The sequence below is a fragment of the Papio anubis genome, chromosome 14 (genome assembly GCF_008728515.1).
Source record: "Papio anubis isolate 15944 chromosome 14, Panubis1.0, whole genome shotgun sequence".
Lineage (NCBI taxonomy): Eukaryota > Metazoa > Chordata > Mammalia > Primates > Cercopithecidae > Papio > Papio anubis.
In genome coordinates, this window is record NC_044989.1 from 59,047,027 (window position 1) to 59,190,309 (window position 143,283).

Consider the following 143,283-nt stretch of genomic DNA (forward strand, 5'->3'; position numbering starts at 1 on the left):
TATTCCCAAGGCTGTATCTATGAGTCTTCATTTTGATTAACAGTCTTTCTCAGGAAGTGGGAGGCAGAGACTAAGAAGCTAAACTCTCTTTGAAGTGTGTGCTAAATGATTCACAACAGTGTGAATGAATCAATTGCTGCAAGCATTCCCAACCTTTTAAATATGTAGTCTGCCAAATCTTTGTTGGACTACATTCAATTTTTTTTTAAAGCACCTTTCTCCATGACACCTCTCTTTACACAACCCACAAGTATACATGCCATTTGTAGTTCAGCTGCAGTATGCCTGCCCCAGAGATACTGTTTTGGGAGAAACATTTAATATTAATTTGTCTTTACATTTCAATGTGTTAAGGCTTACCTCTTTCATTGTCACCATTGCCATTTTTATTGAAGTTCATTTAGTGATCTAAGTTGTTTAAGAAACTGCCAGAACAGTTCTTTTTTGCTCACCCCATTTGATTCACAATTATGTATCCTACATGATACTGAAGAGGGATTGCTTTATCCAAAATGGAAGTGAAAAGTATTTTTTGAGTATTTATTACCTTGAGCAACAACTTTATTTATACTTAGGTAATTATGCATTTAGGTAAATGTTATTCAATTCCTAAATGCATCACTGTAAATTATGAGAGTCCATTCTCAAAACTTATCTGAGAACCAAGTCTGATCTCCAGATGGCATCACTTAACTAAGGGCTAGTGTCTATTTAGGGGAAGTTGGTGGCTATATTTCAAGGACAGTACCATCAACACTCGGAGGTTGTCTTTTATTCTGATGACTGGTGATGTTCTCCCTGTAAAACTATAATTTTCCAAGCTCAAATTTATTATCTTTATCCTTGCTTCCTTTACCAAAGCTGATTTTCCTTTTTAGATTTTTTTCTCAACCTTAGCACCATCACTGTAACCCAGTCATTTAGGATATAAAAGAGACGTAGTGGAAGGTGTATTAAGAACCATTTGCAAAGGTAGTTCAAAGGCTAGTGTGAGTTCTCTCCAGGTCATTTAAGGTCTAGTCTCCAGAAACTTGCGTTAGAATCACCCATACTGCTTACTAAACTAAGAGACTCCTGGCCTGTCCTCAGTTCTGAATTCAAGATGCTGGAGGTGAGGCCCCAGAGAGAATCTGCTCACCAGGCTCTCAGGTTAAGCTTGCTCAAGTTTGAGAACAATGCTATGGAATTTTAACATTTTCTTTTGATATCTCCATTCATTATTATGAGTAACCAACCACACTGCATAAGCAGGGAATTCATTCTGAACATAAATTTGCTACAAAACTATACAACAGGAAGATAGAATTGGCTATCAGGTAGTTATTAATACAGTGTATAGGAAAAGAAGGAGAAAGATTAAATGTTAAATGCAAGTTATTTCTAAGAAATTTTTCATGAAAACTAAATGATTCTCATTAAGAAGAAAAGAAACTTAAGTCATATAGTAGTTTGGGTACTACGTTCTCATATTCTCTTGTTGGTCATCCCTCTCCTTCCCCTACATCTCCTCTCCCCTTATCTCCTTTCCTCCCTCATAATGGAACTGTTATGAGGTGTCGTAGAATTTACATTCTGAAAGTTCATTGAATAACTTTTTATTTCTTTTTGTGGCAGATAGATATCACCTTAAGTAGCACCAGGAGTTTTTTTTAGAGAAGAACCAGAACTCTACCTAGACTTAGACAACAGTTAGTGTCCCTACAGTATGTAATAGAGAATACCAATATATTGTATGAGAATTCAAGGTCCTGTGTTGTTTATGTCAGAGCACAAGAGAAATATGATTGCTATGTTTAAAAAACAAACTTATTTACAGCTCGTTTTAGCTTCTCAGTATTATAAAATACTATTTTTTCTTTGTCATTTCACATTTTAAATACATACAGATGCAAATTTAGGATTTAGTTATTGCTCAAACAGCAGGGATGTTTCCTGTTGGGTGAGAAATGGAACAAAGATTTATTAAGCCACAAAACTCAGATTGGATTTGGACAGGGAAAGCCAGTGTCTGGTGGGTTTCTGTCATAAGAATATTCCTTTTTTTCATGTCCACCTGAAATGGAAGCTTCACTGTATCTCCTGTGCAGACTAGAGTGGTTGAGTTATAAACTTTCCCCCAGTGATGCCATACAAATTTTGTTCTTTGAACAATTAAAGCCAAGAAGACCAGAAAAGCACAATCACATCTCGATGGCCTCCATGCATTCATTCCCTGGTTGATTTTCTGTGTACTGATTATTCTCTGGGTGAGTAGAGTTTGCTGTTACTCAACTGTTTACATGATGGTTTATTCTTCCCCCAGTGGAGAGGACGACAGTGCAGGTACTAAGAGCTTTCTCTCAAGTGGGTTTCCCTGAGACAAGGATGCATTGAAGAGAAAGGGAATGGGGAAACAGAGCAGGGCATATGGTTAAAGCTAACATCTACCTACTGCTTACCCCACAAAGTTGATGTCCCTCAAATCAAAGAAAGTGGCTTTTGTTGCCCCACCCTTCCATGTCAGGCAGTTTTTTTGTGGGTTGTAGAGTTTTAACTTCTGCAGTGAAGTTGATCCTGCCAGGCTAAGGACAATCCTGCAGAAAAAGAGGCAGGTGGAAGCCTTTAGCTGCCAACTCTCCTAGCATGTGGGGGATGGCTGGGCCTGGGCAAAGGATTCTGAGTGGAGCACCAATAGCACCCACTTTTTGCCTTTTGTTTCTCCCTTTTTCAATCCATGCTTCACTCTGTTCATTATACCACCATTCTATTCAGAAATGTCAGTGACTCCTCACTGTCTAGAGAACACATTTCTGAATATCTATTGCTCTTATCTCTTAAATTTCCAATCTTTCTTTTCACTGCTTTTGCAGCTCTCCCTAAGTAAGCGATCCACCTTAGTCCTACGTATGTTGCCTAAGTTACTTCCCTTCCTCTCTACCTGACTTACTTTTTCAATGATTCCTTCATTTTAAATGCTTTCTTCTTCATGCCTTGAAGTTAGACTCAACAAAACTGTGATTTAGTCCCCATTCAAATACATTTGTGCTTGGGTAAGTTAGCCTCTTTCAATCTCAGTTTCTTTACCTTTAGAAGTGACTGTTCAGCTCCTAAGTTCAAATGAGATGCTGCATTTTAAAGCTTTATGAAACTCTCCCCAAAGTACTCACTTAGAAAGGGAGCTGCTCACAAGACCCTGTGCTCCCTTTATTTTATTAACTTTTTTTTGTATTTATTGTGTCAGATCTTTGACATTTATCATAACTACACTTCACTTAGGAGGCAACAGTATTGTTGGGCACACCATCTTCTTTGTAAAGACAGGTATCTTTGCTTAACCAGCCTCCATAATAGCTAATGTAGAAGGTCTTCCATGGAATTTTTATAAATTAACATGCTTGTTTTTAAATAACAAAGCTCTTGACAATTCCTTGTGTCTGGACTATAAAACTATGCAAAGAAGGTGAGTTTGAAGCCCAGATAATTATAGTTGAAAAATCCAGGTAAGTTTAGGTTTACAGTTAAAACAGATACTTAGAAGCTGATAGTGATATATAATAAACAGTGATCAAAAGCTCACTGGAAAAGGGAAGTCTTTATTCAGGAGAGACCTCTAATTGAAATATATGTGGGAAGTGAATAATTCTAAGTTACCAATATATTAGCAAAGAAGTTCCCAAAAAGTTATCTCCCAATTATTTGCTTTTAAAAAAATGTATCAAGTTACAGCCAAGTAAAACATATTTTAAAAAGTACTTTCAATTTCTTTGGACCTTTTGAGTTTGTGTTATACACCCTTTCTCAAGCATGAAATATTTAGTTAGGATATCTGATTGGAACTGTAATGTCAAAGTGATCAGAATCAGTAGGTTCATGATAAACGCAGTACTACTAGGAGTTACTTATTATGTCCTTAGTGGCTGGGGTTCATGTTTTGAAGTGTGTTCCATCATGCCCCAAGGGTATTTATAGACCAAACTTCTTAGTGAGTTTGGCTTTCATGATTTCACTCCGTGTATTGGGTTTGTACAAGTGGCTACTGAACACCAGCCAAGATGATTCACTTTTTATCACAAGATGGAAAACTTCCATCATTATGGTGCTATCTAGAGGTATCTGTTTTCTGTTACTGGTTAAATACTAGTGACATATAAGGCGGTAAGAATACATGGAACATGTTACGATAAATAGTTGAGGACTGTTTAAAAATCTGAAACTTGGGATTGTAATGAAAAAATACAAGCGGACCATTTCACAATAAACTTGGCTTACTCATTTTTCTCCTTTACCTTCCATCAGTAACCCTAACTACAGAGATGAGAGAGGGAAAGAAATTGTGAAAAACCTAGAGAAATGCCTAAATAGCCTTACTATCTAACGTAGTTAGCATTTATTTCCCCTTAAAGCAATTGATGGTTTAGTTATGTTTCTCAACTGAAATTTACAAGATAAAACATAGGATATTTGAATGTCATATACAGGAAAGCATTGCTGTCAAATACATTATTGAAGCTGGAAAAAATGAAATTGAAACAGAACACCTGCTACTTTAACTCATTTAAAAAAAAACAAAAACAAAATGTTCTTTACTTGCTGACTGGAAATACTGTATTTTCAGAGAAAAGAAAGTGCTAATCTAAATGGGATAAAATGTAATGATTCACTATGCAATGATATGAAATCAGAAATCTTTTAAATTAGATATTTCAGTTTGTGGAGGGTTAGGTGGTTTTTATAAAAATGGTTTTGTTCATCAGGTGGTGCATATTTCTCTCAAATTGCAGTAAAGAGAATAAAAATCGGCTTGTCACTAAAGATTTTTTTTTATTGACATCTTTAGCTTGTCTTCATGCCAGTAATTAAATTGCTAATTATGTGTTTCTGTTACTGTGGTCATGCTTTTATTACATAATTGCTTCAAGTTTAGCTCAAATCACTAACAATATTTATTTAACCTTTTTGTGCATTAGATAAATTTTAATATATAAAAGCTTTGGAACGAGTTCATTGACTCTGTTATGATTAGCAAAATCAAAAGGATTCTAACCTTTTTTATAGTTACATGAGTTGGTCATGTTTTCTGTGAGATTGCTTATAATTATTAATTTGAGCAATAGCAATCATTGAAGTAGAAGAGAAAAAATACAAAGAAAACTTTATAAAAACCTAGGATACATTCCAGAAAAATAAAATGATCTAGTTTGACATAATTGAAAATATAAAATTAGTAATTTGATTTTTAATATATGTCCATGTTTTCCAAAAACATATTTGATTAAGTTGTGGATAATTCATTTACTAAGCTGAGGCCATGCCAACCCCCGAATGTAGGTGTAATTTTTGTCAGTGTCTCAATGTATTCATAAATTTTTCTCATTTGTTTATTTTATGCAAACCGTAAGAGACATTTTTCTCAGTGAAGATTGCCTCTTTATTTTATTTTGAAATATTTGTATATTTATTTCATTAAATGAGATAATGCTTTTTCTTATTAACATAATTTCCAGTACATTAAACATATTTCTCCACAGACAGAAGAGAGGAATCAAATTAAATGACAGCTAAATCACTTGCAGCAATTTCAACTGTTAAAAGAAATAAGTATCTCTGTTTTCTTTGTGATCACAAGATGTGCTGTAAAGGGAAATGAAATACTAAAGAAAGAAAGGAAAACATAAAGAAATAATGACTGACTTATTGCAGTAATACCATTGAGAGAAGAAAAATTCACTACAAATAAAAGGAAAAATAATATAGTGGACTTGAAAGTTACCAAAATTCATTTCTTATTGATGAGTTCAGTGGAAGCCTAATACTGAGTAAACTGATGAAAAAAAATCAATGCAATAAACTATGAATGATGAAAGTTGAAATAAATACTTTTCCTATGAAAGACCATTATTCTAAATGTCTTTAATTTTTTAATAATTCATGTCTTTATGTTTACAAAAAAGGAGGCATTATTGCTTGGTAGACTCAAAAAATGCATGTAAAAAGCATCTACTAGAATCCCGTATTTAGTAATAAGTCCAAATGATATTGGTGACCTTCTGATTTTTAGTATCATGTCTTGACTTTAGGTGTATTAGGAGGAAGTGAGCTAGAATTTTAAAAGCCATTCTGACAAAGGATGCTTATACATTTATACAGCATACTTACTCTATTGAGGACAAACTGCTTTCCAAAAAGATAATTAATCTTTGGATCATAGAAAGCAAAGCTCAGTGTATATATTATATATACATGTATACAGCATGCTTGTGAAAATTCTGGGGGACAGTGATGGTAATTCTTGACAAAATCAACATTGCCACACACATGCACATGCATACGTACGTGTGTGTGCATGTTTATGTCAGTCAAGTTGTTAATGTGTTCAAGTCAGAGCATACAGGTTACCTGGATCTGAGTGTTTGCAGGTGGGCTTATCCACTTATTTTCTCTTTTCACACATCATTTAAAAAAAAGCTAGTTAATTTAATCAACACAATCAGAAGGCAGTCAATTAAGTAGAGAAAAAGAAAAATCATTCCGGTCATTTTTACTGAATTGGTTCTGACTGAATTAACCTTCTAATACAGTTGATCTTGTAGTCTGCTCTTCTCCAATGCCTATATATCTTTCTTCCCTTCCTCTCCCCCAGTTCATCTACATCCTAACATTTCACTCTCTTTCTCTCCCTTTTGTCCTCTTCTTGGCATTTATTGGATTCTTCTTCTTTCCTTCAACATGTTAAGAAGCCTTTTCCATTGGCCCATATTCCCATTCACTCTCCTCTCTCCCCTTCCAACACACATGTACCTTACCTGGCCCCATGGAAAAAAAAATGCTAAAGTTGATTTTTCTTGTTTTGACTCACAGATGTTTGAAACTATCGCTTTGCTGACAACATCTGACTGCCACGCTAGGATGTGACGCTTAAGGTAATAATTGTGATTTTTTTCCCACCTTTAGAGACCTCTTGATCTGAAAGGTTCTTGGGTCCCCACTTGGTATAAAGTTTTGGCCACCTCTTGGACTATTTTTTCCTCAGTACAAAGCCTTTGTGAAGGTGTGTGGAAGCTGCAAGGCAAGCAGTTTTCTGAGGAGTTGGGGGTGCAATGTTAATGTTCAGGAATCCTTCTCTGTGCCCACTTTGGAAATACTTCCTCTTATCTTTCATTCAGGATGCAGGGGATAAGGCAAAAGTGCAGGCCACATGCAAGAGATTTTGAATTATGCATTAAGCTGATAATGCCCCAGAATGCAAGCTTATGTCAATAAATAACTAGGCTGGCAGGAGGAAGGCAGTCACCTTACCAGTGCGGAGGGTACCACATAGGGAGAGAACTAGAGGAAGACGAGGTGAAGGGTGAAAGGCGCTCACATCCTGTTAGCTTGCTCTGATGAAGAAGCAAGAAGAGTAAGTTAATATTGAAATTATTGTCTAATGCCTAGCTGCTTTTAAATGGATTTAGCCAAGGTAACAAGACAATCTCTAAGGTGGGCCCTGTGTGTTCAAGGTTGCATGTGTGACAGGGTTAGCCCTTCTGTGGAGCTGTATGTAAAGAAATTCTGTCTGCAGAGAAATTCATGAATTCCTTAATGGGACCCATACATTCTTTAAAAAGGCAAGAAGTTTTGTGGCGAAATTCGGCAAAATTCATAATGGGACACTCAAGGTTTTGTTTTACCAGGTATTCTTTTCTGATTGTGTCATAGAAAAGCAGTAAAAGCTAAGCAAGTGGAAGAAGCAGGATTAAAAGAATGCTATAAATTATGTCCCTGGCACATGATACAGGACTATCCAATGCTGATGAGAAATGATTCTTTAATCTTTGTGTTGCTTCTCTTGCTTTAGTAAAATGCATCAATAAACATGACTCTCTCCTGTGAGAAATGAACAGTGGTGCACATGCCAGCATATACCTGCACATGCACATGCACTATTTAAAAAAATATTTAGTCCTGTTTCTCATGGAAGTGGAAAGTGTCTGGGTGTGTGGGCACTGGGAGATGGATACTTGAACCTTTATCTATTTTTTCGTTACCAAAAAGAAGAAGGAATTTCATATGCATTTTACCATTTTCTTAGTTTTAGACAGCAATTTGCAGCCCCTGGTTATGCAATCTGAAGCTTTTGCTCAGATTCTCTTAGCAATGTGTGCATTTGCGAGGCCAGTTCTATAGGCCCACATGCATATACACACTGGCAAATTAAAAATGGACCTGGGAAAACACCCTTCTCCTAGGAGAGTCATATCAAGCAGTGTTTAAATTAAATAATTTGCAGAGTGTGGGGAATAAAGCTTTGTAGCAGTATCTGGAGGTTATCTTCCCTTGGGAAATTTCTGCCATTTAGTACAATCTGGTGCATGCCAATGAGACACACACTCATGCATACACACACTAGTAGATGTATTTTATTTTACATCTAAATTATATTTATTTCTGTAGGTTATCTGCCATTTTATGTTCATGTCGAGGAGAAAAAAAAGAGACAAACTTCTTGTGAAGGGTTGAGGTCATTAAGATCCAAACAAAAGTGATGAAAGGTTATTGAGCAGACATGAGGGAGGGCTGACTCTGGCATAAAGCCATTTACCCCACAGCTTCTGGGGGAGCATGGCTGTGATTGGGAGACTGATCAAGCTCAGGTCACTGATTTTGCTCCTAGCCCGTTGACTGATGGTAAAAGGGGAGCCATTGTTGTGATGAGATAATGTGAGTAGGTAAGCCACAAGTAGCTGAAATTAGTTGATGTCTTGCTTCTTGTCCTGCTTCAGCAATATCAAAGCCAAATTGCATGTGAGGGAGTTTGTCGGTTAGAACGTCATGCTATGTCTCTAGTTAATGCATTGCTCTATAACTGAATGTATTCTTCGCCTAAGCAGCATACCTGTCCACCTGTGGAGAGAGTGAAGCCTGTCACATGTAAGGTTGTTGAATGAAATGTTAACAGGAGAAGAGAGAGTTAGAGGGAGAGGGAGAGAGAGAGAGCACGCAAGCAGAAGATAGCTACCTCTGTACAGGTAATTTTAAAAGCTCCTGTTTACAAAAAGTGGGAGAGGCTCACGTGAAAATAGTTATTTTTTCCATTTCCAAGATTATCTTTGTACCCTTTAGACTCTCACTTTTATCTTTTATGTGAGAAAATTCTTGCAAATTACTAGTAGCCAGTGTAGAAGCTGTGAGTTACAGTGCAACTCTCCGTGAATCCCGCATTCTGGCTCCCCCAATTATTTGACAAAAATACTGGTGTATGTTAGTTTGCTTGGGCTGCCTGAAAAAATACCATGGACCAGGTGGCTTAAATGCAAAGATTTATTTTCTCACAGTTCTGAAGGCTGGAAGTCTGAAATCAAGGTGTTGGGATGGTCGGTTTCTTCTGAGGCCTCTTTCCTTGCTCTGCAGATGACCATATTCTTGCTATGTTTCTCACATGGTCATTCCCCTTTATGCACAAATTTCATCTTCTTCTAAGGACAGTAGTCACATTGGATTAGGGCACATCCTAAAGATCTCATTTTAACTTAATTAGCTCTTTAAAGCTCTTATCTCCAAATACTGTTACATTCTGAGGTACTGGGGCTTAGGACTTCAACATACGAATTCAGGGGAACAGAATTCACACCGTAACAACTAGACTTTCCAAGACAGTTGGTAGAGCTATAATTTTTAAATTTGTTTTTGCTTCCTTATTTAGAGATTTATTCTTCCCACTTTCCTTCTCTTCTGCATTTTTATTAATACTGGACTGAAAGTAATTTATTACAATGATTCTAGGTGGATGTGTTTTGTTGTTTTAAGAAGAACAGTTTGGGGAAAGAGATAGAAAGCTTATTTAAGAAAACAAATCTTACTTGATTTTTTTTTCTTTTAAATTCAAACCGGCTCCACTATGTTCTCTGACCTTAGCAAGTTACTCAGCCACACTCTGCCTCCTATTTCTCCTCTGTATACTGTGGATAATAAAAAGAACCTTTTCAAAAGGTTGCTGGGAGGATTAATTGAGATAATACATGTAAAGTGTTTAACATGGTCCCTGGATCACAGTAAGTGCTCCGTAAATAGTGTTTATCCAATAACCATAATAACCACAGACACTTAACAGAATTCTATGTTGTGCACTGGTGCTGGACAAAATGTAATACCCTTTCTGAATTTCATTTGATTACAGACTTATTTCGTGCTTTTAGAAGTGGAGCTAGGAGCAGATTCTTTTTAAAAATTATTTAAGTGGACTTTGACAGAGGCTTGGACTCGCAAATTGTAGATAAAGCACAATCAGGCTTTATTGTCATCTCCTGTCTCACCAAACCAAAAGAAAGATATTTGGTTGATAAGTAGAGTTAGAAAAACAGAGGAGAAGAGTGAGTGGCTGGGGTCTTCTGATACCTTGTGGAATCCAGTTTCTTCTCTGGAGAAACTCAACCTGTGCAGCATGAATGGACAGACCTGGCAGGTGCCCGGTGGTCTTGCAGAGGGACCAGTCACCAGGCCCTCTCTTTGTCCACGGGAGACAGTGGCTTTCTAGCCTGGGAGGCCCAAGCACATTGGACCACTGGATATTCAGAGCTGGGATGTCAGACAGAGGTTACCCATAAGCCTTTCAATATGTGTAGTTAAGAACCAAACACATTCTTTGGTTAAGCGAAACATTGCCAGTAACACTGAAAAGGCTCTATGTACTGCAATTGACTTGTATCAACCAACACTTTTAAGAATCTCAGGACCCGGCGCCATGGCTGAGGCCTATACAGCACTTTGAGAGGCTGAGGCAGGAGGATCATGTGAACCCATGTTCAAGACCAGCCTGAGCAACATAATGAGAAGCCATCTCTAGTTTAAAAAAAAAAAATTGCTGGGTGTGGTGGTACATGCCTGTACTGCCAGCTCCTCAGGAGGCTGAGGTGGGAGGATAGCTTGAGCCTGGCAGGTTGAGGCTGCAGTGAACTATGATTGTATCACTGTACTCTAGCCTGGGCAACAGAGTGAGACCCTGTCTCAAAAAAACAAAACAAAACAAAAACACCCTTGGGACTTAACTACTTTAAAAATAGTCTGATGACCAAGAAAACAAAAGTATCTTTTGTTTTAAAGTGGCATTTCCTTAAGGAGCCTTTGGCTCCATAAAATCCTATGAAAATCTACATGAAGACTCTGTCCTTGAATTTTGAGAGAAGTTGGGGAAGAAGCAGTATACTTTGTTTGTTTTTTATTTTCTTTTATGAGACAGGGTCTCACTCTGTCTTGAAAGCTGGAGTGCAATTGGCACAGTCTCAGCTCACTGCAGCCTCAACCTCCCAGGCTCGAGCCATCCTCCCTCTTCAGCCTTTTGAGTATCCAGGACTACAGGTGTGCACCACTATGCCCGGCTAATTTTTGTATTTTTTTGTAGAGATGGAGTTTTCGCCTTGTCATCCAGGCTTACGATTTGAATTGAATACAAAAAACAAGATGTTTAAGCTATATTAAACTAATAATGCTAATGATAAAACGCAGATGTGTATTGGTATCTCCATGGGAGACACCATGCTAAACTCTTTAACCTAATTTCTAATTTTATATATATATATATATATTTTTTTTGAGACAAGGTCTCGCTGTGTTGCGCAGGATGGAATGCAGTGATCATGGCTTTCTGGGCTAAAGGATACTCCTATCTAGGCTCTTTATATGTCTTAACTCATTCAGTATTTTCTAAAACTCAATAAGACAGTACGTTTTCTCACATTTAGGATGCACAATGAAGTAAAAAAGGATTGCTGGGTTTCAAATGCAGGCATTTGGGCTGCATTGCAATCTATGACAGTAACTGGTATACTTGAACAGGAACAAGAATCGCTTGGAGGAGTTAAAAAAACTGTATTTTCATACTATACATAAAAATAAATTCTGGAGATATTCAAAATCTAAACTTTAAAAACTATAAAAATATAAACAGGTAACACAGATGATTTTTTATAATTGTGAGTTGGGAAAGATCATTGTAAAGAACAGACAAAAACCTGCATGTTTACATTATATACAAATTAAACATCAAGTAGTGAGTTTTCAGAAAGTAATAAGAAGATAAATCACACAACAGAAAAATGAGTGTAGGATATGAATGATATGAATGAGCAATTAATAGAAGAAATAGAATGGCTAATAACCGTTTGAAATGAAGCAAAAAATGAAAATTTAAAATGAGATAACCATTTTTAATACATTGGATTGGTAAAACTTTATGAAAAATATTTAGCATCCATGAGTTGTGAAGAAATGGGCCCTCTTGTACTGTTTGTAGGTGAGAGTAGAAAATGATACAGCCTTTTGGAATGGCAGTTTTTCATTATCTATTACAATTTAAAATGCACTGATCTTTGATACAGAAATTCATTTCTAGGAATCTATACTGCAAAAACACTTGTGTATAAATGAAGATAAAGTGTGAGAATCTCTGTGGAAACATTGCTGTCTCTTTTAATAAAGCTAACTAATAAGTAGGAAAAATATTAAAAGCAAGGCAAAGGCTAAAATAATTATGATATAAATCATAATAAAATTCCATAATATAAACTATGAAATACTATATAGCCATTACAAATAATAATAAAAATAGATAGTTTTAAATAGATTTAGATAGAAATCATTATGATATAAAGTGAAAAGAAAAACTCTACCAGGAGTGGCAGCTGGCTGGGTGTGGTGGCTCAAGCCTGGAATTTCAGCACTGTGGGAGGCCGAGGCAGGTGGATCGCTTGACCTCAGGAGTTTGAGTCCAGCCTGGGTAACATGACCAAACCCTGTCTCTACAAAAAATACAAAAATTTTCCAGGCATAGTGGCATGCGCCTGTAGTCCCAGCTGCTTGGGGAGGAGAGGGTGTGAGGTGGGAATAGCTTAAACCTGGGAGGTTGAAGTTGCAGTGAGCCAAGATTGTGTTACTACACTTCATCCTGGATAACAAAGTAAAACCCTGTCTCAAAAACAAAACAAAACAAAATAGTATGGCAGTCTAATTTTTATTATGTAAAATATGCACACTTATAAATAAACCAATGAATACATAGAGCTACTATAAGGACCCATCTACTTTTGAAAGTAATTATCTCCGTGGTACAGCTATTGAGGGGGTGGCAGGAGCGTTCTTTCATGTTTCTACATGTAATGAAATGTAGTGTGTTAATCTTTTGCCATAAGCATATATTTTGTCTTCATTTAAATTTTTTACAGTGACCTCCCAAAAAACATTACTGAAAATATTACTGACTTGAGAAATTTTGTATCAAGATATGCATGGATAGAAAGATGGATCTTGGACAGTGGCTTGTACATGATAGGTTTTCTTTCTGTTCTTTCGTATTTTACTTACCAGATATTCTTGGGACCCAGGGATCTTCATATTAAGAAACTCCTGAGACAAGTCTGGGGGTTAGTTGGGTTTGAGAATATTGGCAAAGGTGACACATCTCCAAAGGATTTAAAGGCAACATGGACCTTAGAATTTGAATTCTAACATGGACCTAGAAAGAGTGATTTCAGTTAGATTTTGCTTGAAGGTAAATTTTAGAGAATATAATTGTTTCCTTTACATTTTATGAAGGCTGATTCAGCACTCCTTTTTAACTACCAGATATTTAGCCTCCTGTGATGATGGTATTACTTTGGTGGGTTTTTCACACTTGCTGTACTTCCTACACCTCGCACTGTTGTTTATTTTAACTGTATATGGTCAATGCACTCAATCCTAACACCATCACTTCCTAGTATATATTTAATTGTTTACAGAATAACCAGTGGGGTGGGTTTAGAAACCTCATGACTGATTCTCTGCTTCTTGTTTTCTTTTACCTTTTCTTGTTGAGCTCTTATAAAAGAGACATAATTACATTTCATATATCAGCACTTTCTTTTCCAGTATCTATCCATAGAAAGGAAGGGCCAGATGTGTGTATTTTAAAAAGAACCTCGAATTAATCCACATCACTTGGAATAATCAGGCCTGCTGCTATCATGTCTTTCTGACATACTGGAATGCACACCAAATGTTTGTCCACCTCTCAGTGAGACGCTTATTTTTGTATTTTCAGATCTATTGATATTTGCTTAGAATGCAATTTCCTCTTGTATGAACTGTGGAATAGGATCTGTTTCCCTTGTCTACTCAATAGTTCTATGCTGTCTCATTTTGCCTTCTGCACCTTAAGTATTTCTTACTTTGTAGGTCAAATTATAGGTGAACTGTCATATCCCCTTATGTCTACAAAAGCAATATTCTTTGGAGAAAAATATAAAGTATACATTTGTGGCTTGTATGTATCTTGAGAGTCTTCTTTCCATTCCATATTTTGGAAGCTCAATAAAGTTGGAGTTTCTAACCTTTGGGTCACAACATATACCCCTGGTTAAGTTTCTCTGACTTCTAAAGTAGCTACAAGAATGAGAATTGTTATAAAGTGGGGAAAAGCTCTTCTTTAACAATTAGGATTCATCTACAACTAGAGCATTTTATTAATTACACATTGTAATCACATGGATAGTCACAAAACCAATCGTGCAAGTCTGTATTTAGAGATTTGTAGACAGAAGACTTAACGTAAACATAGAAATGTTAAACCTACTCAACTGTAACCTGCAAAGAAGATAACAAGAAGGATTCTGTTCTCTGTATGATTTGTGAACAATGCTAAGTAAATATTCATCATTAATATATAATAACTGTTGCTTTTGGCAGTTCACTTTTCATTTAATTTGATAATGTGTCCAGTAAATGAAGTGGTACAGGCTACAGTGTTTTACCAACACAATTGCATATTTTCAATCATTGTTAAATGAAGGCAGCTCAAGGCAAAGCTTTAACCCCCACTAGTTTTGTGTGTGATAAAAAGAGAAGGCGCTATCAATCTTTATTGTCTGTCTCGCTTACTGTAATTGCATTCAATAGTCCACTGATTCTGTTGTCTGTGCTAATGTCAGGAACAGAGGAGAGCCAGATGCTCAGACTTGATCATATGCATCCAGTGGCCACTTTGATAAGTTGGCAGCAAGTCACTGGGTTTGATGATAAATTGTTAACGCTATAGATTATGAACAGCTGAACACTGCAAGTGTACATGGAGGAAACTTCTTACCTTGTTTTAAATCTGGCATCATGATGCTAGCTAAAGGGCATGTCATGTATTATTCAAATGCATCTTGCACTGGAAATGTGCCAATGACTCATTGTATCCCTATGAATAGTAAAAGCAACAACAACAACAAAAATCCACAGTGATTTGAACATGACATTAATGGTCCCAGGATTATGAAAAGCATTTTGAAATACTGTTTAATAGTTCTGATTATCTAATTCAACAAGAAGAAAGCTTCTGAGTTGTATTCACATTTAATTCGTATTAAATCATGTTCTTCCTGGTCATTTCTGTTATATTAGCTGATAATGAGGAAGTTTTCTAAAAACAAACCAATTTTTCATTAGTGAAAGCCCATGGCAGTTTGCTTGTGAAAGGACATATATTGGAGCTGGGAGGCAAGCATTGTGTTGACATTTTTGCCAAGGTTTTGTTTTATACAAATGCTGCTGCTGCTGAGAGAGACGTGACACAGGCCATTTGTACAGGGTATATAATTGGTCTTATTTCTACTGAGCCCATGTAGACATTTGTAAAATTCAAGGTTGTGGTTCTGAAGTCATTGGAAATCTATTAAAGTTGCTTTAAAAAGCTGACATAACCATGAACTGTTTGACAGTTTCATTCTAGAGAATGCTAAGCTGTTGACCACATTTTTAATGGAAAGTTCTAAGTTCAGATGATGAATATTTCTTTATTATTCCAGAAATTGCTCTTGAAGTCTCCAATCATTAATTAGGCTTGGATTCCCTAAAATAAACACATTAAGAAATGCTGGGCTTATGGATTGGGGCAAAAAAGTCTCTTATCTAAGTGATTTTTTTTTGTTAGATAATCAAAATTTTATAGTCTCTTGTGTGTTACTTTTTGCCTATGCTGCCAGGAGACTCAAAACTGAATCATAATGACTTTTGTAGCTGAGTTTTCAGATATGCATATCCTTTCTTTCATTTCTCCTTTATTCTCCACTTGTTACTAACTTTACCTTGTTTTTCTTGTTTCTCCCTTATTGGCAGGATGCATATGTAAGGAAAATGGATAGCAGAGTAAAGAAGGGAGAGAACAAACTTTATCATGACATTTTAAAGACAGAGCCCTGAGGTATTTAACCGTGTCTCAGAAATAGAAACCAAAGTCTGTAGTTATGACAAATGTGAAATCCTAGCTGACACTGAGAGTCACTTAAACCTCTCTTAGGGTCATTTCCTTATCTTAAAAAAGTGGGCATAATAAAATCATTTAATTAATAAGACTTGGGTGAAGATTAAATTAATTAATATCAAATAAACATTTAATAAATGTTAGCAGCTATGATGCTAAAAACTTTTTATGTGAGCTCTGGAATGTAAAGATAGCATAAACTTATGACCCAAATGTTAGAGTTTACTTCCGATGGCAGCTGAAATTAAACTCAACCCTTAAAATAATTTCACCATAATTTGGAATACTACAAGTTAAATCCTGCTTTACGCAAGCGGATATATGAAAATCTTGGTTTACTCATTTGATTTTTTTGAGATGCACTCTTATTTTAGAAAATATCTTTAACTTTATAAAATTCTTCATTTTAGTGTTCTTTGAGGTATCAGGCTCTTCTGTAAGAATGAGTCATTAAAATTTAAATTTATACAAGATTTGCAAGAGCATATTGTTGGCCTAAAGTAAGATACAGCTCTCTTTCACTCAACACTTGAAGGAGTTCAACCCAGATTAGCACTCCCTCCTTCTGGATTTGTAGTATTATTGCTAATCTTTTGCTTTTTGTGCTACTCCTAGTTTTCTCAGCCTCAGTGGCTGCTCTTTCCAGTATTCTCCCATTCCTATCCATCTCTGCTCACTTTCTACATTAGAATGCCCAGGGCCTTAGCTTGGGGTTCATTACTTGCTCACATACACACTCCCACTTGGCGACTTCATCCAGTCCCAAGACTTCACATACCATCTATAGACTAATGGCTGCCAAATTTCTGTCTCCAATGTGACCCCTCTTATGGAATTTCAAATTCTCACTCTAAGTGTATAATAAACACTTAAAACTTGACTTGATTTTCCCCTCAGGCCATCTCATTCCCTAGTTATCTGTACTTCAAGAAGTGTTACCACCATGTAAAGTTGCCCAAGCCAAAAACTTAGATATAATTCTTTATTTTTCTGTCCTCACCCACCACACCAATCCATTGGGAAGTCCTGCTGAGACTATCTCTTGAACATATCTAACCTATCCACTCTATCTGTCTTTTCTTTCCCTACCTTAGCCAATGTGCCAAGTCACCTGCTACTCTCACCTGTGCCACTGCAATAGCCTCCTGGTCTTTCTACTTCCCCTCTTGCTTCCTTATGATCCATGCTCTATATGGCACAAAAAGGGACATTTTGAAAACACAAGTGCATCATGGTACCACTTTCTTCCTAAATCTCTCCAATGGCTTTCCATCATGCTTAGGATAAAGGGCAGAGTTCCTGTAATTGTGAGGCCCTATTTTTCCAAGGCATCTCTTATGTACCCTCACTTACTGCACTTCTGACACACCAACATGGCTCTGACTCAGGGCCTTTGCACAGATGTTTCATCTACTTGGATCAGCTTTTCCAAGATTTTTACAGGACTGGCTGCTTCTTTTCATTGAGGTTTCAATAAATGCCATCTCATCTAGGATTTCTGAAACATATCTCCACTATCTTTTATGTCACTGTATTTTGTTTTCCTCAAAGTTTATCATTGTCTAATTACTTTCTTATTGATTTATTTATTTTTCTGTATTTCACTGCTAACATGTGAGCTTCATGAGAACAGAAACATTTTCATCTTGTCTGCCCCTGAGCCTTCTATTCTGCACATTGGTTCAGAGTGTAGACCCTGGAATCAGGTTCACTAGGTATGAGTGCTACCACTGACACCTACGACTGTGTCATTTCACATCAGTTGTTTCACCCTGGGTGATAAGTTTTCCCAAGTGAAAATGGAGAAAATATTAGTGTCTGCTCATACTGTTGTGGGGAATAAAGGATCATACATGTAAAACATTTATGACAAGTCTGACATTCAATAGACTTTAGCTATTTTCCTCCTTACTTAGAATTAAATTTCTATATATAGTAGCATAGTAGATATTCTATATAAAAGTACACAATGATATTTTTATGTATTGATGAATATTTTTGAATTTTATATATTTTAATATTTTGGAAAAGATCTTATAATAAATATTTTGACTTCAGAAAAATAATTAGGCTGAGTGTGATGGCTCACACATGTAATCTCAGCACTTTGGCATGCTGAGGTAGGAAGACTGCATGAGCCTAAGAGTTCGACACCAGCCTGGACAGCATAGGGAGATCCCTTCTTTACAAAAAAAAAAAAAAAAAAAATTAGCCAGGGATGGTGGTGCATGCCTGTTTTCCCAGCTACTCAGGAGGCTAAGATGGGAGGGTCACTTGAGCCTGGGAGGCTGGGGCTGCAGTGAGCCTTGATGGTGCCACTGTACTCCAGCCTGGGCAACATAGCAAGACCCTGTCTTAAAAAAAAAAAAAAAGAGAAGAAGAAGATTAATTAATAATTTGCCAAATTAGCTCATTCATAATTAATAGTGAAATCTTTTTTTTATAATAGAATTTTGAAGGTTGATAATTTTTTTTATTTTTAAATTGAGACAGAGGCTCACTCTGTCACCCAGGCTGGAGTGCCATGATACGATCTCAGCTCACTGCAACCTCCGCCTCTCAGGTTCAAATGATTCTCATGCCTTAGCCTCCAGAGTAGCTGAGATTACAAGTGTGCCCCACCATGCCTGGCTAATTTTTTTGTATTTTTAGTAGAGATAGGGTTTAGCACATGTTGGACAGGCTGGTCTTGAACTTCTGACCTCAAGTGATCTGCCCCTCTTGTGCCTCTCAAAGTGACAGAATTATAGGCATTAGCTACTACACCTGGCCTGAAGGTTGATAATTATATTTAATAATATACGTATGCCTTGCCACTTGGAAAAATTAGAACATACAGTCAAGCAAAATGAAAAAATAAAAGTAATCTCTAATTCCTGATATTTTTAGGTATATTTAAACTTCCGGACTCCTCTGTGTTTTGCAATATATATTTTGTTTGACGCTAGCTTTCTGTGTTAGCCTGAAATAAAGCCTTGTAGAAGATGGTTTATCTGGGAAGCAATCCCAGGGAGATCATTAATATTGCTGTTGTAAAGTGCAATGCTTTTTTGAAATTGATTATTTTTCAATGTTTGTTAAGTATATGTATAGAATTACAATTGATTTTTAAAATTGTATCTGAAAATCTTGTTAAACTTAGTAGCTTTTTTGTAGAATCTTTTCTATGTACACAATTAAGTTTTCTGAATAAAGATTATTTTACTCATTCCTTTCTAATTTTAGCCTTTTAATTTCCTTTTCTTGTCTTATTGCACTATAGAAGACCTCCAGTAAAATGAAATGGTGAGAGTAGAAACTTCTGCCTTATTTCCAATTTTGGAGTATGTATTTCTAATACATACTATTAAATATGATGTTAGTTGTGGGGTTTTTGCTGATACCCTTATCAGATTCAGATAGTTCTCTCTCTAGTTTTCTAAGAGATTAATTATTATTATTATCATGAATGGATGTTACATTTTGTCATTTTATCATTTTATTCCCTGCATATGATATGGGGCAGGGGAACCCCAAAATTGAGGCTTAGCCTGAGAGGGTTCATGGTTTCACCCAGGAAGGAATTCAGGGGTGAGCTGGAGGTGTTAGATGGCAACTTTGCATTTTGTTTTGTTTTGTTTTGTTTTGAGATGGAGTCTGGCTCTATCACCCATGCTGGAGTGCAGTGGCACAATCTCATCTCACTGTAGCCTCTGCCTCTGGGGTTCAGTGGTCCTTCCACCTCAGCCTCCCAAAATGCTGGGATTATAGGTGTGAGCCAGCATACCTGGCCTAGGCAGCAACTTTTAGTAAAGCAGCAGTGTACAGTAGCAGCAGAGGTGCTGCTCCTTGTGGAGCAGGGATATCCCATAGGGAGCATGCCCAGAGTAGCAGCTCAGAGGCAATTGGCCATGTATTTATAGCCACTTTTAATTACATGCAAATTAGGGGGCAGACTATGCAGAAAATTCTAGGAAAAGGGTGGCAACTTCTGAGTTGTTGGGTCATTGCCGTGGAAAGTGGTAGTAACTTCTGGGTGTTGCCATGACAGTGGTAAACTGACATGGCACACTGGCAGGCATGTCTTATGGTAAACTGCTTCCACCCTATCCCTGTTTTAGCTAGTCCTCAATCTGGTCCAGTGTCTGGGCCCAATCTCCAGGGTCAATTCCTACCTCCTACCTCACATCTACTGGGAAGATCATATGGCTTTTCCTGTTCATTTTGTTAATATGTTGCATTTTATTGATTTATTTTCAGTTATGAAATCAGCCTTACATGTATTAGGTATAATATATTATTATAACCTTGATTATGATGTATTAGCTTTTAAATATAGTTTAGATTCAATTTTCTAATATTTTGTTACAGATACCTGTGTATATATCCACAGTAGTATCAATCTATAATTTTTTTTTGTTTTTGTTTTGCTTTTGTTTTTTTCCTGAACAGTATCATGGCCAGGTTTTGGTGTTGGAGTTATATTGGCTCATAAAATAAGTTGAGAAATGGCCTTCCCTCTCTATTTTTAGAAGGAGTTTGTGTAAGAGTTACAATTTCTTTTTAAAATGTTTGATAGAGCTCACCAGTAAAACCAGCCAGATCTGAAGTTTTCTTTGTGGAACAGATTTAAATGATAATTTAAATGTAGTTACTTGATAAGTGGCTATGCAGATTTTCTTTTTCTTCCGTATCACTTTGACAAGTTTTGTTTTATAAGGAATTTATTCATTTCCTAAATTGTTGAATTTATGCACATAAATTTATGCACATAAATATTTTTTAATATCTTTTTTGTTATCTCTAGTGTCTGTAGTGATAGATCCCTACTTTTGTTTCTGATATTGGTATTTTGTGTACTCTGTCTTTTTCAAATTAGTTTTGAAACGGGTTCATCAATTTTATTAATCTTCTAAAAATCAAATTTTGGCCCTGTTATTTTTTTCTACTATTTGTTTTTGAATTTATTGATCATGCTTTTATCTTTATTATTTTCTTCTTTCTACTTGGGTTTATTTTTTCTTTGTATGTCTTCTTAAGATAGAAACTTAGATCACTGACTTTATATTTTTAATGTTCTTTTGTAATAAAAACATATAAAACTATACATTCCTCTTCCATTACTTCCATAGCTGTATCCCACAATTATTGATATGCTGAGTTGTTATTCAGTTTGAATATTTTCTAAGTTCCCTTTATCAAGTCTTTTTTGATCCACAGATCAAATAGGTCTACTATTTAATTTTCAAATATTTGGTGATTTTCTTACTACCTTATTTTTGATTCTAGATTTCAGTTCTATCATCATCAGAAAACTGGTACTGTAAGATTTCAAACCTTCAAATGTATTTAGATTCATTTATGGTCCACTGTGTACTTAAAGCGTTGTATTCTAAGTTATTGGGTGTGCTATCTTATAAGTATCAATGAGGTCAATTCTGGAAATATTCTATATATCTATTATATTTTTCTATTTTTCTATAAGTTTTGGAGAAAGAGTGTCAAAATCTACACTTAAGACCCTGTATTTATCTGTCTTTTTCTTTGTTTCTGTCAATGTTTGTTTTTAGCATTTTGGATCTCTGTTATTAGATACTCACACATTTATGGTTGCCATATCTTTCTGACAATTTGAGCCTTTGTTTGTTATAAAATGTCCCTTTTTATTTCTGATATACTCAGTGACATGAAGTCTAATTTGTCTGATATTATTATAGCAACATCAGCTTTCTTATACTTACTATTTGCCTTGCATAGCTTTTCAATCCACTTACTTTTATGCTATTATCATATTTGAAGTATATCTAGTATCCATGTTTGTGTTTGCCTTGTTTATTATTCATGCTATTTCTGCCTTTTACTTTTTTGTGTAATTAGAATATGGTGGGGTTTAAGTCTAGAATGTGCTATGTGTTTTCTATTTATCCCATTGGCTTTTAGTTCTTTTGTTCACCTTTCTTGCCTTCTTTTGGGCTAATTTAGTATTAAAAGAATTCCAATTTAATTTTTCTATTAGCTTTTTTTTTCCCTTCAAATTATTTTTCAAAGTTGCTTTAGGGATTAAAATATGTAACAACATCTGGCACTCAAAAATTTCAACTTTTTCTTCAGCATTTAAAATAATGCTGCTGATTGGAAGAAAATAGATAACTACTTATCAAGTTAATGACCAAATTCATGATGTGGTTTTTGTCTTTTGATAAATGCTTTTGACTTTTATATATTTCTAATATTGATTTGTGAAAAAAGACCTTTTACACCTTTTGGACCTTAAAAGAATTATTAAAATACTCATAACATTATTTCAAATGACCTGTTAACAATCATATTGCCACTTAAATTTCTAAAATTGATATATCATGACTGGATATGTTAGTCAATAAATGCAAGCAAATTACCTTACTCATTCTAAATGGCGAAGTTACTATTTTCTTTTATAGGATGTTGAATGGCTGGTGGCTTTCTCATGACATAAATAAAACTTGTTGATTTGGTTCCCATCAGCTACTTCAACATTCTGAAGTCCTGAAAGGCAAATCCTGTTTTTAATTATGTCCATTAACTCTTAGTTGTGTCTGAACTCTTGATTTTTTAAAATGTGTTTTGTAACTGTAAACTATGAGCTGTCATCCTTAGCATGGTACTATCTTGGGAAACCTGTGCTATCTGTATTAAGAGCGTATGTCTACAGAGCATTTTTGCATTATCTTCTACCAGATGTCCTGAGGTGTATCCTAATCTGTGGACAGTTATTATGCCAGTTTCATAACTTAGGAATTCCCAAATCATAGGACTAAAATTAAACCACATTTTCTTCACCTGCCCTCTCATCATACATTTCCAGAGACTGTTTTTTCCTCTTCTATTCCAACTCAGAAAGAGGGAACCTTCTGTGTCATCTTTTTGTACCAGTTATTGTATTTTTTGAGTCCATTCAGGATGTAGTCCCATGAAGGTCCTGATTTTCATGATGATGTAGAAGGAGGGATTGTCTCAGTTCCCATCTCTTTCTTCTGAAACTTGAGGCTCTTTATCTTATCACTGGGTCTGTGTTCAAAATGAAGCTTTGGAATTACCAAGAGAGATCTTTATGCACACCTCTACACAACCCATCCCCGAGCAGTGCATATATTTTTTGCTCTGGTTTTCAGTTTTTTCTTCAGTTCTGGCCTTGGGGGTTTACTTAACTTTCTTGCTCACTTGAATATGTATTAATTGGGTGTTTCCACTGCACCTGTAGTCCCAGCTACTTGGGAAGCTGAGAGAGGAAGATCACTTGAACTCAGGAGTTTGAATCCAGCCTGGGCAATGTAGTGAGACCCCACTTATAAAATGTTTATTTATTTATTTATTTTAAGACAAAGTCTCACTCTGTTGCCCCGCCTGGAGTACAGCGGTACAATCTTGGCTCACTGCACCCTCAACCTCTTAGGCTCAGGTGATCCTCCCATCAGGGTCAGGTGATCCCCCCCACCTCAGCCTCCTGAGTAGCTGGGATTACAGGCATGCACCACCCAGCTAAATTTTGTATTTTTAGTAGAGACAGGGTTTTGCCATGTCACCATGGCTAGTTTTCAACTCCTGGGTTCAAGTGATCCACCTGCTGCAGCCTTCCAAAGTGCTGGGATTACAGGTGTGAGCCACCGTGGCTGATCTCTCTCTCTGTATATATATATATATTTTAAAAAATTAGTCAGGTATGGCGGCATGTGCCTCTATTCCTGGCTACTCAGGAGGCTGAGGTGGGAGGACTGCTGGAGCCCAGGAGTTTGAGAATACAGTGAGCAAGACTGTGCCACTGTATCCCTGCCTGGGCAACAGAGTGAGACACAGTTTCTAAATTAAAAACTTCCTAATCCACATTATTTCCTATAAATACACAAAAATGCTGTGCATGCTAACTAGCGTCATATCTCTTTGTGTTTCACTAAAATCATATTATCTTGGTGTGATAACAGTGGTTATATGATGATCAGAAACTCTGCCTCTTCGTGGTATCTGAGACGAATGAGACATCCTTGTGCCAAATACTGATGAGGGAATTTCAACTATTCCCATTATTCACAGTGGTGAGAATTTAATGTAATTTCTTTCTCAATATTTCCCCAATGTTCTCGATATTTTGTTTAATAATTCATCCCCAAATTTGTAATTGTTGTTTTATTGTATTACTAAACATTTATTTGTACCACATTCTGTTTCTGTTCCATTGTCCAGTCCATAAATTTTCATGTTTAAAATCCAAGTTTCATACAAAATAAACATGGAACTTCTGGGAAAAGTGAAATAAAAGTAGACATTGTTTATGTAAATATTTGGACTCACTGTATTACAGCTTTCTGGACCTAAAGCTGTGAGCTAGATATCCTGATTGCCAAAATTGTCTTGGGATCCTGGATGTCTTTGCTTCCATTCTAGAGCTAAGTAAGATTGTATTTTTTAATTATACTACGTGCCATGTGTCATAGCTGAAATCCTAATAGTCACACCTATGAAGAATGGAAAATGTTTACATCTTATAAGATTTTGTTCAAGAACCGGAAGGCAAAATAATGGAGTACCTTTGTATAAAATAAACCTTGATGTAAACATCTGGATTTACTTAGCAGTTTGTTCATAGAACTGAAGTATAATTAAAAGGCTAATTTTCTAGTTTGCTAGTCATTTCTCTCAAATGCAGACATAATCATAGAAATATAGGTTTTCCCGTTTGGAAAGAGTCTTAAAGACTAACCCTCTTTTTGAAAGTTAAATCCCCTCTATAATATTTCTGCCAAGTATTATTCAAATCTGGAATTTGGTGTTTGTCTCATAGCTGTGTAACCCGGTGATGTAAGCCCTCTTGACTCTTGGAGACCAGTTGCGTGTCCGGGGATGGTTAGTAACCTTCTTCTGCTTGTGGTATGTTTCTTTGTCTCACTTGCTCTGAATCTTCATGCTCCTGAATGTAAGTTGGATGTCTCATGCGGCACAGGACAGTTGGGATACAATACCCAGTGCTTTAATAGTTTTCACACTAAAAAAAAAAAAAAAAAAAAAAAAAAAAAAAAAAAAAAAAAAAAAAAATCTACCTACATCAAGCAGTTAATAAGTTTGTAGTTTGTGTGTGTGTGTGTGTGCGCGCATGCAAGCACATACGTGTTGTGGGAGGGGTAAGGAGTAACGGAGGAGAAGGTCATTATGCTGTCTATGGGGTCTTTCACCAATTTTTTTTTTCTGCTCTCTAAAATTCACCTCATTCGCTTGAGGTTGAGGCAAGTGTCATTCGGAAAACTTCCATTCCTATTTACTGTAATCCCTGTCTCTAGTCTATCCTAATTTTATGAAAGATTTACTTTCAACCAAGATTGTACTCACTGTAAAGGAAAGTCTGGTGAATATTTCTTTTCTCATCACACATAAAAATTATCTTTAAAGTACACCTACCTACATATTTTGTACAATAGTATGAATTTGAAATACATAGCTTGCTAATTTGAATATCTTATACATTTGGGGTAAGAAGTGGTGAAGACATTTAAATTATAATAATCTTCGAGATGTGAAGGGTTATCCAGGATGGAGGAACTTTGCGTAGGTATACCCATGGCAGGCAGGCCCGCTTGACAGAGGAAATAACTTGCTTGCAGGTTAGGGAGTGATAAACTATTGTAAACTAAATACTCTTATATTATATTCATTTAAATAGAGAATTAATACCTACATACATGTTGCCAGATATTTGTTATTTATTACCTTCCTTAGTAAAAGTATAAGACTAATCTGTAATTAGCACATTTACCTTCTATATGGAAAGCTCTCGAAGAACTTACAAACATTAAATGAGCAATTACTATAAAGTTAAACACTGTGCTGCCCCACATGGCTGCTCTTGTGGTTTTAAAAGTGCATAGATAACAAATCAGATTCTAAAATAGCATATTTCCCTCTGCACATTCTTCTAGCACAGAAAAAACAAACACTAACATCTTACCAAAAGTTTAAATTTGACTAATTCTGAATTAATGTAAACACATCATTAACTCTTATTGCCATGATGATTATTTTTATTGAGGGTTATGCAGAATTATTTGCACTTGTCACTTAACTAAAAGAGACATTTACTTTTGTTTCATTTCTTGACAGAATGGAGAAATGCATCTATCCTTTCCCCTGGTTTTCAAATGGTGTTGACAAAAATATCTTTGATCTTACTCAAGAACAGAATGTGTTGGCCAGTTAAATAGCAATGATAACCAAGAGCAAACTCTCCCCAGTGTTTCATATAACCCAGTGTGTCTAAGGGAATTGTGTGGCTATTTTACTGCTGTTTCTCGACAGGTTTTTCATAGTTCTTTTTATAGCTAATATGTTGTTCTGGAGCTACATTCTTTCTAAATACTGGGAAAAAATGAGAAATCCAGGGCTACGGCCATGCCTGTGACAGTTAAGTATTGATGATGAAATTGGTGAGGCATTAAGGAAGTGTGAGTTGATAAGCAAGTGATATATTTAAAAGAGAAAACAAAATGGGAAGAATGGTCTGTTGGGTGTTGCAAAAATTACAGAAATATCTTTGGCTTTATGCACCCTTATGTGCGTAATGGTAGCAGCCGTGGTGGCTGGGGCATTGGAGTGTTTTTACACTATTTGGGATGTTGTCCTAAGTGAATTGCCTTACGATTTTCCATAGAGGCAGGAACCTGAATAAATACTATATATGTTCACATATGTATCCTTGTATATGTTTTTGATTGGAAACAATCCTGTCATAAAATACGTGCCTACTCTGCTAGATTAATATGAGTGTATTTATAGTCTTGGGAATGATTTAATGTTGTTTGATAATCTTGTGTTTTGTTTATACTGAAAAATTAAGTAAGAAGCAGAGAAAAACAAAAAAGTGGTTTGTTACATTCATTTTACCTACTGTTCTTTCTTCTTTTCCTGTATTTTCTTCAAATTAATCAATTAAAATGCACAGATGTTCAATTAAAACTATAAAAATCTTCCATGGCTACAGCTGTTTTGAAGCTGCATTGTTGAAAATTTAACATATCTAGTAATGATTCCCTCTCAGAAGAAATTAAATTAATGACTCTTTGCTAGATTATTTTCCATTTGATAAATTAAACAAAATTAGAAAAAAAACTGAGACTTACTCTGCCTGCTACATTTATTAATTAGCATGATAGACTAGCAGATATTAATATGAAAAGGCAACAAAATGGAAAATATTTCTTATTTTCCAAGTGAAATACCTTCAGGACTGCAGTTTATCTTATCAGCAAATGGTTACATGGTATAAATTATTAAAAATTTACCTGTAAATAGCAGACAAGTGACAAATTTCATCATCCCACATAATAGAGATGGCAGAGATGTGATTATGTGGAACTTATATAAAATTTTTTTTCACATTTTTATCCACCTTTTGCATACTAGTCAGTGACCCTTAAATAATAAGTAGAGAAACAGGATCTTTTTTCTCAATCGTGTTGCTTTATCTCCAGGAAAATTTGATATTTTTTTCTCATTCTCAATTTATTCTTTAATTTTTAAAGATCTTTCTAGTCATTTTTTTTATGCCAAAACTAGTAGATGGTCATTGCATTAGTGTTCTCCACAACCAAAAGGGGTGTGTGTGTGTGTGTGTGTGTGTGTGTGTATCTAGAGAGAGATTTATTTTAAGGAATTGGCTCTCATGATTGTGGAAGCTGGCAATTCTGAAATTTGTAGGATAGATTGGCAGCCTAGAAACTCAGGCAGGAATTGATGTAGTATTGAGTCCAAAGTCTGCAGGGCAGGACGAGCTGACTGGAAACTCAGGCAGAGTCTATATGCTGCAGTCTTGAAACAGAAAGAATGACATTCTTTCATTTGAGACTTTCAACTGATTGGATGAGGCCCACCCACATTATAGAGGGAAATCTGCCTTCCTTAACATGTGCCAATTATAAATGTTAATAAATGTTAATCACAACTAAAAAATTCCTTCCCAGCAACATCTAGACTGTCTTCTTATGAGTTTAAAATGTTTGAAACTTCATTTGCTTATGGAGCCCACAGATGACAGCCAGCTTTTGCCTGCATATGAGGGGCAGCACTGTCAGAATGGTAGGGTTGCCACAGTCAGGCACCAGGCAGGTGATCAGGGTACACATTTCCCATTCACTGTGACAGTAGCATAGGCACCATGTGCTGGGCACCATAGCCTAGCTAAGTTGACACATAAAATTAAACATCACACTAATTAAGACAATTTTAGAAAATAAAAACAAACTAAAAACACATGTAATAAAGCCCTTTCAAATGATCTCTGCTAAATGTTTCAGTGTGTATCCCTAGAGTCTTCCTCTTGTGTTTGTATGTCTTTTCTTTTTCCTAAGTTGAGAATAAAGTGTTTATTCTATTTCCTAAGTCTTTATTTATTTAAGAGTATGTACACCTTCTCACTTCATTAAAATTATTTATTTTTCAATCATATTTAATAACTTCAGTACAACCAGTTGAAGGGCTTGTTGGATCATTAGGTTTTTAATTTTATATGGACATTATATCTTTTCACATGTAACTTTTGAATATATTACTACACGTGCATTTGCTAGTTAAAAATATGTACATTTTTAAACTTTTTGCATGCATGGCTAAATTGCCTTCCAGAAATGTACCAATTTATATTCCCAATATCAATATTCCAGAGGCCAGTTTCCTTCCCTATGTTTCAATATTAGGTGTTAGAATAAAAATATTCCAATCTGAAAGATAAAAAAGATCTTGCATTATTGTTTTAATTTGAATTTCTTGATTTCTAATTATGTTAAATGAATTTCTTATGTTTATTTATATTAGTAGTTCTTTGTGAATTGTCCACTTTGCTCAACAATTTCTATGAAGATGCTTGCTGTTTTCCTATTATAAAAACTGTACGCCATATGTATATACACAAACAGTTATATATGGAATACATTTATAACTATATGTATATTATAATTATATATGACATACATATATATGTATGTGTGTGTATACATTGTGTGTATATATACGCACACACAGTAATGTGTGTGTGTGTATATATATATACACACAGTTATATCTATATATGGGAATTGTATGTTTTGTGTGTGTGTGTGTGTATGCCATACAGTTTTATATATATATGTATATACATATATGGCATATATATGTGTATATGTGTGAAGTTTATCAAACTGAAGTAAAAAACTCATCCATTTTTTCTGTTATGTTATACTTTTGACATCATGCATTTCAAATTTTTTCTATCCCAGGATGGAATACCTTCTAGTGCCATTATAGTTTATTTTCTTTTTGTAAGCCTTAGAATTACACTTGATGTGTGGTGTGAGGTAGGGATTATTTGTCAGTTTAAGATTTTGTTTGAACTACCGTTTTTTCTATCTACTTCTATACCTGAGGGAGATGGCATGCAACAGACTAAAATTGCTAGAAAGAAGCAACTTTACAATTTCATATCTGGTTGACCCAATAAAGATCACAGTGTTTCTGCACCATTATTATTCTGTCTAAAAGCAGGATTAAAGGTAATGGCAGTTGCCTCAGGCATCCATGCATATGAATGCATGTGTATGTTTATGTGGATGTGTGTAGATATATATGGGCATGAAAGAGAATATACCTATAAGATGACAATGAGGAATCTGGGAATCGTTTTTAGTATTAACTCTATCATCTTATTAGCTACAAATTTTTCAAGACTTGAGAATTTTTATTTGTTGACAATACTTGCATCTTTAATCAGTAATCATGCTAGATTAAAAAGTACTAGACTACAGTATTTTAACTGCAGCAGTATGTATTTATGTACAAGGGCAGAATATGTCCGTAGACAAGATACTGCCTCTATTTCATGGACATATTCTGCCACTGAGCAAATCTTGTTACCAGTGACTATGTTGACTTGGAAAGGTTATGACACACATCCCTAGCACAGTGCTGTTTGTGACCCTGTTGTAATTTTCACTGTATTTATGTACCCCCATAGGAAATGTCTTCCATTTAGTTTTTACAAAATGGTTAGTTATTGGGTACAAGAAAGTGCAGTGACTAAGATAAATCTTACCCTATATAGTCTTATTTTTTCCCCTCATCTTAACAATCCTCATCACTCTCATCATCAATTTTTCATCACTAAATATGGGACAAGAAGGAGTGACGTGAAGTTTCAAGTGAGCCATATTAAGAACTATGATTTTCATAATTGCTAGAAGTAAGCAGGCTTAGTATTTTATCAATATGTTTTATATATTAGCCAATTTATTTTAGATTAGCTGTCTTTTTTGAGATTTTTTTTTCAGAGTTATCTTGAAGTTTATTTTTAGTGTGGCAAAATTCCTTATTAATATTTGTAGGTTTTCATTATGCATTGCACTGTTTTACACTTGAAATTTTTAGGAGATAGGGCTTAGCATTTTACATTTTATTAAGCTCCTCAGAATATTTATATAGCTATTCAGTTTCAGAAGACCTAAACTGTCGCATTTGGTTTTAGAATTTGTATATTCAGAGAGATTTTCTCATGAAATGTTGTGAGAAGACAGGTTAAAGTGCCTAACACAGAGCCAGGCACAGAGTAGGCATTGTATAAATGTACATTATATATTTTATCTGGGTGTTACGGGTAATTAGCAAACTGATGTGGACTTGGTCTGTTCCACATTTGTGGCTGTTTTTAAGGAAGCTTCCATTTAAATACATACATTTTACAGTGTATGTTTTGTATTACTGATCTCTATGAGCTTAACATTTGGAGGACGGTGTTTATTGACTTTTTAGTGTGAACAGCTCATCATTTTGTTAAAGATTCAATATTCTGAATATTCTAGGAACATAAATATCCACAAGTACTACTTGCATTAGCTAACAGAATTACCATATATTTGCACAGCTGTTAAATGGTTGTTTTAAAATTAAAAAAAAATAGTTCAGGTGTATGGAATTATTCAAATTTTGTAAATATTCAGAGGTTTATACCAAAATAAGAAGATGCCACCTTGTGGTACAAAAAAAATATTTTTAAGTACATTTGTAATATGTGCTTGACAAATCTTTGGTATACCATGTGGTTGACAAACCTATTTGAGTAAATAGGAAAAGCAGCTAAAATACTCATGCTCGTGGCCAAGTATTTTATTTTTATTTATTTTTATTTCTTTTGAGATGGAGTTTCTCTCTTGTCGCCCAGGCTGGAGTACAGTGGCGTGGTCTCAGCTCACTGCAACCTCTGCTTCCCTGGTTCAAGTGATTCTCCTGCCTCAGCCTCCTGAGTAGCTGGGATAATGGGAACCTGCCACTGTGCCCAGCTAATTTTTGTATTTTTTTTTTTTTTTTTTGTAGATATGGAGTTTCACCATGTTGGCCAGGCTGGTCTCAAACTCTTCACCTTAGGTGATCTGCCTGCCTCGGCCTCCCAAAGTGCTGGGATTACAGGCATAAGCCACTGTGCCCGGACACTAAATGTTTTAATTCAGCAACTGTGTCACAAATAGAAAGATCACATGGGGAAAATTATGTGGGAGTGTGTTGTTTTATGAAAGCAGGGGTCTATTCAGTAGTATACAGTTGTTACAAAGGTATTACAATGGAAAATTTCAAAGATGTGTAATGGAATATAATAAACTCACAACATGTATTTTAAAATTAAAATCGTAGTGTATTTTCAAGAACGATTGCTACATTTTGTTCCTTTAGGTAAAGAGTAAAATTTTATTATGATTTGACTTTAATGAACTTAATTTAAGATAATGTTTTACTTGGATAATGTTTACATATATTAAAATGATGTTTTGTTAAAAAGAAAAAGATCACTTGAAATGAATTGTGAACTATAGCATACACCTAGATGACAAGTAGATTTCTTACATCAGATGATCTTGGAACTTCTGAGAATGAGTCAATCTTGGAAATCATGTAGTTTGATATTTTTTTTTTTTTTTTTTTTGAGACGGAGTCTCGCTCTGTCACCCAGGCTGGAGTGCAGTGGCCGGATCTCGGCTCACTGCAAGCTCCGCCTCCTGGGTTGACGCCATTCTCCTGCCTCAGCCTCCGGAGTAGCTGGGACTACAGGCGCCCACCACCTCGCCCAGCTAGTTTTTTGTATTTTTTAGTAGAGACGGGGTTTCACCGTGTTAGCCAGGATGGTCTCGATCTCCTGACCTCGTGATCCGCCCGTCTCGGCCTCCCAAGTAGTTTGATATTTTATCTTTTATTGGCATGTAAACTAAGGCATAGAGATGTTAAATGACTTGCCCAGGAACCCCCACCTCCTCAGCAGTTCCCTATCTTTATCCTGTGCTGCTTCTTCTTCCCCAAACTACATTTGAATTGGCCTCTTGTATTGAGAATCTTTGTTTTCCAGAAAAAGAATAGATAAGAATACATTTCTCCCCTCTGAACCTTTCATTAAATGTTTATTCTGTTGCATTTCTCCATAAGCATTTTTATATTGCCATTTTCTCCTCTTATTAGAATACTTAATATAGTTCCAAATAGTACATAATTGAAAACAGTTTATCATATCCATTTTTATTTATTAGTATAATAGTATCCCTGCGATCTGGTGGCGGGAAAGTACTGAACTATTTTATTGTAATTTATCTCATTTTAAATGTTCATTTGGGTCTATGAAATTGCATAATACTTTTAATACTTTGTAGAAATATACTTTCAGAGTATGTGTTGGAAAAAAAAAACCCTCAAATATCAGAATTGGCCTTGAAATTTTGCAGAAACAATATTGTGGGATATTCCAAATCTAAACAAGTGAATGAATCAGCCTATCATTTCAAAGATTTTGAAAGGGTGTGCACATGTATATGTACCAAGGACATAAAAGATCATGTTCATAGACATTTATCCATGACAAGTGACAAAGGAAGTTACTGGCACGCCTTGTTATAGAATCTCCAGAGCACTGTGAATGGATTTATCAGGAAAAGTATCACACATAGAATTGTATCTATCTTATTTTTATTATTTTTATTTTTGACTTTTCTTTTAGGTTCAGAGGGTACATGTGCAGGTTTGCTACATGAATAAATTGTGTGTTGCTAAAATTTGGTGTAGGAATGATCCCATCACCCAGATAGTATACATAGTACCCAATAGGTAGTTTTTCAGCCCATGTCTCCCTCCTACCCTTTTTACTCCTGTAATCCTCAGTGTCTGTTGTCCCCATCTTTGTGTCCATGCATACTCAATGTTTAGCGTCCACTTATGAATGAGAACATGTGGTATTTGATTTTCTTTTCCTGTGTTACTTTGCTTAGGATGATGGCCTCCAGCTTTATCCATGTTGCTGCGAAGGCCATAATTACATTCTTTTTATGGCTGTGTAGTATTCCATGGTGTATATGTACCACATTTTCTTTATCCAGTCCACCAGTGATGGGCATATAAGTTGATTCCATGTCTTTGTTATTGTGATTAGTGCTGCAGTGAACACGCAAGTGCGTGTGTCTTTTTGATAGAACAATTTATTTTCTTTGGGGCATATACCCAATAGTAGGATTTCTGGGTTGAATGAAAGTTCTGTTTTGACTGGGCACGGTGGCTCATGCCTGTAATCCCAGCACCTTGGGAGGCCAAGGCGGGGGATCACAAGGTCAAGAGATCAAGTCCATCCTGGCCAACATGGTGAAACTATGTCTCTACTGAAAATAGAGAAGCATTAGCTGGGTGTTGTGGCATGCACCTGTAGTTCCAGCTACTCAGGAGGCTGAGGCAGGAGAATCGCTTGAACCCAGGAGGTGGAGGTTGCAGTGAGGCAAGATTGCACCATTGCACTCCAGCCTGGCCACAAAGCAAGATTAAAAAAGAAAAAAAAAAAAGTTCTGTTTTTAAGTTCTTTGAGCTCTCTCCAAGCTCCTTTCCACAGTGGCTGAAATAATTTAAATTCCCATCAGCAGTGTATAAGTATTCCCTTTTCTCCACAACCTCGCCAACATCTGTTATTTTTTGACTTTTTAATAATAGCTATTCTGACTGGTGTGAGGTGGTATCTCATTGTGGTTTTGTAGAATTATATTTAAATGAAGTCTTGAGGAATAAGAATAATTTAGATAATCAGGTGGTGCTGAGGTAAGTACTCTAAGCAGAAATGGTGTGGCCCATGTCTATTTATCTTTGGGATATAGTGATTAAAATTTGTTTGGAGATGGAGGACCTTATATAAGGGTAAGATTATTCAGGATAGATGATGAATTAATTGTGTTTAGCTGTTTTCCATATGTAATGGAAAGCCATGAGTGACTTTTAGTTAACAACGTGTTATGAATGAACTAGCATTATGATTGAAGATTATACATGAAAGTGTGGTTTTGAGGAAATAGCATGAAATGAAATGAATGTGTGTGAATTTCTCTTAATTCAACAACTAATCTTTCTATTTCCCGATGTACTTTGATTTGCAAGTATCATAGAAGAAAATATTTTTATTACCTTTATTTGGTTAATTTTCCTTTCTTCACGTATTGACCAGAAATAGGGCAATAGAAAATCTATACTCCCTTTGCAACAGTTTATCTTTTCAATAGCACCAACCCTTAGGACAACTGTCACCTTCCCAGTGCAGATTTACTTAAAAGAAAAAAAGCCTAGGGGTGTGTTATGGTTTGAATGTGTTTCCAGAAAGTCTGTGTTGGAAACTTAATCCACAATGCAGCCGTGTTAAGAGGTAGGGCCTGCTGGGAGGTTTTTAGGTTCCCACCTTCATGAGTGGATTAATGTTGATCATAAAAGGGCTTAAGGATGTGAATTTGAGCTCTTGGTCTCCCTTACTCTTCTTTGCCCTTCCATTATGGGACGATAGCGAGAAAGTCCTTATCAGATGCCAGCCCCTTGATCTTGGTATTCTCAGCCTCCAGAACTGCGAGAAATAAATTTCTATTGTATATAAGTTACTCAGTCTGTGAGTCTTTGACATTCTAACAGTACCAAACAGACTAAGACAGGGTGGTTGCACAAAAATGTGGTAGAGTACCCCATCATTTATATACTGTTAGTATTTGTGTTCGTAGGAGGTCAGTTAACTCAGTATAGCCCAGAATAGGCATTAAGAAGCTAAAGAAAACCTTTCTCAAAAATGTCTTTGTGGTAGGTGGAATAATGGCTCCTCGAAGATGTTTATGTTCTAATCCCACAGACCTGTGAATATGTTAGGTTATATGGTTTGCAGATGGAATTAGGTTGTGAGTCAGCTGACCTGAAAAAAGAGAGATTATAGTAGAATCTCCGGGCTAAGCATGTTAGCACTGGATTGTCTGAGTGAATCTAAAGTAACCATAAGGATCCTTAAAAGTGAAAGACAGAGACAGAAGAGGAGGTTGGGATGATAAAATGTCAGAAGGACTCAACCTACCATTGCTGGTTTTGAAGATGAAAAGGGGGGTGTTTGGTTTAAGACAAGGAATGTGGGCAACCTTTAAGAAGCTGGAAAAGGCTGAGTATGAGGGCTCAAGCCTGAAATCCCAGCTACTCAGGATGCTGAGGCAGGGGGGTCAATTGAATTCAGAAGTTCGAAGCTGCAGTGCACTATGATTGCACCACTGCACTGCAGTGGAGTGACAGAGTGAGACCTCGATCTCAAAAAAAAAAAAAAAAAAAAAAAAAAAAAAAAGCTGGGAAAAGTCAAGGCAAGGAAACAGTACTCTTTAGAAACTTCTGAAAGAAATATTGGCCTCTGGCCCTACCTTGACTTTAGCCCAGTGAGATCTGCAACAGACTTCTCACCTGCAGAACTGTAAAATAGTACATTTTTGTTGTTTGAAGCCACTAAGTTTATGGTAATATGTCACAGCACCAGTAGCAAATAAACACAGCCCAGACCAAAGATCAAAGAAGGTTGAGAATGATCCTCCTTCTCCTCATCTTATAGTTACTCTGTGGAGGACTGACTGTCTGTCAGGTACTCAACATAATCTCATCCAGTTCTTACTGCTACCTTGCTGGCAGGTGTTATCGCTAGCTTGTAAATGATAAACAAATGCTGTCAGGAATTTAGGAAGAAATTCTCCCCAGAGCCTTGAAGTTTGTATGTGACAGAGATCAGGTTTAAACTGTTTCGTCTGAGGACAAAGTCTCATCCTCTTTATTGCAGGAATGGTTGGGAGGCAGTAGAGCTTTGGGTTAAGCACATTGGCTCTGGAGTCAGACTGCCTGGTTTGAATTCTTGCTCTTCATCGTGTTAGACTAGTGCCTAGGACATAGTAAATCCTCAGTACATCTCAGCTGTTATTATGATGAATTGTTGTTGTTATTATTATTATTATTATTATTATTATTATTATTATTGTACCTCATAGATGGCACTATAAGAGTAGTCATTGTCTTAGGAAGGTGTTTGTTAAAGTAACTACTACTACATCCATTCTATTAGGCTTAAGTATAAACTTCTCAAACTTCATTTTATACTTTAATTTTAGCTTTTGGAATTTGTTGAAATGCCTCTTCAGCTCATTAAGCAGTGAACTTGAAACTCATTAATTCATGTATTTACCTGGCATGGTCTTTATTTCTAACTACTAGAATGCTCTATTTTTGTCAAACCCTAATGATTGCCAGACAATATCCTGAAATAATTTTCTATGATGGTTACTCTTTTGACTGGACCTACCTTTGTGCAGTGAACTATTTTTTTTTTTGGAAAGATACTTGGGTTTAGGCAAACAGGCATCTGAATGGACAGAATACAGTCCCTCGGGTGTAAGTGATGATCCTTTGGTTCTACCGTTGTCAAGAGATGGCATTATGATTTCGCTGGACACCTATGCAACTTGCAGGCCATTTTATCATTCATTGTCTTACAAGTGAGCCCTGTTCCCTGTTTAACCAACCCTCAACCACAGAAGGTGGGTAGCAAGCTGATAAATCTCTACCAAGGCTGTATGAAGTCACTGGGTCTTCAGACTGGTAATTTAATGGTAAATCACTATTCTGGTAATCCACAATGACAGAATTTCTGGTTGTCCCAATATTCTGATTTCAACGCCCAGTACAAGGCTATCATTCATCTTTAGCCCCAGACCAGTGCTGAAGTAAATGTATGCAGCCAGTTCCAGTATGTACTGAGTCTGAGATTAAACATGCTCTTGACACCTGGAACCCTCAGATGTTAATCTCTTCTTAGTCAGTTTCCTGATCTTCTATTTGCTCTTCAACTCCCTTGTTTTCCCTGATATTCTTTTCTCCTTTTTCATTGTTCCTCTTTCACTTCTCATTCTTAGTTTCTTTTATGGACTCTACTTCTATAGTTCTGACATTAAAAGAGAGCTTTATCTAGTTTTAAACTTCTACCCTCTACTCTTCTTGTTCTGTTCTCTCTTTCTGAATGCCTTTTCTGACTTTCATGCCAACAATTATTACCCCTGTGCTGATGACTCCCATCCCATTTTACTAGCTCCTAAATTCTTACCTGATCTTCAGACTTATGAATCCAGTGACCTGGCAGCTGGGCATGCAGATGAATCTTGAAATCATCTTTCCTGTATAAGCCTGGGTTTTCTGTCCTAGTTGTGGCATCATTATCCTACAACATTCAAATAAAAATCAACTGTTTTTCCCATTTTGGCATATTGTAATGTGTTTCTTGAATCTCTTTTCTCTCCATCTTTATTATATTTGTCCTGATTCAGGTCCACATATTTGTTATCTGAATATTAATTTTGTTTTGATCATTTTCATGTATCATTATAAATTTTATCATTAAATATATCCATCATGCTTTCTACTTTTTAATTTCATCCATTGCTTTAATGTATAGGCGGTACTAATCTACCATGAAATAAATTAAATATTCATATAGATTTCCCTCTAGATTATTATGGTTTCCTTTTTTATTAATTATTAATGCTTTATAGTTTCTTTCCTTTTTCATGTTAAATGTTCTTTCATGTTATTATCATTACTTATTTAAGTTTTAGATACTTGAATTTTTCTTGATTGAATTTCTTGAATGTTTGCTCCAATAATTTTTGTAAAAACTAGTTCTTACAATTATCAGTTTTAGTTTATTTTTATTTTAAAAAATATTTTTAATTATTTATGCTTTCATTTTTAATATTATCTTTTTTTCTGATTTTCCTAAGTTTTCTTTGTTGATAGTATTTAGGATTATGAATTTGCCTCTAGGTTACAGCTTTTTAAGCAACATGTGTTATAGTATGCAATACTTTAAAAAAATTCATATTTTATATATGAAGAATTTCACATGTATGTAATGTAAACAGAATAGTTTAATCACCCCCCAGTTACCTATCACCAGACTTAAACAATTATCAACATTTTGCCATATTTATTCCCCCGTGCCCCCATTGTTTTGCAGTATTCTAAAGCAAATCCTAGATATTGTGAAATACAGTAATATTTACTTATATTTTTAATTTTGAGTTTCCTACTATTAAAAAAGGTTTAGATTATATATGGGTGTATGTATTTGCATGTTTATGTACTCATATGTATATGTGTGTATATATACAGACACTCTGATACACATGCACATACATTTTCAAGTAATTGGTGAATCTTTTAAGCTTAATTAAAATATTTGCAGTTTCAGGGAATATAGTCAGATAATTTGATCTGTATTATTTCTGCTTCTCCTAATAAACTTGGTTCTTCTTATAGATTATTATCTCACCCATTTGACAAACTATGTATTCTTCAAATGCAAGGAAAATCTGCTTTCAGAGTTGGCAGCACGATACATTTTATCAACTATGCTAGTCAAATTTCCATGTTACCATTATCTTAATTATAATAATCCAAATCTCCATGTCATCAAATTCTTCATGTTCTGTCCAAAGCTGAGAACATTGTATTAAAATCTATTATGACAACTTTTTCATTTTTATCTGCCTGCCAATTTTTGCTTAATATATTTGAATGTTATATTATTTGACTCATAAAGGTTCATGACTGATATATCTCTTATGAAACTTTTATCAATATAAAACAACTCTCTTTTATTCTATTTTCTTTTTATCTTTAAGCCTACATTGTCCAAAGTTAATATTGTCACCTCTACTTAAATTTAATTTGTGCTCTCTAGATTCCTCCTCTCTGGGCAGGGCATCTCTGAAAGAAAGGCAGCAGCCCCAGGCAGGGTCTTATAGATAAAACTCCCATCTCCCTGTGACACTGCACCTGGGGGAAGGGGCAGCTGTGGGTGCAGCTTCAGCAGATTTAAATGTTCCTGCCTGTGACTCTAAAGAGAACAGCGGATCTCCCAGCGTGGTGCTCAAGCTCTGCTAAGGGACAGACTGCCTCTTCAAGTGGGTCCCTGAACCTGGTGCCTTGTGACTGGGAGACACCTCCCAGCAGAGGTTAACAGACACCTCATACAGGAGAGCTCTGGCTGGCATCTGGCAGGTGCCCCTCTGGGAAAAGTCTTCCAGAGAAAGAAACAGGCAGCAATCTCTGCTGTTCTGCAGCCACCGCTGGTGATACCCAGGTAAACAGGGTCTGGAGTGGACCCCAGCAATCTCCAGCAGACCTGCAGCAGGGGAGCCTGACTGTTAGAAGGAAAACTAACCAAACAGAAAGGAATAGCATCAACATTAACAAAAAGGATGTCCACACAAAAACTGCATCTGAAGATCACCAACATCAAAGACCAAAGGTAGATAAATCCATGAAGATGAGGAAAAGCCAGTGCAAGAAAGCTGAAAATTTGAAAAACCAGAACGCTTCTTCTCCTCCAAAGGATCACAACTCCTTGCCAGCAAGAGAACAAAACTGGACAGAGAATGAGTTTGATGAATTGGCAGAAGTAGGCTTCAAAAGGTGGGTAATGACAAACTCCTCTGAGTTAAAAGAGCATATTCTAACCCAATGCAAGGAAGGTAAGAACCTTGAAAAAAGGTTAGAGGAATTGCTAACTAAAATAACCAGTTCAGAGAAGAAAAAAATGACCTGATGAAGCTGAAAAACACAGCATGAGAACTTTGTGAAACATACACAAGTATCAATAGCCAAATCGATCAACTGGAAGAAAGGATATCAGAGATTGAAGATCAACTTAATAAAATAAAGCATGGAGACCAGATTAGAGAAAAAAAATGAAAAGGAACAAACAAAGCCTCCAGGAAATATGGGACTATGTGAAAAGACTAAACCTATGTTTGATTGGTGTACCTTAAAGTGATGGGGAGAATGGAAACAAGTTGGAGAACACTCCTCAGGATATTAAATAGGAGAACTTCCCCAACCTAGCAAGACAGGCCAACATTCAAATTTAGGAAATACAGAGAACACGACAAAGTACTCCTTGAGAAGGGCAACCCCAAGACACATAATCGTCAGATTCACCAAGGTTGAAATGAAGGAAAACATGTTAAGGGCAGCCAGAGAGAAAGGTTGGGTTTCCCACAAAGGGAAGCCCGTCAGACTAACAGTCATTCTTTCTGCAGAAACCCTACAAGCCAGAAGAGAGTGAGGGCCAATACTCAACATTCTTAAAGAAAAGAATTTTCAACCCAGAATTTCATATCCTGTCAAACTAAGGTTCATAAGCAAAGGAGAAATAACATCCTTTACAGACAAGCAAATCTTGAGAGATTTTGTCACCATCAGGCTTGCCTTACAAGAGCTCCTGAGGGAAGCATTAAATAATGGAAAGGAAAAACTGATACCAGCCACTGCAAAAACATACCAAATTCTGAAGACCATCGACACTGAAGACACTGCATCAACAGGCAAAATAATGAGGTAGCATCATAATGACAGGATCAAATTGACACATAACAATATTAGCCTTAAATATAAATGGGTCAAATTCCCCAATTAAAAGACACAGACTGGTAAATTGGAAAAAGAGTCAAGGCCCACTGGTGTGCTGTATTCCGGAGACTCATCTCATATGCAAAGACACACATAAGCTCAAAATAAAGGGATGGAGGAATATTTACCAACCAAATGGAAAGCAAAAAAAATTAAAAAATTTAAAAAAAATTTAAAAAGCAAGGATTGCAATCCTAGTCTCTGATAAAACAGACTTTAAACCAGCAAAAATCAAAAGAGACAAAGAAGGGCATTACATAATGGTGAAGGGATCAACACAATAAGAAGAGCTAACTATCCTAAATATATATGTGCCCAATACAGGAGTATGCAGATTCATAAAGAAAGTTCTTAGAGATCTACAAGAGACCTAGACTCCCACACAATAATAGTGGGAGACTTTAACATCCCACTGTCAATATTAGACAGATCAATGAGACAGAAAATTAACAAGGATATTCAGGACTTGAACTCAGCTCTGGACCAAATGGACCTAATAGACATCTACAGAACACTCCACCCCAAATCAACAGAATATACGTTCTTCTCAGTTCCACATTGCACTTGTTCTAAAATCAACCACATAATTGGAAGTAACACACTCCTCAGCAAATGCAAAATAACAGAAATCATAACAAACAGTCTCTCAGACCACAGTACAATCAAATTAGAACTCAGGATTAAGAAACTCACTCAAAACTGCACAACTACATGGAAACTGAACAACATGCTCCTGAATGACTACTGGGTAAAAACAAAATTAAGGCAGAAATAAATAAGTTCTTTGAAACCAATGAGAACAAAGACACAATGTACCAGAATCTCTGGGACACAGCTAAAGCAGTGTGTAGAGGGAAATTTATAGCACTGAATGCCCATAGGAGAAAGTGGGAAAGATCTAAAATCTACACCCTAACATCACAATTAAAAGAACTAGAGAAGCAAGAGCAAACAAACCTGAAAGCTAGCAGAAGACACGAAATAATTAAGATCAGAGCCGAACTGAAGGAGATAGAGACACACACACAAAAAACCCTTCAGTAAATCAATGAATTCAGGAGCTGGTTTTTTGAAAAGATTAAGAAAATTGATAGAACACTAGCCAGACTAATAAAGAAGGAAAGAGAGAAGAATCAAAAAGACACAATAAAAAATGATAAAGGGGAGATCACCACTGATCCCACAAAAATACAGACTACCATCAGAGAATACTATAAACACCTCTACGCAAATAAACTAGAAAATCTAGAAGAAATGGATAAATTCCTGGACACATACACCCTCCCAAGACTAAACCAGGAAGAAGTCAAATCCCTGAATAGACCAATAACAAGTTCTGAAATTGAGGCAGTAATTAATAGCCTACCAACCATAAAAAATCCAGGACCAGATGGATTCACAGCAGAATTCCACCAGAGGTACAAAGAGGAGCTGATACTGTTTCTTCTGAAACTATTTCAAACAATTGAAAAAGAGGGACTCCTCCCTAACTCATTGTATGAAGCCAGCATCATCCTGATACCTAAACGTGGCAGAAACACAACACATAAAGAAAATTTCGGGTAAATATCCCAGATGAACATCAATGCAAAAATCCTCAATAAAATACTGGCAAACCAAATTCTGCAGCACATTAAAGCTTATCAATCACGATCAAGTTGGCTTCAACCCTGGGATGCAAGGCTAGTTTAACATACACAAATCAATAAACGTAATCCATCACATAAACAGAACCAATGACAAAACCCACATGATTATCTCAATAGATGCAGAAAAGACCTTCAATAAAATTCAACACCCCTTCATGCTAAAAACTCTCAATAAACTAGGTATTGATGGAATGTATCAAAAAATAACAAGAGCTATTTATGACAAACCCACAGCCAGTATCATACTGAGAGGGCAAAAGCTGGAAGCATTCCCTTTGAAAACCAGCGCAAGAGAAGGATGCCCTCTCTCACCACTCCTATTCAACATAGTACTGGAAGTTCTGGCCAGGGCAGTCAGGCAAGAGAAAGAAATAAAGTGTATTCAAATAGGAAGAGAGGAAGTCAAATTGTCTCTGTTTGCAGATGACATGATTCTATATTTAGAAAACTCCATCATCTCAGCCCAAAATCTCCTTAAGCTGATAAACAACTTCAGCAAAGTCTCAGGATACAAAATCAATGTGCAAAAATCACAAGCATTCCTATACACCAATAATGGGCAAACAGTGAGCCAAATCATGAGTGAACTCCCATTCACAATTGCTGTAAATAGTATAAATACCTAGGAATACAACTTACAAGAGATGTGAAGGATCTCTGCAAGGAGAACTACAAACCACTGTGCAAGGAAATAAGAGAGGGCACAAACAAATGGAAAAACATTCCATGCTCATGGATAGGAAGGATCAATATCGTGAAAATGGCCATACTGCCCAAAATAATTTATAGATTCAATGCTATCCCCATCCAGTTACCATTGACTTTCTTCACGGAATTAGAAAAACTACTTTAAATTTCATATGGAACCGAAAAACAGCCTGTATAGCCAAGACAATCCTAAGCAAAAAGAACAAAGCTGGAGGCATCATGCTACCTGATTTCAAACTATACTAGAAGGCTACAGTAACCAAACAGCATGGTACTGGTACCAAAACAGATATATAGACCTATGGAACAGAACAGAGGCCTCAGAAATAATGCCACACATCTACAAGTATCTGATCTTTGACAAATCCGACCAAAACCAGCAATGGGGAAAGGATTCCCTATTTAATAAATGGCGTTGGGAAAACTGGCTAGCCATATGCAGAAAACTGAAACTGGACCCCTTCCTTACACCTTATACAAAAATTAACTCAAGATGTTTTAAAGACTTAAACATAAGACTTAAAACCATAAATACCCCAGAAGAAAACCTAGGCAATACCATTCAGGACATAGGCATGGGCAAAGACTTCATGACTAAAACACCAAAAACAATGGCAACAAAAGTCAAAATTGACAAATGGGATCTAATTAAACTAAAGAGCTTCTGCATAACAAAATAAACTATCAGAGTGAACAGGCAACCTACAGAATGGGAGAAAATCTTTGCAATCTATCCATCTGACAAGGAGCTAATATCTTGAACCTACAAAGAACTTAAACAAATTTACAAGAAAAAAACAAACAATCCATCAAAAAGTGGGCAAAGTATATCAACAGGCACTTCTTAAAAGAAGACATTTATGTGGCCAACTAACATATGAAAATGGCAATCATTAAAAAGTGAGGAATGGCAATCATTAAAAAGTGAGGAAACAACAGATGCTGGAGAGGATGTGGAGAAATAGGAACACTTTTACACTGTTGTTGGGAGGATAAGTTAGTTCAGCCATTGTGGCAATTCTTCAAGAATCTGGAACCAGAAATACTATTTGACCCAGCAATTCCATTACTGGGTATATACCCAAAGGATTATAAATCATTCTACTATAAAGATACATGCACACGTATATGTTTGTTGAGGCACTAATCACAATAGCAAAGACTTGGAAACAACCCAAATGCCTATCAATGATAGACTGGATAAAGAAAATGTGGCACATATACACCATGGAATACTATGCAACCATAAAAAAGGATGAGTTCATATACTTTGCGGGGGCATGGATGAAGCTGGAAATAATCATTCTCAACAAACTAACACAGGAACAGAATTCTAAACACCGCATGTTCTCACTCATGAGTGGCAGTTGAACTACGAGAACACAGGGACACAGGGAGGGGAACATCACACATTGGGGCTTGTCGGGGTAGGGGCCTAGGAGAGGGAAAACATTAGGATAAATACCTAATGTAGATGACAGGTTGATGGGTGCAGCAAACCACCATGGCATGTGTATACCTATGTAACAATCCTGGACATTCTGCACATGTATCCCATAACTTAAAGTATAAAAAAATTAATTTGTACTGGGTTGAGAAATCTCTACTCATTCTTTCATTTTAAACATGTACGGGCACTTTTAAATTAGAGGTATTATAGTACCAACACATTTAATGTGTCTTTTTACTCAATCTGGTAGACTTCCAGCTATTTCTGAGTTTTTCAAAACTGATGTTTGAGTTTCTCTCTCTTTTTCTTGTGTGTATTTATCTCCCTTTTATTTTTCATTTCATTTCCTTCAATTTTTGTATTTTTTTTTTAAATTTTTTGTTACCTTTGTTTTGGTGATTGTTTTTGAGTGGTCTATGCTTTCATGTTTTCTATTGATTAGGAAAGTAAGAATCTGAATATTTATTCTACTCACTTTCCAAAATATCCAGCCTCTATTTTTTATATGAAAGTTAAGAAACAATAACTTGTGTTTATTCACAAGGAACATGCTGACTTTCCCTGCTCCCAAACCTCCCAACCTCACTTATTTATATCAAAAGTGGTGCTGGATTCAGAATCAGATTGATATTATTAAATTATTTTTGCTTCAGATCTATTCTTTTACAAGGTTTATTTTTGACATTTGAAATTCTATTTGAAAATGTATTTATGATTGGTATTTAGGCCTAATACTTATGTTTATTTATTTCAGGGTTCATCACTAAGATTTATATTCTAACTTTCCAAAATTTAAATTTGCAAATTAAATTTTAATTTGAGTATTAGTAGTCTTTTCATTCCAACCTATTTTCCTTTCACCTCAGATTGTTCTTTCTTTATGACATCTTGAAGATGCCCAAGAGTTTTCTAAAATTGTTTTCCTGATTCCTATGCAAACAAGAAATATCTAAAGCTTCTAATAGCCATATGTAACCACAGGTCTCTTGTTTATTTACATTCACTCAAATAACAACTTTTTCCAATTCATTGTTGTTCATTTTTCCTCCTTGCACCTTTTTCCACATACTATTGGGTAAGTTGATGTGTTCACTTTCCTTTCCAATTTCCAGTGACCAGGGGTCATTTACATACTGTGGTCTTGTATTACTGAGATGAAATCTTCTACCACTCCCACCGCCCACCAGAAGAGATGGAATTAATTGAAACTACAGCCTTCAAGATAAATTTGGAGCAATACTCTTCCAGTTCTTTATTCCATGTTTTATTTGTGGGTACAGTGTCTCCCAGGATGTAGTGTGCTATAATTATTCTTCCACCCTTTTATTTTCTGGGAGTTTCTCTATCTGAATAGCACAGAAATATTAGTGGATAGGAAGGGAATATAATATCCTATCCATCTGAAAATTAGCACCCATGTTGAACAGAATCCCCGTTCAGTTTCCTGCTTCGTACAGGGTCCAAATCTCTGAGCTGAGCTGTGCAGCAGATAATAGGAGAATTAAAAAAATACCTGCTCCTCTTTCAAGGAGGCGGACTTTTCTGTTTTGTGAAGTGATACTTGGATAGGCTACTGGATATTTTCTCATTCTTGACTCATCAACCTTATAATCAGTCTAAGTTTTTCCCAAATTTGTGGCTCTGGATTTCCTGTCACTCTTAGTTTTCTGTGTTAAAGTTTTCCATTTTCATATGTATGATATTGACAAGTGGGAGAGGCAGTGCCAGGGGATGGTGGCCAGTTGTCATTTTGTACCAGAAGTCTTTTATTATCTACATTTTAATGGTTATAAATAATGAATGCCTTTGTTGGGAGTACTTTCATTTACTCATTCCAACAAATTCTTAGACCAATTTTCCTTGAGATCAATTAAATTCAATCCCTCCTGTATGCCAGACTTTAAAAAAAAATGCCCAATACTAAGTAGAATAAAAAATGTCTTTTGCTTCAGAGTAATATGATTAGGACTATAACAGAGTTAGGTTGAAAGGTCTATATCACATCAGAGTCAAGACTATGTTTCTCCTTGGGAAATTGGAAAGGCTACTGGAGAATATGAAACTTCAGTGAATCTTGGGGTATCACTAGATATTTAGAGGCTGGGTTGAGAGGCCAGGGAAAGAAAAGCATAGTGACAGAAAGAAAAGCATAGTGACATAAGAGAGTGCAGCATGAGATCAGGAAGTTGTGATAGGTTGTAGGCAATTAAGCTGAAGAGGTTTATGAGGCCCTCATTTGTGTAGCAGGAAGATCTGATACTAGAGCAGTTAAAATTATCTAGGCAAGTGAGATGGGGGAATGAAGTCAAACAGCAGCAGCAGGGATGGAGGGAAAGTGACAAGTTTATGAGTCTAACCTGGAGAGAGAGAGGATGAGGGAAGAAGAATGCAGAATGTGAAGATTGTTTGGTTCTTCTGGTCTGCCAATTATGTTCAAGTATATGCGAGATGCAATGGTCAAAGTAATAGGTACGTAATAAATAAACCATTTCTGTTTTCAGCCTCAGTAGATCAAACTTTAGCTTGCCTTAGTTTATCATTCGTGTGTTTAGACTATGATCAAATAAATCTATTCATTTTCACACACTATTTATAGTGGTACATATTTTTTATGATGCCAAATAGTCACATTCTTAGCGATGGGAAAACTAATGCATAAATGGATTTGACATAAATCTTGAGGAATCCCTGAGAGATCTGGTTGGATAATGAGTCCTATTTTTGATTTTCAATCAAATATTCTTTCCACTAGAATTATCTACTTTCTTACTCAAAAAAAGTAATCTAACTATCTGAAAACTAATGATAATTTACAAGTTACAAGGAAACCATTTTGTACCTTTGTTATACTTGTAATAAATCCTAGGTCCAATGAATATGTTTTAAAGTATGTTTCAAATAGGTATTACTAAAGTAAATCATAAGAGAGACAAAGTAGAATTATTTCCCTAAAGTTTTTGGAAAAGTAATATTCTTTTCAGAGAATCAAATGGCGTTATCCAAATGAAAGTATTATTTATCCCTCAAAGGAATTTCTGCCTATTACTCACAATTTAGTTAGATAGATTTGCTTCTCATGTTTGAGTTACTTTTCCAAAATCATTTATCTTTTATTCAGTTGAAAAATATGTATATATTCTTAAGCAGTATTATTGAGAAGTTTTCCATTATTGGGAGAGTAAACAATAAAACAAAAAAATTAATACACACTAGGAATGCTCAAACAACTTCAAGTACCCATCTTATAAACCCCTAATACATTTATAAGTTTTGAAACTGAGAAAAAAAATCTCCATTTGCTCTAGTCAAATAATTTTTAGAGGTGCTAGAAATTATATATACACACATATATATGTATATATACCAGATTTAATAACTTGGCATGCATTACAAGAAATAACATTTTTCTCCCATTCTTACTTTAAGGTAAAGATTTTTTTAAAAAATACTTTCGTGAACTGAGATAGTCACTCTAGAAATTAATGCTAAAATGTTTAGTGATGCACTTGTACTAATTTAAAAACATAACTTGTTAACCATTATATAGTATTTGTTTCCAAACATTTAAAAAACTCTAATAAAGATTCTAACACAATTGTAATCAACTACAATCAATATGCAGGAGCTGGTTTTCATTTTCCACTTTGCACTGAGAGGCAGTTCTTAAAGTACTGAAGACCTAGCTGTACTTGAAAATGGCTGAGATTTTCTTGTGCTTAGATCTCTTATATTCCTCCTCAACTTTCAAGACATGATTTCATTTGATAAGGATGCTTTGGAATCTGAATTTTAACATGTAGCTGTGATGCATTTCAGCATGCAAATATACACACTGTATATTATTTTGCTTTTACAGTAATTATTTTCATTTATGAAATTCTAAATTCGATGTTAAATATTGAATATTTTGGTTAAGTGACAGCTTGTGCTAGCTTTAGGATATTCCTGCTTGATAATTATTCATGAGAAGAACAGCTGAAAACAAACTAGTTATACACCTTGGCAAATTACTGTGATTGTAATTCTGTGAAATTTCCCCATGGCCATGTGACTTTATTATAAGTACTCTAACAGTGCAGATGTCCAGAATGTTGTCGTTGTCACAAATGTTATTCCTATATTCAAAGTTTTTGAATTACTCTTTACTGCTTCAGAGAAAACGTGACAAAGGAGATGAGACATGCAATATGTATGATAGAACATATGCAGCTTTCTTCAGTGCCTGTCCTCCCTTGGTTTGGAGTGGGCATGGTGCTTACATCCCTTATTCCTGCAAAATAAAGAAGCAGTGGCATTTTTGTGAAATCTAGATATGATGAAAACATTTCCTATTAAATTTTAAGAAAAAAGAAAAGTAGCCCCAATTTATCATTCTTCAAAAAAATTCCGTCGAAAATCAAATGTTATTTCCCTACTCTCCTTCTCCCTTTCAGTTCCTTCCCCATATGGTTCCTGAAATGTTCCTCCATTTAAATGGATTTTAAAGCTCATTCCTTATAGTTCCTAGAGCATTCATTGCTTTTGAGAAAAAAAAGAAAAACATTTTAGCATGTGCTATTTTTGTTATTCTAATTAGCAAAAACAGCTGGTCCTGTGCAGCTCAGACTGTAGTCTTTTTCAACACATTGTTCAGATTTTTTTTCTTCTTCTTCTGTCAAGCTACAGGCTACCACCTCTCCTCTTCCCACACAAATCAACCCCCAAAACACCTGCACACACAACCTTAAATATCACCTACATCTGCCATGAAAGGAAAAGGGAAACAGCCTCCCCTTCCTGGTGGCTGGGCAGGGCACATGCACCAAATTATACAGAAGGTGAACTAAAGTCATTCTTAAGGTTCTCGCCACTTCACTGATTTTCCATTCACCCAGCATATGATTCTGTTGTCTCAAAAAGTGCATCTATCTTATAGTTTTTTGTTTTCTTTCTTTTTTTCTCAACCCCTTCTGGCAAATAGGGGTAGCCTCTTGCAGAATCAGAGATTGAAAAATTGAATAATCAAACCTTACCTTACAATTTGGTATCTATCAAAGGCATGTGACTGCCAATGATCATTGGAGCTGATCAAAGTCACACTCTGTTACCATAGCAACGAATCCCCATCTTGTTTATATGGAGGGGTACGCACCACAGGAGAATAATGTTGAGACGAATTAAATTTGTGTTGTTGAGAAATTAACATGTGGGATGTTTAGGGGTGAGTTGTATGGGTATTTATCAGTGTGCCTTTTTTTTTTTTTTTGTAAATGGAGGTGGTGGGGATATAACATGGCATATAGAGGGTATCATTATAAAAGAATCCAGTAAAACACTGAAATGTTTCAGAAATGCATTTTTAGATGGGATCCAGATATGAGGAAATGATCTTTATTTGGTTTTGTCACTGACATATTTCATGAGCTTGTCTTTCCAAACTCTTCAGCTCTTCTTCCCTTTTCCAAATTTAAAAAGGATTGCAATAGCATGTGTCTTTCAAGTTTTATATTTGTTTATTTATTGAGCTGGAAACAATTCTTAATCCTATACCATTAATCTTTTAGGGAAGATATAGTATGACTGGTATATTTTAATTTTCAGTGATCCGATACCTCCCCTAGCCAAATATTGGGTTTGCATAAAGCTCTTTGTGTTTTTAGTTTATAAGATATTATCTGATCATGAGGGTGGTAAGTCATTACGCTATTTTCCAATGATTTTTTGGCACCTCTTACTGTTTTAATTTTTTCAGAATAAATTAGAGTATCTTCTTCAAAGGAAATGCAATACACATGGGATATTTTAACTTTTTGTCATGTTCAAATAATGGCTCTCCTTGCCACCTCACCCATTCTTTAGGCACTGTTTTCCTGCTATTTTATCTCTCTTATCCTTCCACTTCATTCACCATCCATGTCAAATGCTTGCACTATAACCTCTATCCAATATGGAACTATCATTTTCCTCTTCTACAGCAGCCACCAGGAATCATTGACTCATATTTTCTGAAATAAACAAGACTGTCATATGTCCAAATATTAGTTCCCATTGCACTTGTTATTTTAGCCTTCTATCTTTTATACTTCTTTTATTATTATTCAAAATATGAATTCCACAAATTTTTGAAGTTACTGCCTCTTTCAAGGCTGTGCTGTCATGTAAGATACAATCCCAGTCTGGGAGTTTGAAATCTTATGAGAAAGGGGGAGAAACCAACATTCACTGACAGTCTCTTATGTGTCAGTGCCCCTGCACAGCACTTGATGCATTTATACCTTGTTGAATCTTTACATACACTAGAGGATGTGAGTAATACCCTCATTATTCAAGTGAGGAAACTAAATCATGGGGAAGTTAAGCAACTTGCTTAAGAACATGCAATGGAAGGCCACCCCTAATACTTGGAGTGCTTTATTTCAAGATTCATGTTAGTTTGTTTGCTTTTTCCAGGCTACATTGGGTAATAAAACATATACACATATACACATAAATACCATACAAGATGCAGGGAAATGAGTGTTACGTGAATGTCAATGGCAATATCTTCTTCAGAAGTGAAAGATGAGGAAGAAGTTCCTTCTAAGCAGAATGTCAGGAATTAGTTCTGAGGAGGAGGAAGCATTAGACAAGGCTGTGAGAATGGTGGCACTTATTAGGTAAAGATGGAACCTAGAGGTGAGACTGAATGACTTGCCCTCTGTCACCTAGGTAGATCACAGATGCTTATTATATTGGTGCTTAGGCCATTTAGGATGTATGCTGCTCAATACAAACAGATGAAATATTTGTTTTTCGTTTCTGTATCTATCTTGGCCAGTACATTAAAAATGTTCATTTATGTTTTCCAGGAGGAGGCTTGCTGCTTTCATTTTTAATACCTGAATTACTTATCAAAAATAGCTATCATAGAGTGGGATATGGTGGATGATATATTTATCTTTTTTTAATCTATAAGGCCCTAAAGACCTGTAAACTTTGTTAATCAAATTAAATTAAATCAATGAAGAACTAGTGTAACTAGCCTTATACAATTTTCTGTTACATATGCTAATCAAGGTGGTGATAAATTCAGACAGAACCTATTAACCACTGCTTTACTGTTTACTTCAACCCTTTCTCCTACCAAGCTGTGATGACCTACTAACATTGAGGCAATGAGTCTTGTTTCAGATTGCTGGAAGTGTTATTAAAAACAAAGAGAAAAGTCAGGAAATAGAACATATGCCAAATTATCTGTTGGAGAGGATTAGCCAGGAACCAAGGGATAGTAGGTTTCTATGCCATTCTCTTAGTTGTGTACCTATTATAAGGCAATGGTCTTGTACTTTCTCAGTTCCTCATCTCTATACTGAGAATGATGATACTGCTCTCGTCACTAAAGTTATTAGCAAAGAAGTGTTAAGTCCTTCCTATGTCATTTTAAAATGGATGCATATTAATTTACTACAACAGCTTTATGGAGAAGGTAAGTTTCATCATGAAACTATCTTGCCACCCCAAAGAGGTCCTATCTGTGTTTGTCTTCTTAGAAAAGCAAAAGGCTGCACACTTCCTGTTGTCCTCTCCAATGGCAGTGAGTCAAGGCCTCTCTTAGAGAGCTTTGTGGCTATGGAACCTTCTGTCATCAAGGCAGGAACCTGTGAGCAGCAGAGTGCCTCCACACTGACCCTTTCTTGAAGAGGAAGATTCTTTTAGCCCGAGACTTCAGGCAAAATACATTCGAAAAAAGAAAAAAATGTTTTTGAAATATATTCTTGGAGGCTTCTCCCCGCACCCCCTTCTTCTGAGCATCTGAGAAATACAGGCAAAGCTGCTAAATTTAGAGGACAAAATTTTTTTACCCAAAAGTATTAAATAATCTTACTATTTGCTGGAAAAATGTGTTTAAACCATTTAATTCATTTATTTGGTTTAAGAGGGAAAGAAAATGTGGTCAGTGCCTTCCAGGAAGTGAGTTACTCAGCTGCAAACAGTGCCTACATTGTTGTTATGGCTGATAGGTTATCCTACTAGTGAGAAAAGGTTTTCCCACCACATTCCAAACCACCACCATCTGAGTGTTTTCAGGCTGCTTCAACCTTGTCTAAAGAAGCCAGAAGAATGTCTCCTACTGTTTCAGTTTACAACTTGATGCACACATTGGGGAATTTTGAAAACTTTCCCATCAAAATCTACAAGAGGCTGTTGTCGGGGTGAGCTATTTAGAGATTACAGCTATTGGGTAACTGGTTAGCATTGTCCCTGCCCAATACCCCACCCACTGACCCCCAAAAGAGCTTTGTAGGCTTTTGAGGTTTCAAAATGGGCCTTTAGGCTGGAAGGCAAAGTGAGGGGGATTCAGGAGCAGAGAGCTCTAGCTCAGCTTCCCTGTGTGCCATTGTGCTTGTTGGGTAAGCAGGGGGTTACTGATAAAGTCATGAACTTAGCATATGTTTTCTACTCTGTATTGTTCCTTTCTGCAGTGTTGTCTAAATAACAAGGGCATAAGACCCTTCTCTCATCATACCAGGAGATTTGCCACAAATTTCAGCTTAATCAACTTTCACTCACTTGGTGCACATCCGAAGAGTATTGGGGCTTCAGTAAGTGCTCAATTATTAAAGAATTGTTAAATAGGTTTGTGTGGAAATGGAGTTTTCTGAAATATGTTTGTATCATCAGAATCTAAGCTTATGTTCTTGGATAATTCTGTCTTCTCGTAAGTTTCTGAGTGGCTTTTTCACCCAGTGCTATTTTTATCCAGCATAGAGGAACGAATTCATAAAAGAAATCTCAATTTGTTAAAGCCTGATATTATGCGTGTAATGACTGGATTCTACAATGAACTGACTTTTGAATTTTAGTGAGTGGTAAATGAATGGATTGGAAACCATTGCTTTTAGAAATGGGCTCCTTCTGTTCCTTTATTCTAAATTTCATACTAGAAGGAAAGTTATTTTGCAGGTATAGTCCTTTTGCCTGGAGGTTGATTTTAATTTACTTGAAATGGTAGTTTCTTTTCCCTCTTTCCATTAAAGTTTTCTTTCTATTCAATTCTAGAGCATTGAAAAACTGTAGCAAGTATTTAGATCCTTTGTGATTTACAGATTTTATGTATATAGTCAACCTGTAGTCAGCCAGCGAGTATTCCCCTTCCCAGGCATGGAGAAATATTGTCTAAAAGTAAATGAAAACGTCAGTGAGGGCTTAATGAATTTCATGAAGCCTTGGGAAAACAGCAGACCACAGATGACATTCCTCTTCTCTTCTCTTTTACTTTTTTTTTTGCAAGAAACCAGATAAAATATTAGACATATCAGAGCGTAAATAGAAGATTCTGTTTTGATTAATCATGGTAACAAATTAGAACAGAAAGACTGATACAAATAGATAGACTAAAAAAAGAAAAGAAAATAAATGAATGAAAAAAACTCCACTTAGTTTAACCTTACTCTACAAACCAACTAGAGATGGCACCTGCTGCAGTTGTTCACTGCAGGAGTTGGAAGTTGAGAGGTTAACTTCTTCCAGCCATTTTGCAAAGGAATAGTGGCCTCCCTTTGTTTTCTTGCTGCAAATTTGTGATATGAAAATAACAGAGGAGGAAAAGTTCGCACTGACCAATTTTATTTGATTTATTAGAAAAATAAGGAAGTTCACACTCTTGTTTACATAGAATTAATATTCAATCTCCTATTGAGAGGTAGTATCATTAGCCGAAAGAACTTGCGACAGAAGGAAGTGGCTTTGAATTTTAGTCCTTTGCTCCTAGTAGTTGTATGACCTGGTAAGATTCTGAATTCTTCTGGCCTTCACTTGTCTCATCTGTGTAATGTAATCATATTTTATGGACCTTCCGGTCCATAGAAACTGGAAAAAGATAAAGCCTTAATAATGTTCCTTCTAGACGTGGGTACAGTCTTTAGGATGGACAAGTACCACTAATATTCTCAGATTTTTATCTAAGAGTCAAGATTTCTCACATGCTATAATAAAATGAGGTTTCATGCTAGACAATGAAACAAGAAAGAAGTGGGAAAATTCCTAATGATAATCCCACTTTGCTTGAAAAAGCAATTCCTAAGTCTGTCAGAAAGACAAAAAATGGACTTTTTTTTGACAGTTGCTAAATTATTACCATTACTGGATTAACTCTGCATGCTGCTGGTTTACTGGGTCAGATACTGCTGTCCATTTGTCTCTTTTTGGCTTCCTGGTAAATAGTATATAGAGTGAAACCTCATTAACTTCTCTAGTTATTACAGCTAAGTTTTGACTATCCAAGGATGGACTTGCAACATTTTTATGTACTAATCTATCAGACTAAGGATTTAAAATAACTTATTCAACTGTCCATTGTTCCTTTTCATGTTTTTCTACTCATAAAACCTACAACCTACACTTAAAAAACAACAAGATACCTAATTATTGTTCCAGTTGCTATGACTATATAACAAATTATTCCTAGATTCACTGACAAAAAAAAATTTACTTATTAGGTTCATTGATTCTGTGGGTCAGGGATTCAGCCAAGACATGGTGGGGACAACTTGTCTCTGATTTACAGTCTCTGGGTCCTCACTTGGAATCTTGAAAGCTGGAGACTGTAGTCATTTGAACTTTTCTCACTGACGTTCCTGGAAGTCGATGCTGACTGTAGGCTGAAACTTGACTGGGACAGTTGACCAGAAGAACTATGTTTGACCTCTCCATGTAGTCTGGGTTTTCCCATAACATGATGAGAGAGAGGTAGGCAGAAGCTGTATTTTTTTGACTTTAGCAGTCACATAACATCACTTCCACCCACTCATTTGTTCTGAGCCTACCCAAATTCAAGGCAATTCATGGGGAATGAAGAGATTCCAAAAGAACATGTAGGACTTCAAATATCACTGTAGTAGTCATTTATGGAAAATGCAATCTACTACAATTACCTTCCCCTCAACATTGAGATGTTGTAAAGTATATACAGCTAAGTAAATACCCACAGCAAAAAAAATAACTACTATTAAGTGAATGCCTTGCTTCTATTCATGAGGGAAGGCTATTTCTCTTGGGGAGAAAGGAAGAGGAAATAGTTTTAAGCAGAAAGTCATCTGTAACAATTTAACTAGATGACTTCTGATTTCTAAAATAATAAATTATTTCCCAATTAAATACAAATACCAAATCCACATTGGAAAATCACATTTAAATGTTTTTAGATGGATTGTTGTTCTAGATTATCCAGGATCTCAGTACTACTTCATTGAACTGGATATTCTAGTTGCTTATTTCTCTTCTTCTAATTCCCCAGGATTAAAGATGATAGTGGTAATGGTGTTTTCGAAGGAAAAAAAAATGTGATGGACATATTCCACCTGTAGTAAGACTTCTAATCATCTACTAAGGCCTGAGAGTGTGCAATGAGATCAGAAATAATCTTTGGGTCATTAACTCATTCATTTGTTCTTTCATTCAACATACATTTGTTCAATAATTACTTAAAAAGCATGCTAATTATTATTTGCTCTGTCAAACACAAAGATTAATAATAAGCAGTGTCTGCTTTCAACAGAAATATTAGCTGTCATTTATTGAGCTTAGTATATGTCTGGCATTGTGCTAGCACTTCATATATAGTGTTATTCAACCTTATAGCATGAATTAAGGCAGACATTATTATCACCCATTTTACAGTTGGGCAAACAATTTAGGGAAACTGAATTTCTTCTCTAAGTTTGTACAGCTAGTTGGGAAAACATGTTGACATCACTCTTTGCTTTGTTGGTCTGAAAAGCCTATTTTTCCTACAAGTCTAAACTGCTTCTTCTAAGAATTAGTCTTAGTAAGAGGAGGACAGAGATAGGTACATTTATAAATAATTGTTATAATATAGGTGGAATTTGATAAGTATCATTCAAAAACCTATGTGAGTTTGGAGAGCCTGCTTCTTTGCTGAATAATTAGGGGAGAGCATCATGGAAGTGATGGCATTTGAATTAGAACTTGAAGAACTAGTAGGATCTTAATATGTAGAGATGGGGATAAAAGAGGTAATCTAGATGTTAGAAAAGTATAACTGGGTTAGGAAGAGCATGGAGATATTTGGGAAATAGCAAATCACACACCTTAGAGGAATCTATGTGGGAGGATTGATGGGTTAGATGGCTGGTTGAGTCCTTATCACAAAATATCATATATGGCAGCTAGTGGGAGTTTAGCAAGTAATGATGAGCAGTTGCAGGTGGTTGAGTAGGAGATTGACATAGGGTAGGGCAACAGGAAGAGAAATCCAGCTGGGCTACCCAGGATGGCCTGGAAGGGTTTGGAGACAGTGACGCTAGGAGGTTTGCAATAATCTGGAAAATGATGACGCGGGTAGAGGGGGATTGGTGATGGGAGCTATAAAGAGAGAGAGTGAAATGTGTTGACATTTCTATAAAAAGTTAACTGCAAGTCTGGAGCAAAAAGAAGAGCCATTTGTTATATCTATATCTATGTTTCCCACCAACTGACCAGTTGTTCAATTAAAGTACATTTGCCTCTTCCCTCGAATTATCTTTTTTTACTTTATTAAGTCATACTCTCCGGGGGCCCTACAAGCACCTGCATCTAATTTGGAAATGGGTTGTCATGGCTCCTGTTGCGACTGTTCTGCATTTGGAAGTTCATTTTCTATTCCGTTTATTTTGATTAAATGCTTTGCTATTAGACTTCTTGCAAGTCATACCCCCAGAATATGAAGTCAGAAAATAATATAAGCAGCCCTGAAAGAGCTGAATTGCTGGTCAGTGTTGTGAGGAGCAAGAGGCATAAAAGGATAACAGTGCATGTTGCAAGTAATTTTGTAGAAGAGGTTTATTCCATTTTTGCCCCTGAAATAGTTCAGATTTTCTAAAAAAAAAAAAAAAAAAAAAAAAGAAAGAAAGAAAAGAAAAGAAATTATGTGCCTGGTTCATTCTGTTAACATTTCCCTGTCCCTGTGCCCCTCAAGGTAGGTCTGTGCACATGGAGAGGTTAATATTAATATTGCCTTTTTACAGCTAAATTATCTGGCTCTAGAACCATTCACAGATTCTATTAAAGACCCCTATGGAGGATTGCTTCTTCAAATAGGCATTTTAATTCACCCGGGTACAATAAGGTGTTACCTTCCTTTCATTAATAAAATGGGAACTCATAAAGAAAACCAGATTATCTTGAATTTATGATCAAGTAATTTTGTTTCTCTTAGCCTGGATAATAATTGTGAAACATCATTTTCCCCCTTCTTTCCTTTTCCCTTCATACACTTCGACATTCTTAATTTCTCATGTTTATTTATCTTTTTTATTTTAATTTGACAGGGAAAGCTATCTAGGACCCCAGGAGGCAAACGCTGTGACTCAAGAATTGGTCTTTTCCATCTTCAATTTAATGAAATAATAAGCCAGTAATTGATTTATATTTATATTTACATTTGCCTTACAAATTCTGGGATTTTTGTCACCTTTATTGTAATTCCATAAGTAGTCACTAAATTACTTCCAATGACCTCCATTTTTCCCTTACCTACCCAGTGACCGAAGTCTTCTATTTTTGTCTAGGGGCTTTGTTCTTCTCTTTAATTTCTCCTGGCATGTTTCCTTACCTTAAATTTTAGTTTTCATTTCAAAATGTTATTATTTTATTTATTTATTTTTGCCTAAAACTCTGTACCTTTTTTAACAGATGATTTGCTCAAAACAATTTGGCTTTGTATCTTTCTCCCTTCTCACAATCTCATCTCAAGTGTTCTAATGAGGACTGGATTCTGGTCGTATTAACAATTTAGGACACAATTTGGAATTGGAAAGTCAGCTAGCTGGGCTTCTGAGCATTTCGGGTGCATCTCACAAAACCTTTTTATCCAAATCATGATGTACATGGGCCTTCCTTCATTCAGACACTTGTTGCTTTATCCAATCTTATTAAGAAGCCTTTATTATCTGGTAATAACTTAAAGAAGATTAGATATAGCTTATTAGAAGGAGGATTGAGGAAAGAAGGATCTGTTGGATTTAGGCGAATGGCATAAGAAATGATAACTGATAGCCTGATATTTGAGGAAAATATTAAGCCCTGAAAAATTTGTAACTGCATTATTATTGGCAAATGTGGTCTCTGGGGCACCCACTATGTGTCAGATGTTTTTCCATATATCATCTAACTATCAGTGTTTCCATTTTATAGATGAGCAAATTCAGGCTGAGATGTAAATTGTCAAAACTGCCATAGCTAGTAAGTGGCACTACCAGAGTTATCCAGCAGTCTGTCTGACTCCTGAAATTGTGATGTTGTTCTGCTTCTCCATACTACCTCAGTATGCTGCAGTGGGTGCCTGCCCATGAGCACTCATCTTTGAGGAGAAAACTAAATTCATTTCTGTGGCTTCTCCTAGAGGAAGCAAAAAAATAAGGTGTCGTGAAAGAATTTCATTTAAATGAAAGTATATATTTTTGGTGTTAGGAAATGAACTCAAGCTATTTGAAAAATAAATTATGTGGATCACCTGAGTTCACAATAAAACAAGATTATTTTAAAATAATCCTGACATCAGAATATCTGGAAATTTGATCCCTGGATTGGCTTTTCCTTAAAAAAAAAAAAAAGTTCACCATGAGATATCAACATTCATTCATTTATTCACTCACTTTGGTTAACAAACATTGAGTGACTATTGTGAACACAGAAACACTGTTGTAACTCTTGAGAATTTGATCAGATGAGAAAACAAAACTAAAGAGAAAATACAAAAACCATGAAAAGTGAATTTCTGTTATTTAAATAAATGCTGAAATAGTGCTCCTCTTCCTCCACCTCATCCTTCATGTTGCCACTGGACTTATTTTTTTTTTCTAAATCCATAATATGATGGCATTACTTCCTGGTTTCAAACCTCTGACTACCGTCATTGCCTATTAAATGTCACTTGGCCCTTCAGAACCTGTTGGTATCCTGCCTTTTCTGTCTCAGCTGAGGCTGCATCCTAAACTGCTCACTCTTATGTCCCAACTGACAGACACTCTCACATCTCCTTGCCCTCCCTCTTGCTACTTCCTCCTGGGGCACATCCTGCATTCTCTCATTCTCTGTTCATCCTTCAGGATCCAACTCAAATGGCCTGACTGCAAGTAAACTAGTGTCTTACAGTTTAGCATGCACTAGAAGGGAGAGGCAGCAGCCTAGCAGGCTCAGACCATGGGATGGCTCCATATTGTTGGAGGGCCTGTAGGTGTGGGAATTTCACTCTCCCATGTAGATCTTTGGGGAGCCTTTGGAGGTATGGTTTTTACCCAAGGGGATAAGATTGGACTGAGAAAGACTAATTAGGAAATGCTGGAACAGTTCAAGGCAGAGACAAAGGCCTGTCTAAGGCGGTGCTGCAGGGATGCTCATGGTCTTGCTCAGACTCTTGCAGCTATATTAGAAGTGTCTGGCTGAGCTTGCTCCTTAAAGTCTCCTTACAAATTTTTTGGACACCAACTGTCTACTTGGATCTCCTATAATCTGATTTTAGCTCTTACACATTCTTCCTTGTTCTCTCAGCTCAGGCCATCCTGACCTCCTTGCTGTTCTTTGAACCTTTAAGAAAATCCCACTGTGGGAGCTCTGCCCTTTCTGTTCCCTCTGCCTAAACACAGTCCCCACCAGTCTCTGCTCAGGGAGTTTCTCCCCACTGACCCCATTTCAGTGAGCACCCCTCTCAGCCACATTCTCACTTTTTACCGTGCTTTATCTCCTTTTTGGTACTCACAGCCATCTCCTATTGTATGTATATGTTTTTACTGCTCTGTTTTCCCCATTCAGAATGTAGACTCTGTAAGATTAAACAGCAGTTTTGTTTTCTGCTATATTCCAGCACCAAGAACTATGCCTGGCACAGAGTAGGGGTTCAAAAAATATATTTAATCATTTAGTAAATCAATAAATAAATGAAGGTCACAAATCTCCCTGATTCCTCCACTGATCGTTCTACCATCACAAGAACTGATGAGCAGGCTTTATGCCAGTATTTTCCAAACCTCTTCACCTCAGGACATATAAAATATGATAATATTTGCCTGGTATCACAGTATACTAGCAAGGTTTTAAAGATGGCTATATGGTGCTTAGTGAACAAAAAGGAATTACATTTTTAAATTCAATTACGGTAAGGAAAACAAAATCAAATATTGGATAAAATGTTAAATATTGAATTTTCATAAAAGTTCCAAATGAAGATTTTGTAATTTTACAAAATTTTATAACCGCCACTGCCTTATGGCACAACTGTAACCTGGTTGCCACATACCAGCGGGTGTTGGCTCCCCGTTGCCTTTTTCCATTCCGTCTGGGTTTCGGATTTTGCCTCTGGGTCAGGCCTTGCTGGCAGCACAGTGTCCCTCGCTGCATCCCACACCTTCCTTATGAGCTGGCCCATTCCATCAGGGCAGTTAGCTGGACGGTGGCCCGTGCTATGATAATAAGGATGCCGAATGTGAATTGTCTGCCTTCACCAGCATGACAAAATAGTAAGTAAGTAATGTTTGCGAAAGTTTGGCGTGTTGGAGGCCTCCTTGCTTAACCGCAGCTGAGCAGCACCATCTGCTTGGGAACAGCCAATTTGTTGTTTGTTTTACACTGAGTTTATTAAAGTTACCCAAGGGAGAGTAGGAGGGGCCTTATTTGGAAGCTTGTTTCCTTGAAAACCCGCATGATTTAGTGGAAAGAATACTACAAAAGTCCTCCAAAGACCCAGGTTCTAGTCTTACCCATGATCTGAGCTGTCCGATGTTGTAAATTGTGGACTCCTCTGAGCTTTGGTGACCTCAGATGCAAAATGAGAATAATGCCTTTCCTTTCTATGTCTCAGAGCTGTTGTAAGAATAACATCAAATCTTACAATGGCAAAGTATAAGGGCTCTGATGAGTAAAATTAGATTTCCCATTGTAGACCATCCCATTGGGGTTGTTGCCAGGGTAATTCCTATCCATGTGAGTGCATACCAAGGGTCGGTCCCTAAAAGCATGGATCCAGGCTTTCTTATCTGGAAGCTTCAAAAGCCACTATGCCTCTTATCCATTACAAATGAAAAGACTCATGAGTAAAATGCATGTTCCTATTTTAAACCTGACAACTTGTTAAGTTATATACAGTATTCCTAAAATGAACTCATTGGCATCAAGACTTGTCTACAAGCGTTGAAATGAGGATATAGCTTTACATAGATTAACAAAGTCTTATTAAAAGGTTACCAATTCTGTATTGGGACTACTTGTACATGTTTCTCTTTTCTTCTAAGGATTCAGAATATTTAATTCAAACCATTTATTCTCTTGCTGTAACCTCCAGACACAAGTCGAAACTTACTTTGTTAGTTTCTCTTCTCAAACACTCCGATATTTTCCAGAAGTGATTCAGTTTAATTCAGTGAAGTGATCTTTAGTTCAATTCTCAAAGGCAAGGGATGGTGTTCTAGTTAATAAACACTCATGAGAGGCTTTGCTGTAATTCTTGAATATCCTTATTTTTTTAATATTAGGGAGCATCAAAGGCATTAAAATTATACTGTCTTTTCCAAACACTGTATTGTTAATTAGACGTTTTCATCATTTTGATAATCTTGTTGAGAAGTTGTTTCCACTGGTTGCTACTTTTTTTTTAATGTTTCAGCATCTCTGTGTGCTTCGACATTTTTCCTCGTTTTTATCTCAATGAAACCTCCCTTTCTTACATCTACTGCACATGCATTGAGAGGAAAAGATGTGTTTTTAAAAATTGTCTTAAATTGCTCACATTTTTTAAAACACATATTTTCAATTTTGTGTTTTGAGTCTCAGGTGAAGAGTGTAAGAGAGACTGTAGAAAACATTACTTTTGGAGAAAGCTCCTATTTTGGTTCCACAGATTGAAAATCAGATTTTTCCTAGGATTTTGTAACATATGGAAATTGACATCCCCTGAAATTTGGAGACACCAAAATAGAAAGTAAGGCCAGATTTATTTTCACTTTTAGTAATCTGGCTCTATTACCTTGAATAAACTAGTCTTTAGAGAATTACTTAAACTCATTGTAGAAAATATGGAATATTTAGAAATATATAAATAAGAAAATAGAATATGAGCCTTTCTACACCCAGATATAATTACTGTTGATGTTTTAATATATGTATTTCTGTATTTTATTAGTATGCCTGTCATCTATATATTTTTTAAAAAACAGGCACTGATCAGTGTAGAGTCTTGCATTTTGCTTTTTCTCTTGCCATCACATTATGAACATTTGTAGAATGAATAAACTAAGGTCATTAAATATTCAATAGTACATTAAAAGGCTGTATATTATTCTTTATATGGACATGATATAATTAATTTTACTGCTCCATTATCATTAGGTAGGGACAAATTTTTTACTATTATTAATAACCCATAACAGAACATTTTCACACACAAATTGTTTTTATTTCTAATTGTTTCCTTGCAACCATCAAAGACTTTTTGTGTTTCTCCTATCAATTTGAATCTTTTTCTATATCAAACATATTAACTTTTATTGAGACAACTTTTCACTCATTAGTTAGAATGTTAGAAACATTAGTTTCATTTAGTTAGAAACATTAATTAGAATATTTTTCAAAATTTTCTTAGCCTGTCCTTATTCAGTAAATGGAGTTTCTCGTCTGGGCGAGGGATACTAGACAAGATAGACATGCTCTCTGCCCTCACCAAGTACACACCACAAGACTCGGTAGGGTCTTTTATTTTTTCAGTGGAACTCCAAAATCGCTTTGGCAATGTAAGAAAAAATGCAAAGATTTTAACTGTAATAGCACTAAACCCATGAAATGGAGAAGCATTGACATTCTTACAAAATTTGTTTTTCTATGTCTGAGACATAAAAGGTCTATTTATGTGTTCTTTTATAATTTTTCAGTGAAGAGCTGTAGTACTCATTTGTTCCTGCATGTTTTTATTTTTTTAATTACAATTCTTTTTAGGTATATTTTTCCATTCCATGTTGAGAAATATCTTCCCCCCCATTCTGTTACTGTAGATACAGAAGAAAATTATTCATTTTTGTATATTTAGTTTATGTTTGGCCATTTTCTAGAGTTCTGTTTTTAGTTCCTCTATGAGACAGATAGATACAGTTTTGAAGTGCGGCTTTGGCACTACCAGTTCTGTGGAGTTGGGTAAATTACACAAGTCTTGGTCTGTTTCTTAACTGAGCGTGAGAAGGACAACACACCAACCTTAGGAGTTATGAAGATTTAATGAGCTGCATATTAAAGAGCTTAGCACAGTCCCTGGCACAAAGTACTCATTTGATAGATGCTAGATCGTTATTGCCGTTTTCTTAAATTATTTAAATCATTTACTTCTTTATTTCAGTTTAGCCTAATGTCTTCCACTACAATGAACAGTTTTTCCTTTATAAACTTAGATACTGCACTATTCAAAGAATAAATTTTATTATTGGTATTATTGTTGTGATTATTATAACTACATGGCAGATTTTATCTATTATATTGTGATTTTTTTGTTCCATTTAATTTTTTAATTCTAACTCTTCAGTGTCTGATACTACGGTTGTGATGCCTGTTTTGTTTTTATTGTGACTGCGTGATACTCCTTTTTAATCTCTTTGTCCTTTTGTGTTAGCTATGTTTCCATTAGCAGCATACGTTCAAAATAATTTGCCCCAAACTCAAATCTTCTGTTTACTTTTAAAAATAGTTCTATGTATTCACATTTATCTCATCGTTGATGTATTTGATATTACAGTAGTGCCCCCTTATTCACAGGGCATATGTTGTGAGACCTCCAGTGGATGCCTGAAATTGCAGATAGTATCAAACCCTGTACATACCATGCCTTTTTGATTTAACTAATAGAAATTGCCTCTAAATGACTAATGGGTAGTAGAGTATACAGTGTGAATGTGCTGGACAAAGGGATGATTCAAGTTCTGAGTGGGATGCAATCAGACAGCACAAGATTTCATCATGCTCTTCAGAATGATGCACAATTTAGAACTTACGAATTGTTTATTTCTGAACGTCAGTCATGGCTAACTGAAACTATGGAAAGCAACGCTTCGGATAAGCGAGGACTATTGTATTTCTCACATTTGTTTAAAATGTTTCATACCTCCTGGTTTTGTTTCTTTTTTCTGTTGCTTTATGGATTTTTTTTCTTCCTTTCTCCCCCTTTTTTCATTCCTTCTTTCCTGTCTTCTTCTTCCCCTCCCCCGCAGTTATTTATAAAGTATGCATTTGTTTTTAACACTAACAGCTACCTTTACATTACAATAACACTTCTTAAGCCTATATTTCACTAATTACCAACATGGAGAAAGAGCTGCTTTTGATTAGCCACTATGTAGGATTGGAAATTACCTCGTTTTACTGCTTGCTTTTTAAAAATGTACTTCTCAGTTTGTGTTAATATAATTTGGGGTGTTACAGCCAAATAATAAAAGTTAAATAATGATTTTTAAAGTATTAGGCTTCTTCTTTTGCAAGAGCCATTTTATAAAATATTAATTCATATTCATAATAATATTTTAACACCTTAGACACACCATCATTGATATTGTTTTATTTACCATCATTTATATTATAACAATACTTTGCTCTTTTCATTTGTAAAAATTCTGAGTATTTTCTGTTAACTTAAATATACCTTTGAGTAATTTTATTTTTAGAAAAGAGCATATGGATAACATGCTTTCTGAACTCTTGTGTATCAGAGACTATCTTTGTATTGCCTTTATAGATATCCCACAGTTGTTTGCATATAGAATTCTTGGGGCACAAATTGTTCCCACAAAATTGTGTAGCTATTATTTCATTGTCATCCAGCATTGAATGCAGCTCAACAGAAGCATAAGACCAGCTTAATTTTTTTTTCTTTTTTGTAAGTAGTCCATATTTCTTTTCAGACACAAATAGGATATTATTATATTTTTACTTTCCTGCCACCCTTTTTAAACAGTTGTCCTTAGGTTGGCTTCCCATTCTCTGTTTCGTGTCTGCATTTGTCTTGTGACTCATAGTTTTTGTTGTTGTCCTTTATCTGTACCCTCTGAATGTGCACCTTGTATTGGCATCTATGTCACTGACCATATGTGTTCAGCACAATCTATGCATTAATTCTTTAACGCAGATTCATCTATAATAATAAAATTCTAGATCCCTCTCAAGCTTTTCTTAATTCTTTCAATTTCTTTATCACTTACACTTGCATCTCAACTCTTTTCAAACCAGTATGTTTCCTGATAATTTTTATCATTCATCTCTTGCTTTTGAGGACAGGTTTTCTTACATTTCATCAAGAACACTGAGATGTTGCTTTCCTCTCTCCCTTTAGGTAAGTAAACTGAGAACAGATGTATTCTGTTTTTATGTTAGAGAATCTCATGATAAACTATTGTCATCTTGGTTTGCTTATCTAAGAATGAAGTGTGTTTTATTAATGTCATGCTTTGTGAATATACCATACTGGGTCAGTAGATTCTGTTTGGCACACCTTAATGTTTTCCTCGTTTTTAGAATCTTCCACTTAAATCTTAAGCTGATGGCCAGATATCCAGTGGCATGTAGTCGTCTACCTAGTGACGTTCTTTTGAACTAGAGAGGGATTTTCTAATCTATTTTGGTCATCTCACTTTGAACAATTTTAAGCGTCATTTGGATTTTCTTATCCCAGAACTAATAACATAAAATCCCTGATGTCCAAACAGTCTCCCTTCCAAGGCTCTTGTTGATTCAGACATTTCTATCTCAGATTCAGTGTGTCACTGCCCATCCCACCCATACGTATGGTACCTTTCTAAAATTATAACCTGTGAAAGAACATATAACAGTAGGAATTGATAAAGGTTGAGAATGGGGTGGTGCAACGACAATGGATTAGCTCTGGTTATTTCATAAAGCAGCTTCTACTCAGTTCCTGGTTCTGTGGTCAGCACGGCCACGATGATGCTAGGAAGGGGTGCAGAATAGAGGTGAGTGGGAATCTCCAACTTTCTTTTTTCCCTAACCTGCCTGTCTTGTCTCAGGGCTTTATTCATTCTTTGATTATATGCTACTTCTCCTGGAGGAGGTCTGCTTATCTATTAATATATCTAGTTTCCACTTCTATTGCAACTTATCTGTGTTCCCCCTGTGTTTCAAGGGTGTGAAGAGAAGGGTGAATCAGATGCCCCTGGGTAACCCCTATAATAATACACAAGCATGGTATAATTCATAAAGAGAAGCACCTCACAGGCTGAAGATAAAACAGTGAGCAGGGAGTACATCTTCAGTAGAAAGCAGTTAACAGAGGATCAAACCCAAGCCTTCTCTGAGATCTAAGGGTGGGGGCTTCACCATCATTCGTATGAGAATATTAGACACAATTATTGTGTTCATATTAGAGAATCTATAGAACTTATCATGCATAATGAATAAAAGGAATGTATAAGGGGAATTGTCAGGGAGCATTAAGAAGCCGAGGATCTGGGAGTTTGGGTCGGCTGATGATACTTAGAAGATCTTTGCAATTCCGTTTATTAACCTGCTTATTCCCTAAATCAAATAATCTGTTCATTGAGGTCTCAGCTGTGTGTTGAGAATAACATTTCAGGAAAACTGTCTTTAGACTCTCCAGTTTTGAGCATCCCGAGGGAGCCATTTTTAAAGATATCTCTCATTCATGCATGCAGCTTTTGAATTCACATTCTTGTTCCTGTTCAGAATAGAGCAGCTGCTTCTGCAACTGCAGGAGACTTTCCTACTTAGAGTGAGGTCTGTCACTGTCATTTTATGGCAGACTGAATCTAACGTTGGTTGTTAGTTTCTGAAATAATTAAATATTGCCTGCTGTTGTACATCTTCAATCTAGGGCTCCTTGTCAAAGCACAATTGGGGTCACTACTCAGAGACTCTTGCACTTCATTCCTTGGACTCCCTATTTGGTAGAAATCCAAAGGCACCTTAGTGTCTTCCAAGCTGGAGATGGGCCGCACTTAAGTGTGGAAAATGTGGGCCAAATCCCGAACCAGGAGGAAGATTTGGGAAGTGGTATATAGATAAGGGTTGGTAACCAGAACCAAAGAGTCAAGGGTTATTTCGCTGCCAGTGTACCTGTCCTGCTCTACACAAGTGGCTCCCTGGACCTCAGAGGCTGAAGATCAAAGAATTGAAGGACACTAAGTTGATGGGCATTAAGAGCTAGAAGGACTGGTCAGGAGTCACCCAGAGAGCTGGATGGATGACTGTGGTGACTCATAAAAGAAATCTGGACAAGATAGGTAGTGTCTGACTATGACAGACCTCTAAAATGTATGGTAAATAAAACTTATGGATGAATCATTTTGAAAGTTCTGTATTTGGCAGAAACACTTTGCTTTGCAGTCAATAAGCTGATGATTAAAATAAGGTCTTTGTTCAGTAAGAGTGCTAGCTGAACACTTTATAGTTCCAAATGCCCTCCTATTTATTCTGAATTAGCTTGTTCACACTTTAATGGATAAAAATTTCCATTTTAGGTTTTTATATATGATTATGCATTGCAGTTAAAGCCTCTTTTTGGGAAAGGTTTTACAATGTGATTTTATTTGTTTGCTAGTAAAATTTATTACCGTAATACTTTTACCATCCTCATTTAATCTTCAGACTTCTCTTTAAAAAAAGTCAATTCACCATTATGTTAGCTTCTCACATGAAGTGTGGGGGGTTCTAGTTTCACAGTGTGTACATTCTTATTGGCTTGTCTTGAATATTTTATTCTGAGGACAGTGAAGTCAGTTTTCACAGGAATAAATCATTTAACCATATTAAGATTTGAAAGGGTTATAAATGGTTTATTTTCAGCCATTATTGTGAAAAGAGGAAAAGGGGGGAAACACCCCACATTATCACTTAAACGTGTCAATTTTCAAAATAGTGCTGAGGAAGAGCTTCTCCTTTTTTTTCTTTTGAAATAACAGGGTTGGGTGAAGAAGTTATATCTGATTTGTTTCCTCTTGAGCTTTTCTCTCCTAGTTATTTTAAATGTGAATGTACATTTCTGAAACAATAATTGTTATTTCTAGGGAGTATACTAAGAAATAAATACTTCTTGCATATGTATAAGAAGTCTGAAAAATACTTCTTTTATATACATTTTGCATATAAATTTCTCTGAATTTATTTATTTTAAAGTTTAAATTATTTTCATGCATTCCAGAAATAAAGCGTATAGTTCATTTCCAATTTTTATAGCACCTTATATTAAGACCCATTTAGTTTTTAGTATTTTTGTCCATGAGTGTATTTTCATTCACATATGTATGTGAATTTCTTTGTTTTAACACTCAGAACATGACAATTTAAACCCTGCGTTATCATTGAACTTTATATGGGTCAAATGTTTCCCACAGGACTAAACTGCTCCCAGGACTGCCACACAATGAGAGAAGGACAATCTAGCAAAAATGGGTCTGCCAGGAATTCGAGGCCAGCCTGGGCAACATAGTGAGATCCTGTATATAAAAAAATTTGTTTTTAAAATGTGTTCATTACCATTGATTCTGGTCATTGATTTTGCAGGACAACTCAATTTAAATTTTCAGTGGTTTCGATTTTTTTTCTGAAGTAATTGATCAATCTGTTTACATCATAGGGTTGATCTTGAAGAGAGAAGGAATAGTAGGTAATTTAACTAATGTGTAGTCTCTGAGCAAAGTACATTCTTACATCCCATGCAGTGAAAGCCTTCTTTATGTTCCTAATAGATGCTGAATTTTTATTTTCATGTTGTTAATACAGAACAAGTATTTTAAACTTATGTTTGTATGATTGTGCTTGAAGATATAGTTCATATGAAAGGTGCCATAAAAACAAAATCAAATTCTATATACTACTACACATCCATATATACATACACAAATCATCAGTCCAAATTCATATTCCTCTAAAAATATTTGTAAATGTTACTCCAAATACACATTTGGTAGATTCATTATTGAATCTTTATATAAAATTCATCTTCTATAAGCTGTTCAAAATCTTTAGAATTCTTCAACATGTCTTAATAATTGTGTTTGAGTAATGTTTTACATTTATAGGAGTTTTAAAAAGGCAGGTGCAATGTGACATATCAGAAGAAGCAAATTAAACTCTTGTAAAGCACAGCTGGAATGCTAAAAATGTGTATTTGTAATTTAAATATGTGACACCATCACACTGTAAAATCAGTTCATAATTAGAAAACATCTGTTTTTTCCAATATGATGCCTAATAGTATATTTAAATAATTTAGAATGCAATAAGAAAAAAAAGTCAAGGAACAATAAGTGATTCATGGACATTTCTTTCCTTTTGTTTAATGCCCTGTAAGAGATCTTGGAGTAACATATCATTTTGAAGCTACTTTTTGGATAGTGCCTAATCATCAATGATGAAATGCATATGCCAAACATATGTGCTGTTATGACCTTATTGTGTCAGTCAAAAATAAATAAATAAAACCAGGCTGTGTGGGTTGTGGTGTTAAGAAGGATTTACACACTGCTATTTCTCTCTCACCTCACTCTTTTTTTTTTTTTTAATCAAAAGACATTGAAGCAAATACAAGTTGATTATTTTCACAGGAAATTTATGAGAATGTATTGCAAATACAGGAGAGCTGTTGAGTTGTATGAGTTCTGGAAATATACTTGAACCAGGTAAAATATTGAGTTAAAACATATCAGAATCAATTCTAGTTTAGCTAATAAAGTTTGAACAAAACCACAATTTCTCAAATGAAGTTAACATGGTAGATTAGCCACACATCTGTCATCAGTGTTTGCATAGGAAGGTATTTATATATGTGTGATGAAAACTCAAATGGGTATTTCTATTCTAACTGAAGTATGCACGCTGAATGGTCTCTTGGTTTATTGGCAGTAAATTGTGTAACTTTTTTTTTTTTTTTTTTAAACCACAATCCAAGTAATTGTTTCAGGTATGGACAAACCAAATGTGACTGGAAAGTTCTGGTTTTGGTATTTCTGGCCTGTGTCTGGAAAGGTTTGCAATTCCAAAAATAAATAAGTAATAACACAAATTAAAAAATAAAGCATTCGGACCAGCTAAGAAACTGAATAAAAGCAGTCAGAAATACAGATCGGGAGTACTGCTAAAGCTTAGTCACCAAGCTATGGTGAGTAAATTAAATGCAGCAAGTCCTGCCTGACAATGAACTTTGTTGAGGGAGAGGGGAGTATTATAATGTAGGGACTTACCTTTCTATTTTAAATGCAATTTTGTCCCTTTAATTCCTGGGGTGGGGGTGAAAACTCGCTTTTTTTGCAGGGTTAGAGTACACAAAGTTAATCTGCTACCGTTTATATTCATCTACTTTGAATCGCCTTTTATCCACCTTTGCTGCTACAGCCCACCACTCGCCATTCATCAGTTTATGCATTGTGCGCCAGGGCAAATAATGACAGAATATCTAGCTAAAGAAGGGGTACTTAATCAGCAATCAAGATTCAATTTGTTTTAATTTTAGCAGGTGTTTGTGAGGTACATTGATGGGAGAGATAATATGTGCTGCTTTCATTAGCTCTCTTGTTTTTGTGCTTGAACATTTAAGAGCCAGATGTTCGGAGGTGAGCTGATCAGAATATTAAGTCTCCAGAGGTTGGTTTCCATAGTGTTTTACATTCCTTTCTTTATCTCCCTCGGTTCACCCTGAGCTCTGAGGTGCAAGTGCTGGCAATGACAGACTCCATCTCAACGTCCTGTTCAACTAAGACTTTAAATTAGTGGCTAATTTTTGGTATAAAATACTTTAGTTTAATAATCTGTCATTAATTCTTGGACTCTGGGTCAGCCTCGTTTCTCATGCAAAACTCTTTCAGCTGATAATCTAGTTTAGAAATTGTTTGTGTAGCAGCTGGTATTTCATCAGGATATTTTCCTGAAGCAAAAACATGAGAATCACAAAAGCTACAAAGGTAATGACCCCATCATCTTGTTAAATCAATATCCAAACTTGATCAGCACTCTGTCGTCAACTAGTCAAAACACGACAGTGATTACATCATCATGGCATGAACAATAATGGAGGGCCATTCAAAATGGGTAGCTTTGCTGAGCTTGAAAGTGATTACCTCTCACAAGGAGGTGTGAATATTTGTACATGCAATTATTTTCTAATATAATATAAGATTACTAGGTTACAGTTTGCAATAAACCATTAATAGGACTTGGAGAAGATCTAATCAGTAGTTAGGCTTTGCTTTACGATTTTAACTCAATTGTAACTGAATTTTGCTTTCATTTAATAGCTTTCCTAGGTACATTTTGATTAGCTGTATATATGTTTTTCCTTCATTTGGTTCTCCTAGCTATTAGGAGTGAATATCTGGGAACATGAATCCCCTTTCTGCTGAAACACAAACCTAACAATAAAGAGTTAATTAAATTGGCATTGGCAAGATGTTTTCTCCCACCATTAATTGTTCTCTGCTTACTTTGATGTTCAAGGATTGTACTGTTTTATAAGCATATTTTCTTAATTGTGTCACCTTGTACTATAAGTATGTCAGAGGGGAAACATTTGCAAGTGATTAGATATGGACCTATGTGTCACCAAATGTATGAGGTACATACCCTTATAGGATATAATTGTGATCTTTTAATATGCGGCCATTGACCCAGACTTGTTATTATCTATTATAGTTTATAATAATGTATCTCTTTATGATTAAATGATGATGCCCGGCAGAACACTATGATTAGCATTTCAGTTATTTATAGATTATGTCAGAGCAGTAATAAACATAAAATGCTGTTAATGTGTGGCTAATGAAATCTGGACATGAACAAGTTTATGAATTGATATAATTCATTTGAGTGTTCTAACTGAGCTGCTGGTTCTCGTCATAATTCAAAAGCTTAGCAGGGTTCACCGATTAGATGGTAGACTAATTTGCTACAAAAAGTCAATGGGCTTTCATCGTCTTGGGCCATCATGCCCAGCATGGCTGATTGCATAAGGACTATACAAAGTAATTCTCATAAGTATATTTATTATGCTTAATATGTTTGGTGAGGATAGGACAGAATCTACTATTACACAACATATGTAGAACAAAAATCACAGTGTTAATTAGATAGCCAAAAAGATATGTATAGCAAAATCATGAAAGGCTAGAGAATTATTTGATTATTACAGGAGGGAAAAACTGGGATGATTCAGGGGCAAATGCTGATGACAGCTGCAAAATGAGGGTGTCTCCTTTTTTTCCCTTGAGATATTCATTAAGTATATATTAAATTCTGTTTGACTAGTAATGACTGGAAGCTGCAAGTTGCATATTTCAGGTTGTTTATACAAGCTCCATGTCTATAGCTAAGTTCAAGTCTCCAAGGAAGGATAGCAGTTTGTGTTTCATTTTAATGATACTAATATATTTGTTAGAAGGACCTGTTTTTAGACCAAATGTGAAACTGTACTTTCTTTTCAGGAAACAGAATCTGAAGATGTCTCTTTGTTTCTTAGAGATCAATCTTTATGGCTAGATAGAGACCACTCATCCTTAGCTTATGAAAAACAAGTTCTAGATGCTTAGCAGTGTTCGACCCCTTAGCATGGCACACTTGCACAGAACACTGCTAAATAGCTATATCTGATGACTTTAAGAAATAAGTAGGTTTCAAATGTCATAATGTGAAGAGAACTAAAGAGAAACGATGCACAGATTTTCCAGCTTCAGTTTGAATGTACAATAGCTGGTTTTTTTCAGAGTTTCTGTTTGATTTATGCACTATTTCCATAATGTCACATCTTGCTTTTTACTAATTCATTAAAGGTCTATAGGAGGTAGAGCAAGGACAAAGGAGAAAATGATTCAAGGTGGCAGATTTTGGGTCAGATTTATTATTGTTGTTATTATTAAAACCAACAGTACTCATGACAGCAGCTTTCCAATGGTTATGATCAATGATTATTTTCTAGCCATGAAGTAAGTTACCTCTGATGATATGAACTGTCCCTGGGGATATTCAAGTAGAGTCTGTATGATTAGATGAATGATAGAAATCCAGGCTGGTTCAGCTTTCCCAAAATGTGTTTTATGGAATGTCAGTATCTTGAAATGCTCTGTTAAAAAAAATTGGATTCAAGTTAGTATGGAACACACTACGTAGTCCAACATGTGCTCCCACCACTCTAATAATCAATCTAAAATTAATCTGATCTTTCAGTGTATGCAACAGGCAAGAAATAGTTACAGGATATAGTAGATATTAAAATAATTTTTTTGAGTGAAAATATTAATTACGACTTTCTGGAAAGTTCTTTATTGGTGATATTATAGCAGTTGTAATATAAACCACAGCTTTTGCATATTAAATACAGTTGATTTTGTTACTTTTCCTGCAGCTGTGGCATAAGGGTAAATTTGTTGTTTTTTTGTTTTGTTTTTAAAGAGGAAATAGGAAAACAGCTCAGAGAATGGAATCTTTCACTCCTTGTTGGACAGTTTTTCTTTTAATAGTTAACATTCTGTCCTGAAACAGTACATTTCTGCAAATCTACTGGGGCAGATGCATAGGCCCTCTCAGAGTTCAATAAGTATAGAGTGAAGGGCTCTTTGTACCTGGAGGGGTGAGAACAGAAAGATTAGTGAGGTCTGAAAATGGGAACAGGTTATGAACACCCGATGCAGGGTGAGGAACATGGTACTGACTGGGAGGCCACACTCTAGGCTGTCGTGTTTTCTTTCATGGTATTCCTTCTGCTTAAAAGCCACTTGTTCTTCTTTTTTTTCTCTTTCTTATGTAAGGAAATTATATTTTCCTTTAATACCAAGCACAAAACAAACATCACTGCCTTTGTGAAGATTTCCCAGGTTCTCCCTGACCCTTACTGTATTCCTATACTGTAACCGTATGTGTACCATTACTACTTTACCAGTCATATTGAATTGTAAGTATGTTTATCTCTCTATAAATATTTCTTGAGTTTATGAAGAGTAGGATCTGTGTCTTATTCCACTTTATATAGGCTACAATACCTAGGAAAAAAAAATGCCTACTTTATATGATCTCCATGGTGGATGGGCCTGGAAGGAAAACAAGACCACAGGGAGGCCGTTCAGCTAAGATGGTATCCTTGAAGGTATGAGTCCCAATCTTCGAAGACTGACTGTATAAAATGACCCATATATACACACACACATACACACATATGTATGACCCGTGTGTGTGTGTGTGTGTGTGTGTATAATTTCAACTGGGAAGGCTTGTAAGCTTGAATTGGGAAAACAGACAAAAACAAATAACATGAAACACATAATTCCCCAGGGAACTGAGTTCCCTGTTTTAGGTCAAGAGGCCTCGAACATTAACTTTAAGGCCCAGTGTATCATCAGGAAGTGTAGTCCTGAGAAGTAAGTGTAAACCTGAGGAGAACTGGAACTCATCCAGCATTGAGGTTTCTCCTTTATTTACCTGTGGCTGGAAGATTTTACTAATCCCTTAAAAAGGGAATAACCACAATAGCAAAGACATGAAATCAACCCAAATGCCCATTAATGATAGACTGGATAAAGAAAATGTGGTGCATATATACCATGGAATACTATGCAACCATAAAAAGGGACAGAATCATGTCTTTGTAGGGACATGGAAAGAGCTGGAAGCTGTTATCCTCAGCAAACTAACTCAGGAACAGAAAATCATACACTGCTTGTTCTCACTTACAAGCGGGAGCTGAATGATGAGAACACATGGATACATGATTGGGAACAATACACATTGGGGCTTGTTGGGGGTGGGGGTCGGTGAAGGGAGAGCATGGGGAAGAATAGCTAAGGAATTCTGGGTTTAATTTGTAGGTGATCAGTTGATCTGTGTAGCAAACCACCATGGACATGTTCACCTATGTAACATACCTGCACATGTACCCCGGAACTTAAAAGCTGAAGAAGAAAAGGAAAAAAAAACGAGGTGATCAACAGAGAAATACACCGGAGAAGGATATACATTCATATATATGTATATGTGTGTGTTTGTGTGTGTGTATGTATATATGTAATAAACGATGTTTGTACCATCCCCAAATTCATATGTCAAAATCTCAATCCCAACGTGATGGGATCTGGAGGTGGGTATTTGGGAGGTGATTAGGTAATGAGGGTGGAACTCTCATGAATGAGACTAGTGCATTTATAAGAAGAGGCCAGGCCGGGCGCGGTGGCTCACGCCTGTAATCCCAGCACTTTGGAAGGCGAGGTGGGTGGATCATGAGGTCAGGAGATCGAGTCCATCCTGGTTAACACGGTGAAACCAGGTCTCTACTAAAAATACAAAAAATTAGCCAGGCGTGGTGGTAGACACCTGTAGTCCCCACTACTTGGGAAGCTGAGGCAGGAGAAACGCTTGAACCCGGGAGGCGGAAGTTGCAGTGAGCTGAGATCACGCCATTGCACTCCAGCCTGGGCAACAGAGCAAGACTCTGTCAAAAAAAAAAAAAAAAAAAAAAGCGGCCCAAGAGCTAACAAGCTCTTTTTCTGTCAGGTGAGGACAAGCAAGAAGAATGGATGTATGGAAACCAAGTACTTGTTTACTCTGATCTTGGACTTTCAACCTACAGAACTGTGAGAAATAAATGTTTGTTGTTTAAGCCACTCATTTTATGGCATTTTGTTAGAGCAGCCCAACCTAAGAATATATGTGTGTGGATATGAGTGTGAATGTGTGTATGTGAGTATGCGTGTGTGTATATTAAATAAAATGTTTATATACATGTGTATCTTTGTTTAGTGCTTGATAAAACTATATAATATTCATCCATAGTGTTTTGCTGTGCTAAATCAGTAAAGCTCAATTTGGGAAATTCCCTATTACTATACCACAGAATTCAACCGGGCCTCAAAGGTAGTAATAAAGGATCATGAGCTATTTACAATATTTCTAAGAGCTTAATGGAAATTGTAGGTTTACCTGTGATAGGACTGCCTACACTGACTTAGATGACAAGTTTCTTGCTTCTGGTTTTAATGACATCAACTTAATGTGGTACTGTTGATTTGCTTGCTCATGATGTTCTAGACTGAAGACAGAAACAGCTATAGAGTCATATATAGTAAGAGTCTTCTTACCTGACTCATTTGGGATGGAAAGTTGTTCAAATTATTATAAAAATAAATAAAATCAAGAGTCATAAAAGTAGTATCTATTGCAGCACTTTATTTAAACTTAAAACTCTGAGTGAGGGTGTAGTGATTGAGATTCGATAGAACCCTTTTTGTATAAAGTATGCCGATGATCTATCCTTTATCATTATCAATTTCAATTTCTTTAAAGTGAAGTGAAAACTTACCAGTGCTCTGAAGGAAAGCAAAATCCTTCAGGTTGTTGTTTTTTTTTTTGTTTGTTTGTTTGTTTTTTTTTTAACAACTTTTCCCCATCAGTAGTGGCTTTTTCCAAAACTAAAACTTCAGCATTTATGTATGGTGGTAGTGGTGGCATGGGGGTAGCTTAGGTTTACCTATTTTTCCCAACTAAGTAATGTAGCTTCATGAGACACAATAAGTCTTTCTTTTTGCTCTATCTTTCAATTGTTTTGTGAACTTTTAAGAGCACTTTTACACATACATGTATATACATACAAACATATTTGCTTTACAAAATATTTAAAATTATTCATGACTTAATACATACCGCTTGTATAGCTGATAGAGCCTTTGAAAAAAACAGGAGTTAATAAGATCTTTGAAAGGAGAAAGTAAAAAGTAATAATAATAATGAGTCCCTTGACTCCAGAGACCTAGTTTTAAAAAAAATTCTTAAGTTTTTCAATTAGAAGTGGCTGACCAACAGGTTATGATTCAGGTAGCTGGACGAGGACAAATTCTGCTTCAGCTTGCCAAATTCTGGTTAGAGAGATACTCTTCATGAAGCTAATGTTATATCGGAAATGTTTCCTCTGGGGCAGGCAGGAATCTAGGTCCTACAAATTGTCTTAATATAGGATCTTTTACAGTAGCATTTTGCATTTACATAATAAAATACTTTCAACATTTTATCAGGTTCTTCATAAAATTCTGTTTGTTTTTTTCTCATAACACATGCTAGGAAGTTCCTGTCTGCCTCCTATGTCAACTAAAATTTCATTTTACATCTAATCATCACTTTAGATTTGACGCCTTTACTAAAGGATCTTTTCTAAAAGTCTTTATTGAAGGCCTTTTCTGTATTTCAGATTTACTCATTAAAATATTACAATTCTTCCTATTCCATTTGAGGAATATCCATTTACAATAGGCAGGGTCCAGCAATGAGGTCTCCGTGGGCCGTGAGGCTCTTTGCCTGTTCTCATTCGGAGACCTTTAGCTATAAACTAAGAAATTTTGCTGTGATGTAACATGTAGGAGGATGTTAGTTACTAAGTGTTTATGAGTCCTCTGCATTTCCTAGCATCTGTACATATAGGTGTGTTTATGTGACTAATGCTTACTGGTGGAACATGAGTAAAATCGACATTTCACTTTCAGTCCAGGGCAGTGAAAAGTGGGTGGAGTTTCTATATTTTTGCTCTTCCTCTTTCTCCCTGCCTCTCTTCTTCCCTTTCCTTTTCCCTTTCTCTTTCTCTCTCTCCATTTATATATTAGAAGTGAAGATCCTTAGAGGGAGAATTGCAAAATGGAAGGAGCCTAAGTCCCTGAACCACCCAGTGGAGAATTCTCCAAAACACAAAGCCAATGTGTGCATAGGTATACAGGTGTGTGTGGAGGGGTTAAGCTGCTGAAATTTCAGGGTTTGTTACCACAGCATATATTGCCCTGTCCTGAATGATAGAGTGGTTCACTGTAGCTTAATTCATTAAAGGAACCAGAAGAATTTTAGTTTAGTATGCTCTTTCCTATAACATGTTTTTATAGTACAATACTACTAAAGTATACACTGATGAATCAGATCCAAAAAATGAATAACTATCTATTTTTGTTTCTGCAAAGACTTGCTGTGATTATACAGATAATCAAAGTAGAAATTAAAAATTGAGCCGTTGTGCAAAAACCAGCAGCAATAGTCCCGGCATCCTCTCCCTCCGCCTCTTCAGCTCGTGACATTTACTCGGTGCTTAGTAGTTTCCAAGTATTGTCTAACGGTTTTACCTGGATAACCTAAATCAATCCTCACAATAGCCCTGTGAGGTAGGTAGTATTATTTTTCTCATTCTACAGATAAGGAAACTGAAGCTCAAAGAGATAAATTGCCTAATGTAACATTGCTGGTAAGTGAAGAGGGGGAGATATGAAACTCAGAGAGTCTGCCGCCAGAGCCTATATTCTTAACCTGTATGTTTATATAAAGCAGAAGTTTTTAAAATGATATTCATAATTGTGGATTTGTAGGTTCATAAACATAGTGTGTGGCATGTAGCCAGTACTCTGAAAATATTGGTTCATTTCTTGATGAAGGACTTCCAGAATCCAACTGTTTATGGTCTCCGGATTGGGAAGATTTAGGGCCACCTTATTCAAGGCAAAGGAAATACCTCTTTTTGCAACTTATCTTCATTTGGCCTATTTTTCCTTGCTTAGAAATTCTGGTGGTCCCTTGAACCCAGAGACAGCAAATGTTCAGAGCTCCTATGAGACTGGAAGATTATGTGTAGACTGAATTTGGAGAGCCATATACCACAGAAAAATGTTCAGCCTGTGCTGTATAAATTATCTTAAAATATCCCATACTCATCTCCAGAGTCTGAGTGTGTTCCTAAGCCTTGTTTGCAGGTTCTGTGGATATAACTTCATTTCCTTTTCTTTCTGGATCTCAAACACTTTATAAAACAAAATAATTGCTGTAAATGATGTCTAGGATGTGTTCTTTTGACTCCAGGCAGATCATATAACTGTATTCACCAACAATCTTTCTTACTCTTTCCATAGTTCCTTTTCCTATAATAGTAAAGAATGCTCAAACATTAGGGTTAGATAGACCTGGATTTGCATCCAATCTGTACTATTTAATGGAAGTTTGTCTGTGGGAAACTTGTTACTAAATTCCTCCAAGCCCCATCTCTCTCAACTGTAAAACAAGTATAATCACATTGACATAGTAAAGCTTGGCCTGTAATAGATTCTCAATGCATGGCAACTTCCTTCACCTGATAGCTTCTTTCCATCTATGTATATATATGCCATATATGAAGGCCTGGCTTTAATTTCATCTCTACCTTGAAGTCTTCTGTGGTGAATTCTACCCATATATATTTTTTTTTTTTTTACCACTTCTCTATTTGCTTTTGCACTTATTTTCCTGTGCTCTACAAGTCATCTTTTATTATAATTGACATATGAGCTAACACCCATAATCAAATCTTATTTAGCCATTCTTTTGTTGATTTCGATTGTCCAGCTAGTATGCATATTGAGGGTAAGAAGGCCTTTTCTCCTGCATTTCCTATAGAGCTGGGCACACAGTAATTAGTCAATACATAGTTCTTTTAATTGATTGTCAATTTGTTTATCCTTGCTATAAACCAGCATGAGAAGAGGGGAGCAACTCAATATAACAATTATTTAATTATTTTCCATTAGATGCTGCATCGTGGAGAAATAGGGAATGCTCCAATTGAGGATAAAGTTGTGATGCAGAAAACAAAATGAGTGCAAAATAACTACTGCCCTGTAATTTGAGAAATAGAAACAGAGGGCATCCAAAAAAATGGGAAAAAATACATCTGGTTCGGAAAATTACAAAAAATGAATGATATTATTTCGATTACAATGGACACTGTCGATTGCATTTTATCCATCTTGAGTTCAACTGCTTTATCATCAATACAACTGAAAAATTGCACCAGACTTATTTGGAAATGGAAGGCTGGGCCTCATTCTTGTATGCATTAGTAGGACATGCCTTCTGTATCATTTGGAATCCAGGTACTTACTCTGATGGGGCCCCTTATGACATGGACTTCTCTTCACACAACATATTTCTTTAGAAGTAAATCTCTTAATGCAAATATATTTGCATTTAAGTTTGGATGTGCATATGTTTTAATTTTTAAAAAGCTAACAGATGTGTAGAATGGAAAAGTGAAGAGTACACTTTAAAAAAATCATCTGTGATCATTCTGATGCCCATGCAGAGGTGTTTAACATTCCTCCCTCTGCACATCTCTCTGACCCAACACGACTCTGTGAGCATTTGCTCCCTTATCTCTCCCATCAGCCTCTGTTCAGTTACCTTTCAGTATCGTTCACACTACACATAGTCTTTTACCAAGGAACATAAATCTTTTTCCTGTCTCAACAAAAAAGTGCTTGGTGTAATCATGCACCACCAGCACCAGCCATATTTTGCTGATCCTGTCTTTTTTTCTTTTTTTCTTTTTTTAAAAATTTTAAACTACTAGGGATTAAATTAGTTTTGCCATATTGTTCCCACGAATAATTTTTCTCTCCCCTTTGAAGATAAACTATACCTTCTTCCTTTTCTTTATTGAGTTAGAGGGAAAAGGATTTGAAAAGATTTGTAATTAAACTTATTACACACTTCAATAAACTAATCTATCATGAATCATTCTTTAACAAATTTGACATCTGTAATAAAACTTTGCTTTTACATACTTCTTTATGTCAGCCCAGACCTTTTAATATTCTTAATGAGGGAGCCAAAATAATGATAGACTCTTTGTCAGTACAATTAGCATAAATGCCCTGAATAATTGGAAAACATCTACACTTTAAACTTCACTGTGACCCATTTTGTCTTAGCATTTTGATCTTTCTTGTTTTGCGGGAGGAGGAATAAGCCAGTAGGTTCCTCTTTTCTTGATCCTAATGTGAAATTCTGTTTCTGCATATCTAAATACATATCTGACTCAACCCCTTAGAAACTTTGCCCACATCTTTATCTCCTTCCCCATTCACTAGCTTCCCCACTCTGTCAAGTTAAAAAGAATTATGAGTGTCAGCCAAGAGAATGCTGGGCTGCGGAAGTGTGTGATTTGAAGATGTTGATGATAAGCACGGAGCATTACAACTACCCTCTTTAACTAGAATGCCATGTGTTTTCCTCACCACCTACAAAATCCCGCTGGCAACTTAAGAGGCATAGTGTTTTGTTTGGGTCTGTATCTTACTTTTCAATATGTTGTAATAGAGCAAGCATGTTCAATATATGAGGAAATTAATTTAAAAAACATTTAGCTCATGTACTTTGGAAATAAATCAGTTCAATTCAGAAATATAACAGTTCTAAAATCCCACTCTTTAAGACAAAAGAGGACTAATTCAAAGTCTGAATAACAAAGGTTATTAACAGATGTGTTACCTAAAATGCCGGTGAGATTAATTTCTTCAACAACTTTCAGAATACTTGACAGCCTTTGGACAAATAAATATAAGAGCTACTTTACATAATAAGTAGTTAATATATAGAATGCAGTACCTAAAGTAAAAGAAAAATAGCTTTATAATGGATTTAATTATATTCACTAATTTGAAGTTGATTCTGTAGAGGACCACTACACCATCCTATAAAAATACTCCCCTACCCTAGTTTTATAGTGAGAAAGAAGGTACTGAACTAAATTGACAGTGGTTAAGTATTGTGGTTTATTTATCCTGTTATTTTCGTTTAGTTATTAAAAGACTTGCTAATAATTCTTCTCTCATTTATTGTGTCTTTATGGAATGTTTTTAGAGTACAAATGGGTGTTTAATTCTTCATAATAGTCTTTCAATTTATAAACAAAACATTTTAAAGATGAATCTAAAATTAAGGTGCCTTTAAATTCTGTAATAGCTATAAGGCATCGATGTCTACAAACAAAGTCAGTCCAGGTGCCATTTACAGTTAGGGTTCATCAGTTAGCACAGGTTTACTCAAATTTTCTTTTCTTCTTGCTTCGAAGTATAATGAAAATGGTCAAGAGCTATGCCTCAAACACACTGTTAGATGCTTCGGGACATAGCAAATTGGTAGAAAATAAAATTTCTCCCCACAAGAATTCCAGTCTGTTTACAGAGAAGGCCCAAAGCATAGTGGATTATGATCCAGCTACAAATGGCACATCCAAACAGAATTAGGAGGAGGAACAATGATTTGGTATGAAGTAGTTTAAAAAGAAATTCTGGAGAAGGAAGAATGTGAGGACCAAGTCGAGGAGGAAGAGTAGGGGGGAAATATTGCAAGGCAGGGCAGAAGAGAGCAGAGCAAAGTGGCATGCAAACAGTATAAGGAAAACATGTAGGCATGGATTGTCACGAATCCTGGAATGATTGAAAGAACTCTGAACTGAAATCGGAAGAGTAAGTTTGAAATACTGCCTCTGATATTCTGCTTGTCCATCTATAAAATGGGAATATTTATACCTACTTTGAATGTGTTACAGAGGAGTTTATGGCTGAAAAATATACTTGTGAAAGTGCCTTATAAGTTGTAAGTCTGAGTTTTATTGTTGTGTTCATTGTTATACGTATGATGTTTGTGGAAGCAGGGTTGGAGAGAAGTGGAACAGGAGCCCTAAGAAAGCCATTGCCGTGGAGAGGAATTTAGACTTGCTTCAGGAGATACAACTAGCCACAGGAAAAATTATGATGTTCAATTAAATTCCAGTAATATTTACTGATATTGTAATATGTGGTAGTGGTAGAGATTCAATGTGAAGAAGACAGATGTGGGCCCTGCCCGCCCTGAACTTATGATCTTATGATATTTTCCCCAGAACCCTGTCCTTGTGCCAAACCTACAGAACCTTAACCATGACCACAATATTACCCGTCTCAAAAGTGTTGTCTTAACTCATAACCTCTTGAAGCTTTAAGCATATTGGAAAAAAATGACTAGGTGTTACATAACATAAAAATGCCAGGTGCTTGGGGAATAATACTAAGCTTTTTACTGAGGAAGTAACACAACACAAATGGTATTTGAGAAATATTAGTTCGTTGGGAGTGTGAAGAGCATATTGTTCGTAAGTATAGCGAAGAAATTTACTGCTTCCTGAATATCTGAGTACTTTTCATATATCCCAGGGTCTTTTCCAGTCAGCAGCCCCATGTTACTAACTCTGGATAATGGGCTGTGAACAGGTGTATTTCATTTTCAGACAACAGTTTTAAGAGTTCATGCTTGGCCATCTAGGCTCTTCTTCCCTGGTATGGCAGCCCAGGAGGTTTCCAGTTGTGGTGGCAGAGACCCAAGATGGAAACATCTTGTGTCTCTGAATTACTTAACACAGGGAGCTGCTCTGAAGACACTCTTGGAACTGCAGCAGACTCTGTGAGCATGAAATTATCCTCTCTCGCCTTAAACTGAGTCCTATCCTGACTCTTCTGGAGAAGTAGGCTGCTGACAATAGGATCTGCTAAATGACAGGAATATTATTTTGGGGATGAGATAATACAGCTTTAGAGGTGGGGAATGCCTTGAATGCTCTGCTTGCAGTTCCCAGCCCTTGCATGTCACTTTCTTCAACCTCTCACCTGTTAAAAGAAGTCTTCGGGTTGAAAACAAATAAAACAGATTTTTTTTGTCAGTCTTTTCAAGATTATATACAAAAAATAAAGACAGCAAATAAACTGAGAATCAAATCTCAAGGATGGTAGTTTGGTGCATAAAGTTATGTTCACTGAGGGAAGACATAAATGTTGGATTATAATATCTGCACTGGAATATTCCACTGCATCTTTCTCATGTCCAGGTTCTCTTTTGATGACTGAATGTGCCAGAAATGACTCTGACATCTACTGCTATGTTATGTGGGCTTTGTTTACTGTATGGGCAATTTCTCAATGAAGAGAAGCATTTCAATTATTCCCAGTAGCCGTGTGCCTATTGACACCTTGATGCTGTATAGGAAAGAGTGAGTGAGCTTTAGCCTCTGGAGCTAAGCACATTTTATCAAGAAACAGTTTCAGCAATTGACTCTCATCTGGTCATGTTACTTATATCTTGTTATCTCTCAAGGGCCCTGTAATTAAAGCAGGTGTGTGTCCTCTTAAATTACAGATGTGGCAACTATAGACATTGTAGTAAGTTTTAACGGGAGACCCTAATGACCTGCAGATTCAGTAATTACAATGAAGCAACTGGTGTGAGTGTTTGGCCAAGGAGAGTGTCAAAATGGGCAAATATATTCCAAAGTGATGGGCTTACAGGATGTAACCTAACAGAACCAGGAGAGTTTTCAAACAAAATCACAAAGATCCCTCCCCACCTCCCTCCCTCCCTCCCTCCCTCCCTCCCTTCTGTCCTTCCTTCCTTCCTTCCTTCCTTCCTTCCTTCCTTCCTTCCTTCCTATCTGCCTTCCTGCCTTCCTGCCTTCCTTCCTGCCTGCCTTCCTGCCTTCCTGCCTTCCTTCCTGCCTCCCTTCCTGCCTTCCTTCCTTATTTCCTCCCTCCTTCTCTCTCCTCTCTCCCTCCCTCTTTAAAAATAGACTAAAGCAGAATTTGAATTTAGATGTTTTCACAATATTCAGTGTAACAAGTAAGAGGCCTTCTTGCTATTTTAATAACTAATATTTTAATAATCAAGTGAACCAAAATTGTTTTGATGGCAGTTTGGGAGCTACTTTTTATGTCTTAATTGAGTAAGGTCATGTTTCACAATTCTTGAAGGTTGTGGAAAGGTAAAGACAATTGAGGAGGAAGGAAGAAACTGTTGAGGTGAGTGAAAGGAAGGTAAGAAGGAATATGTGACAAACAGGACCCAAAAGGAAGAACTAGAGGAGGAGTGATAGTATTTATCTTGAGGCAAATGGAGAAGGGGACAATAAAGACCTTCCTCTGAATACATGTGTTTTGCAAAGGTAATTCCACCTAAAGAATATGCAGCACTGTGGCTATGTTCAGTGTTCTTATATTTACTTTTTAAGAGGAACATAAAACAACCTTCTCAAGTTATTCTAGAGCAAGAAATATGTAGTAGATATTACTGGTTCCCTCGGTCCCCTTATTTATAGAAAGCAATCTTTGTGCATTTGGACGGCTTCTGACATCAAGCTCCTTTCAGCTTCTCTACTTAAGGGAATTCTCTTAGACCAGTGGTCCCCATCCCCCAGGCCACGGACACAGACCAGTACCAGTTCATGACCTGTGAGGAGCCAGGCTGCACAACAGGAGGTGAGCAGAGGGCCAGTGAGCATTACTACATGAGCTCCTCCTGTCAGATCAGCAGGAGCATTTGATTCTTGTAGGAGCGGGGACCCTCTTGTGAACAGTACGTGTGAGGGATCTAGGTTGTGCACTCCTTATGAGAATCTAATTTCTGATGATCTGAGGTGGAACAGTTTCATCCTGAAGCCATTCCCCCCACACCCCTTTCCATTTTCATGGAAAAAAATGTTTTCCATGAAAAAAATGTTTTCCATGAAAATGGTCCCTGGTGCCAAAAAGGTTGGGGACCCCAGTCTTATGCCTTAGCTTTTTTAGCCCCAGTTAGATGCAACCTTGATGTATGGAGGAGAAGTTCTTAGGGTTGGGGCAACTATCAATTATGGGCTATGACAGAGGCTGAATGTCCCAGCCTTCTGTCTTGCTGTGGTTCCAGTAAAGTTCATTTCTACTTGGCTCCTGAGGGACTCCAGTGGAAATAAGCCTCAGATGTCCACAGTGATAATCAGCTCAAAACTCATCCTGACTAGCTTTGCTTCCTTTCTGAACTCTCTCTGCTCCTTCACTTTGGCTTCCTGGGATTCCATCCAAATAACCTCAGTTCACTAAACCCTTATTTCAGTTTTGGCTTTGGGGGAATCCAAATTAAGATACACTGTTTTCATCATAAAATGTTTTTCAAATTCAACTCTCCTGTACATTTTATCTTTTTTTTTTTTTTTTTTTTGAGACAGAGTTTCTCTCTTCTTGCCCAGGCTGGAATGGCACTGTCTTGGCTCACTGCAACCTTTGCCTCCTGGGTTCAAGCAATTCTCCTGTCTCAGCCTCCCAAGTAGCTGGGATTACAGGTGCCCACCAACACACCTGGCTAATTTTTGTATTTTTAGTAGATACAGGGTTTCACCATATTGGCCAGGCTGGTCTCAAACTCCTGACCTCAGGTGATCCATCCACCTCAGCCTCCCAAAGTGCTGGGATTACCAGTGTGAGCCACCACACCCAGCCCATTTTATCTAATTTCAAAAATATTTTTGGAATAAGTTGGATTGAAATATATAAGACACAGAGAACCTTAGAGGATGGAAATCAGAATGATGAGACAAACTCTTCCCCTTTCTACACCTTTTTTTTTTTTTTTTTTTAATCAGGCAGGCTAGATGCTCACTGGTACTTTCAGGGTTATTACCAGAAGTGCTAATTGGTTAGTATGTACACAGTTTATTATAACATTACAGGGGAAAATGTATTATTTTTATTTCTTTTTCCTGAGCCCCCACAACTATTGAGAACTGTTTAACCTCTAAGTTATTAAGGATTTTTTTCTTTCTTTAGAGATGACAATGCCTGATGATTTCTGTGTCCTTAGGGCAAGGGTAAATCTTGGTGTGCAGCCTGAACCAAACAGATAAATATAATTATTATTTCTGTATATTTGATGATGAAAGGGTTTCAGGCTCCACAGACTGATCTTTCTGTCGCCAACTGTGTATTGCCGAAATTTTGATTAAAGGCTCACTGAAGTAGTTTATCAGTATTTGTTTGGTTTCAGGAAGTAAAATATGTGAGCTCAATATGAATGACAGACTACATCCATCGAGAGCATTTGTTTCTTCAGTCTGGGAAACTCAAAATCCTTGCTGTAGATAATGTATGAGGAAGATATTTTCTTTTCCCAGATTTGCATAGAGCTCAATAGTCCCCTGATTCCAGACATATTATGTTCTGTAGTAGCTTTCCTTGCCTCCATCTTCCTCCTGCAAATGTGAATCTGCTAGAATACAGACATCATTTAAAAAATAATTTAAACCCTTCAAATCCTCCTGTCTGGAAAATGTGCGTACAATTTGTAAGAGAGAAGCCCAAAGTGCTGCTGAAGAAAGCCAAAATATTTTGCTGACTTTTTGAAGAGATTTCTAGGCAAGGGAAAAAATACTGATCTTGATAAAAGGAGAAAGAAAGAGTGAAAAAGCAGGTTCTGTTTTTTAAGTTATTCCATAGAATATAGACAATTATTTTGCATTTTAAGAAATTACTTTAAAGATACTAAAATGGGTGAGAAGGAGAAAGACATTGCAATAGCCCTTCATTTTTTTGAGTCAAAGAAACTAAAGTTAGGGGCACTATAATAAATTTGATGTTTTCTCTGTATGTCTGAGAGAAAGACACAAAAGAGAAGGTGGGAGGGTGAAGAAAGGAAGGACAAGGGGAGAGAGGAAGAGAAAGAGAAAGGCGAGAACACACACATAAGCACACACAGAGACAACTTGGTGGGGGAGAAAACAAAAACAAGCAAACAAAACCATGATGCAAGCACTTCCAGATCTCACTTGGTGATTGTAGAGTGGTGACTTTAGGCTTAGTACATACTCTCCAACCCCTAAATTGAAAGCATTAATAAATACAAATAAACTTTTGATAAGTCTCAGCTAGTTACATCTGTGTATGATATTTGAGGTGTTTATCCTAATCAATCTTTTTAACATTGAGAATTTTGAGTCTTTACATTTTATCATTGTTGTCATGAACCTGAGCCTTCGTCCTTCTGTATGTACACACCATGTGTACAAGTGATTATAAAACGAAAAACAAACATCAAAGAAGGATGCCTTGATTTCTTTCTGTGGAACAAAATGGTAAGAGGCAAAGATATTCACCATCTATTGTAACTTTGGTGGTTTTCTAAATTGCCTGCAATATGGCAGCTTCTTTGTTCAGACCTTTGAAAATGACACAAACAGGCAACATGCAGAGCATTCAGAGTGAAGCCTGACATTGTCTTTTCAGCTGATAGGACTTGGGGATAAGAAAATAAATAATATAAAAACAACCTGCACAATGTGAATTAGAAAGAAAATACCTGTCTCTACCTTTTAGATTTTTGGGCTTTTCTGCATTTGTAACATAATCTTTCCATTTTGAAATGATGGCTATGTCCTTTTTTATTCTTTTATTTTCTCTCTTTCTCTCATTTTTTAAAAAAACAACCCACAGTCCCGTCTATGTGCGGGATAAGTAACTAAACAGCGAAGTATGTGATTGGTGCTGTAGTTATTTTGAAAAGGTGTATTACTTGGCAAAATAGTCTGCAATGATTTGAGCCTATTGTGTATATCTGTGTTTGGACACTTCTTTAAGAGTGAGCTTTTGATCTGATGAACCATAATAACTTCTTCTGTAGCAAATCCCTGTCAGCTGCTGAATTATTGGGCCTCCACTACAGTTATGGTTTATTGGGTAAATAATAGTATGACTATACCAAGCCAAAAGTTATGGATGGCCCAACGTCCATGTTAGCTGCCTACAAATCTTCCCATGATTTTATTGAAAACAATTACCAGAGTGTATAAGCTCATGGGGGAGACAGGGATTCCCTTTGGATGATTATATGGCTGTGCCTGCTATTCTTTTCAAGGCCTTTTGTTCTTCATTTTTTTTATTAGAATATGACAACAGCTCTAAGAGACCAGTGTTGCAAGTTTGTCTGGCCAACAACAACAACCAAAAAAACTGAATTTTAGTGCATCAAATGACTCACCCAGGGCCTTGGAGCTTTCAAGATGGAGAGCTTGGCTGTGCCTTCTGGGCAGCTGCTTTCTTCCCCACAGACCCTTTATGGCAGGTGTAGAGTGAAGAGATTTAAGCTCAGCATTTGGCTTGAAGAAAAAGGAGTCTAATATGGTGTTCCAATGTCAGTAATGTTCAAGTTTGCTCACATTTTGAGACCAGAAAAAGAAAAACCATTTTAAGATATTAATTAGAAGAGGGTGGTAGTGTTGAAAGGAGGAATTAGTAATTTTGTTTAAGAGCTGAAGTTTTGGCTTTACAGAGGTGCTTGGCAAAGGTCTTCGTTGCAACCACAGGTATAGAACTAGATGTCGGCTCAATAATGTCACCACAAGTGTTTTTCAGGCCACATTTATATATTTCTTGAAATAAACTTCTTAAAAAACAGGCCGTGTGCAGTGGCTCACACCTGTAATCCCAGCACTTTGGGAGGCTGAGGTGGGAGGATCACTTGAGGTCAGGAGTTCAAGACCAGCCTGGCCAACATGGTGAAAGTTTGTTTCTACTAAAAATACAAAAATTAGCCAGGTGTGGTGGCAGGCACCTGTAATCCCAGCTACTCGGGAGGCTGAGGCAGGAGAATCGCTTGAACCCAGGAGGTGGAGCTAAGATAGCGCTATTACACTTCAGCCTGGATGACAGAGTGAAACTCTGTCTCAAAAACCAAACAAACAAACAAACAAAACAAAACAAACAAACAGACCAAAAAAAAAAACAACAACAGATTTGCATAACTGAGTTTGTTCTGGGTACGATACTCAGGACTTTCAAGATGTTCGTGTTATCAGAGTGAATAAATTAAGAATTTCCAACATTTTCTCCAATTAAAAACAAAAAGACTACACTTTATTTCTATTCATCTTTCATTTTGCCTTTTTATTCTTGCTGAAAAATTATATCCCAAATATTTTTTGTGCTCTTGGAAGTTAAATGCTCATTGATATACTTCCATGTACAAAGGATTCAACTTGGCATTGCTGGGTATAATAACACAAATAAGATATCCCCACTATATTAGTTTTTTATTGCCATTTAACAAATTACCTCAAACTTAGCAGCTTAAAATGACACGCATTTGTTAGCTCACAATTCTGTAGGTCAGAAGTCCAACAAAATGTGACTGGGTTCTTTCTCTACTCAGGGTTTCACAAGGGTAAAATCCAGGCATCAGTTGTGCTATGTTCTAGTCTGGAGGCTTTAGGAAAGAATTCATTTCCAAGGTCATTCTTGGCTGAATTCAGTTCCTTTTATTTGCAGCACTGAGGTTCCTGTTTTCCAGCTGGGTTTCCTGTCAGAGGCTTTTCACAGTTCCTAGAAGCTGCCTGCATGCCTTGTCCTGTGGTCTCTTCTATCTTCAAGTTGGCAATGGAGAACTTCTCATGCATTAACTCCCCTGTGTACTTTGAGTCTCTGGCTTCCCTTTCTGCTTGGAAAAAAATTTCTGCTTTTAAAAGGCTCATGTAATTAAGTCAGGCCCACCCAATGATTCATCTTCCTATCTAAATGTCAGCTGATTTAGGACCTTAATTTCATTTGCAAAGACTTTTCACAGCAGTACTTAGGTTATGCTTGATTGGATAACTTGGAGAATTGTGTGTACACCAGGGGCAAGGAATGGTGGAAGTCCGTCTTATAATTTTGCCTACTACACCTGCCCTAAGGGAACTTAACATCCTTTAAGATGGATAAAACAAGGATATAAAGAGATAAGATGCAAGTGGTATTACAGGAGCCACAGGATAAAGATGCACCAGATATTATAAGAGTTCCAAAAAAAGGATAAACCACTTTTGTACAGGGAAATCTGCAGCGGTTTCTTGAAAAGGACCTGGAAGGGTGGACAGTATTTTTGTTCATGAAGATAAGGATAAGATACCCCAGTCAGAGATAGTAACACACACAATGGCACAGAAATGACAAAGTGAAGACCATTTGGGAAAGGGTTGGCAGCACTGTGTAGATAGAGCATGAAAAATGTACGGAGAGGTGAGAATGGGATGACAAATATAACTTCTATTTGGGAAGGGCTTTGAATGCCAGGCAGATTAATTTGTCTCTAAGTTAGTGGGAATGGGTTATTAGTGAAGGTTATTGAATATTGGGGAGATCTGATGGGAGTTATACTTTAGAAGAATTGATAGTAGAATAGAAGCAGTTTGGAGTGGGTTGGGATCTTCCAGGGAGGCTGTTTAGCAATAGCCTAGAAAGTAATGAGAAAGGCCGGGCGCAGTGGCTCATGCCTGTAATGCCAGTAGTTTGGGAGACTGAGACAGGTGGATCACCTGAAGTCAGGAGATTGAGACCAGCCTGGCTAATATGGGGAAACCCTGCCTCTACTAAAAATACAAAAATTAACCATGTGTGGTGGCAAGTGCCTGTAATCCCAGCTACTCAGGAGGCTGAGGCAGGAGAATCCCTCGAACCCCAGGAGGCGGAGGTTGCAGTGAGCCGAGATCACACCATTGCATTCCAGCCTGGGCAACAGAGCAAAACTCTGTCTCAAAATAAATAAATAAATAAATAAATAAATAAATAAATAAAAAATAAAGAAATAAAAAAGAAAAAAAAATAGTAATGAAAAACTCAACTTAGGGAAAGTGAAAATAGAAAAATGAGGATGGATGCATTGTGATGATATAGTTTGTAAATTCAAAAACAGATTGGATACATGGAGAGAGAAAAAAGAGAAGTTGACTTCACTTGGAGCCTGCTCTCATAAGCAAAAATAGGGAAACTGGAAAGATTTGTTTTGGAAAAAAAATATGACGATATAGGTTGTACATAGTTTAATTTAGATGGAATCATTGTTGAAAGTATTCTTGGTTCTCAGCATCAAAATAAGGCTGTCAGGAAGGAGAGAGCCACGGCCATATTGGACAAAGGGGTGATAAAACTCACGGGGATCTAAGGCTGCCAGGGGTGGGCCAAATATGGAATTAAAATGAATCCAGTCATGGCAGTAGAAATGTGTTAAATGCCTGGCAGGGGAGATGCTTGGAGTCTCAGGCAATCATTGTGGAGGAGTCGGAGGCCATAGACACAGGAAATATGGTGTAGTCTCTCAGGGGGAAGGAATTAGTAAGAACTAGCTCAGGGACAAGGGACCCAGCTACCTCCTGAAAAACTGATGCACTATTCAGAAGTCATTCATACAAGTTGTCCAGACATATAGGTGACATGATTTAGGGGAGGCCTTAGGTCTGCCAATCCACAGTTTCCATGGGCTCACAGTAAACACACTGGAGGTAGAACTAATGTTGATCTCATGGTGTAGAATGGATGTGTCAATGTAGCAATATACATTAGCCACCTTGGAAACACATGACACTGTCTATAAGGTGAGGGTGTTTCTATCATATTTACAATTGAAAGGGGATAGACAAGGCTCAGACTATAATTTAATATACTGATTTTCAAAGGATGGTTAATCAAAATTTTTTTTGCATGCAGGTAGAAATGTAGTTCTGTCCCTCAAAAAAGTGAATGAGATTCTGTGTTTCATAGAATTTTGAGGGAAAGGAGGATTGAAATTTTAGATATATGATAAGAATAGCGAGCACATTTTTATAATTAGTCTCACTGAATTTTTAGCAGAGAAAGAAAAAGAGATGGGTTCATGACAGGGCAGGCTTGCTGGTTTTAAAGAATCTAGTGGCCCCTCTTGTTTTTAGTTGGAGGAGAAAGAACCAGCAAAACTACTGCAGAGGAGGGTGGAGGGGCTATCCGATGGTATGAAGTTCTAGAGGAGACAGAGACAAAAGGATGAGATTGGGAGAAGGGATGAAGAAGTTAGTGTGATTCTCCTCTCTAGTATGAGTAAAGGCTTAGATTCTTCCTAAAATATGTAGAACACATCATACTCAATCAACAATGTCCAAAATGTCCATACAAAAATGTTTAATATCTCCTTCATAAAATCTGCTTTTGAAAATACTTACATGTTAGTACATACTTGTACTTAATATTCGGACTTAGATATCCACACTTTCCCTTGAAGTCTTTTACTGGCCTTGTCTTTGGGAGGCTGGACAGAGAGGATGGGACTGTCCTTGGAATTCCAGTTTATAGCTTCTTGGTTACCCCATGGAGTGGAGTATGGCAGCAGGTTCCAACATCATGCCAGGTAGATCAGAATGCTAAGTAGCCAGTGCTGGCAATGTGAAGGCAAGAGGACGAGATGAGGCAAGAGCTGGAAGACAAAGTAGAGGATCAGCTGCCCAAAACTGAAGAATTGACCTAGTGAGGAGGAGAGGATGAACCATGGTAAACTGCCAGGGAAAACCCAGGGAAGTGATGACATAAGGCATGGCTGAAAGGTTGGATTTGTTTAAAACAATTATGCTTCAATTTAGTTCATGAAATTTGGTTTCTTTCCTAGTACTGCATCAAAGATGTTTCTACAGAGTCACAGAAAGTCTTAAATTGGCAGACTCCTTTTTAACATTCTCCAAGGCCTTTCATGCCCTATTCTCTCTTCCTGTTTTTTTATGGGCATCTTTGTGTATTCAACCAAAAACAACTCTTGTACTTCTTAGTTTTCTTTTTCTTTTTCTTTTGTTTCACATGGCCTCCATTTCTACTGGAAATTTACTCCCAGTACCATCTTCCAAAACACTTCTTTGTGCCAGGAGTTTGTGAACTCCCACTTGTTCCATGCAGATATATTGACAGAATTATGGAACCTTCTTCCAATTACCTTTCTAATCTAAATAAAAGACTATGACATTCCTTCCACCCTTCAACCTCCAATAGTCACTTCACCTTTTGTGATACATCAGGTTAAGAGTCTTTGTGAATATAACTTAAAAAAAAAATATGTAACGATCCAGTGTGGTGGCTCATGCCTGTAATCCCAGCACTTTGGGAGGCCAAGGTGGGCAGATCACTTGAGGCAGGAGTTCAAGACCAGCCTGGCCAATATGGTGAAACCCCATCTCTACTAAAAATACAGAAGTTAGCTGGATGTGCTGGCAGGCACCTGTTATCCCAGCTACTCTGGAGACTGAGGCAGGAGAATCCCTTGAATCCAGGAGGCGGAAGTTGCAGTGAGCCGAGATGCACCACTGCACTCCAGCCTGGGTAATAGAGTGAGACTCCATTTCCAAAACAAACAAACAAACAAAAGAAAAAGTCCCAATCCTATCCTATCATAATCAAAAGATTTAAATTATAAATTTAAAATTTGTAATTTTGAATTTTAAGTCCTTGGCATGTATTTAAATCTCTTGATCCCAGGTGAATGCAGTACAATGTATTTTGTCAATTTTATTTTACATATTTTTCTTGAATGCTCACTGTTTTCCTAGGGTGGTAGTATGCTAGTGGTGGTAGTGATATTTATGTGTGTGTGTGTGTGTGTGTGTGTGTGTGTGTGTGTGTGTAGAGGGTAGACATCTAAGTAGAGGAAATAATGTTTGCAAAAGCAGAGGCATTCCTGGAGAAATTGCAGTGGGTAAACTGTGGCGGGAGCACAAAATGCATGAATATATGAGAGCATGGTGGTAAGGACAATTAATCCAACCACGTTTGTTGAAAAGGAGCTAAGATGTTATTCTGAGGTATTTGGAGTGTATTCCAAAGGCCATGGGGGAGCCACAGGTTTTCAACCATATGATCTCCATGAAGAAAAGATCTAAACCTTTCTTAGAAACATCCCACAGTGTCTGAGACTTCAGAACTAGATGGTGAAAGTTTTTGCTAAAATAAATTATACTTAATTCATGTGAAGTAAATGTAATGCAGGGCCAATATTGTGACTGTACTGTAGTAGGGAGAGGTAAGAATCTGGGGCAACCTGTGGACCACTGATACATTCAGATAAAAGATGGTAGAGATCATAGGGTTATGGATGACTTTTATTTTTGTCTTCATACTTCTGATCATTTTGCAGTATATTAAATGAATATGAATTACATTTATCATTAAAGAAATCCATCGACCTTATTATACACAGAAATAGAAATGACTGTCAGGCCTTTGGTGTGCTTTTTAGAGAGTGCAGAATAGAGTTGAGGGGCATTTTTGAAAATACTGGACTTGGATAAAGGAAGGATCTCTTGCTGCCACATGTGTATGTTTCATGTGCCTTAGATTTATTGAGTTGGATTTTGATTGCTATGTTCTGATAAGGCCATAAGGTAATCCTAGGCCTCTGTAGGTGTTAGGGCTGGGGCAATGTATTAGTCCATCTTCATGTTGCTGATAAGACATACCTGAGATTGGAGAATTTACAAAAGAAAGAGGTTTAGTGGACTTACAGTTCCATGTGACTGGGGAGGCCTCACAATCATGGTGGAAGGCAAGGAGGAGCAAGTCACGTCTTACATGGATGGCAACAGGCAAAGAGACAGCTTGTGCAGGGAAAATCCCATTTTTAAGCCATCAGATCTCATGAGACTTATTCACTATTATGAGAATAGCACAGGAAAGACCAGCCTCCATGATTCAATTACCTCCCACTGGGTCCCTCCCACAACACATGGGAATTGTGGGACATACAATTCAAGATGAGATTTGAGTGTGGATACAGCCAAACCATATCAGGCAGTCTCCCTAACAGACATTTGGGACATTGAGGTTTTCATGAAGGGAAATGACATTTGTTCGAAAAGTCCAAAATGGACTGTAAGAAGACTATTCTTAGCTCTGGCCGCATTGTTTCAGGCCAGCCTTTTACAGGAGACAATGATGCAGGAACCTTGAGATACATCCTTCAGGGACAGGGGAAACCACCTACCAAGGGCAGCAAGTTGGAAACTAGACCAGGACCATTCACCCACAGAGGGCTATATGCTAAAGATAACGGAACTGTATTTCACATATTAGACTATCTAGTTGCTTGTTATTGTCTGTATTTACTTCCTTTCTGTTATCCTTGTTTAGTGAAGTCTTGTTCTCTATTTTATCTGAGCTAGGCTTTGGGGGAACTGAAAAAAAATAGTTGTATTTCCACACTTGGGCTAAAACATGAAATGGGGCCACTCTGCTTGGCTGTGGTAACAGAATTTAGTATGAGCTCATGACGGAGAGGTGAATCTTAGGGTATAGATGGGAGGCTGTGAGTTCCAAATATCCCTCCCTAGTAGTGATTCTCTCTGTTACTGTGGAGGATTAGGGTCTGACCTTTTTCAAGGTATCTGCATATATAAGTTAGTGCCTGTCTGAGGAGAAAAAGGGGAAAGAGCAGAATTAAGTAAGACTTGATGTTTCTGTTTTCCTAATTAAAGAGATCATGGTGCCATGAACTGAGATAAGGCACTCATGAAGGTCAAGTTTTATGGAGGAAGGACTTTGGACATGCTAAAGATGAAGTATCTTTGTCCAGGTGCAGTTGTCCAGGAAGCAGTGGGACCTGGCTTAATATGGAGAAAGACATAGGATTAGGAACTAGAATTCAAGAAGTCACATCTCAGTAGGGGGTGAGAATACCAGTCATACTACCACATGGCATTGCCATATGAGCAAAATCAATTACCACAACACTATGGATAGATGCAAAAGGCACTTATGTCCAGAATTGGATAATATGTTACTATTATTAAAAATAATAACCAGCAACTCTGTGTATTCTGCTGTTACCTTCACATTTATACCATGTATTATTACTCTTTCTCTTCTTAGAAGCACTTTTAATTATGTTATTGTTAGACCTAAAGCAAAGATTTGTTTGGAGAACTCCATTGTTCCTGAGTAAGGAACTTTTTAGTTTCTGGAGAGAGTTGCACTTAGGATGTAATAACTAAAGCTTAAATATAGCGTGATCTCAAATCTGTCAAATATCTGCATCAGTCTTTTAAAAATTTTTTACTTCTTAAAGCCTGGTAACTTTTGGTTTGATTTGAAGACTGAGAAAGCTACTCACATTTGAAATTGGAGGAAGGAAATAATTTCCTTTGAAACACCACAAAATCACTGCATGTTACTAATACTATAAGGCTTCTTTCCCATTCAGTTTATCTGGAGAAAAACTGATTTGCATATGTTTGCATCTATTTGCATGTTCAATTCAAGTGACTCCCAACTCTAAGTATATAAGATGAAACATATTAACTCCTTGTTTTAACCTGCTGTGATTCTTGTCTAATGCTGTGTGGTGGGTTTGAAAATTGTAAGTGCCTTGGAAATTGGTGAAGAATTCAAGATGTGCGGCGGTGGGCATTCAGGATATCATGTTGGCCTCAGGGGCTCAGGGGCTGAGAGCTGGGAAGCCACAAGAGGCCTGGGAGAGTGTCAAAATGGGCAAATGTGTCCCCGAGCGTGAGCTTACAGAGCACCCCCTAATTGAGCAAGGGAAATCACAGAGGAAGGTTTTGAGAGACTGCCATCTGCAATCAGGGACTTAGAGCTACTAGAGGCGAAGCTTGTCCTTGGTCCTCTGCCCTTGACATTACCGCCCTCCTTTCAAGGATCCTCTGGCATGTCGTTAATTTTTTACAAATCTATATTGTAAAAGGATGGCTTATCTTCATATTACATATTCACTATACAGATTATGGAAAAGAAAATCTTCCCTGAATTTTCTTCCCCTAATATGTGTGTGTATATATATTTATGTATGCATGACTGTGTGTGTGTGTGTATATATATGTAAAATATATATGTAAAAAATATATATATATATATATGTAGAGAGAGAGAGAGTAGCATATCTGTCAAACCATAGGAAATAAAATGTTAGAGGAAATTTTAGGTTCTTTGGAAAACCAGTAAATATATTTTCCCCCTGGGATTAGGCGGTCTTTGAAGCCACTACAACTAAACCATAAAGACAGTTACTTCTTTACCTTCTTATTGGGCCAGACTCTAAGGCTGCTTTTGTAAGGGCAGTAGCCACTTGCCACATGTGCCCATTGTACACATAAAATGTGGCTGAATTCTTCTGCATTGGGACATGCTGTAAGTATAACATACATATGTGTTTGTGTGTGTGTGTGTAGACAAGGTCTCACAAAGCAGGGTCTCACAAGACAGGGCCTCAGCAGCCTTGGCTGGTCTCAAAACCATGGGCTTAAGCGATTCTCCTGCCTCAGCCTCTCAAAGTGCTGGTATTATAGGTGTGAGCCACTGCACCCAGCTACACATTGATTTTTAAGGCTTCCTGTCAGAAAAATAATGTAAAATTTTTCATTAATAATTTTTTAGAATGTTGATTACATGTTGAAATGATAATATTTTTGATATAGCTGATTAAGTAAAATATATTATTAAAATAATTATTTTGCTCCTTCTCACTATTTTTTTTTTAATGTGACAACAGGAAAACTTGAAATTATTATGTGGCTTGCATTATGGCTCATACAACATTTCTGTTGGGCAGCACTGCTCCAAGGGAAACATTTCACCAAGGAGAAATCTTGAGAAAAAACTGAAGAGTCCACGCTGGGACTCTGGTGGGAAGCAGTTGCTACCCATTGCTCACACTCTAGATTGTTGCTCTTTGTGATATGAATATCAGATGTCTTAAAATTATTTTAATGTGGATTTTGCTTGCTTTTCCTTTCTTTCTACCCTGTCTGTGTTTCTACTATGATCCAATGTAGAGATAAGGGAAAGCCAGTGTCCTCAGCTTCAGGCCTATGTAAATGGATTTTAGTTGAAACACAGTTTCTCCTGATGACTGTTAAAAACTAATTAGGTTTTGTCATTTATTCACTTGGAATTTTGTCTCATTGAAACCTTGCTACTCAGTTTACCCTGCTTCTAGGTGGTGAATACCTGCTGCCATGTTAGGTTATGCTTTTTTGCTTAAATTAACTCCTAAATAATATAGCATAGCAGATACAGGAGAATGGGTGGGGAAGGAAAAGTTCTCACTTTTTTTTTTTTAATACAAGACTGATTTTATTATATTGCCAGAGAAATAAGTTAGATTGCTCTGGCAGTCTCAATAAATCACACATGAAGTCGTCTTTTTTTTTCTAAATTAAATTTTTATTTAAATAAAAGTGTTATGTTTGTATTTGAGCTGACAGCTAAATCTGATAATTAGAGTGCATGAAGTTGGCTTTGATTGGCATTGTAATTGGATTGTCATTGGGCTGAGAACCTATTATCTTTGGATCATGCCCCATGAAATCTGTTGAAGAAACTTTGCTGCCAGTCATTAGAGCCACCATCTTGGCTTACAAATTAGGTTTGAAAGGTTTCTTACCACTGGGAATGTAATTTAAACCACTGCAATTGCACTCCCATTAATTAAAATTATATTAAAATTATGGTTCATTTTCTAAATTTTTTTTTGTATTTTATTAGACATACTTATTACTAAATGCTTAACAAATTACATAGCAGTGCTTAGTAAAATTATGTTTCATAGATAATCCATCTCTTCAGCACGTTACTCAGCATCAGTAGAATTAGTCAGTGTTAATCATTAAAGGATATACTATTTATATTTTTCATTACAAGTTTCAGAAAGAAGCATTTCCTTTATTTCAACGTAAAATGCAGGACCAGCAATGTCTACTGTACATTAAGATCAGTCCTGCCAATAAAGAAATATGCAGCTTTGCTTTAAGGAGACGTCATCCGTCATGGTCACAGTTCTTCCTACCTTAATTTCTTTCTTTTCTAGAACAATAGAATACTGTAAAAGACAGAAGTCTTTTTTGTCCCCCTTTTTCTTTTTTGGATAGACGATTAAGAAAAAATTAAAAGCACACATGTGCCAAAATCTATGCTGTTCTTTATTGCTATTATTGTCTGCTAAAAGCAGATCAGCACTGATTAAGACAGAAAAGGAGCTTGTGAGGACTGGAAATGAGAATGATGTGGGAAATGGTGGGTGAGGCAGGTCTCTCCCAGCTGGCAGAGAAGAGGGTGTGTATGAAGGGGTCCACGATACATCCTCTCTTGACTCTGATCCTTCAATCTGCCCACAGCACCTTAGATTATACGGGCATCTGCCGCTGTCTAGCGTATGGATGTGAAGAGCTAAGAGGCATACTTCCTGAGATACAGAATCAGGCAAAGATCCTGATATTTACTTCTCTTGTTTATTGCCCCCCACTTTTGTGATTGATGTGATTATTCAGGAATATCTCCTCATCCCTCAATTTCTTGCCTGTGGATAACTTTGGGGTGATAGTTTGGCAACTTGGATGAAAACCTTCAATGATATTTAAAAGTATAAAATGAAGTTTTCAAATTTATACTGTTTTTATTTAGATTGTACTGAATATCTATACCTCTCCCCTGCTCTCTCAGCTACATTTTTTAATGTACCTATTTCCATTGTTGCTTCTGTTTCTAGCTTCAGCATTTTGTTTAGTTTCTAACACGTAATAGATGCTCAATAAATGTTAAATTGAATTGAATTGAATTGAATTGAATTGAGTTGAATTTGAAGTCTAAAGATTACAGGGTTACTTGGAGCCAAATCCCAGATAGGCTAAAATATCATATATGGGTGGCAGCGTATAGTTGATAAAGTCTTTCATGGCTTGTTTTATTCACTCCCCTGTATGATGTTTTAGAGATGATTTAGGGTGAATACTGCTACCTGCTTTCCCATCCCTCTTTTCTTAATAGATCAGGACATTCCAGGTCAGAGAACTGAGAGATCAGGAACACACAGTTACTGAATAAGTAGCAAAGCTGAGACTAAACCCCAAAATCTTTTTCCAAGTTCAGTGTGCTTTCCATTCTCCCATACTGCTCCTTTTTTAAAAAAAGGACCACATATATCCCCAAATGAGGGAGAATGTCTCACTTTCCTTTTTACTCACTAGTGGGAGAGGAAACTGGAAGACAATTAGTCATGGATTAAAGATCCTGTTTGGGCCCTGTGACCCTTTGAATTCCTTTCAAAGAGTATATTCTAAAGATGTAATCATATGAAGACTTATTTAATCTCAGCCAACATTTATTGAGCCCAAATGAGCCAGGCATAGTGTTCAGCATTTTTCATGTCTTTCCCCGTTTAAGTCTCAGAACAGTTTAATGAGGTATGTTCTTACAATTACTCTCCCATGAAACAGTTGGTGAAATGAGGCATGGGAGGATTTTATATGTCCAAGTGTCCAAGTTCCATGGCTATGTAGAATTTGGATCTACATCTGATCCTAGAGCTCTTTGTCCCCACTGCTTTGCTCACTGTCCAGTCTGTGCAGTGTTGCTTCATGCAGAGACGACCAGGAAATGATCTAAATAGGGAAATTATTTAGAAAAAACATCCTTGAAATTCTACAAATGATACTTTAGATATAGATGATGGATGTCAAAAGATGATAGCAATAAAATTGAAATCTATAAAATGCTATGATCCCACTTTGTAAACATATGCCCATGGAAAAATATCTGGAGGAATTATAGCTCAATTTTTTCTTTTCTTTTTCTTTAACTGTATTTTCTATTTTAGCTACAATGAACACACCTAATTGTGTCATTTTCTTTTATAGGCTAAAGTATATTAATTGGAGAGTAGTTTAGAACTTTTGAAGCACTCAGATAGCATCAAGGACTTGACATAAGATGTGTCCCAGCAAAGTGAATTCCACTTGGATATGGTTTGGCTGTGTCCTCACCCAAATGTCATCTTGAATTGTAGCTCCCATGATCTCCACATGTCATGGGAGGGACCGGAGGGAGGTAATTGAATCATGGGGGTGGGTTTTCCCCATGCTCTTCTTGTGATAGTGAATAAGTCTCACAAGATCTAATGGTTTTATAAAGGACAGTTCCCCTGCACATGCTCTCTTTCCTGCTGCCATGTAAGACATGCCTTTGCTTCTCTTTCCTCTTCTGCCATGAACATGAAGCCTCCCTAGCCATGTGGAACTGTGAGTCCATTAAACCTCTTTTAAAAAAAAATTTACCCAGCCTTGGGTATTTCTTCATAGCAGTGTGAAAATGAACTTACAGTAAATTGGTACCAGTAGATTGGGGTACTGCTGTTAAGATACCTGAAAATGTGGAGCAACTTTGGAACTGAGTAGAAGGCAGAGGTTGGAACAGTTTCGAGGGCTCAGAAAAAGATAGGAAGATGTGAGAAGGTTTGGAGCTTCCTAGTGACTTGTTGAATGGTTTTGACCAAAAAGTCCAGGCTGAGGTGGTCTCAGATGGAGATAAGGAACTTATTGGGAACTGGAGCAAAGGTGATTCTTGCTATGCTTTAGCAAAGAGACTGGTGGCATTTTGCCCCTACCCTAGATATCTGTGGAACTTTGAAATTGAGAGACGTGATTTAAGGTATCTGGCAGAAGAAATTTCTAAGCAGCAAAGCATTCAACAGGTGACTTGGGTGTTCTTAAAGGCATTTCATTTTATTTTTTCACAAAAATATGGTTTGGAATTGGAACTTATGCATAACAGGGAAACAGAGCATAAAAGTTCAGAAATCTGCAGCCTGAGGATGTGATAGAAAAGAAAAACCCATTTTCTGAGGAGAAATTCAAGCTGGCTGCAGAAATTTGCATAAATAACAAGGAACCAAATGTTAATTCCCAAGACAATGGAAAATGTCTCCAGGGCATGTCAGAGGTCTTCAAGCAGCCCCTCCTATCAAAAGCCAGGAGGCCTAGGAGGAAAAAATGGTTTCGTGGGTGAGACCCTAGGCCCCCCTGCTGTGTGTGGTCTCAGGACTTGGTGCCCTGCATTCTAGCCCTGGCTGAAAGGGACCATGTACACCTCAGGCTGTTGCTTCAGAGGGTGCAAGGCCCAAGCTTTGGTGGCTTATATGTGGTGTTGGACCTGCAGGTGCACAGAACTGAGGTTTGGAAACTTCTGCCTAGATTTCAGAGGATGAGTGGAAATGCCTGGATATCCAGGCAGAGATGTGCTGGCAGGGTGGAGTCCTCATGGAGAACTTATACTAGGGCAGTGCAGAAGGGAAATGTGGGGTGGGAGCCCCCACACAGAGTCCCCACTGGGCACTGCCTAGTGAAGCTGTGAGAAGAGGGTTACCATCCTCCAGACCGCAGAGTGGTAGACCCACTGACAGCTTGCACCTGGAAAAGCCTCAGACACTCAATGCCAGCCCGTGAGAGCAACCAGAAGGGGAGCAGTACCCTGCAAAGTCACAGGGGCGGAGGTGCCCAAGACTATGGGAACCTACCTCTTGCATCAGTGTGACTTGGATGTGAGATATGGAGTCTAAGGAGATCATTTTGGAGCTTTAAGATTTGACTACCCTGCTAGATTTCAGACTAGCATGGGGCCTGTAGCTCCTTCATTTTGGCCAATTTCTCCCATTTGGAATGGGTATATTTATCCAATGCCTGTGCCCCACTGTATCTAGGAAATAACTAACTTTCTTTTGATTTTACATGCTCATAGGTGGAAGGAACTTGCCTTGTATCGGATGAGATTTTGGACTGTGGACTTTTGAGTTAATGCTAAAATCAGTTAAGACTTTGGGAGAGTGTTAGAAAGGCATGACTGGTTTTGAAATGTGAGGACATGAGATTTGGGAGGGGCCAGGGGCAGAATGATATGGTTTGCCTGTGTTCTCACACAAATCTTATCTTGAATTGTAGCTCCCACAATCTCGTATCATGGGATGGTCCTGGAGGGAGGTAATTGAATCATGGGTGCGGGTCTTTCTTGTGCTGGTCTTATGATAGTGAATAAGTCTCCTGAGACCTGATGGTTTTATAAAAGGCAGTTCCCCTGCACTTGCTCTCTTGCCTGCTGCCATGTAAGACATGTCTTTGCTTCTCTTTTGCTTTCCACCATGATTGTGAGGCCTCCCCAGCCATGTGGTCCGTTAAAGCTCTTTTTCTTTATAAATTACCCAGTCTCAGGTATTTTTTCATAGTAGTAGGAAAATGGACTAATCTACCCTTCTAGTTAATTTTCTTCTTATATTGCTTCTGGGCAGCTCTCTGTTTTCCTCCTCGCATACAAGCCCTCTGGTGGGCCTTTGAGCTCAACAGGGCATCAGGAGTAGGCTTGTTGTGAGGCCAGGCTTGGACTGTCTATGGCTGTTTATGAAGTGGAACTTACATGGGATTCAAAGCTTTGTTGTTATTGTTTAGCAGGAGCACAGCCTTTGAAGAGGAAGGATGACAGCCAAATTTTGGATAGTTTGCACAAGTATGAGCTCCAACAACTTAAGGAACAGCAGGTATATTAGAAAGGAAGCTCAGAGAAATTAAGGAAAAGAGAAGCAAGATACCCACCTTTTGAAAAGAGTGGCTTACTCTCCTGTTTTGGTGACTTGGGATGGTAAACAGTACATAAAAACAAAGGACATAACTGGGAACCCAGGAGAATAGGGCTGAGATAGGATGGAGCCTTATGGTTTGGAGTCCAGCAAGGTGTGCTGTGTGTGTAGGCTCTTCCTTAACAGATGCTTCAAGTAGTCATGCACATCCCATGGTCAAATCTCCACGAAGATATTGGGCATTGGTTTGAATCTAAGCCATGGCTTATGATTTGTTCAGTGCCTCAGACACTTTGGGGTAAAGTTGGGGAAAGCACCCAGAAAAGAAGCTGTAGGTCCTCTATACTTCTATTTGTACATTTGAGGTTTAGGGTGCCTAATAAAATCTCATTTGAACAGGGTCTAGAGCTAAAACATCATCTATGAAAGTTCAGAGATTGGGTGTAGTGCCTCACACCTATAATCCCAGCACTTTGGGAGGTTGAGGCGGGTGGATCACCTGAGGTCAGGAGTTCTAGACCAGCCTGGGCAATATGGCAAAACCCCGTTTATACTTAGCATGGTGTGGTGGTGCACACCTGTGGTCCCAGCTACTTGGGAAGCTGAGGCAGGAGAATCACTTGAACTCTGGAAGCAGAGGTTGCGGTGAGCCAAGATCGCACTGCAACACTCTAGCCTGGGTGACAGAGTGAGACCTTATCTCAAAAAAAGAAAGTTGAGAGTATATAGGAAATAGGAGCTACGATATATAAGTTTCCTTGAGGGGAGAAATTAAAGAAAAAGGGTGCTGTCCATAAAATGCATCCAGAATGGGACAGCTGAGTATGGGGAGGACAGCAGAGGTGGATATTGAAAGAAAGGGCAAATGGGCAACCAAAAAAATCATCACCACATTTTCACAAGTCTTTTATTTGACTGGTTGTGTATTCAGAAATGTCTAGAAATGTTGCCAAATGATTTATTGGCCAAAGAAATTCTAAAGTTTTGAAGAATTAAATTTTCTCAGGCAATATCAGTCATTTAAAACTAAGTGTTGTTATAGCCACCATAGAATTTTATATATAGATAGTGATTGTATGTGTATAATCACCTAAACTCCAGAGTGCCTCTGTATAATTTTTTGGTGTTTCTAGAGTTTTGATTTAAGTTTTCAGTTTTGCAATGAGTTTACCCTTTTAATATGGCACAATAGAATTCAGCTCCTCAATAAAATTCAGCAATTCTGTTCGGCAATTGTGATGCTGTATAAAAATATGCAATTTAGCAGAGAAGTTACAAGGGTAAGCTTTGGAGCCAGATACCCTGAATGTGAATCCCCTTCTGCCATTTATTAGCTGTTTGGCCTTGGTAAAGTTTCATAAACTCTCTGTATTTCTATTTCGTCATCTGTAAAATGGGAAAAATTATAGTATTTCACTGGCAGGCTTTTATTGAGGATAACAGGAATTGAAACGTTTGAAATGCTTAGAACTATGCCTGGGACAAATGAAATTCCACAAATGTTAGCTATCATTGTTGTTATTGTTATTCTTAGACACCAAATTTCAGGTACTGGAGGAGACACAAGGATGAAAAGGATGTATTTCTTTTCTTCAACTATCTTAAATCTTAGATCGCTATTTTTCTCTATTTTATTCATTATATTAGGTTGTATTACTACTGCCATCAGTGTTTTCTATGAGAATTCTGAGTTCCAAAGTTGTATTATTGAAAAAAATATGGAACTCTTTTTATGGATTTTTTATATTCCCTGGGAGAGATAGTTACCTCCTTCCTAAGCAAGTCAAGACCTAGCAATTCACTGCCTCGAAGGTGAAGCAGCCCCTCCCTAGATAACCACAGTGGGATTCCAGGAAAATCCTTTGAGTATAGCAGAGGCCCTATGCCTGCTCCCCTCTTGGTAAATGAAATCATTGCTCTGCCTTTAAGACTAACTTATCTAGGCGTGATCTTTATCTGACATTTATGTTGAGATCGCTAAGTGTGCAGCTACAATATATGCACACATTTACGGAATACCCACCTGCCTCCTCCTCCTCACAACACAGCTGGGTCCTCACACGCACATTTGAATTTTTTTTTTAATGTACTCTTCCCTGAAACTAAGAAAAAGAGTGGAATCTTTGCATTTTTTTTTCTTTTCAATTTGTGTTAATATAGACATAAGCCTTTATTGGGAAAAGTGAAACCAATGTGTATGAAACTTGGACTATATCCAGCTGAAAATAAAAACGAGTTCAGATGCTTTCTGTGTTGTTTTTTGCCTCACATGCAGATTGTGCTGTTTGGTGAGAGAAATAATTAGTCATTTATAGGTTCATTACATAGTATGGTTAAACTTGACCTTCTCTTCTCTTTGGCGAGCTGGTGAGAGACCTTTCTCAGTAGGTACAGCTGGCTAATATGGCTCTTATATGTATACACCTATGTAGTACAGTCTGTATTTTCCACCTCTAATGTCACTCTCTTTGAGATTCTGATTTTACATATGGCAAGGAAGAGCTTACGTGTCATTCATTTTTCAATTCTTTGTGTAAGATCTCTAAATGGGACGTCCATTCTCCATTCTACCCCCTACAACAAAAACAGCCCATTGTTATTTAAAGCAAAGGCTTTATAGATTAGTTGTTGAATGTGATACTCATCTCATGAATAACTAATAACATAAAATAAAGAACAATGAAAATGCAAATTATCTGCACATATACAGTGGCAGTTAGCAGTATGACTATCCCTCCTGAGTTTGTACAAGGTAGGAAAAAGCCAGTCAAATTTCTGATTGTACCTAGTCCTTTGAGTTGTTGAGACAATATCAGAATTCATCCTTTTTAGGACTCATTATTAAGGCATGAAAAAAGAGATTGAAATCTGGTAGAATTTTAATTCTTTCGTTAGCATTATTAATAAACAAGAATTGGCAGGAGCTAAACTGATTGGCACATACATCTGGAATAACAGAAATAAATAAAGTTTCAGAATGGGAGGAAGGGCTTCTACTACAGGGATTTTGGTTAGAAAATTGCATGCGTGTGGCAACAAGTTCAAGTCTAAACAAACCACAAATAAATCTTACTGAGGAGCACTTTTAGTGTGTAAGATAGGGACAGGTGGTTGTCTTTCTTCATGAGAGACATGTCTGGCTTTTATTTTGGGAAAGAGATCAGAGAATCTGTTAGGGAAATGGAAGTGGAGTGTAGGTTACCACAGCTGTGAAAAACTAGCCCAGGGAGACTCACCAGGGAAAGGTCTCATGATTTGAAGTATCAAACTGCCCTAGAGAATTATTTGCTGGATTGACTCTTAAGAAGACCTAAATGGTAAAGAAAAAGATCTCTGGCCTTTGAAATATTTATATGAATACATAGAACCAAGATTTTATTTCATATGTAAATAGTGAATTAGCTTTATTCATTTGATAAGGAAGCGACATACACCAAAAGCACTGAAATTGTTTTTTTCTTTTGCTAAACTGCTGCTTTCTATCCAGTCTGTATGCCCATCACACACAGTACACTTGGTCAATGGGTTCAGCGAGAATGATGATGGTTAAAGGTTGGATTTCATTTCCTTGACAGTCTGCAACCAGAAGACAACTCTCTGCCTTGGATTCTAGTGGTGGTTCACCCCATGTCACTTTTGGTAAGGATCTCACAGAATAGTCATGCAATGTGATGTGGGCAAGGAAGATGCGAACATTACAGGATGTGCCTTTTTATAAGGCATTAAATTACCTTCAATTCTTTTCTTTTCTGGGTGAAAGAGAAAGATGAAACTGAAGGCTCGAGAGCACCATTGAAAAGCAACAGGCCTCACAGATGGCTGACCCAGATAACTGATAGCATGACATTACAGCCTTGCTCTGTGTGGTGAGTTCTGGCAACCCTGACCCCCTGGCTGCCCGCCACTAACTGCCAGGCTAAACTGTGCTTCCTGTGGTCACTCTGAAATTGTCGTTAGTCTAATGGAGGGGCCCCCCACCCTACCTACCCACAGACCATGCCTCAATATTTCCTTCTGCATCACCTCTTGAGAGACTCACTGCATTGAAGAACTTGGGGCATTCATGAAACTTCTGTCTTGAGTCTAACATGGCTTGGATCAGTTCTCTTCAACCAGTTGCACTCAAGTGCCCTTAGTCACATGGAAGAGTTAAACTCTTACTTCGTTCACGCCAAATCAACCCTCAGCAAGAAAACCATTTCTTTTTAAAAATGCAGAGAAATTTACATTGTACTCCATAATATGTCTGTGTTTTAATTTCTTAAAGTATTTAACAACCATCACCTGCTGCCATGACTGCAGCATTTTAGAGAAAAAAAGTGATGTTTAGTGTGGTCCTTAAACCAGCAGTATCAACATCATCTGGGAACTTGCTGGAAATGCAGATTCTCAGACATCCACTTATGGAATCAGAAACTCCAAGGGTGGAGCTTAGCTATCAAGCTCCACTGGTTCTTAACAAGCTCTCTAGGTGACTGTGTTGTATAATAAAGTTTGAGAGCCATGTGCTGTGTTAACCTGGGGACTTTGACTATTTTATGATGTGAGTACTGTCAGGCATGTCATTCCCAAATTGGAGAAGCAGAAGATAGTTGATTGGAGCAGAGGTTCTTCAGCCTTTTTTTTTTAAGGCATGTTTACATATGGGAAATACGTATGGTCCCTAACTTACAATGGTTCAACCTACTGTGTGTTTTTTTTTTTTTAATTTTACAATGGTGTAAAAGTGATACACATTCAGTAGAAACTGTACTTCGAATTTTGATCTTTTCCCAAACTAAGAGAAATAGATGACTATCTGTAGCATCCTCATCATCCAGCAATTAATTTTAGTCCAGTGCTTCAACATTCTTCAGACCCACTGTGCCTTCAGCTGTATTCATTAATGGTGAATACTCATATGATGATTCTGTTTTTTACTTTTGGTACAGTATTCAATAAATTACATGAGATAGTCAATGCTTTATTATAAAAATAGGCTTTGTTTTAGATGATTTTGCCCAACTGGGGGCTAATGTAAATGTTCTGAGCATGGCTATTGATGTTTGGTAAGTTACATACTGTATTAGTTCACTCTTGCATTGTCATAAAAACCTGAAGCTGGGTAATTTATGAAGACAAAAGGTTTAATTGGCTCACGGTTCTGCAGGTTGTACAAGAAGTGTGGTGCTGGCATCTGCTTCTGATGATGGCCTCAGGAAGCTTACAGTCATGGCAGAAGGTGAAGGAGAAGCCAGACCATCACGTGGCAAGAGCAGGAGCAAAAGAGAAAGGGAAGAGGTGTTACACTCTTTCAAACAACTAGATCTTGTGTAAACTAACTTAGTGAGAATTCAGTCATCACCAAGGGATGGCACTAAGCCAGTTATGAGAGATTCACTCTGATGACCCCAATACCTCCTACCAGGCCCCACCTCCAACACTGGAAGTCACATTTCAATATGAAATTGGAAGAGGACAGACATCCAAACTGTATCCGGTGTGCTAAATTCATTTTCAACTTATGATGGGTTTATTGGGACGTAACCCCACTGTAAGTCAAGAAGCATCTGTACTTACTTGGATATACCCAAAGTTCATTCAGTTGGCCCTTTCATAAATATTTACTGAGCACTTACTGTGCAGGCACTCTTCTGTGCATTGGAGATACGACTGTGGACAAAACCATCATGGAGTTTACCTTCTACTGGGAAAGATAGCCAATAAGTAAGTATAATGTCAATAGAAATAAGTGCCACAGAGAACAATATAGCAGTGTATAGGATCAAGAATGTCTGAGTTAGGATTGCTCTTTTGGACAGGGTGATCAGAAAAGGCCTTTTTAAAGAGATAGCTTTTGAGCACACCTAAGTGAAATAAAGGACCAGGTTATAAGACTATCTGGTGGAAGACATTTCTAAGCAGACTGTGGATGCTACCTTTGTCAGGTTCTCCAACTTAGAACAGAGAAGCCTCGATACTGAGAATATTTCTTATCTTTTCCTTCTGGGCTCTAGGTCATTGGGACTTACTGTCTCGTTCCCAAGTCAACTCTGTGCTGAAGATACATTTGATAGGAAGAGGTGGTTTAACTCTTCTGGCAAATATTCTACGTGGTGGCTGTCCCTGAGAGCATCTGCTAGAGCAAGGGGTCAAGCATTGAGTCCTAGGCCCTGGGTGAGCAAGGGAACAAACTGGAACTCTAGATCTCTCTCACACATCTCCCAAAGCAAAAACTAGGAATACAATTTGCAGTGTTTTTACTCCATAGATGACATTGAAGCTCTTTTCATGTCTGGATGTAGTGTATGGATATGAATATAAATCTCTCACAAACTTTTGTACTTTACTAGTAGCAGCAACACATTACTTGTGACCTTACTTTGTGAGTATTCCAGGCACAGCACTTTGTCAAGACAAAGCCCTAGGTTAAAAAGTACTGTGAGAGAGGTCAAGGTAACAGATTCAATCCCTATCTGTGGCAGTTATCATTCCCCTAGAGACTCATGACCCTTCATAAAGTGGATTTTTTAAAAGTAAATACCATTAGCATCAGGGAGCATGGGGCTTGGAAGTACAAGTCATTCTCACCAAAGCCTTGCCAAATAAAGGCAATATTGACAGAGGGTTAACACGGAAATTAAACAATTTGTTTGTTGCAAAGTATGGTGGAGGCTGAGATTCAGCTAGCAGAAGCAAAAATCATTCCTTTTTCCTTAATTCATAGCCCTTTTTTTGAATGAAAATATTCAATGAAAGTAGTATTCAACAGTAGTTTATGATCCTGAAGAGCCACCCAAGGGTTTCCCCCTTCATCCTACTGAAAATGCACAGAGACTTCACAAGAGGGTTTCATGGAGCAGCAGTGGTGATAGTAGAACCAGGACTTTACCTGTCTTTGAGGATGAACAGCAGAACATCCATCATCCAAGAGACCCGCTGTGCTACCAAAAGCATAAAGAAAACCATAAGTGCAGTGTTGTAATTTCCAAAGATATTTCGAATGATTTCCTAAACAAGAGCAAGAAAGGAGTCACAATCGTACTCTATTCCCACTTGAAATACAAAGGACATTTTCACCAAGATATGGGGACTGACTAAGCCAGCAGTATCAACATTATCTGAGAACTTGTTAGAAATGCAAGATCAAGCACCTTCTTCTCATTCTCTTTTTCATTCACGTGCTTTTCCTCACACTGCTTTACTTTCTCTGCCTTTCGTTTCTCTGGTTTATCACTGGCTCCCTCATCCTTCAGCCCTTGGATACAATGTGAAGTTTGAAACCTCCAGCAGTCGTTTCCTTCAAAGAAAGCATGTAACCCCCACACTGGAATGTCTTTGGAGCTGTGTGAATAAATGTGTTGAGAAGGAGTAGATGGTTCCCAGGTAATTTTTGCAGACAGAACGGCAATCCAATTCTGGATCTGCAGTCAAACCATCTGCAGAGATAAACATCAGAAGCAAATTTGTATTTGTGGGGGAAACTGTCCTTCGTACTTAACCCAACATTGAATCTGAAATATTTCCAAGCTTTATTACATGTAGAATTGGTTTTTAATGCTTTGAGGTGTTGTGTAGGTGAAAGGGAATAGAGCTGATAAATGTAGTTACATTCTTGCATCCATTGGTGACACAATTTTCCAAAAAAGTCATTTTGCATGTAGAAAAAAAAAATGATGGGGGAAATGAAATCATGTCATAAAAATGTATAAAATAATCTGGCAGGGCTCAAAATTTGAGAGAGATTTGAGGCCAAGCAAAAGACTCTATCAAAAAGACTTTACATGCTATCTCCAATTTTCTGAAATCTTGATAATAAGAACATAACATTTTTCAATCTAAAATTATTCCCCTTGTTGATGGGGGTCTGAGAGCCAGGGATGCAAGACTGTTCATTCTGGTTTATCTTCACATGAAATCCAGCCATGGGGTTCAGGTGCAGGGCATCGAAGTGTTGTGAGAAAGCAGCGGTGTAGAAATCTCTCATTGCACCAGCAGCAGACTTTTTCACATACACAGAGATAGAACATTGTAATTCCCCGCCTCACCCTGCATTCTTGTGGGATTTAAGAAATTCCTGCTCTCACTTTCTACAAGACCTGGTGTAGTTCATGCTGGTGCCAAATTGGTCACAAGGGGGCACCGAAGTGCCACAAATTTTGCCCTGGGACCTTTCTACACATGCAAATTTCCAGCAACAGAGGCCAGAGAACTGTGGCCCTTCAGGAGCATTCTTCCCAAGCTTGCTTGGCAGAAGCATTACCATGGTGGCTGGAATCATCAGACATCGCCCACAGTTTGTGTCTGCCCAAGTGTCCATCTTGGTGCCAGTTTGAAAGTATTCCACCATGGTGGTTGAAGCACCATATTAAAGTTCTTTCTTTAAAATATTTTTTTTTCTTTAGCTAATTCAGTCCTGTATCATGTTACTTTTAGAGAAATTGTTACAAAAATCCATTTGAGAGGAATCTGTTAATTAAAAAAAATGATAGTATACTTTCTAACAATACATTTCAAGTACTGGTGTCCTGAATATATTCTTAAGAAGGAAACTATTATTTTCTTTTTTAACTGTTTGCCAAAGGAGACAGTCATTTGTTGATTTATTTCCTGTACATTGTCTTTCCTCTTTACCTGAAAAACGAAGAATTGGCAGGGTTCTTGCCGCAACATGAAGAACCATGGGATAATTTCATGGAGCAACAGTGAAGTTTTCGTTTCTCTCACTTAGAGAAGATGGGGAATTTGACTATTGATTTCAAATTTTCTCTGTCTGGGCAGGAGAGTTGTATTTTATTAAATGCAGTCAATTTGTGGTGAAATATTCTTTTTATTTTTCAAGATAGATTGCTGATTTACTTTAGAATGGTGGGAAAATAAGTCTGTACCTGCTGAGTGCTGAAGAGAAGTGTTTATTTGCTTTATTGATTTGATCCATTTTTGTGAGATGTTTTCTATGTATTTTTCATTTGGCTACAAAACCTACCCACAAATGGTCCTGGCTGTTGTACTGCTTCAGCGTTCTGGAGAATAGCTCCAAAGAGAAGAGTCTGGAATTTGCAAATAATTCTTTTGTTGGAGAAGCCTTTCTTGGAGAGAAGCTCTCTACCTCGAGTATGGACAGGCTTATAACAGCAACCTCTATGCTTTCCAGTGATCTTGATTGGTTGTCTTACGGTTCGAGGGTATGAACAAAATAAGTTTTGGCTTCCCAGCTAGGACCCTCAGATCATTGTTAAGTGGGAAGCATGATCCATCACAGGTACTAACATAAATACAAGGAATATTAAGCTTGCAAAAATGGTCCTTCTGGCCTTGAATTCTTTATTTTGTATCAGAGGATGAAAGCTTCCTCTTTAAAAACAAAATGACAGTACTGCTTCCGACTGAAAACTTCCTCATTTATTAAAAAGCTAGACTTTCAAAAGACCATTCAGTGATGATGAGCAAGAAGAATGCCTGATCTATAGTTTTAGTGGAAGAGTATAATGCACATACTATGTATATAAAATTTTACCACAAAAGTTTACATACAAGATGTAAAATGTGAGTTTGTTTATATGTAGCAACTGGAGGGCATTTTGGATTAAACAGGTTATTTTGTAGGGATTTAGATTATAGATGACTTCAAACAAATTTGTTTCTGTTAATTTTAGAACATTATTTGTGGGAAAAAAGAGCATTTGATACTTTTGTAAAATGATGACTCCTGTATGTGATTGGGACTAATTATCTTGACATTTTCTGGCTGAGTTAAAAAAAACTTTTGAATGTTGGATTTCTTTCAAGTCATATTTGGTTCCATTAGAAGTGACCATTTCTACTTTCTTTACAGAGGAAATCAAATCAAGATTTTTAGATCTAGACTGGAAAGATAAATATAAATTTTATTGCAATATAAATTATGTAGAGTATCCATCCAATTTTGACAGAATAGGCTCAGGATTCATTGATATTTTTTATTTCTTCGATAATGAGGTAGAGGAAATAAACTTGACAAATTCTAAACTATACTCAGCTGTCCCAGAAGTAATATATAATAAGCTTCCATTAACTGAATGACCTGTTGCAATGAAGTATATTTTTAAAATCCATATGTATATATTTCAAGATTAAAAAGCTTACATACACACACATGAAAAACATAGTTTTTTTTGTTTTTTTTTTTAAATAAAGGAGAAAACAGGTTTGTCGTACAATTAGTTCATATACAGATGAGGTCAGTTAACTCTGTTCAGCTTTTAGTCATGCATAGAAGGATAGCTAAAGATAGCAGATTCAACCCACTTCATTTCCTATGTGCGCCTAAAGGCACTGATGCTGAGTTTTGGCAGAGAAAATAAATTCAAATATAAGAGGATGTAGGCATGTTGATTTCCAGACCAGAGAAAGAAGTTAAAGAAGTAACTTTGTTTTGGATAGAGGTGGGTGGGAAGGACGCTCTCTTTGAAGTAATGTTGGGAGCTTAAATGATTTTCTAGGAGCCTTTCCAAATTTAATTATTTTTGTGCTCAGTATTTCAAATTTCAAATAATTACAGTTATCTAAATTTCAATACAGGCATATGGGTTCCCCATTTCCTGTGACTTATAACTGTACTTGTTTGGGGGAAGGAAGTTTCAAAGGTGAGATTCATTTTCATGGTGGTTGTGGTTGTTTCCACTGTGCACTTTTCCAGGCAGTTGTTGTGAAAGCAGTCAAGGAAACTTTGCTTATCATTGGCTAAAAGGCGATACTTAAAGGTGAGCTTTTGGGTGGTGGAGAAGGAAGTGGTGAAAGAAATATATAAGAAAGTAATCTTGGAACAAAAGCTTTGCCAATTTGTTCATTCTTGCATTGTTTTAAAAAAAGAATAATAAAGATTCGATAATCCTGGATTCCCAGAGCAACACTTCCATCACCGTGCTTCATCCTGAAGAGCAATTTGTCCATCTACATTAGGTTTCTTATTTACATTCACATATGCATAGGTATTTCTTTACATTCGGCCCTGTCTTATTATATACTGAAAAGATAATATGCCTTTCCAGTCTTGCAGCATTGTTGCTGCTTTGGGACATCCCCACATATTAAAAACATGCAGCTAGTATAGGATGTGCCCCCCGTTAATTTAATTTTTCCTAATGCAGTTTATCATGGGTGCTATTTTCAGGTCATGCTTGCTTCTATTTGTAGTCTCTCTCTCTCAAGTAGATTTTTAAAAAGCAGGTCTAGAAATCTTTGTGAAACTTAAAAAAGATTATATGGTGTTACAAGCATTTCTTTCAAATTAACGCTTATTTAGATACCTAAAATGTTATATCACCTAGAGTTTTTATTATGCAGATAACTCGACTTCTATTTTTTTCTTGTTTAACAGTTTTTGTTGTTGTTTTTAAAATGAGAATTCCTATTGATGGGAGAATACTGAGCCCCACTTTCCCTAATATGTAGATGAAAAGGGGAAATTAATGATTGACTGAACTTTTCACTTTTATCCAGATGTCTTCGCTTTCTGTCTACTTAGCCTAAGTGTCTGTGTGTGTGTGTGTGTGTGTGTGTGTGTGTGTGTGTGTGTGTGTGCGTGTGTGCCTACAGGCATGTTTTGTAACCCTCCAGTCCCAGGTAGAAATTGGTGGGGTCAGTTCTGGGACGGTGATATGATCTGGCAGCATAAAGTGGTGTGGGTGGGTGTTGCTTCAGCTAGAACCAAAATGCTCAGATATCCTTGCAGGTACAGGTGTGCTGGGATGGACTGCAGGACTATAATGTGGAGATGGCACCTGCCAACAAATTCCAGTGACCAAACAAAGGGAATGACTGCTCTTCGGGGATTGTAATTGTGGTCTCAGAGCAGATCTGACATTGTTCTATGCTTCGTGGTAAAGGGACAATTTATGTGTTGTTTCAAGAAATTATTATTCACATTTCTTCAAAAGAACTCTGCTGTGTAGTATTCCTGGGGACATTCCTATTTGACTGCAACAGTGACTGCCTTTAAGTGGTGAGGAAAAGTGATCTTCACACATAGAAGTTAGGAAAGCAAAGGTGATTTGGGACTGTGGTTTAAATGTGTTATTAAAATTCATCTCTTATATGGTGAGCTATATCTAATTTCAGAAATAGATTTTATCAACCAGAATCAGCAATATCTTCCAGTCTGCAGTTCTCTGTTACACAGACACATTCTCTATTAAATACATTTTTCTTTTAAAACTGGGAATATTATCTGATGCCTGTGTATGAGTGACATACTCCAAATCCCATCTGCTGATCTACCTTTCAAATATTCCAGTGTCCTCCTTGTTTCCCATTTTTTACTGTTCAGGCCCTCCACAGAACATTACTGTCCCAGCAGACCTTTTGTCCAAGGACTGTTGATCACAACCCAAGAGCTGTCATCCTATTTGCATTCTGTGGATGCATCATTATTCACAACATTTGATGTCCATAAAAACACATTAAAACTATTTCCTTGAGCAAAAATAATCAGCTCTCTGCTGTACATATCATTTGTATACTCAAATTGTAAAATGTAAATTGATATATAAGAAAATGGCCCATTAACTTTTTCATTAATGACAATAATACATTTTGTACACCAGCAGTAGGAGGATCATGTCTCTACGTTAGCAACCTGAAGGGTAAATGGGGCCCTCCTTCTTTTAATTTTCTAATTTCATAAAAATGATGGGTATCATCAAGCAGACATTCTTTTATGTATCTTATTTGCCTTAAAATATGGAACCTTTGTTTATTATAAAATTAAAACTACCCTGATATCCTGTGTGCTTTTTTTTAAAGAAAGCCAAAAATAATTATTTACTATTTGATTATGCCAGAGAGGACAAGTTTTCACCATGGATAATATGTAATTATCTTAAAATGTTTATTATATTTTCAGTACTTAATTATATGCTCCCATATTACATTTGAAGTATTACCAAAATCTTAAAGTATTAAAAAAGGATGTTTTTTATAGCCAGATAGCTGTGATAAAATGTAAACCTGTAATCGATTTCAAAATACTGAATATAACTTTTTGTTATGAGATATGGACATTTTAATTAAATATCATTAGGATTTACTTTACTTTTTGATGAGAATTTAGTATAAGCATGCTTTTTATACAAGAGAATATTGAATTAATCAGCTGTCTTTTCTTCAGGTATTAATGATAGTCATATTCTTTCAGGGTACAGGATTTAACTCCTATAGTGCCTACGTGACCAGTTGTCAAACCACAGTATTTGATTAAAACATGGATTAATAATTTGTCTATCACTGATACATCATGCACTAAGAGATAAAGAGCATCTGATATTAACTGAGAAATAAAATCTGCCTTCAGTAAATTGCGTAGAAAAATTACACAGTACATTTAAATTACCATTTGCTTAGCAACATGCCCTTGTAGCCATTCCAGTGGGGCTATAAAATGATCGATTTACTTTAATTTTCTACTGAATCCTGAAAAAAATGACTATCAGTAACCTATCCCTTCATCATAGCATGCTGATTCACTCTGTGTATTAAATTTACTGGCAAGGAGCAAGACGTTAACAAAAAGTAACAGATAATGTGAACATTTCATGCATAATCTGTAATATGAGATATGTATTAATAGGGAAATTATGATGCATTCAATTATTCTGAAATGCCTTCCAGAGATGTTTTGATTTGGCTGCGCTCGGATAGTAGCAGCACAGTGGGGAGCATCTCAAGTGATGAATAACCTAATCTCCTAATCTCAAAATGGGCACTATTCATAGTTAGCCTGGGAGAGGCTGGTGGAAGAAAGCACACTTTGCAGACAAGGCCACTAAGATGAAGCCAACAAAAACAACAACTCGAACAACAACAAAATAACCAGCATTCCAGCCTGCCAGCCTGCTACCATGCCACCCAGCCTTTTAAAAATCAAGATATGAAATGCACAGCTCTAAGGAACCTGTTTCGTTCCCTGTGATCACACAGGTCTAGATTCCAATCTGAGAGGTACCTTGCCACGCCTCTCAGCCAAACTTACAAGACAAAAGGCTATAAAAATGATTGCACTTGCCTTAGTGCTGTTAGGACTCTGGTATTTATGAGACATTAGGTATGCACAAGAACCCTTACTAATTTGCCACGTTTCATGCACACCTGGAATAATCTTCCCTACGTATACCGGCTTTTTTTTTCCCCCTTTTCCTTAATTTCCAAAGAAAGCCTACCCCAACAAGAAAGTGTTCATTTTGTATCATAAGCCCCCTGTTCTATAAAGCTGCTTGGGTGTAATTAAGTGGCTGCGTTTACTTCTTCATGTGGGGAACAATGGTCTGGCTCCTTGGAGAGGTCAAGCAGGATTTATTTTATTGTGTACAGAGTCGGAGCAGTGGAGGAGGTTGTCAAGATAGTAGCTGGTCATTCCTTTGCCATTTATGTGGCCCTCTCTATGTAAGAGTAAGGCTATATATTTTTTTCAACCTCTGATTTGCTTCCCTTTTTTCCTGGGATCATTGCTACAAAACTATTAGGTAATACTGTGTTGTAAGGAAAATAAGTCCTGAGGAAAATGTGCTATGCATGTATGCCTTCCCCCACCCTCAAATTACTTGATTGCAGCGGGCTCACTTTTTGATTAATGCAATTTTGCATAAGGTAATATTACACGAGTGTATTACTTTTCAGTAATTATTCAATGGAGTTAATATGGCAGACTTCTTGAAGAAAAATTAGAACCGTGGCGTCTCATTTCTCTAAATCCCCAGCACTGTTCAGTAGGGTAACAATAATAATTATGTATAAATAAATAAATTTCTTTTATCAATGTTCACTTGGGCTAGAAATAACGGGCAGCCTCATCCCCAATCAGAACACTAACGGCTGTACTTTTTAATTAGCAATATTCCGAGGGGCAGAAATGATTTTATGTGCAGTTTTGTTATGCTGCAGTTTGGGAGAGTGACACAGTGATTTGTTATAACAAGGATCTTTTCAGTTTAATCATCGTGTGAAATTATGTGTGCTATTTTGCTTTTGCTTTCCCTTGCACCTTTGGGTTTGAGCCACTCCATAACGGAGGACAGGAAAGGTTCGTGGACTCCTTTTCCTAAAGCAATTTTCTCTCCTTTAAGTCTGATTTCACGTGGGCATCATTTTAAACTCTAGCAAGATGTGGTTCTATTTAACTAGCCCTTGCTTACAGAGGTCCCATGCCTACTATTATATTTCCTTACCATGATACATACTTTGCAGTGCATTTTTCTCACTAATCATGGTTTAGCAAACAAGGAAGGAGAGGGCCCCGTTTTATGAAACTTTCTGATGAGTGATGTTCAGTTTATTTCAGTCTTTAGTATACTAGAATGTACAATTGCTCTGAAGATAAATAAAAGATTCAGCCGGGTGCCACTGGAGAGCAGAGCAGCATGTCTTTGGCATTGCTTGAGACTTATCTGATTTGGATTTGTATACCTCATGGGGAATGGCAAAATATTGGAACAGACGGCTTGATATTTCCGAAGAATATAGTGGGCTTTATTAGCACCAGTTTCGCTCCCTGACTGACGGCTTTTTCAAATTTTTTATCTTATTAATCCGTGCTACTGTATGTAAATGTTATTCCTCTCTGCATAAGGGAGGCAACCAGCGATTTGTAATAAATGCTTATGAGTGCCTGAGGCTGCACTTAAACTTTAAAACATCTATTATTAAGTTGCAAAAAAACACTGTAATGGCCAATAGTGACCTCATAGGAATTTTAAACTGTGGTCTGCTCTTCTGCATTAAAAACAAAAAAATTGCCTCAAGTTAGAATTATGAGCAATGCTATTTTAACAGCTGCATTTTGATTATTAAAGTGTGTTTTACAACTGAATTACAATGCTTTTATGGACTCTAGGTATAAGATTTAAAAAGGTCATTAAACATAGTCGGGTTTTGTCACAGTAGGTGTCATTGTATACAATGGACACTACACAATCTATTTTATGTCACCGCACTTAGGATTTAAAATAGCATGCAGGAGCATTTTAGTTTGTTTAACCATGTAGATTACTATAGACCTCTCAAGGATTTTGACAGTTTGCAGTCTGAGATGACTACTTTCATTATTATTTTATTAATTTGACAAGAAGCCCTACAGATTTTCTGTGTATCACTGATCCATTTGTCCCAGAAATAATTAAAAATGCCAGCCTGGAGCAACAGACAACAGATACACTTCTGGCAAATCAATGTTCAAAAATGCATTGCTTGTACTGTAGCCAACTCTTTAGTCCTGAAACGTTTCTACGTTTTCTCCATCTGATCATATATGGGCTCGTTGACAATAGGTATTGACCCATGGTGTAGGTTTTCCAAATGTAGCACCTTTAAATTGATTTATCCATTATGTCATATGCTGGATACTATATGCAATGTTTACATCTCTTGCTGCCCAAATACAGGGTAAAGTTGCTGAAATTTCCCAGGGCTGCCTCTGTCGTATACGGCTCAGCAAGGCGGTAAATGTAAACTTCAGTTTGTCTTATGTATGCCCTGCCTGTTAGCAACTTATATGTAAATCTTTAATTTTCTTTTCATTAATTTGGCATGGTGTTATGCCTGTGACTAGCTGGAGTCCATGCTATCCGTGAAACTGATTTCTGGGTGCCTGATTGTTGATGAGGACACAGGGATGGAGGTGCGATAAGGAGCATACAATCCTCAAAATAGTTGACAAAATGTCACAAAGGATTTTATTTGCATGTAGTACCCTGGGTAGGACATAATGATTAGTGTGCAGTGCATCGCTGGCACTGCGTATCCGAGCTCATCCAGATAACATGTCTGCTGCACAGCTTTGAATATTGTATATGTACTTTGAACATATCTATGACTAGCAAAGCTGTCATTCTGTTGAAAAATGTAGCTGCACGAATGACAATACTGGTTTAATTTTTTTTTTTAAAGAGGACATCTTCTAAATAATTATTATCATGCTAATAACATTTGTATTCTTTTGTGTATAATTAAGATCTGCCTGTCTAAGCATGAAATAGGGTTGAAATCGTGAATGAGTATGCTATCCTTAACCTATTTAGTAAATCAGTTTTAATTTGGCTTTCTTTAGGTTAAATCATAACAATAGACTGCTGTATACAAAAACCCACACTTCTTGGCTGTAAACAATCTTGGAAATATTTTGCACTCAGCAAAGCTTCCCACAAAATTAAAGGAGCCCCTCTTATGAACGTTAAGTGTTGAATCAAAAATAATAATTCAATGATATAGAAGTCATTTATTTTATAAAGTTAACATTAACTCTTTATTTCTCAGAATGATAAATACCCAAGCAATTTTATATTCTGACCTATTTGGCTTTGGCATTTTTTTCTTATGTAACAAAAAAATTAACCTAAGACAATATTCCACCTACTTCTGAGAGGACATGAGGCAGCAATCAGGATAAAACACAGTGAAACATAACAAGCCATTTACGGATAAAACATAGCAGGTTATGTAATTTAATGATCACAAACTGTTTTGAAATACATCGTGCCTTTTTGTTCCCTTAAAATAAGATAATCGGTTTTGAGTGGGATCTTTTCTTTTGTTTGTTTTTTGTTTGTTTGTTTGTTTTTCTGGTATAATTTCATGGCTAATACCTAGGCAGTCTATAATGCTAAAAGAAATTATCTTTGTTATTTTGCAAGGGTTATTCTTTATTTTGAAGCTTCTTATGGCTTCTATAACCTAGCATATTTACTCTTCCCTATCCCAACTGTAACCATTTGCATGCTGTGATTTATAAGGTTATTGGAAAACACCTCCATTTATCAATTATGAGAGAACACAGACTGCTCGGGAACAGTTTGAGCAGCATCCTTGGCAAGTGAAATGTCTAAGGGGGTGGGGGGGCTGAGAAGGAAAGAAAAGAAGAGAAAATGGCAACAGGAGGAAAGTGGGAGTGCAAAGAACTCATTGATGTTTCTGCTTTTGTTTTCCTGCTGAGCTCTACTTGCCCTTCTTCCCACAGCTTTCCTGGTGTTGTACACACAAGCCCCTGCCATTTGATTTTTCCATGCATATTTTTGGTGCTCATGCTGTTTTTCTATGAATCTGCATTTGTTTCTCAGTCGTCAGCATGTATGTTCTGGATGTCTATGCATTGAAGGCCTAGTGTTGTGCAGAGCCCCATGAGGAATAGAGAGGGAATGAGGATGGGATCTATTCTCACCTCCTATCATGGGCAGAACAAACCTTTACAAAAGTACCAATTCAAAATAAACAGAAAATATAATATGAAGGGAATGCTAAGTAAATGAAATCATATTCACAAAATGGTTTGCACGATAGTGGTTTACAAGTCATTATTTCTTAATAAATGCTAGTCGCTAATAATAGTAATATGTTGATGATGATGACAATTTGATGCCAATAAGGACTGAAGCAGTTGCCATAGAGAAAGAGGTTAAAATGGAGCAAAGTTTTCTGCCACTTAGGAGACCCTCAGCATTTGAAGGATCTTCCATAGTGTAAGATGCTTTGCTAGGTCCTCTCTGACCCAAGCCCCGTTCTCTCATTTCTCTGATTTCTTTTCTTTATGGCAATTAATGCCTTCTCATATACTACCTAATTTGCCATTGACTGTTTTTTTATCTGTCACCTTTCCCTAGAATGTAAGCTTCATGAGTTCAGGGATCTTTGTTTTTTTTGTTGTTGTTGATAAACCCCAAAGTCTTTGAGAGTGTATGGAACAGAGTCAGCACTTAATACCTATTTCTTGAATGCTGAATGAATGACTGAAAGTTTGTCTAATTTGCCTGCTTCCTCTCTCTGTTTTCTAATCTCATCATCTGAGTGTTCCTGCCTCGTGCACACTTAGTGGCCATTGTGGGTCTGCTTTCTATAGTGAATCTGGTAGGCAGACGATGGAAAAGAGAGAAAGATTTCCAGGGATGGCTGGGTGACCTGTGATGCCTTTGCAGCCTGACCTAAGGTCAATTTCTAGGAACAGCTAGAAAATTCAATTATAGCCTCCTCATCTGTTTGCGTATTGAACCCAGTTTTTCTGAGCAAGCTTTTCCTGAGAACTCCACTTCTCCGACAATTCCCTCAACCATGCTTAGAGGTTAAGTAAAGAGGATTTGGAATCGGGGCTTCAGTCGTTTCTCCTCTACCTTCATGCCAGATTAACCCTAAGCAAGTTCTTGGCCTCTCTAAGCTCTACTTTTCTGATTTATGGAACTGAGATAATAAAGATACCTACCTCCTAGGTGGTTGTGAGGAATTAAATGAAATGCTGAATGAACTCTGCACAATGGTGAGCATTGATAGCCAATGAAATAATACTACTAGTAAGCACTATAGATTTATGATCATTATTATTGTTGTTATTTATTTTGGCAGCAATCCAGTATGTTGTGTAAAATATTACCTACCATTTTGTGATCTGCGTTATACCTTGAGTTCTCTCTTTCTTTAGTATCTAATCACATCTTCTTTAAGTTATTTTTTCCCCTATTTTCTCAGAGATTTAAATAATCACTAGATTTATTTGAAAAAGAAAAACTTAAGGAACTGGTTTGGGAAAATATACTGAAATTCAAAACTATAATATTACTTTAGAATTTAGAAAACATCTTTTTCCCTCCAAGTCATGATTACTAATAGGAAGAGGAGTAAAATTATGTGATTTGAATGAAGAACAATGAAGAGAAGAAAGTAAAGGAAGAATAGTTTGAAACCATTCACCATCTTGATTTTATTTTTAATTTCCATACATTTGACTAAACCTAAGTGAGTATTTTTGAATGTTATCTGATTTTTTCCTCTTACATCTGTATTTTCTTGTAAGCAATTATTATTTGTTGAATAATGAATTAATTAGAAGGGATGATATCTATATCTATCTATATCTGTATATCTTTAGACAGAGAATGAATATCTCCAAACTGGGAATTACTTTTCACAAAGAAATCTAAACATAAAAAGATAATTAATTTGAAAAAAAAAAGTGATATGGTAATGTTGCACTAAGCACATTATAAAATTGCAATAATAAAGATGCTGTTACTATTGTAAGATGAAATAGATATAGTAGTATAATAGAATTTAAATATAGAAATTAAATAGTATAAATAATTTATATAATTAAAAGTAGCATTTTGATTTAATGGAGAAAAGATAAATAATTTGAAGAAATGTATTAGAAATTTACCTATTTTGGGGGAAAAGAATGTAGAATTCTGCCTCACACAATATTTAAACATACATTTAGGGTCAATTAAAAAGTTAAATGTAAATAATAAATTTATAAGAAAAATCTAGATGGAAGATACGTTACTACTTACAGATCTAAATGTAGGGAAAGACATTTTAGCATAAAAATAAATAAAGGAGATATAGAGAAAATTAAGTTTGATGATGTGAAACTTAAATATTCATGCAAAAAATTAAAAGGCAAAAAGAAAACCCAGGTAAATATTTACAAAACATAAAGTGTTAGTCTTAATATAAAAAGGGATTATTAAAAATCAGTAAGAAACAGATTCTGCTAGGAACATGTGTCCAGAAACTCAACATTTTTCCTTTGTCTTCTCAGAAACCTTCAAAAAGCAACATGGAGAAAGGAAAGAAAAAGCCTACAAAATATTTTTGGTTGAACTAGAATACTATCAAATATTTGCAAGGACTACCAATTGAAACCATTGAGTGATTGAAACCATTGGGAATAAGTGGAGGAGAACTGGGTTCTGTAACACAAAGCTCTGTAACTCTTCTATACAAATATGCTTCCTGTAGTTCGGGACACACTCTGAGGGACAGTAGCTGGATTCCGTGTCTGCAAAGAGGGTTCAAAAATGGGATGAATGGGGAAGTGATAGCACTCCTATCCCCAGAGGGAGAATCGGGCTCAGAGCAGGTTCAGAGGCAGGGGGTGCCATGAAACATTATGCACATGGCCTGGAGCAGTGACTCCTGCCTTTAATCCCAGCAATTTGGGAAGCCGAGGTGGTCGGATCACCTGAGGTTGGGAGTTTGAGACCAGCCTGATCAACATGGAGAAAACCCTTCTTTACTGAACATACAAAATTAGCCAGGCGTGGCGGCATGTGCCTGTAACCCCAGTTACTCGGGAGGCTGAGGCAGGAGAATCGCTTGAACCCAGGAGACAGAGGTTGCAGTGAGCTGAGATTGGACCATTGTACTCCAGCCTTGGCAACAAAACTGAAACTCCATTTGAAAAAAAAAAAAAGCACACAAGCCACCTTGGCAGGAAGTAGGCTGGCTTTATCTGAGAAAAGATGCCTATGAACATGAACTAATGCAGAACATACCTGATTCCTCCACACTTATGAGAACTTCTTACAAACAGCTCTTCCAGAAGACCCCAACTCATACAATACTACAAATACTAGTACAAAAATACAACACTTCTACAGCATGTATACAAAGATAACATTTTAAAAAGAGGAAAAGAGCCTCATTCTTTATTAACAAAAAACATTCACTAGAATGAGGTTGCTGGGACAGATGTAAATTGTGAATAATTGTGATACCTTTAATTAAAAATTTAAAAAAATCTCTTTACCAAAAAAACCACAGTGCAGAAATGCAAATATACAGGAAAGACATGATAAAGTGGCAAAAAGAATGAAAAGTAAGCTGAACAAACTCAGGAAAGAAGTAAAAGAAAAATAATGAGCTACAGAAATGGAGGTGAAACAGGAAGCAGCACAAGTCCAAGAGACACTGCAGAGGTCATGGTCAGGGACACAGAGGGTTGAAATCATGAGAATGAAATGAAATAGATGTAAAGAAAGATATAAAGGATCAGAAAAAAGATGGTAGAAATAGAAGTAACGAGGAGACATACTGTATATTTGTTTAGATTCCTTATGGAAGAAAATACAGCATTAATGAAATAAAACAAGTATTTAGGGATACAATTTGAGAACATTTTTCCAAAAGGAAAGAATTAGTCTATCTATTGAAGGGGCACCAGTGCCAGGAAAATTGACCCATTTCAGTCAATACCAATATTAGGGCTTAAGAAGCCACACATACCCACAAAAAAGGAGTCATTTTTTAAGGGATTAAGAATCAGGTTGGCTTCAAATTTCTCCACAGCAATCTTCAATCCCCAAAGATAAAACAATGAAAGCTACCAAATACTTAAGGGAAAGAAAAATGAGTGAAGGATTTCATATCTAGTAATGCTGTCCTTATACTATAAATACTATAAACCAACTGTTTTGAATGCACGAGTCAAAGTGTATTCTTCCATTGAGCTCTTTTGGAAAAAATTACTAGAAAATTGACATTAATAAAACAAGAGATAACTTGGGAAAATATAGCAAAAGGACTGGCAGTGAACATTCCATATATCTAATAGAACTAAGACTAAAACTAATGTGGAATGTAGCATAGCAGACATAATATAAATGTTATATGCTAGTGATTCTCAAATTTTAAGATATATACAAATCACTCAGGGAGCTTCTTAAAATGCAGATCCTGAAAGATTAGGTCAGGGCGAGTCCTGAGATTTTGTATTTCTTACAAGTTCTTAGCTAATGTTGATGCTGTGGATCTCTGGACGTACTGTGTGTAGTAAGTATGGTGGTACGGTAAAAACAATACAACCAATAAAATTAGGAGGGAAAAATGTATGGAAATCAAAAGAAGTATGATTATTCATTCGTTGATATCTGTGAATTAATGAGTATTGTCTACTGCTGATAAATCATCTTGTTGAAGTATAAACATTTAGTAGCACAAAGGTAAATATTAAGCCAATCAAACGTAGCCGACTGTTTGAACCATGTTCGAGCAAGGCAAATGCCAAGCTGTAACCAATCCAGTTGTTTCTGTACCTCACTTCCATTTACTGTGCATCACTTTACTTTTGCTGTCAGTAAATCTTCTTTCACCATGTGGCTGCACTGGAGACTCTGTGAATCTGCTGTGATTCTGGGCGCTGTCCGATTGTGAATCATTCATTACTCAATTAAACTCCTTTAAATTTAAAAAAAAAAAAAAAAAAAAAAAAGAAAGAAATATAATATTATTGACCAAAATCAAGTGGAGGACAAATGGGAGAGGATTCCAAGGAAAAGAGACATGATACTTTTTTCTCATTGATCCTAGTAGGAAACTATTAGATACAGCCCTCCAAATTAGAGGATTAAATATATAATATAAAGATATAACTACAAAGGTAATCATTAAAACAAAGTACAAATCCTATTCTTAAATATTAGAACTATAAACATGTAAAAGAAAATAGACCACAATAGTGAAAGACATACATAGTAACTAAAAAGAAACAAAATAATGACAGAACAAAGACCAAATATATTTATCATAGCAATAATGCAAATTGCTTAAAACCCATTATTAAAAGACTAATGATTTTAATTAGAATCACATAGCAAGCCCACCCTTTATATCAGGGTTTCTCAACCTCAAAACTATTGACATTTAGGCCTAGATTATTCTTTGACTGGGTGGATGGGTGGGGGGCTGTCTTATGCATTGTAGGATGTTTAGCAACAAACCCTAGATTATTCCCACCAGGTTCCAGTTAGCACACCCCTCCCTCAGTTGTGACAACCAAAATGTTCCCAGACATTACCAAATACCACCCCCGAGGGGAAGGAGAGGGGACAAAATCATCTCCAATTGAGAATCACTGTTGTAATTAAGACATGCATATATCAAAATGATTTAGAAAAATTAAAAAGATAGGCAAAGACATGCCATGCAAATGTAGATAAGAAAGATAGATGGTAACACAGTATGAATATGAAACAAGAAGGAATTCAGGCCAAAGGCATTAAGTAAATAACGACAAGAAAAGCCCTTGGTAATGTTAAAAGATAAAATTTGCAATAAAGATATAATTGTTACAATTTTCCATGCACCAATACTATAGCATCAACATATAAAAATATAGGACATGTAAATAAAAATAGAAATGTAATATTAATTCACCTCTTATTGTTGATGATGAGACAAAGTGAAAAAAAGTAAATACACAGAAAACTGAAATAATACTGTAGATGTTTTGTAGTATTTTAGTTCTATTCTATAAAAAGAGAGGGAAAACATTATTTTCCAATAACCATGAACCCTTATCCTGATCATGTCCTAAGGAACCAAGGAAACCACAATTATCTCCAGATGTATAAATAGCAAAGCAAACATTTTTTTATGACAAAGCAACAAAACTAAAATTATGAACAAAATTAGGAAATAAAATTCTCTACCTTCTAGAGGAAAGTGAATCAAGTCTAGGTTTAAAGATGAAATATAAACCAAAATTTCAGAATATGTGAAAAAAATAGCTCTCTGCAGGACGGTACTATTACAGCTGATAGGATGCAACTTACACAATATTGAAAGAAAATGCATAGCCTCACATTTTTGTATAAGTACATAGTAAAGACTACAAAAATTAATTAATACAAGAAGAGGCAGCAAAATAAATGTAAAAAATAAGAAGGAAGAAGAAAAATTCATGAGTTAGAAAAATAAAGACAAAGAGCACAAATGATATACAAAGATAAAAAAGGCCAACTACAATACACAAGAAAGAAGAGACTACTTTACTCAATATTTTGCAAATAAATTTTTTAAATGTAGGTGAAATAATTTATTTAAATTGACTCTAAAGGAAACACAAAGTGTAAACAAGTATTGTTCCATAGAAGAAACAGAGAATACATTGTTGTCTATACTTTCCTCCTCCCCTCCAAAATAAAACAACCAAGTTGTAACTTTTTCAAACAAAATGATACCTTGAAATGAATGATGTTTAAAAAAACTAAGTTCTATGGTTTTATAGGGGAACTACCAACAAATCTTTCAAAAGGAGATGTTAATGCTGTTTAAACTATTTCAGCTCATAGATAAGAGGAAAGAATGCCAAAATATTTTTTAAAAGTGAGCATAATACGGCTTTTAAAACAGCAACAACATAGTTTGAATTTATATAAAAATAAAATATTAGACCAGTGTTTCCATAGCTGGCTTTACATTAGATTCCCCGTAGACCCAGGATGCGTCTTCACAGATTCAGATGTAATTAGTTAGTGCATGGTGAGGTTGGGTCAGTATTCATTTATTATTACTTGTTTTTTATTTTGTTTCTTTTTAAAGCTCCCTATTGATTGTAATAAGCAGTTGGATTGGATAATCACTGTTTTAGATCAGTGTCTCTCTAGAATATCAATATAAAAATTCTAAATAAATGTTGATATTTGGAATCCAAAAACATATTAAAGGATACATCATATGACCAGGATGTTTCAACATTAAGATATCTAATAATATAATATTAATGGAAGAAAAATTATATAACCATTTTCATAGATACTTAAAAGATACGTTGTGGAATTTAATATTCATTCCAAATTTAAAAAAAAAAACCCCAACAAAATAATATATCCATATCAAACCAAAACCCAACATCATGTTTCCTGGGAAAACATTAGAAGCATTTCTGTTAGAAACAAGAAAAGGGTGTCCACCATCAATGTCTGTTATTACAAGGTGAATTAGCCAATGCAAATAGACAAGAAAGAAATAAAAAGAATAAAAATTAGAAATGAGAAGGTAAAAGTATGTCTTGTAGATGATATAATTAAATACTTTGAAAACCAAGAAAATCAACTAAATTTACTGCCACAGTAAAATCTCTCAGGTGTCAGGGTACTAAATTAATACACAGATGTCAATAATTTTCCCATTTACAAACAAGTTAGAAGACATAAAGGGAGAAAATACCTGCTTTGCAATAACAACAATAAGTAAAATTTAGAGGTATGAGCTTAACAGGAAATGTGAGGCTTCTAGGAAGAAAATTTTAAAATATTTTCAAAGTCCACAAAAGATTGTATGAACAAATGGAAAGGCATAGCATGTTCTTGGATAGAAAGACTCAGCATCATTAAGATGCTAATCCTTCCTGAGTTTACTTATAAATTTAACATGATCCCGATAAAAATACCAAGTCTTTTTTTCCCCCAAACTAGACAAGTTGATTGTATAATTCATATGAAAATCAACAAGAATAGCCAAGAAATTTCTGAAAAAGAAGACCAATGAGGAGGAATTAGACAGACATAGAAAAATGTGTATGGTATGCTATGATTTGTGTAGGAGAAGAAGAAAAACTTTATAAATATACATAAATATATATATATATATAATATACACATATACTCTGCTGTGTAGTTTTGTGTGTGTGTGTGTGTGTGTGCATGTGCATTTGACTTGCATATGCATACTGTTGTCCTCTGGCAATAGAAATAAGAAACAAAGCAGAATGGTAACCTATTCGGGATATGGGCATGAATCTAATTCTGGATAGAGGTAGGAAGCTGAGCCTTGGTTGCATGATTTTTATATGTTTTGAAGTGATTTTCATGTGATTATATTAATATATTCCAAAGTAGATAAACAAAACACAAACCCATCTATAGAAAAGAGAGCAAAGGACAGCAACTTGAAACAAAGAAATTTTGAACATTACGAATCAAGGAATATAAATTACAGCAATAATAATAATGATGCTTTATTGATGTATAAAATATGTTAGCCACTGTCACAAGCACTTTATAGGATTTAACTTAATCCTCAAGCAATAACCCTGTGACTTAGGTATGTGTCACATATACATAACCCTGTGACATAGGTATAGATATGATTTCTGGGGATTTTTAGTTCTCTGTTTCTTTTGATTCCCAATGTCCAGAATCACTATTTTTCTTCTTGTTTTCAGAGGAGAAGCAATGAGTATTTAAAAAGAGAGCTGGTGTTCTTGACCATTTTGTCACTCAGTTATACTCCATTATTTGCCTTAGTACTTCTGGGCTTTTCTAGATCCCTTCACTTTGTGTGGTTTAAAGAGGTTTAATGGTTTTTTATTGGTTCATTGGGTAGTTCATCAAATTAATACAGAAGCATTGTTAAAAAATTGTTTGCATGTGACCAATTTTATTATTTAAAACCAGAACTACAGCCTTGAATTGATTAACAAAATCTTTGGAATCATCCACTATGTGCAAGATACTCTGCTAGGTACAGAGGGTGGTAGGCTTCAGGAGGATGACTAAAAATATAGATCTGGATGCCACTAAGGTCAGGTTCAGTGGTGGTTTTCTAAACTCATGACATGTGCATTTAAGGAAAGCCACTCAACTTAATAAGAGCAATAGTTGAGATGATAAAAATGAGGGTTGCTTAGCTGGGAGAGAGACTATTGCAAAATTCAAATAAATGATGATACATCAGAGGCAGAAAATCATAAAGCACATGAGAACTACTTAACACTGTTCAACGACTTACTGGCTGGGTGACTTGGGGAAAATTAACTAATTAAACTAATCAGTCTATACTTTAGTGGCCTCATCAATAAAGTAAGATAATCATGGCACCTAACTCATTGGGTTATGGTACAGATTAACAAATATAAAACTCTCAGGACACTGCTGAGCACATGGTAAGTGCTCAATAAATGAAAGCTATTGTCACTGTTATTATAATAAAATCCCAGCACTCTCAAACAGTTTTTAGAACTCAAGTGACTCCAGAGATACTCTGTATAAGCAGAGAGCTGATTTAGTAGATCAACCTTTTCCCACTATAATTAACCAATATGATGGGGATAAACATAGCAGAAGAGAAGGAGGGAAAGGAAGAACAGAATAAGACCATGAAAAGGTAATGGCTATCAGCAGCAGTGGTGGTGATTAAAATCAACAGTGAGGTTAGTGGTAACACAGAAGTGAGACTGAGATGAAGATGCCAAAAATGAGAGCTACACTATACCATCAGGGTAAGCAGAATCCACCCCACAGGAAAACAGTTGGAGAAAGCACAGGGCATCTCAAGTGTGTATGTTTGTGGAAGGACTGGTAAAGAACTCTTTGTGCCTTTCTATTATGACCTTTCAAGGCTCTAGGTGTCATTATATGATGCCAAGCAGTAGTATTTCTATCTGATAATTGGTATAAAAATTATCACATCTAATTCTATCTCATTAGCCACTATATATTATGGATTTTGATTTTCCTCTAGTAAAAGGCAAAAGACAAAAAGATTATAACAGTTTGTGCAACATGTAAAAGGTAAAATGAATATCTTCACATGACTTGGAAGGATTAGTCCAGGAATATTTTATGGGACTTACTTGACTGCATTTGCTGCATTCCAGCTTCAAAACAGAGAGGTGGCCGGGCGTGGTGGTTCATGCCTGGAATTCCAGCACTTTGGGAGGCCAAGGCAGGTGCATCTTCTGAAGTCAGGAGTTCAAATAAGGCTGGCCAACATGGCGAAACCCTGTCTCTACTAAAAATACAAAAATTACCTGGGTGTGGTGGCGTGCACCTATAGTCCCTGCTACTCGGGAGGCTGAGACAGGAGAATTGCTTGAACCCTGGAGGCAGAGGTTGCAGTGAGCCAAGATCGCGCCACTGCACTCCTGCCTGGGCAACAGAGCAAGACTGTCTCAGAAAAAAAAAGAGAGAGAGAGAGACAGGAAGGTACTTGGTCAAAAGGCAAGCTGACATCTGGAACCATTTTAAGGAAGTGAGTTTAGGCCCACTTCTGAGGCAGTAACCGTTTCAAATCTCTTCCTGTATATATATGCAGTTGTACCTTGATACTCATGGGAGATTGGTTCCAGGACTCCTAGAGGACACTGAAATATGATGATGCTCAAGTCCCTGATACGAAATGGCTAGTATTGGCATGCAACCTATGCACATCCTCCTTTATACTTTAAATCACCTGTAGATTATTTATACTTCCTAGTACAGTGCCTACACATCACTTTACTCATGTGGATTCAACATAGTACTTAACTCGGGCAAATTTTAGTTTTGCTTCTTGGAACTTTATAGAACGTCATGGAGAAACACAGGCCTGGCTTGTGGTACAAGAACAGTGAGTGGTCAGTGTTATTACTTGTTCCATACAAATCCTACTAGGCAAATTGTATGATCACTTTTATAAAGGTTAATAAATTGAATATTACTAGGTTTAGGTAAATCACTAAAATCACACAGTAACTTTGGATTGGACTGCAGACATATTTGACAACAAATCTCTTCTCTTTCACATGTTGTAACTCAGAAATTTTAATGCATAAATTTGGTAAAATCCACTTGGATTATCAGAGTTCTATATGTTTTTATGTAACATTATCTTTTTACTGTATTCCAGCCTTTTGAACTTTCCCAAAATGTAAGATATTACTGTCTTTATAAACTGATATAGATGTTTGCTACATATAGAGATATTTCATGAACACACACACACCAGACAGAAAGCTCTCCTGTCTTTCTGCTACCTCTATGTATCTACCGCCTTCAGAACAAAAATTCTTTTTTTTTTTTTTTTTTGAGACGGAGTCTCGCTCTGTCGCCCAGGCTGGAGTGCAGTGGCCGGATCTCAGCTCACTGCAAGCTCCGCCTCCTGGGTTTACGCCATTCTCCTGCCTCAGCCTCCTGAGTAGCTGGGAGTACAGGCGCCCGCCACCTCACCCAGCTAGTTTTTTGTATTTTTTTAAGTAGAGCCGGGGTTTCACCATGTTAGCCAGGATGGTCTCGATCTCCTGACCTCGTGATCCACCCGTCTTGGCCTCCCAAAGTGCTGGGAAGAACAAAAATTCTTAAATCAGTTTTCTCTACCTATTCTACTCCTTAACTACCACTTCTGCCTCAATCCACTAAAATTTCATCACTTCTCAAACATTGTTCTTGTTGTGGCCACAAATTCTCTTTATTTTTTGTAAGTTGAAAGGCCACTGTAATTGTGATATTACTTGACATCTCTCAATAATTTGATCATGGTAGCCACTTCTTTCTTAAAATCTCCTTCCTTAAAATCAGTGACAATGTAGTTACTGCTTTTCCTTTTACCTCCTTTTACCCCAGTCACTCTCAGTCTCCTTTGCAGGAAACTCCATTCTAGGTCCCCTTCTCTTCTTCCATGCCTGAATGCCTGATCCTGCTCACTCCTGTGACTTTGCTGCTGTCTGTAGTTCCCACCCATACCCCTTGCCTGGTCTCCAGGCCAATCTTTCCAACTGCTTAGTCACTATATCTTCCCAGCCTTCAATTTCACATTTCCAAAATTGATTCCAATGTTTTTCCTACCTTCCTATCCTCCTACCCTCCTACTCTAAGCCTGACACAACTCCTAAGCTACTTATTGTGAGGGTGGAGGAATATGAAGCACAGCATTCTGGACATATTTATTGAATGAATGTAGGAAACACGGAAAGTAGAGAATTCACTTGTTTTTCCTTTATAGCTTAGTGACCTGTAATAGGAAGTGCTTAAGAAATAATTTCTTAGAATTTTTTCTTTGTTTTTTTTTTATTTTTTTTTTTTTTTTTTTTTTTTTTTTTTTTTTTTTTTTTGAGACAGTTTTGCTCTGTTGCCCAGGCTGGAGTGGTGCAGTGGGGTGACCTCAGCTCACTGCAACCTCCACGCCCGGGTTCAAGCCATTCTCCTGCCTCAGCCTCTGGAGTAGCTGGGACTACAGGTATCCACCACCACTCCTGGCTAATTTTTGTATTTTTAGTAGAGACAGGGTTTTACCATGTTGGCTGGGCTGGTCTCGAACTTCTGACCTCTGTTGATGCTTCTGCCTCAGCTTCCCAAAGTTCTGGGATTACAGGCATGAGCCACCGCACCCAGCTAAAATAGCATATTATTATTCCTCCTGTGTCCCGCACAAAGCATACTAGGATAACCCTTGCATAAAAGCCAACATTTTGACCTTGGTCCATAACGCTAGTGCCCTTGGTAGCACTCCAGGGTGGATGACCCCTGCAGAGCTCTGAAGTCTCTCTATACGACCCCTACAACTTGTGACTATACCTGAAATTCTGCACTTCTGAAATAACCCCTGTATGAAGTGGCCCACCAAACCAGAATACTTTTAACAAGAATTAAGCACGAGCATAATTATGCAGTTTGGTATTTGAATGAGTTGATAAATTAATATTAGGTTGGTGTAAAGATAATTGTGGTTTTTGCCGTTATAGAAAAATTAAAAAATAGAGACCCACAAAGAGATGGAGATGTCTTTATAAGCAAGTATTATGTCAAAACATACTGTAGACAAAATATACTATATTTCTTGAGCATTTACTACATGCCAGAAAATAGTCTATGAAGTTGGTGTGTGTTGATTCATTTAATGCTCCCAACAACTTTATGAGATGATTATTCTCATTTTCTAGATTAGAAAACCAATCACAGGGAGATAAAACAATGTGCCCAGGGTCACACATCTGTGAATGATGAAGCATAACCACCACATTACAGATGAGCTCAGTAAGGAAAGCTTGATTCCTTTACATGATTTACTGGAAAGTGACATAAAGCCACAGTTCACAAAAAGAAAACACATTTAGTAAGCAAATACATAGAAAAATGTTTGTCTGTCTTAGTAAGGGAGAAATGCCATACAACAAAATACCACCTTTACATCCCTTAAATGAGAGAGAGAGAAACAGGGAGAGGGAGAGGTGAAGAGAGAGAGGGAAGGAGAAAGAGAGAGAGGATGGGGAAAGGAAAAAGGGGAAAAGAAAGAGAAAGGGTATACTCTAATCTTGGTGAGGTCACAGTGAGATTACATACTTTCTGCCACCCCCTGTTACAGTGCAATAGGAGCTGCACTAAAAAAATGATAGACTGAGAGTTACAAATAATCTTTTCCTGAGATTTTAGCATAAGGAAATAATTTAATGAAAACGAAAACTTCATGTACCAAAATGATAAATTCGTAATTATTTATAGTATAGTGATATTGCAGATGATCTAAATGCCTAGTGATAGAAATGTCATCATAATTCATGAAATCTGTAGATTATCCAAGCATGAAAATAGCCATTTTGAAGAAGACATGTGTAATATAATGTTAAGTGAAGAAATCTGAATACAAACTTTAATTGTTATATCTATACCTAATTTTATGCTTATGATATAGAACTGAGTAAGAACATAGAAAAATTAAAACAGTTGCTATGTTAATTGTGATATTATGATTTTCTTTATTAAATAACTTTTTTTGTTATAACATTGCTTTCGTGGTAAGTGAAACTAAGAAGTAAACCAATTAGCTAGATGAGATACAAGGAAGTTTTGTAAATGCTCAGTACCATTATTTTGGGACAAGCAGAAAAGTTACCATTATGTACTAGGAAGAGCCTGGGGCTTTGAGTATAAACAAATTTAGTTGTTGAATTCTGGCTGCAGCATGTGGTTTTAGATCAATCACAGCAAATTTGACCCTTGGTTTTTTTCATCTGAGAAAAAGTCTAGACACTTGGATTAGTAGTCAATAAAATTTAGTCTTTTTTTCCTGAAGCAACCCTCCTATGAGTTTCAGGATGCAAAAAGCAAATAAAAACAAACCAAACAAGAAACTCACACCACCAAAAATCTACGTTAATTCTATCCAGGCCTATCAACTGAAAAATACTTCATTTGGTAGCTGTTTTGCTGGATCCCAGCATCTGTATCTTCTTTTTTAAATTTTGAAGCACTGGAATGATAAGTATTTGGAAAATGGAATTTTTGCTTTGTCTAATTATTGAAAATATGCCTATGTCTGGCCAGCATGATGGTAACCCATCTCCCTGTCTGTGGCTGTCAGAATGGGAGATTTAGAAGATACCAGTGTAGGATGAACATTCTAAATTTATGAGCGCAACTCTTCTCACCTGATTCAAAAGTTGAAAAGAGTCATCCAATAAGCTAAGTACCTAGAGGTGAAACGAATTGAGTTTTCTCTGAGAACACTGTAAAGTTTTTCTCTTAATTATGCTAATGATTTCCTTGGCAAAAAGAAATGTGTTATATTCATATTACTGGTGGTATTTTGGATGATTTTAGGAAGTATATAGATTTTAATAATTTTTAATTATTGTATTTTTATTTTACTGTGTATTAGAAAAAAATGGTCACCAAAGCTTAATATGCACATGCATATACTAGGAATTATGCAAGATGATCTATTTTGGTACAATAAATATAAAGGAACTATTTACATTCCTTTCTTAATTGATTCTTTCATTTTTCTTTTTGTTATATATTATACAGTAATAAATGTACATTGTTATAAATAAAACAAATGACTGGATGTACATGCGAAAAATATTTGACTTATAAGATATGTGAGTCAAGAAATTTAGAAACCACTGTATTTGAACAATATTGATTTTCCATCTTTAGTAGTGGTATAAAGTTTACTTTGAAATTTAAATTACAAAAATAGTTAACATAGGGTAAATAATAGTACAGATAGTAACACAGATAAGTCACAGACCAGGGTAGTGAGATAAGAATTACTAAAGTTTGGAAATCCTCACAGAGAGTATTGGATGGTAGAAGGCATATGGCAGTGTCCAAATAAAAGCACATTCATGTACTAGCCTTTTCCCATGCTCATGGGTATCTGGAAAAGTCGGTCATCCTAGAATAGCAGAACGTCATTAATCCTGATTAGAAAAAGGGTGGAGAGGACACTGACGGCATTTGGTAGGCCAGTTAAGAGACTGGTGCCAGGACATAAAAGATCATGGGTGCAAGGTTAAAATCTGCTTCTGTGTAGTGTCTATCTACTACTTTCAGACTTTGCCTTCTTACTTAAAGCTCTAGTTCATGACTGATTTGGAGTAGAAGGAGATTTGAAATTCCTACAGCATAAGAAAAAGGTGTAGATAAAAAATAATTCATTTAGTCACATATTTCGCACACACTTTTTTTTTTTTTTTTTTTTTTTTTGCAGCCATACCCCACCACTGTACCAAAGTGGAGGTACTGCAAGAATATCAAGCTGAAGCTGCTTACTGGGCAAATTGAAAATAAATCCTAAATAGTGTATTTGTGACACTAAAGATAAACTAAAGTACCCCTTCAAAGTATCAATTTATAAATTTATACATGCTTTGATTTTTTAAAGAAAAGTAGAAAACGGTCTCTATATGGCTCTTAAAATGCTTTAAGGTGAAAATGCTACAAAAGAAAGTCTCCAGGTTTTGACCAAATATTTTAGTTCTGAATCTATGTAATTCATTAGAGAAAGAAGTAACCACTTCAGTGTGAGAATCGGCTTTTCTAAGCCATTCGTATTATGTGAGATAGAGAGAAAATAGGTTATGGTTATTTTTGCCAAATAATTAGCTATTATTAACATGAAAACTATATATCAACAAAAGGACTGGAAGAACACCCACAGTACTTAGGTCAAAGTAAGAAATTGTTAATTGCTGGATTTTATGCTCAGGAACATTTTAAAAAATAATAACAGGGGAAAACGCCAGCCCATCTTCATTATGATGGTTTTGAATTCAGTTTCATTTCTAGTTATGAGGATTGTAAGGAAATTTTTGACCTTTCTTTTGCATCAGCCTCAGTTCACTCCCTTTGCAGCACTGCGTAATTGTTGTGTATTTACCTCCCTAGAATTTACCTATGCTTGTCACTAGTGGGTGTGAATGCAGGATAAGGGGAAGGATAGAGGTGATGTCTGGGAAACTCAAGTTGAACTTCTGCCTTCTTGGACACTTCTGGGGCAAAAAACTAAAAGCCCTAGAGACTTCCAGCTCCTGGTAAGTATGACTCATTAAGTACTGATCTTTAATAAATCGGCCTGGTCAGACTCATTCTTTTATTCTCTTAGAGAAATATAGGTCTGAAAAGAATTTTCAGCTGTCATAAAATTCATCTATGTTGATTGTGCTCAGGACTAACCAGAGACTCAAAGATGTTGGCCCAAACGGTTATTTTTCTCATTGCAGTGGCTGACAGCTCTCATTGCTGAATCTATGCTATGACTTATTTCTTTTTGTCTGCTTTTTCAAGATGAAAAATCACTAGAAGCTTTTGAAGAATATTTTATTTTATATTTTATTTTGTTTAGAGACAGGTGTCTTGCGGTGTTGCCTGGGCTAGCCTTGAAATCCTGGACTCAAGTGATCCTCTCACCTCAGCTTCCCAAGTAGCTAGGATTATTGGCATGCACTATAGTGTCCGGCTGAATATATTTTTTTATATGGGGAGAATATCCCTTTTAGACATTTCTTAAATATGCAGTTATACTGGGAGTTTGACTGATAAACTTAAAGCTCTTTGTTTGGTTTAAAATTAATTCTAATTGCCTTTAGCTTTTCCCAATTGGTCAGCAACGTCTTATAATCCAGCTCATCTTTTAATTTTTCCTTCATTATTCTCGTAGAGAGAAGCCCATATAAAACACACAAACACAAAGATAGTAGAGGTCCTATTTAGGTCTTTGACTTTTATAAGCTTTTTTCTGTATCTCATCTTAATTAGCAAGTGAGATCAGAGGAAATATACTGAACATAAGAAGAGAGAGTTGATGGGACAAGGACTTTAGGAATATTATTGTGTCTCTAATAGTTTCATGTGGGTTGAAGGCCATCTGGACGGCATTATGGAAAAAGGGCAGCCTGCTGGGATATTTGGAAGAAAATCAGGTTTATTAGATAACTCGTGCAATAAAATTCAAATTTTGGAACACCTGAAAGGAATGAAGAAGAGAGGGAGCTATAAAAAGAAATATTTGATTGTCATATGGGTACTCTAGAAGTGAATATGATATTATAGACAGGAGCAGTTGTTATTTTAGAGAGCACATTGTTCATATGACCCAAAAAAACAATATGGAGTTGCTTAAAACAAAGAAGACAGAATTCATGTGCTCGCAGTTGGTTTTTAGGAACATACCTCGGCCTTCATAACTGATAGAAAAATATGAAATCTCTCCCTCTTTTTGAAGCAAAATATTCCTTTTTCTAGTTTTCTCTTGACTTTTTAACGTTTAGCTCATGTTAAAGATAGAATTCTGGTCCTTATAAATTTTCTTGAATTTTGTACAGTTTTTAAGGAAAAAAACTTTTTATAAATTATTTCAATATTTTCCTTTAGAAAAAGCATGCTTAGGAAGAACTCTTAAATTTATGTTACAGTTTAATTGTTCAGATGATACATAAGATAGCATTTTATTCCAGTATTTCTCAGATAAAAGAATGTGATCTCTAAGTTTAGAAGCACTAACTTAGGAAACTGAAGTGTATGGTATATAGCAGCTTTCAATTCTGAATTTTTACCAGTTTGGTTTATGTAGCTGATAAGAAAAATCCACATGAATGCATGTGGGGCAATTGTTGTCATTCTTTACATTAGGACATGTTAAGCTATAGGATAGCCATCTATATTTGCCAACAAAATTGCTGAACTTTTGGTAATAATTTATCCCCAATGGTGTCAGAAAGACAAAATGTAAGTAGCTGTACTTGGTTACATAGTAGTCATCCAAAGCATTTAAAAAAGGTATTTATCTTTAAACATAGTCTAATTATACTATGTATTAAATATATATAATTAAAGTGAAAACATATATTGTAAAAAATCTCTTAGAGGTCTGCTATCTATGGCCCCTACTTTAAGAATTATTGGTCAAAACAGTTTTTTCTTCCTATTTAACTGTCACGTGCTATTGTCTCTATGGCAAAAAACAGGGGATGGGGGCAGATGTAATAAATCCATGCAGAAGAGATCATCATTTGATGTTAGATTTCCAAGACATTTAGCATTTGCCCAATTCAACTACCTTACGTTGACAGAAAACTGACCCAATGAGATGAAGTGATTTATACCCAGTAGCACAGCTAAAGTAAAACTCAACCCCAGGACTCCTGACTTCCAGTTTAGTACACTCTGGTGTACAGCTGTCAGAAAGAAATACAAATGCACTTTTATCAGAGCAGTGGAAAGAAAATGGTATTTAGTTAATATGGATACATACAAACTTAGATTACTTTGGTTTCTAAATTTTCCTTTCTTGTTGGATTAAGTTAATTAAAAATGTATTGAACTTTATTTCATTTTTTACTTTTTATTTTTGCTTTTAAATGCTGTAACTCAAATACTAAGGTAGAAAATTCTTTTCTGTTCTCCAGTTGAAGAAAAAGATCTCATTTTATGAAGTCGTTTAAGACAGGAATATTAGGAACTGCCAAATGAAGAGTGGATATGTCTATTTGGGGTGATGTGGAGTATAGTGGAAATGCTTTGGGGGTATCAAACCTGGAACATCAGATTTGAAGGGAAATTAACTTTTCTGTGCTGTTCTGCTTCATTTTATGCCATTCCATTCAACTTTTCACCCCTCACCAACCTCTGATTTACCCATTTGGACTGTATCATACATCAACTTTTGGGGGGCTTGGTTTTCTATCTATCCACTCAAATGCCCATCATTAATGTCACCCTGTCTGTTTCCATGTCAGGTTTTACAGAACTCAACTGCACATGTTCTTTCTGTCAGAAGTTTTCTTTTTCCTTTCTTTCTTTCTTTCTTCTTTTTTTTTTTTTTCCTGAAGACAGATTTTCATGCTTAGTCAAAAGAAGTAATGGAAAGTAAAAAATCCATTTAACTTTCAGGTATTTTTCTGTGTTTATACTCAAAATTGGATATTATTTAGCATTGTATTTATTAGAGGAAAAATGATTTTTGATGCTCGTACTTCATCTTCTCCTTTCCATTGGTATACTTAGACATTCCAGAGTCTGTACAAAGGAAATCAGCAGAGTAAGAGACTGAAAAAGGGAGGGAGTAATGCCAAAACTGTCTTCACTCACAAACTATCTTAAGCAGGTCACACAAGGAGGAGAGCAAGCACTGTTCTAGAAAAGATAATGCATTGAATATTTAACAAATGTTATATGATGTAATTACTTGGAAAACATAGTACCTTTTCCAATTTAGAGGGATACTCAAAAAAGGAAAAAGCTGAGGTTTTGTTTTTAATAATTAAAAAATGCCTACAACAAAAATCTCATGACTATAAGCATTTGATATTTAGAGATTTTATATATTTGTATGTGATTTCTATAATTCAAGTTTTGAAGAAATAAAATTGTAGCAATTGCTACCTTTTACTGACATGACGGCCAGCTGTGTGCTAATAAAGATTGTTTAGTGAAGGCCAGCTATCTGCTAGTGAAGTTTGCTCTATATCATCTCATTTTGTATAGCTAGGTAAATGATGTCATCTTTATTTTATAGATGAAGACACTGAGGTTCAGAGGTGAGAAGTAACTGCTAAGATTGCACTGCTGTCATATGCCAGAGCTGGGAAGTATCTAGGCTTTCTGGTGCCGTGCTTCTAGCTGAACCCTGTAGCCGCTACGCAATGAAGACAGCATAGTACTTCAGTTGGCCAAAACCACGGCCCAGTTAAATTGACGTCAGCCACAAAGGGCTCACAGATGATTGTGTACATGAAAACAGGACATATTTAAAAACCTTTGGGTTAACATTTTAGGATCTGAATATGTGATATACTGTTATCCTAAAACCTGAAGAAATAATAGGGATGTCTACTTTGATATAATATCTCTTTCCTGTACTCAGAATGCCCTCTTCTTTCTCTAATCTTCAATGTTAAAACTTCATCCATCTTTCAAAGCCCAGATTAAATTAACACACCAAAAGGGGTAATTCCAATCAAAAGTGATCTATTCCTTCCAAGACTGGGACCATTTCATTTGAATGAGGACTTTTGACTCTATGTAGAGTAACGATGTCTGACTGCCCCTGTTATAGAGCCTGCTCATATAGATACAGTTCTGTCTGACTCATCTTGATATTTCATATTGCAAGTGGCTTGCTTTTAATGATATCTTAATACTAATTTATTGAACAAATAGAATGACAATAAAGACAGGAACTGATATGAGTTTCTAACATAGAGGTTCTGTAGATGGGGTGATAATGATGATAAG

The 143,283-nt window shown here is 36.5% G+C and overlaps 1 long non-coding RNA gene across 4 annotated transcripts; it reads left to right on the forward strand.

Annotated features, from left to right (window-relative positions):
- The first annotated feature begins 44,919 nt into the window (after positions 1–44,919).
- LOC108581645 lies at positions 44,920–117,300 on the forward strand. 4 transcript variants are annotated; one of them, XR_004178265.1, is made up of 4 exons: positions 44,920–47,284; positions 80,326–80,670; positions 108,279–110,224; positions 110,515–117,300. It is a non-coding gene; the product is annotated as an uncharacterized LOC108581645 (long non-coding RNA). The 4 variants fall into 4 exon arrangements; XR_004178264.1 differs by having other exon boundaries at positions 108,279–117,300; XR_002516661.2 differs by lacking the exons at positions 108,279–110,224; positions 110,515–117,300 and adding an exon at positions 90,673–91,722 and having other exon boundaries at positions 44,921–47,284.
- The last annotated feature ends 25,983 nt before the right edge of the window (positions 117,301–143,283 follow it).